Below are 114,277 nucleotides of genomic sequence, written 5' to 3'. Positions count from 1 at the left end.
TGCATCGGATTCAAGCCTAAGAATTCTAAAAACTTCAAGATTCCGCTTTCGATCAAAAAGTCTGTCAAACCACGTCCGAATGACCTGAAATTTTGCACACACATCCCAATTGACACAACAGACCTACTGCAACTTCTGGAATTCCATTCCGACCCCTATATTAAAATTTCACATATCAACCGGAAAACGCCAAAATTCTAATTTCGCCAATTCAAGCCTAAATCTACTCCGGACCTTCAAAACACATTCCGATCACGCTCCCAAATCACCTCCCGAAGCTATCTGAACCATCGGAATTCACATACGATCCCTTTAACACATAAGTCAACATCTGGTTGACTTTTTCAACTTAACCTTATTCAAAAGAGACTAAGTGTCTCAAACCTTACCAAAACCTCTCCGAACCCCAGCCAACCAATCCGATAGCACAAAATACAGCTGAACAAGGCAATAAGAAGCAAAAATAGGGGAAACGGAGCGGTAACTCATGAAACGACCGGCCGAGTCGTTACACTTTTAATAAAAAGTTGACATAAAATTGAAAACTTGTCTGTAATTGACTTTCGTTTAGAAATTAAATTAAAACATTTAGTGGGTGTTGAAAGCTTCGTGTGCATCTATTAATAAACTAAACTTTATGCATATTTTAAAATAGTTTTGTTGAGGAACCACCAGAGAAAGAAAATTAGAGGATTGGCCTCATATATACAACTTGTGCAGCTAAAGCAAGTTTTAATATCAAAATAGATTCTGTTAGAACAAAAACTTAAATCCCCACCGCACCCCATCCCGCCCCGCGTTATTTTTTTTAACTAAAAAATTGAATTCGCCCCGTAACCGCAAACTCTCAAATCCGCACTGTCCCGCTAATGTTCAAACTCGCCTCGCCCTGCACCCACATCGCCACATTGCCATCCCTATTAATACCTCTATCGTGATCAAAAGTGCTCGTTTTTACCCTCCATTACTAACAGATACAAATTTCAAAATGTTTAAATTTAAATAATCTTTTCCTCCAATTTAAAATGTCACGAGAAATTAAAAAAACACTCTTCCCCCTCTTTGTTTATACAAACCTCCTCCCCTATCTTCTCCTTCATCAAAGTAACTCCACCACCGGTCCACCATCTTATTTTGCCAACAACAAAAAATAACCAAAAGCATCCAGCATTTATCTCCACCAAACTAAGAGCTCGTTTGGACATAAGATTTTTTTTTTCAATTTTTATTTTATTTTTTTTCGAAATCAACGTTTGTTCATAAAATTTTCAATTTTCACTTAAAGATGCTTTTTGCAAATTTTCAAAAATTTGAAAAACTCCAAAAAATTATTTTTCAAAATTTTCACTCAAATCACTCACAAAACTTCAAAAATAACCAAAATTGCACTAAAAGTGGATGCTTCCGTTTAACGAGTGTTTGAATAAATAACCAAAATTGCACTAAAAGTGGATGCTTCCGTTTAACGTGTGTTTGAATCTAAATATTTGAAAAATTGCACTCAATATTTGAAAAGCTGATATATAAGATTGGAATGCGCCGTCTTCGAGACATTAAGTGATTTCTCATCAGGGGGAGTTAATACGCGTTGTACTCTTTTTCCCTTATAAGGTTTTGTTCCATTGGATTTTCCCTGCAATGTTTTTAACGAGACAACCAAAAGGCGTATTTCTAAATATGTGTACTTTTTTCCTAATAAGGTTTTAACGAGACACATTATTTATGGACATCCAAGGGGGAGTGTTATGATAAAAATCAAAATATGGTGGATGTCTACTCTTCCTCCATGATCTTTCTCTCAAATGGTTAATGACATATTCAATGACATATTTTCTATGTTCAATGACATATTCCATGACATATTTTCTTCACTTTTCATGCCTATATAAAAGGCCATGTAATTGCAATGAAAAATTACACCAAAGTGAAAGAAGAAAACACTTCTCCATTCTCTCTATCTCTTCTTGTTTACATTTTACTGCATTGCTTTTATTTTATAACACGTTATCAGCACGAAGCTCTAATTTTATTCTTAACTCCCGCTAAGTTGAGCCATATTTTATTAAGGTATGTATCATTATAATCATTTTATTTATGACAGTATATATCATATGCTCATTGTTTGCAGATTACTTGTGCGCTTGGGCATCTTAAATAGTTTAAGTACATTGCAGTGATAAAATAACTATTTCCTTCCGTGCTCAACTCTTAGAGGACCTCAAAGTCATCAAACTAGCTATGCACTAATGTCATACTTATAATATTCATGGACTCCCTAGATCAAAACATATCTTTAAGGCATTTTGAAGAACTGTGAGAAATAAATTGACAAGCAATAATTTTATAGTTTAATTACTTTATATTTATTGGAACATATAAATAATGTTAGTCACGTTCAGTTCTATTAACACATATATATCAATAATATAAAGTGAAATGAAACAAGTATGTAATTTCTACTTTATGGCAAGAATAAAATGAAATAGTAGATTGTTAACATGATATAGCTCTATTTTCATTTCTTTTACCTTAATCGTTTTGTTTTCATTAATTGTTTATTATTATAATTATTTCTCTAACTTATTCATCTTTTATGATAGTTTTCACTATGTCAAATTTATCAAAACTTGAATTTGTGGCACTTGACATCACCGGGAGGAACTATTTATCATGGGTTCTTGATGCTGAAATTCATCTTGACGCTAAAGATCTTGGAAATACTATTATACAAGGAAATGAAGCATCAAATCAGGATAAAGCGAAGGCTATGATTTTCCTTTGTCATCATCTACATGAAGGGTTAAAAACTGAATATTTAACCGTAAAAGATCCACTTGAATTATGGATTAATTTGAAAGATCGATATGACCACCTAAAACTTACGGTATTACCGAAAGCTCGGTATGAGTGGATACATTTAAGGTTGCAAGACTTTAAAATCGTAAGTGAGTATAATTCTGCTATCTTTAAAGTAAGTTCTCTATTAAAATTATGTGGAGACACTATCACAGATGAGGACTTATTGGAAAAAACATTTTCTACTTTTCACGCTTCAAATGTGGTGCTACAACAACAATACCGTGAAAAAAGTTTTAAGAAATATTCTGAGTTAATCACATGCCTACTTGTGGTTGAGCAGAATAATACTCTATTAATGAAAAATCATGAAGCTTGTCCCACTAGGTCAGCTCCATTTTCAAAAGTGAATGTTGTAGCAATATATGATAAGTTTGAAAGAAAACAAAATAATTACCGTGGTCGTGGACATGGTCGTAAACGTGGACGTGGCAGGGGGCGAAACAATTATCGTCATTATGGTGGAAATAAATTGGAGAACAATAAGGGTTCTCAAATTAATCATTCAAAAGGTAAAGCTAGTATGTGTCACCGATGTGGTATGAGAGGTCATTGGGCACGCATTTGTCGTACGCCAGAACATTTTGTCAAACTTTATCAAGCCTCCCTCAAGAAAAAAGAAAATAATGTGGAGGCACACTTGACCTTTCAAAATAATGATGATGAAGCAGGTCCCTCAAATAAATATGATTCTAAGGCACATCTTGCATATAAAGATGATGATTTTGAAGGCCTAACAAATATTACTCATTTAGAAGTTGGGGACTTCTTTGAGGATATTGACTGAAGAACTAATCATCTTACTGGGGAATGAAGCTATAAAAGTTGTTATGTTTATGTTTGCAACTAGTTTATTTTTCTTGAGTGTATTTTCCTAATGCATCATGTGTTGCTAGTTTCTACATTTCTAATGTATTTCTTAATGTTTTTTTCCTGCTTGTCTTTCATATTTCTTATGATGTATTATTTGTCTTTTTTATGAAGAATATGAAAATTCCCCAGTCTTCAGTTGGACTCAAGATTAATAAAGATGATATATGTCTTCTGGATAGTGCTACAACACACACTATTTTAAAAGATAAGAGATATTTCTCTTATTTGGTAATGAAAGAAGCGAATGTTAATACAATATCCGGTAGTACAAGATTAATTGAAGGTTCTGGAAGAGCCAATTTATTACTACCAGGAGGAACAAATTTGGCTATTGATGAAGCACTATATTGTAGTAAATCTCAAAGAAACTTATTAAGTTTCAAAGATATTCGCCAAAATGGCTATCATATTGAGACTACAAATGATGAAAAGATTGAATATCTTTATATTACTACAATAATGTCCGGTAAGAAATATGTGCTTGAAATGTTACCTGCTCTTTCCTCCGGCTTATACTACACAAGTATTAGCAGGATTGAAACACATGCCATAGTAAACGAGAAGTTTACTAATCAAGATAATTTTATTATTTGGCATGACCGGTTGGGCCATCCTGGCTCTAATATGATGCGTAAAATAATTGAGAATTCACATGGACATGCAATGAAGAATCAGAAGATTCTTCAATTTAAGAAATTCTCTTGTGTTGCGTGTTCTCAAGGAAAATTAATTATTAGACCATCAACTATTAAAGTTAGGATGGAATACCCTGTATTTCTGGAACGTATACAGCGTGATATATGTGGGCCCATTCACCCTTCATGTGGACCATTCAAATATTATATGGTTTTAGTAGATGCATCTACAAGATGGTCACATGTGTGCTTACTATCAACTCGCAATATGGCATTTGCGAGATTGTTAGCTCAAATAATAAAGCTAAGAGCACAATTTCCAGATTATGCAATTAAGACAATTCGTCTTGAAAATGCCGGTGCGTTTACATCCCAAGCCTTTAATGATTATTGTATTTCAACTGGGATAACAATTGAGCATCCGGTTACTTATGTTCATATACAAAATGGTCTAGCAGAATCATTGATCAAACGCCTCCAATTAATTGCTAGACCAATGCTTATGAGAACAAAACTTCCCATTTCAGTATGGGGTCATGCTATTTTGCACGCAGCAACACTTGTGCGGATATGGCCCACAAGTTATCATAAAGTCTCTCCATTGCAATTGGCTTTTGGTCAGGAGCCAAATATTTCCCATCTTAGGATCTTTGGTTGTGCGATATATGTTCCAATTGCTCCACCACAACGCACAAAGATGGGTCCTCAAAGAAGGTTGGGGATATATGTTGGATATGAATCTCCTTCTATTATAAAATATCTAGAGCCGATGACTGGAGATTTATTTACGGCAAGATTTTCTGATTGCCATTTTGATGAATCAGTATATCCAACATTAGGGGGAGAAAATAAGCAGCTGAAAAAGAAGATAGATTGGAATGCATTATCACTGTCTCATTTAGATCCTCGAACAAATCAATGTGAACAAGAGGTTCAAAAGATTATTCATTTACAAAATATTGCAAATCAATTGCCAGATGCATTCACTAACCTACCAAGGGTGACTAAGTCACATATTCCAGCTGCTAATGCTCCAATTCGAGTTGATATCCCGACAGAACAATTAATTAAAGCAAATGAGTCTAAGCCATGCTTGAAACGTGGTAGACCAATCGGTTCTAAAGATAAAAATCCTCGAAGAAGAAAAGGAGCAAGTGATCAAAGTGAACATAACACAGAGGTAGTGGCTCAAGAAGAGCCCCAAGACGTAACAAATAATAAGACCTTAGGGGAGGTCCAGGTACCTAAAAATAATGAAAATGAAGAGATATCAATAAGTTACGTCTCAACTTGGAAAAGATGGAACCGAAATAATATTATTATCGATAACATTTTTGCTTATAATGTTGCTGTTGAAATAATGCAACAAGATGAGGATCTTGAACCAAAATCTGTCAACGAATATAGACAAAGAAATGATTGGCCAAAATGGAAAGACGCTATCCAGGCAGACTTAACTTCACTTGGAAAACGTGAAGTCTTCGGACCCATAGTTCGAACACCTGAAGGCATAAAGCCAGTAGGGTATAAATGGGTTTTTGTGCGAAAACGAAATGATAAAAATGAAGTCGTTAGATATAAAGCACGACTTGTGGCACAAGGGTTTTCCCAAAGGCCTGGAATTGATTATATGGAGACATATTCTCCTGTAGTGGATGCTATCACCTTCAGGTATCTCATAAATATGACAGTACAAGAAAACTTGATATGCATCTAATGGATGTTGTTACAGCCTATTTGTATGGATCATTAGACAACGAATTTTTTATGAAAGTACCTGAGGGATTTAAAGTGCCAGAAGCATATAAAAATTTTCGAGAAACTTGTTTAATAAAGCTTCAGAAATCTTTATACGGATTGAAACAATCAGGACGTATGTGGTACAATCGCCTGAGTGAATATCTGTTGAAAGAATGGTACAAGAATGATCCAATTTGTCCCTGTGTCTTTATAAAAAGGTCTGGATCTGAATTTGTTATAATCGCTGTGTATGTTGATGATTTAAATATCATTGGAACTCCTGGGGAGCTTCCAAAAATAGTAGACTGTTTGAAGAAAGAATTTGAAATGAAAGATCTTGGAAAGACAAAATTTTGTCTTGGTCTACAAATTGAGTATATGAAAGATGGAATATTTGTCCATCAATCGACATACACCGAAAAGATTTTAAAGCGATTCTATATGGATAAAGCACATCCATTGAGTACCCCGATGGTTGTGAGATCACTTGATATAAAGAAAGATCCATTCTGACCTCATGAAAATGATGAAGAGCTTCTTGGTGCCGAAGTACCATATCTTAGTGCAATTGGGGCATTAATGTATCTTGCCAATAATTCCCGACCAGATATAGCTTTCTCAGTAAGCTTATTGGCAAGATTTAGTACTTCGCCAACACAAAGACACTGGAATGGTATTAAACATATATTCAGATACCTCCAAGGGACCATTGATATGGGTTTATTTTATTCAAATGAATCCAAGCCATCATTGATTGGTTATGCAGATGCAGGATATTTGTCTGATCCACACAAAGGTCGATCTCAGACAGGCTATTTATTTACAAGTGGAGGTACAGCCATATCATGGCGTTCGACAAAACAAACTATGGTTGCTACTTCTTCAAATCATGCAGAGATAATAGCCATTCACGAAGCAAGTCGAGAATGTGTTTGGTTAAGATCTATAACTCAACACATTCAACAAATATGTGGTCTTTCTTTGAAAGAGAATATTCCAACAATATTGTATGAAGACAATGTTGCATGCATAACTCAATTGAAAGGAGGATATATCAAAGGAGATAGAACAAAACACATTTCACCGAAATTCTTTTTCACTCATGATCTTCACAAGAATGGTGAAATAGATGTACAACAAGTTCGTTCAAGTAATAATTTGGCTGATCTGTTCACTAAGGCATTATCAACCTCAATATTTGAAAAGCTGATATATAAGATTGGAATGCGCCGTCTTCGAGACATTAAGTGATTTCTCATCAGGGGGACTTAATACGCGTTGTACTCTTTTTCCCTTACAAGGTTTTGTTCCATTGGATTTTCCCTGCAATATTTTTAACGAGGCAACCAAAAGGCGTATTTCTAAATATGTGTACTTTTTTCCTAATAAGGTTTTAACGAGACACATTATTTATGGACATCCAAGGGGGAGTGTTATGATAAAAATCAAAATATGGTGGATGTCTACTCTTCCTCCATGATCTTTCTCTCAAATGGTTAATGACATATTCAATGACATATTTTCTATGTTCAATGACATATTCCATGACATATTTTCTTCACTTTTCATGCCTATATAAAGGCCTTGTAATAGATAGGAAAATACACCAAAGTGAAAGAAGAAAACACTTCTCCATTCTCTCTATCTCTTCTTGTTTATATTTTACTACATTGCTTTTTTTATAACAATATTGTATATATATTCAGATGTTTGAATCAAATAGTTTAATCTTAAAATAAAAAAAATATAACAAACGGGTCCCTAGCTTTGATCGTGGGCACCACTAACAAGATAATGCAATTTGGGCCAACAACATGTTTCAAACCACAAACAAAATTTAGAAAAAATGATATTGTATAGCAGCTCTCAAAATAATAGTCAAAAATATTATTTGTTGTATATATAAACATTTTGTAATTGTATGTTATATATAAAAATTATATAAATTTTATACATTTTCCTTGGGTTGTGGACTGTGGAGGTTTGCACCGTTTATGATGGGTATTCTTGTGAGTTATGAGAAGAAGGGGTTATTATGAACCCTTGAAAGTCTATTAGCTTAGTACAATGCGATTAGAATCGGCTTGAGGTCTGTGAATGAATTTAAATATGAACATGGGCTCTATGTCAGGCCAAGTGTGTTCATTTCACCATGGAGCTCCTCCTGAAGGAGTATTCGGACGTTGGATGTTGTTTCGTCATCGGCTATTTTATGTAATATTATATTATATTATGTCGTGTGAGTTGTGAGGTAGCTTGATAAATTTCGTATGCGTTAAGGTTCCGCGTAGCGATGGTGTTGTGTGAGCAGGATGGCTCTCGAGATTCAGATCATATATTGCACCTTAGTCATGCTTGAGTTTTGTAGCGTATGGCGCTATCTGTCTCCCCAAGGATGGTATTATGCACTTGGCGTTCTTGTGACCGATATTCGAATTTTTTGCAAGTATGAGCGTTTTTGCTCGGTAAGTATATAGATTATGTTATATGGACCGGGTTGCACGCCGCAACAGTATGATGTTGAGTACAATTTTCTATAGCGATTTTTGTGTGCTTTGTTTTCCATATTCCGAGGAAGGTTCATAACACCTTATCGGTGGTCTAATTAGTTACATGGGTTGTGTAGTTTCTTTTAGAGTTCGTTTTCCTTATGTATCACGTTCGAGTTTGTAGCTTACTGGCACATTGTGGCGTCACATGAAACTTTTGGGCAGCGTCTGAGGTGGCTTATTGTCTGAATAGCTTATAGTAGGTGAGACGAGATTATTGAATCTATGATCAATGCAATTGGATTATATGAAGTATATTGAAGAGAAAACACCATTGTTTGGTTCATAATGGGGTGATGATTCTAGTCAAGGGGAAAGATTCAATGAGTTGTTGACTCGATAGTTGGTTATAAGTTTCTACATGTCTCTTCTGTCGTGGTGGTATTGCAAGAGTTGGAACAAGAATTATGTATGTCATGAGGTGCATTGTGAGCATCAGATTCGGGGAATGTTAGTTATTATGATTATAGAACGTTATTATGGTCTTGTGAATGATGTGGTGCATGGTGAGAATTCAACAAAGGTATGCAGTCATGTTCTGGTACATCGTGTAGTGATTGATACGGTGTTCGCATGTTGGAAGCATGCCTGGCAGAGAATTCCGGATGCTGGAATTGGGCTTTAAGGCTTATTTGCCTAAATAAAAGAGAATATCTTTAGATTTGCTCGAGCTAATATGCTCAGTTGATCGTGGTAGCACAGGTAGATGCACGAGGTGTTAAAATAGTAATTTCGGACAACTCCAACGCAGTTCTTAGCACGTTCGAGGACGAACATATGTTTAAGTGGAAGAGAATGTAACGAACCGACTGATCATTTTGAGCTCTAACGCGTCGTTCAGTGGTTTGAGACCATGAGCAGCTTCACTTAAGGTATTATGACTTACGCGCATGATCGGAATCGAATTTCGGGAAGTTCAGAGTTGATTTGGAAAGAAAATTCTCATTTCGAAAGCTTTAAGTTGCAAGAATTGATTCATATTGGATTTTTGAGTCAACAAGCTTGGAATCGGGATTTGAAGGTTTCATCAAGTTCATATAATGATTTTAGACTTGGGCGTATGTCTGGATCGAGTTTTGGATGACCTAGGAGCATTTCGACGCCTATTGTAGAAGTTAGTATTTTGGAAGAATTTCATAAATTTGGGTTGCAGTGCATTTTAGTATTATCGATGTCCGTTTGGAATTCGAGTTAGGGAATAGCTCTGTATGGTGATCCTGGTATTGGGGCGCGTCCTAAGTAGATCTGGAGGTCCGTAGGACATTTTGGAGTCATTTGGCTAAAATTAGAAATTTGAAGGTTTTTGAGAAGTTTGATCGGGAGTGGACTTTCTGATATCGGGGTTGGAAGTCAATTCCGGAAGTTGAAGTAAGTCCGTGATGTTGAATATTACTTGTGTGCAAAATTTGAGGTCAATCGGACATGCTTTGATAGGTTTCGGCATCGAATATTGAAGTTCTAAAGTTCATTAAGCTTGAATTGGGTTGTGATTCATGGTTTTTGCATTGTTTGGTGTGATTTGAGGCCTCGAGCAGGTCCGTGTTATGTTATGGGACTGGTTGGTGTGATTGGATGGGGTCCCGAGGGTCTCAAGTTGATTTCGGATGGTTAACAGATCAAGGTTTGAAGTTGAAGAGCTGCTGAATTGAGGACTGCCGGTGTAATCACACCTGCGGAGTGGGCCCCGCAGGTGCGAGCCCGTATAAGCGTAAAGAAGCCGTAGAAGCGAAATTGTACTGGCTTGGCTGGGGCGCAGGTGTGATGCAGCTCCGACAGAAGCAAGACCGCAGGAGCGGTCGGGGCTCTGCAGAAGCGAACCCAGGAGTGGATTCAGCCCGCAGAAGCGGACATGGCTGAGTTTAGTTGAGACCGCACGTGAGACGGAAATTGGCCATTTTTCTCCCATTTTTATTTGGTTTGGGTTATTTTGGAGAGCTTCAAGGGGAGATATTCTTCAAGTATCACAAGGTAAGTTGTTCCCACTCATTATAAGTTAAAGACATGATTTAGATACAGATTAAAGTATGGAAATTAGTAGAAATTTGGGGTTTTGGTGCAAAAACCTAGAATCTTGTATATTTGGATTTTGACTACGAATTTGGGCATGAAATTGGAAACAAATTATATATTTAAGTTCATGGGGTTATGGATAAAGTTTATCTTCGAAAAAATTTCGGAATCCGGGCACGTGGGCCCAAGGGTGATTTTTATTGACTTTTCGATCGGAGTTAGAAATTGTTATGAATTGGATTATAATGAGTATTCAAGCGTATATTAATGGGTTTGCATAATTATTGGCTAGTTTTGGAGCGTTGTGCATAGGTTTGAGTCGTCGGAAGGGCTTGGGAGCCAATTATGGAACTTCAGAGTGAGGTAAGTCTCCTTTCTAACCTTGTAAGAGGGAATTAACCCCATAGGTGAACTAAATTATTATGTAGTCCGTACGTAGTTACTAGCTATGCCTATTTCTGGGTAGTTTTAGGCTTACATCATGCCTTGTTAATATTGTTGTTGATTTATATTTATTGTTTGCCTTGAGAAGAAGCGAGATTGAGTTAGCTTATTAAATATTTTTGAAAGGAGTCGAAATTGAGGAAAAGTTGCAAACTTAAAAGTTTTCATTTGAAATTTGTAATTTAAAAAGAATTGAGGAATACCTTAATAACTTAAGAAGTGTAACTGCTACACGTATGATCCGCGAGCGGAGTAATTCCTTAAACTTATATTTGACCGCGTCGCAAGTATGATTCGCGAGCGTAGAAATCACTTAAACTTATATTTGACCGCGTCGCAAGTATGATTCGCGAGCAGGGTCTTTCCTTCAACTACTCTCATGGGAGCGGGCCGATCGCCTCGACAGGTTAATAGATGCATATATGGTTCTCCCATTCGACCCTCTAGCAGTGCACAATTTACTTTTATATTGGATCGGGCCGTACAACTCGGTATTTATATATATATATATATATGGAATCATGCGTGACATTTGGGCTAGAAGACAGTGCATCTGGGTTTTTTTCTCTGGTTTGAATTATGACAACTCCCTTAATGAAATTCACTATATCTATATATATGCTCCGGTTGCGGGGGGAACTTGCTAGCTGAGAGCTTGAGTAAAATTATAAAGAGGGGAATTGTATCACGTATTTTATCATTATTTATTTTATATATTTACTCTGTTTTATGTTTATTCACTTCATTACTGTACCCGACATTGGGCCACTAGTAAATGTCGAAGTCAACCCCTCATCGCTACTTCTTCGAGGTTAGACTGATTACTTACTGGGTACGTGTTGTTTTCGTACTCATACTACACTTGCTGTGCATTTTAGTTGTACAAGCACATACATCTCTAGTAGCCTAATGGGCGCAACGACATGGTTGATACAGAGACTTAGGTGAGCTGCATCTCTCGAGACAACCCGCAGCCAGCAGAGTCTCTTTCAGAGTATTGTATTATCTTTTCTGTCCAATTTGTTTTCCGAACCGTTATTGTATTGTATTTTATCTCCTAGAAATTGCTCATGCACTAGTGACACCAGGTTCTGGGATGTATATGAGATTATTTTCAGTATTGAAAATTTGTTAAAGACATCATTATTTACTCGGTGAAGTTCATTATTTATTGTTTAATGTAAGGAAAAAAATGACTTCAGAAATGCTAAAATGAGAATTTAATTAACTTCTTGGTGTTGGCTTGCCTGACAATGATGTCCGTCCGCATCGCAACCCTTAATAAATTTTGGGTCGTGACAACAAGCCTTTTGGGAAGACCTTAATTGCGGAAACACATGTCGTCATTAAATATGCCAGGCTATGCGAAAATCGTGGATTATTGCAATCAAAATTAAATACTCTCTCAGTTCACTTTTACTTGGTACATTTGGACTTTTCACACCTCTTAAGAAAGAATAAATAAAGTACATAATTTACCATGATACCCATATTAATTGATGCATATTTTATTGAATTTGAGAAAATGATTTGAAATGAGTAATAAATAATGTGGGTATAACACGAAAAAAAGTTTATCTTCTCTTGATATGCGTAAAGTGATAAGTAAAAAGTAAAATCTATTTTTAGTATACATGTCAAGTAAAAGTGCACGGAGGGAGTATTATGTTGAGATAAAATTAGCTTATAGGAGGAAGCGAAAACATCTGGATTAGGCCGTGAGAATTTCTAAAGCATAATAATAAATTTTTGTTTGACAACTATAAAGCATAAATATTGTGATGTGAAAATCAATGTGTATAGAGCGCTTGGATTTAAGAATTTCCAATCGGCATACTGTAATGTCTCTAATGGGTAAAGGTTGTGGTTTAACAGAAAATGAAATATCTTGGTCAATCGGTGGGATAAGTTTGCGTTGGCTAATTGAGAGTTATTTATAGCACTTAATTTTTTAAAAATTAAATATTAAATTGTTTAGAGGAGTATTTAAGTAACTTCACTTTAAAATTTATATACTTGTAATATAATATAGATATAGATTATTATAATAACACATATATAGTGTAATAGATTTTGAGATATAGTCAACCATTTATTTCATTTCATTATTAAGATAGTTTAATTACTTAGAAGTACTGTGAGATATATATATATATATATATATATATATATATATATATATATATATATAAATAAAGCAAATATATGAAACCATTTCTGCTAGAAGAGAATTTTGCTGTTAATTGTACGGTAGTAGTGCATATGGAAAACTGTAGTTACTGGTTATGTCTTCTTATACTATATTCTTTCGTGTTACTGTTAATTGCAGAGAAAGTGGTGGTTAATCTCTGTTGGAAACCAAGAAAAATCCAACATCATTTCTTGAAGCAAGGGATTAAGGGTCCTAATTAAATACCATTTCCTCTTGGGTAATCTCAAAGAAATTGCAAGTTTCAAACCTTCAACTCAGTTCTTTCCTTTTTCCCATGACATTCTTCCTAGAGTTTTCTCCTTCTATCATCATTGGAAGAAAATCTATGGTAAGTTCACATTCTATGCACTTAGGTTATAAAAAAATATTTACACAATTCAGTCATTTATTAGATAATTACAAGTATTTCTATTGATAAGTACGAGTTTTAGTTAGTACAACAACAATAATAACAACATACGAGTATATTTTTATAATAGGGTATAAGAAACGTAGTATGTATGTAGAGCTTACCCTACCTTGAGAAGGACGAGCTTTAATTAGTTAGTAATATGATAAAAATGACAACTAATTACCTGCTAAAATAAATTAGAATTCATTTATAATGATTTTTTTTACAGTTTAATTGTATATAACTTAAATCCATTTGTTATAAGGTATGAAACTACATGTATTTGATAGTGAAAAAATATTTGCACTTTAATTTCAGCATATAAAACTTTAAATCCATTTGCATTAACTGTGATTGTATCATTTATATTAGCCTCTTGAAGGAGCTATATTCTGTTTATTACATATAGGGGCAGATCCAGTGCATTAGTTACGAGTTTTCGTAAATTCAGTAACTTTTGTCTAGATTTTATATTTGTATTGAAAAAGTCATTAAATGTATAAGAATATTTAGCTTGGAACGCAATCCACTAATCCAGTTATTATTGTATATTAACTTGAGATTTATGTAGGAATCAATAAACTTAAAATCCTGAATCCACACGCTAATTAATGTCTTGCGATTGTAATTAATTGCAGGTGCAGTATTTCTTGTGTGGTTTGGCCCAACAGCTCCTGTCACCATATCTGATCCAGCTCTTATTAGAGATATCATCATACTAAAATCAGACTGCTTTGAGAAAACTGAAACACCTTCATTTGTCAAGAAGCTTGAAGGCGATGGTTTGTAGAATCTCAAAGGACAAAAATGGGCTTACCACAGAAAGATATTAACTCAAATATTTTACACACAAAATCTTAAGGCAAGTTAGTGAATACATATACAGTTTTTGTCGTCTCTTTCTTTTTGAAATGAGTTTAACTTTTATACACAAACATCTTTGTACTATTCTGAAGTATGACTAGTTTACAAGGGTGGTAAAAATTCATCATTTTATTACTGTGACGACCCGGCCAGTCTTCTTAAGAATTTACGCCCCGATTTCCAATTAACCGCTTTCCCCAAGTTTATTTCTGCTAATGTGATTGGCCGGGATGTTCGGTTTTCAGTTTCGGGGAATTTTGGGACAATTAGTCCCTAAATAAGAGCTTAAGTGTTGGAAAGTTGACCGTAGTCGGAACAGTGTGAAGACGGCCTCGGAACAGAAATCCGATGGTTCCGTTAGCTCCGTTGGGTGATTTTGGGGTTAGGTGCGTGTTCGGATTGTGTTTTGGAGGTCCGTAGCTAATTTAGGCTTGAAATGCCGAAAGTTGAAATTTTGGAAGTTTCCAGTTCGATAGTGAGATTTTGATCCGAGGGTCGGAATGGAACTTTGAGAGTTGCAGCAGTTCCGTTATGTCATTTGGGATGTGCGTGCAAAGTTTCAGGTCATTCGGACGAGGTTTGGTAAACTTTTTGATCGAAAATGTGTTTTTAGAGTTTTTGGAATTTTTAAGCTTGAATTCGATGAAAAGTAGATGTTTTGATGTTGTTTTGAGCGTTTCGAGGATTGGAACGAGTTTGAATGATGTTTTAGGATTGGTTGACAGTTTTGATTGAGGTCGCGGGGGCATCGGGTGTGTTTCGGATGCTCAACGGATCATTTTGAGTTGTTAAAAAGTTGCAGAAATTGCAGGTTCAACTGTTGCAGACTTTTCCTCATCGCGATCGCGAAGGCTTAGGCGAGGCTGGGGGAATTTTGCCTTTCGCGTTCGCGTGAAAGGGGATGCGAACGCGTAGTTATGAGGAAGGTTGAATCGCGAACGTGTGGGATAAGCCGCGTTCGCGAAGAAGGAATAAGGCAGCAGAGGTTTGCTCAATCGTTTCTCTACGCGGTCGCGTGGAGTCAACCGCAATCGCGTAGGTTGAGGGAGTTAAAACATCGCGTTCGCGGACGGGGTTCCGTTTTCGCATAGAGTAATATGAGGCGCGTGCCATTTTGTTCTTCGCGATCGCGACTGGCTTTATGCGATCGCGATTAAGGAAATCCCTGGGCAGAATTTAAAATCCAAAATCGAGGGTTTAGACCGTAATTCATATTTTGGACTTGGGAGCTCGGGAGATTTGCGATTTTTGAGGGATTTTCACCTGGGCAATTTGGGTAAATGATTCTTACTCGGTTTGGACTAATTTCCATGAATCTACACTTGAATCCATCTTTTAATTTCAGAATTTTGGTAGAAATTGGGAGAAAAGTTCTTAGACCAAGAGATTGAATTTTGATTGGATATTTGACATCGGATTGGGATAATTTTGATATGCTTAGACTCGTGAGAGTGAGAGGATTCTGAAAATATAAATTTTACCCGATTTCGAGACGTGGGCCCGAGGGGCGTTTTGGTTATTTTTTCTAATTTCGCGTATTAGCTAAGAATTTCTTCGTAGTATCAGTTACTTGAAGTGTTATTTACATTATGCAATTGAATTGAATAGATTTGGGCCATTTGGAGTCGAGTACTTGTGGCAAGAGCGTGGTTTCAGGTTGATTTTGAGCCGGTTCGAGGTAAGTGGCTTGTCTAACCTTGTGTGAGGGACCTTCCCCTTAGGATTGATATATTTGGTAATTGAAATGTCTTGTACGTGAGGTGACGAGTGCGTACTTGTGCTAATTGTTGGAAATCCGATTTTCTTTAAGTAGTTACTAGTATGTTTCCTTTCCTGTTTCTATTACTTACACTATTAAGCCTGTTGTTAGCTTAAGAAAACATGTCTAAGTGACTTAATTGCTTCATTTGGTTTAATCTGCCTTACTTGAATTATGTGCAGCATGCTAGGCTAGAATCACTTATTGCCTTAATATGAATTTTGCTATTTCTGTTCATCTTCCTACTGATGCTGTGTATTTATTTTGGGACTACGGATGTGGGATTTCGACAGCTCCCCCTTGTCTGTTTACTTTGGGACTACAGGTTAGATTTTCGGTAGATCCCCCTGCACATTTACTTTGGGACTATGGGTTAGATTCTCGGTCCCTCTGCACATTTACTTTGGGACTACGGGTTAAATTCCCGGTAGATCCCCCTGCACAGTTACTTTGGGACTATGGGTTAGATTCCCGGTAGATCCCCCTGCACAGTTATATGGAACTACGGGAATGCACCCGGTAGATTCCCCAAGTACTGGGTATTTACATTTGGGACTACGCATCGGGATTCCCCGCGCATTGATAGTTGGACTACGGGACGGGATTCCGGGAGATTATTCGGACATATATATGATGGACTACGGGATGGTATCCCGAGAGATCCACTGGATAGTTGTATGATGGACTACGGGACGGTATCCCGGGAGATCCACTGGACAGTTGTATGATGGACTATGGGACGGTATCCCGGGAGATCCACTGGACAGTTGTAATTGGGACTACAGGACGGTATCCTGGAAGGTGCCCCGGTTGTTATCTCTATGTTGAGCTGTATTTCTTTCCGTGGCTTGCTTTGTCTCTGTTCTAGTTGTTGTTGTTCTATCAATTCTATGTTATTTCTTACCGTTGCACTTATTTATACTGTTTTATTCCACACTGTTAACCCTTATATTGTATTTAACCTAAGTAGGGCCCTAACCTTTCTCGTCACTACCCCACCGAGGTTAGGCTTGGCACTTACTGAGTACCGCTATGGTGTACTTATGCCTCTTCTGCGCATGTTTTTCATGTGCAGATCCAGGTGCATCTACTTAGGCCTACCATCCTTGAGGGAGGAGACTACTTAGAGACTTTGAGGTATATCTGCCGCGTCTGCAGACCGAAGAGTCCCTTTCTATTCCGGCCTTTTAGTATTTAGCCCTTCTGTACTTTCTGTTCTTATTAGACAAATTTCGGAGTTAGAGCTATGTAGTATTTCTCTTTTTCTTAGCTTGTGATTCATGGGTTTTCGGGTCTTGGATTTGGATATTGGTTTTGAGATTTATATATGGTGTATGCCGAGCGCCACATTTAAACATTGTTACTACTTTATTTCTGTTTTAAATTGTTTACTTTCGCAAATTTTGGTTTTTCTTCCGCAAATTAGGCTTACCTAGTCGTAGAGACTAAGTGTCGTCATGACGGTTCACGGAGGGCGAACCGGGGTCGTGACAAATTGGTATCAGAGCCCTAGGTCCATAAGAGTCATGGATCACAAGCCGGTTTATTAGAGTCTCGTTGATCGGTACGGAAATGTCTGTACTTATCTACGAGAGGCTATGTAAATGTTAGGAAAATTCCCCTTCATTTGATTTCCTTGTGGTGCGATATTTTTGACATCACAATTCTAAACTTCTATCTTCTATTCTCTCACAGATGGTGAAGACACGTGCTACTCGAGATGATCAGGCACCCGCGCCCCCTACTGCCGCCGCCAGAGGCCGAGGCCGGGGTAGAGGCCGAGGACGCGCATGTGGTACAGCCATAGAACTTATGCGAGCTGTCGCCGAGGTACCACCAACAGTTCCAACCGGAGTCCAGGCACCTGATACGCCTACTGCTACTACCACTCCAGCTCTTCAGGAGACTTTGGCACAGTTCATAAGCATGTACACCACTTTGGCTCAGACAGGGTTGCTTCCCCTTGAAGCAGCTACATCTCAGGCCGGGAGAGGACCACAGACTCCCGTCGCCCACACTCCTGAGCAGCGAGTGCATGTTGAGCAGGTCTCTGAGATTATTCTTGTACCGCATGCAGTGCCAGCTCAGCCCGAGGATAGGGTAGCTGCTTCCGAGGATGAGCAGTTGAGGCTTGAGAGGTTCAAGAAGTACAAGACTCCTGTATTTAGTGGTCTAGCATCGGAGGATGCTCTAGGATTCCTTGATGAGTGTTACGGCATTCTCCGTATCATGGGCATCTCAGGATCGAGCGGGGTTTCTTTCACTACCTTCCAGCTTCGAGGAACCGCCTATGAGTGGTGGCGCACCTATGAGTTAGACAGTCCAGATGAGGCTACTTCACTGACTTGGGATCAGTTTTCAGATCTGTTCCTGAGGGAGTATGTTCCTAAGAGCCTTAGGGATGCATGGCGCGCAGAGTTTGAGCATTTGAGCTAGGGTGCTATGACTGTTTCAGAGTATGTTGTCAGTTTGGCTAGGCATGCACCAGCTTTGGTTTCTACTGTTCATGAGAGAGTTCGCCGATTTATTGAGGGCCTTATTCCAAGCATCAAATCTAGCATGGCTCGTGAGTTGGAGATGGATATTTCTTATCAGCAGGTGGTGAGCATTGCTAGGAGGATTGAGGGTATGCATGCTAGGGAGAAAGAGGAGAGGGAGGCCAAGAGGTCTCGAGAGTCGGGCCATTATTCTGGTGCCCGTACCCCAGCTGCAGGTCGTCATGATGGGGGTTATATGAGTCGCCCTGTTCATTCAGCTCTTCCAGCAGCTAGTGGTATTCCAGCTCCTCCTAGACCTCAGGAACCTTATTATGCAACTCCGGTTTCTAGCGCGCCTCCTGCGCTGGGTGCTTTCAGAGGTCAGTCCAGCAAACCTGGCCCTAGCCAGTCACAGCCACCATGTCCTCCCAGAGCTTATTTTGAGTATGGTGACACACGCCATATGGTGAAGGATTGCCCCAGACTTAGGAGGGGTGCACCTCCACAGACTTCTCAGCCACAACGTGCCCCGCAGAGTTTTCAAGCTATGGTTACAGCTCCAGTTGCTACCCCACCTGCTCAGCCAGCCAGAGGTGGAGGTCGGGGAGGTAGAGGTCGCCCTAGAGGGGGAGGCCATGCAAGATACTATACCCTTCCTGCCCGTACCGAGGCTGTTGCCTTCGATTCTGTCATCACAAGTATTATATTGGTTTGCCACATAGATACATCGGTTCTATTCGATCCAGGCTCTACTTACTTTTATGTCTTTTCTTATTTTGCTCCACATTTGGGTGTATCTCGGGAATCTTTGAGTTCCCCTATTTATGTTTCTACTCATGTGGGAGATTCTCTCATTGTGGACCGTGTTTATCAGTCGTGTTTGGTTGCTCTTAGTGGTTTTGAGACCAGAGCCGATTTATTATTACTCAGTATGATTGACTTCAATATTATCTTGGTCATGGACTGGTTGTCTCCCCATTATGCTATTCTTGATTGTCACGCCAAAACCGCGACGATGGTAATGCCAGGTGTACCACGTGTTGAGTGGAGAGGTACCTTAGATTACACTCCCAATAGAGTTATTTCATTCCTTAAGGCTCAGCGTATGGTTGAAAAGGGGTGTGACGCGTATCTGTGAACACCTAATTTTGACCGTATTTGAATTTTTTCCCACTTATCTCTCCAATACCTCACTTCTCACCCATCTTTCCCACTTTCCCTTGTCCCCTCCACTGGTCCTCCCCACTCTCTTTTATTTCCTCGCATCCATCCCCTTTGTTCCCCACTTCTTGTCCCCCACTTTGTTCTCCACTCAAAATCCCACATCCCCACTCCATTCCACTCATAATTCCACTAAGCCAATTCCCATTTTCCTCCACTCAAAACCCATGTTCTCCACTCCAAATGGGAGGAACAAAAAATTACCAATTTTCTTCTCTATAAAGAGACAACAAAGACTTAGTAAAAGGGGGAGGGGGGGAAAGAAAAACAATAATTCAAGTAAGAAGAAACGAGAGGAGAAGTTCAAAATATAGAGACGAAAAAAGGGATGACTTCTTCTTACGGAGACAGAGGGTATACACTCGATATACGGTCAGTATATATTCTATATACACTAGAGATACTCTCGATATACACTGGATATACAGAGGCAGCCAACGAAAAGAGGGTCTTCTTCCTCCTAAAATTCTACATCTAGAGCTTAACATCCACCATGAAAGATCCATGAGAGCTCATCTTTTCCGCCTGAAAAACACCCCATAAAGCACCCCAAAGTCCTAGCCAAAACCCAACTAAAATACAATGAAATTCTAGCGTGTAATCACAGTCGAAAAACCCATGTGAAACGTCACTGCTTCAGCAGCATACCCGCCAGATCTCTCACCAGTTTCGTCTGCACTGTCGTCGTTTCCCATCTCTCGTCCATTGCTGCTTCAACCTGAAGCTAGCTCCTAAACCACCCTTTAACGCCACGAAACAACCCCAAGGTCTTTGAAAATCCAAGTCGTCGTTGAGGCGGTCGCCATCTGAGGTTCCGTCGATGAGATCGACAATGTTTGGTTATAGTTCTAATGATTTGTTGTATAGGTTGGAGGAGTATTGTTATCGTCATATCAAATAAGTACTTTGCTTTGCAATACTACAGGTTCTCTTCCTTTTGTTTATTTTATCTCATATTCATTTTACTTGTTTGGTGAAAGATCTTGATTATATTTTGCTTCTCGGTATTGGTTTTGTTCATGTAATTCGCATGGTATGGGTGTTTTATCTTTTATTTTATGTGTATGGTAGCTTTTAGGAGTGGACGAAATACTCCTAGCTAGGTTGAACAAACATAAAAGGGACTATCTCATGACTGCCATTCATGTTCGTACAGTTTTAGCACTAGTCAATAATTTTTACACTATAAGACTTCCTCGTTGAATGGATTTAACTATTTGTGTTAAGTTAGGAAATGAGTTCTTCTTTTTGGTTGAGTAATAGTAAGTACTACTGTTAGTGAATTATCTTTTTTCTAGTTTTAATCCTTTGTCCATTGTGGTAAATAAATCATCTTTGAAGGAAGTGTATAATTCATTTTACAAGGGGCAATTTTCACAGAGCTGTAGTACAAAGTTGGCTCGAGAATAAAAAGTATATTTTGCAGCCTTGTTTTGTGATTTAATCACTCTTTAATTTACTGTTGTTCTTGATATGTGTATATAAGTAATATAGAGTAAATAATGTTTTTAGTTTGCTTTAGGCACGTTAATTATATAATTATCATGGCTACTAAAATTCGGGAGTACATTTCATGTGGCCCGGTTCTAATTTCCAATAACGTTATATAAAATGTGTCGTGAACCATGGGTGCATTTTATGTAGCGTGGTTTACGATGTATTTTAAATAACTTTGAATTTTTTCCGGAAATATTAAAAGCGGCTAAAATATTAGTAGTATTTTTTGCTTTTTTTTTTTTTTGCTTTTTGCTTTTTTGCTTTTAGTACCAATTATGGGCCTGTATGATCCATTTTCACGTTAGGACCATTTTGAAAGATCACTAAATGAAAAAAAGTATTAGAATAAGATTTTAATTTAATCCCAACAATTCATCTCATATATTTTGTTTTAGTAGCCTCTTTGTTAATTAGTTTCACATTGAGACTTTGGTACAAAAGCATCTGCACTATGTTGATCCGTACTTGTTCATTATATTGTAGTAATTCATACGTGGGGATGTATATTTGTATGATCTCAAGAAAAAGAAAAGGAAAATAGTCATACTTAATTACTTACCTAATTGATACCACTACTACTACTGCTTGTAATTCAAAATAAGAAAAAGAAGATTAACGCAATATAAGGTTGATTAGTCATGAATATCGTTGGTTGATTTGTCCCTGTGGTTATCTAATTTAGGAATAATAATAATTCAAGAACATCGTAGTTTGCTTTAGGCTCGATTTAGACTAGTATTGTGATTATGTATACGTTCTCGTAACATAATTGCGATTTAAATTCTAAAAAGTAACTCGAGGGATGCGTTCGCGCAACTTCAACCAAACCTTTCTTAATATAAATAAACCAAGCGTTATTAATTGTGGACACGTTTGCGTGACATGATTTTTTGACGCGCCAAAAGAAAAGAGTATACGTACGCGTAACTCAATTCTTTAATTACAAACAAATCAAGTGATTAAAAGCGGTAAAAGGTAAATGCACATAGGTTTTAAAATAAATAATTAGGCAATTTTAGCCAAGTATAAATCATTAATAGACCGTGCTAGAACCACGGAACTCGGGAATGCCTAACACCTTCTCTCGGGTTAACAGAATTTCTTACCCGAATTTCTGTGTTCGTAGACTATTAAATAAGAGTCAACTTCCTCGATTCGGGATTTTAACCGGTTGTGAGCACGTGATTTTTGCCCTATATATGAATAATTCCCAAAATTCCAACAAAATAATTTTTCCTTATTTGTACAATTTTTTGTGCATTTTGGTATCATTTTCTGATAATGGTTGCATTTTATTTGTGCATGTTAATTCATATAAAACACAAAAATATGCATTTGCATTTAGGATATAATTTTATATTTTTAGGACCGATTAGGGGTTAGTTTGTTTTAGAACCGAACATGAAAAATTACAAAATAGCTCACTTTCGCATTTTAATTGTTTTAACCGTAAATTTGGCGTAAAATAGGGTATTTTAATAATTTTAGAATTTAATTAGTCTAGTCTTGAAATATATTAGAACTTTATTTTAATTGTTACGATTTTATAAAATCAGAAAAAATAAGTACAAAATACAAATTGGATAAAAGAAATAAAAGAGAAAGAAAAATAGAGTGTGAAAGGGGTGGACTTTCAAAAGACCTCTGGGCCATTTTTTTAATCCAATGCCCTTAGCCCAATACCCGTTTCCACCGGCCAAACAACCCAGGCCCAATCCCTTACCCGGTCTTCCTCCCAGTCGATGAAACGACGTCGTTTCCCCAGCCCTCAGTCACGACCGTTGGATCTCATCAATCCAACGGTCCGGATCAAACTAGGATGTTTGGTATATAAGTGTCCGAAACGCCCCCCACCCCATTCGTATCGTCTCCTTCACCCTCACAAACCCTAATCCACGCCGCCCCCAAATCCCTCGCCGGCGGTGAACGTCAACTACACCAACGGTCACCCAATTAAAACCATCAACTCCCCTCGTCCACCTCTTTCCAGTCCTGTATTTGCTTTTCCTCGAATCCGGCCAGAACTCGTCGAATATCGATTTTAATTTTCCGGCCAGTTCGCAAGTTTGTCCAAACCCGTCCAAAATCATACCACACTATCCCCAGACTTCCCTCAACCCAAATCCATGACTATTTTCCTTCGAATCCCGGTGAAGTAGCTCGGATTTCAAATCTGAAAATTTTGGTCAAAATCCTAACACAAAATCTTGCGATTTTGGACTGTACTATCCTTAACCATGTGTTTATGGTGAAAACACATGGTTAGAGATGTTACGAGTCAAAAATCTGGAAAGATTCGGATGATAGCAATCGGCTTGAATTTCTCGTGCTTCAGTGAGCTTTCTTGTTTCCTTTTTACTTGCATAATTACAGTTTTTGATTTCATTAAGGTGTTCTGTTAATTTTACAATTTTATTTTGTGTGCATTAGTATAGTTTAAATTTTCTTTGTTCCTTGATCAAGTAAAGTATCTTAGCATTTGTGATTTAGATTGAGGCATGTGTCGTTTATTAGTTAATCATAATTTCAATTGTTAATTAGTTTGGATTCAGTACCATTTTTTTCTTTCCCATTAATATTGACTGATCCTGTTTCTTTAAGTTGTTTGGGTTTGGTTATTTGAACAATTAGGATTGTTTAGTTCAATTGATTAATGCCTGACTTCTAATTAAGCAGTCCTGGTTAACTTTGAATTAATTCAGAGGATTGGTTAGCTGCTGAGAATATAGGTAGAATCAGTGATTTGGAGAAGCTTTCAGGGGTAGTTTAGGCATGGAAAACGGCAGTTTCTTTGGGAATAGTAATTTCAAAATAGGGGAAAGGGTAGTATAGGTAGTTTAGGGGTAGAAGAGCATCCTAGGGCCTTCTAGAAGGGTATTTTAGTGTAGATTTCCGCCAGCTTAGGATATTAGCCTGGGAAATAAGTCAAGAAATGAGGGACTAAACTGAAAATAGGGGAGGGACCATAAAGAAAACCAAAAATCTGATGAACCCTTTTGGGATCACCTATAAAAAGGCATGAAGTGCCTTGAGGGAGGGGATTGAATTTTCATCCCAAAAAGAATTCCACTAAACATGTTCTTCAGTTTCCTAGATCTGAAATTCTATTAGCAGAATTACAACAGTTTTCCTGGTTTAATTTCGAGTGGTTTTGAAAATCAAACAAGTCAAATTGGGAATCATTTATCTAGGATCTTAAATGGTTGGTATGTTTGAATGTGTTTTGGGTTGATTCATTGAGTTTGCCCTGCATTACAACTCATTTCTGCTGAACTGTTGAATCTGGGTGGGCTGAAATGCTCCTTCACTGACTATGACTGGGTTATTACCTTAGTTTCTGAGCTGCTGAACTGTTACTGCTGCTAATCTCCTCTTTTCTATTTACATTCCAATTTCCAGGTACATTTTCAAAATCCCCTTGATGTAATCACAATTTGGGATGAAATGCAATCATCTTGGTCAATCTGTGTTCGTTGGATGTATATAGATGTAATCAGTTGATTGATAAATGACTATATGTATTTGATTCGTTTGGATTGAGTTGTATTAAGGTTTATTAATTCAGACCATTTCTAGACTGTTCAGACTATGCATTCCATGTTTATGTAATTGTAGCTTTCAGTTTTGCTTAAGCTCCACAGTCTGCTGAAGTTAAATTTGCAAAGTTACAATTAATTTTGAGTTCAATACACGTGATTGGTTTCAATTTTGGTTTTAATCTGAATTGTATATTCAATAGCTTCGTACTGGGCCAGTGTTCATTTGGGCCTGGGCGTATTAATAGGCAGCCCAGATCTGTTTTGGTTAGGTGATAACTTGAATTGGGCCTAGGTGCATTAAAACTTAGGCAATTAGTTAAACTAAAAGGTGCCCCCAAGGGCTCGATCCCCGGGCTTTAGAAATGCCTATCTTTAGTTTAAAACTTTGACCTGCATTAGGCCTAATGCCTGGAGCTGTAAGATTTTTGAGCTCGCATCATATGAAACTACATGATTTGGGCCTTATGGGCTCAAGACCCATTTCTCTGCATTCCCCTTGGATATTTGAACTTGGATTCGAAAAGTATGACCTTAACCCATCAGGATTTTTAGGGACAAATTAAGTAGATAACAGTATAATTATTTAAATGACTAAGTTTGGAAAGGTTGTTAGCACATTCCAGTGCCTTCCCCCAGAATAATATTATGTTAGAACTTTTAAGCGCGATTTAATTAAATTACTTCTTTAAACTCAGGTGCGCATTGATGCGACCCAAATCCAAATCTCGACGAAGTCGAAATGTGTTGATGACCATGGGTGCATTGATTGTGACGTGGTTTGAAACGTGTTTTTACGACGTCAAAATTCTTTTAAAAAATAATTATAATAAAAGCGGTTCAAAATTAAATAAAAAGCACATAAGCTAGCATGTATTAAAATTAGATAAAATCAAATACAACAGTTAAGCGACCGTGCTAGAACCACGGAACCCGGGAATGCCTAACACCTTCTCCCGGGTTAACAGAATTCCTTACCCGGATTTCTGGTTCGCGGACTATTAAAAGAGTCATATTTTTCATCGGTTCGGGATTCAACCGGTGACTTGGGACGCCACTAATATCCCAAGTGGTGACTCTGAATAATTAATAATTAAATCCCGTTCTGATTGTCCTTTAAATGGAAAAACTCCTTTACGCCCTTGCGGGGGTGTAGGTGGTAAAAAATGAGGTGTGACAGCTCTGGAGACTCTGCTGGGGAACAAAACCAAGAATCTCTGGTTTAGGGTTCAGAATTCGAGCTTAGATAAATTGTTGTAATTTAATTGTATCTGATTTTCTACATGTTTTATGCTGAATGTGCTAAATGTTACCGCTTTGATATTATCTGAAATGTATATAAACTGTGCCGATACCCTTCTCTCTTCACCTCCGGGGATGTGCTTACTGGTTGAGACTCCCTATTCTGTTAGTGTCATACCTTGAAATAAGAAAGAGGCCGGACAAGTTACGAAGCCGGATGGCTTTTTGGTTCCCGGTAAGTTGCCCCCTCCTCGATTCGAGTTGTCCGCTCGGGTACACAGTCTAGAACACCGACTCAGGTTTTGAACATAGAATAACGTGACTTTCATGCCGGATCCCTAGTAGGAACGCTTATTTGCATCATGTTGCATTTGACTTAGGGGACTCAACACAGGGGTTGGGTCCGTCTAGGACTAGCAACCTGAAATAAAAAGACCATCCTGATACATTCTCTTGTGCGTGCATTTATTTGTTCCGAACCTGCATGTTGACCGGTTTCTGAATCTCGGGAATGTTGGAAAATTGAGAAAAAAAGAGAAAAGAGAAAAAAAAATATCAGTTAGGGAGTTAATTGATTATTTTAGAAATAAAAATCAATTACTGGCGAAACTCTGCCGAAATTTTGAAAAAAAAGGGAAATATTTTATTTTGTTTTACTAAAAAAAAACAAAGAAAAAATAGAAAAAAAGAGTCTTTTATTTTTGGAAAGTTGGTTGTTGAAAAAGAAAAGGATAAGAAAAGTTTTTGTTTTAGTTTGAAAAACATAAGTTGTTTCATTATTTGTTGAAAAAGGAAAGGAAAAAAGAGTCTTTTATTTTTAGTTTGGAAAATAGGTTATTTTATTGTCTGTGGAGAATGAAAAAAGAAAAAAAGAGTCTGTTATTTTTAGCTTGGAAAAATAGGCTGTTTTATTTGTTGAAAAGAAAAAAGAAAAAGAGAGTCTTGTTTCTAAAAATAGTTTTTATTCGCTTATGAAATGCCAAAAATAAAAATGGAAAAGAGTCATGTTTTAAAATAGTTTGGTTAATTTGCCCGAACTACACATGGTTTGATTCTCACAGGGCATGAGATACGTAGGCAACCCTCATCGGGTCCAACCTCCCCTTTACAAAAATAGCCCAAAAAATGTCAAAATTTTTATTTTCGTCGTAAATAAGTTGGGTGATGCCGTTTTGTCAAAAATAGCCAAATGTTCCCAAACGGAACGCCGGAAGGCTGACTTTGCAAAACGGCCATCTTGGTCAATTTTTATTGTTGACCGGTTGACTCTTGCAGCCTTAAAATCTTTGTTCCCGAAGTACCGAAAGGCCGGGTTTGAGAATCGAGTCCTTCATTTTTAAAAAAATCTGAAAAAATATAGATAGTTTTTATTTTGAGTCGAATAAAAGTTTTTCTTTTGCTTAATCGCCTTAATAAATGTGCAGGATGAGCACGATGCTAAATGAACCCTTTTCAATAATGACCAAAATCCCTTTTGAGTTGCAATTATGGTGGAATGATTTAGGCAAAGAAGGGCAAGACGAAGTAAAAAAATATTTGAAAGATCTTCCGGATTTATTAGACATTCAGCCTCGGGGGGATATTATCAGGGCATTGGTCGCTTATTGGGATTCGGCACATAATGTATTTCATTTCTCGGACTTTGAGCTCACCCCAACATTGGAAGAAATAGCGGGGTATATCGGAAGTGATCAAGCTCCATTGAGGTTCAAATACTTAATTGCTCCCAGGGCCATTACCATACACCGGTTCTTGGATTCCTTGAAAATACCCCGAACAGTTCATCATCCAGATTTTGCAAAGGGTTTCTGCAGTTTCCGCTTCATATATGATAGATATGGCCACGTGGGCGGGTTCAATAATCCAGACTTTAAGCTATGCAGTAGAAGTAACCGACAAAAATGGGAGGAACACAGACGGGTGGCTTTTATGATAGCCTTTTTGGGCCTCATAATATTCCCAAGGAAAGATGGTAATATTGATTTGAAAGTAGCGGGGGTCGTCAGTACCTTGCAAACCATGGGGAAAAGCACTTTAGCACCTATGATCGTGGCTGATATCTTCCGGGCTCTCACTGCGTGCAAAGCTGGGGGCAGATTTTTTGAGGGATGTAACCTGTTGTTACAAATGTGGATGACTGAGCATTTGTGCCCTCGCTCTCAGCTATTGAGTTATGGTTCGTTCGAGAAAACTTGTATAGGAGAATTTTACACAAGAATCAAAGGGGCTAGTCTACCTGAAGGAGTCACGGCCTGGATATCATTATTTCGGAACCTCACTGCCAGCCAGATACAGTGGGTGCTTGGATGGTTTCCTGTCGAAGAAGTCATATATATGCCAGCAGCCCGGCCGCATTTTCTGTTGATGGGACTCAAAAGCATCCAGCCCTATGCACCATATCGGGTTTTGAGGCAACTCGGGAGGTATCAAGTAGTACCGAGAGATGAAGATCTGAGTACCCAAGTGGTCGAAATTAGTCCTGACGGTCGGTTCCCCGAGGAAAAGGTTCGCCAAATCTAGAGTGAGTGTCAATATTTGATGGCGAATACTTGTGTGTCTGATAGGGTTAAACGGGAAGTTGACCCAGGGTATCATGATTGGTTCAGAGGTAACGTGGCATGTGGGAGACCGGCTAAACGACCTCATCTCGAAGATTTTGCCAAGTCGTCCCAAGAGCAGTGGGACTGGTTAGCAAAGGAAGAAGGCTATCGAGTTGAGATTGGTAAACTGAAGCAGCAAGTTGAGAGTTTGAAATTCGAGAACAGTGTATAGGTTGCCGCGGATCAAGGTGAAAAGAACAGACTGGCTCGAGAAAATGAGGCGCTTAGGGCCCAAATCAGGCAATTGAGGATAACCGTCGATAAGCAACCAAGGAGCCGATCAGACGAGCAATTGATAAAAAAGCTGGAAAACGAAGTCAGGGAATGGCGGGATGAATTAGAAAAATCTGAGAATATCATGGCAGAGCTTAAAGCGCAGTGGGCTACAAGAACAGAGGAGCGTCGCCAGTACTTGAATCAATTGAAAAGGGACCATGAGAAAATTGTTGCCAATTTAAAGAGAAAAGTGGTTGCCCTTGAGGGTAAAGCGGTTAGGCAGGCTAGAGATTTTGGAATTGAAAGTGGACACTGTTACGACTTGTTGGCCCAAATGGAGGTAGAAGTGCAGCAGTTGCAAGATCAACACCTGCAGGACTCTCGAGCTTTAAAGACGTGTAGCGATCAGATAAGACGCTTGCTTATAGAAAAGAAGCAAACAAAAGACAGGATTAGAGCCATTGCTCATGCCATTTTCAGGAGATGTCGGGTTTATGAAGACATGACCTATACTACTTTTGTCTCAGCAGTAATGATTTATGTGAAGCGAACCATGAATGAATTAGAGCAGCTTGAAAGGGATTTGGATCCTAGGCTCGCGGCGAGGCCGAACGACGCCCCGCGGACACATAAGTTTGAAGCACTAGAGTATGCATAGTCCGTGTCTGTAATTTTCTACCATTTTGAGTCAGTCTTTCGTATGTCCGTTATCTTTTCAGGTCAAGTATGTCTGCAGTCTTAGAGTCTATGTTTGCTTTTAATTTGCGTCTGTTAGTTTCATTCCGAAAAGTGTTTAGTTTGTAATAGTTTGTTTTAGTAATGAAAATTGAAAATTGCAAAAAAAAATTCTTATTTCCATCCTTTATTTTTGCATTTATTTTCACGAACTACGCTTGGTCTGATTCGTGCGAGGTCACGATACGTAGGCAATCTCCATAGGATTCGACCATAATCGTAAGAAAAAGAAAAAAAAGAAGAAAAACCAAAGAAAGAGAGAGAGAAAGAAAAGAGCGGAAAAACAAAAAGAGAAAGCAAGAAATGAGCGAGAACACAAAAGAGAAAGAAATAAAAGAAAGAGAAGAGCACAAGAGAGGGATGAGGTGATGAAATTTGAAAGAAAGGTAAAAAGAAACAAGGAACGAAATGTCGGGATGACGCATGCAATCGAGCAAACGCATAATAGAAATGATTAACTGTATAAGTGCATTCATGCCAATGTGCGGTTGTCAAATCTGTTAAGACTTAATCGCTAACAAAGTGGTTGCTTAAATGTGTGAGTCCAGGCAGGTGGTTAGTTGATTGGCAATTCTGACAACTCACCCGTATAACACCCGGTCGAAAGATAAAGTAAAAATGACAGGGCAGGATTCGGAAATCAGCATCGTAGACCCTTCGAATGAAGTTGAGGTAACAGATGTGGGTGCTATGAAAGAAGAGATGAGGAAACTAAAAGCACAAATGGCTGAAATGCATCGGACATGGTCTTAGGGACATCCGGCACCACTATATCCCGCTAATCCATCTTACATCCCACCCCTGGCTCAGGCTCAGGAGCCTACTACTCCCCACGCATCTTCAGCCTTCCCCTATCATGCCCAGGGCTATGGTACCACTTCATATTCTCCCCCAGCTCCACCCCCAAAACAGAACCCTCCCCCACCCATGGTTCCCGTCTTTGTGGCACCTCCCCCAGCCCCATTACATAGATCGTCCAGTGAGCCGCTATTCCAAGCTCACGACACCCAATATTACCCTCCCGAACCCACTTTCAAAGCGCCTGAGCCATATACCTATTCTCCCCATTTTGAAATCCCGGGAGAGGTTGAGAAACCAGTTAAGAATACAGAACAGGAGGAAGTGATTTGTAAAGTCAAAAGCCTGGAGCAATCCTTCAGGAACATGCATGGTTTAGGTAACCAAGTCAGCGTTGCATACAAAGATTTGTGCCCTTTACCTGATGTTCAGTTGCCTGCGGGGTTTAAAATGCCGAAGTTTGACTTGTATGAGGGGCACGGTGACCCAGTAGCCCATCTGCGAGGTTTTTGTAGCAAAATGAGAGGTGCTGGGGGGAAGGATGAATTGGTGATAGCATATTTCGGTCAAAGCCTGAGCGGATCCGCACTAGAATGGTACACGAGACAGGACCCCGGCCGCTGGTATACATGGGATGATTTGGCACAAGCATTCATTGGCCATTTTCAATATAACCTTGAGATAGTCCCCGACCGTCTGTCATTGTTGAAACTGAAAAAGAAGCCTGGGGAAAGTTTTAGAGAGTTTGGTTTCCGCTTGAGGGAACAAGCAGCAAGGGTTGATCCTCCAATGAGGGAGAGTGAAATGGTATATTACTTCTTGCAAACATTGGAGCCTACCTATTTTGGTCATCTGGTGACATCTGTCAGAAAGTCGTTTAATGAAGTGGTAAAGATGGGAGCCATGATTGAAGAGGGATTGAAATCTAACAAGATCTTGAGCTACTCGGCATTGAAAGCAACCACTCAGTCCATACAAAGCGGTACTGGTGGTGTGCTTGGAAAGAAGAAGAAGGAAGACGTTGCTACGGTTGAAGCTAGTGCTTGGTCCAGGCCCAATAACCCTCCACCTTACTACAACCAACCCAGACCCCACTACCCAAATTACCAATATACCCCATATGGCCCACCGCAACACTACTATCCACCATCAGAACCACACTTTTCTATCCACCACACCCAGACCTACACTCAGCCTCCGGTGCACTCGCGATGGCGTGCACCGAATCCCCAAAACACACATCCACCCCCACAAAACACCTATCCACCTCCCAGGGCAAACAGACCAGGAACCAACTTCCGCCCAAACCACGCTTTTAAAAGTAAGAAGGCCCCAAACAGAAAAAAATTTACTCCGCTAGGAGAATCTTACACCGCTTTCTTCCATAGATTGAAACAGTTGGGAATGTTGACCCCAATTGAGTCCAAAGCACCAAACCCCCTTCCCAGAAACCTGGACCATTCTGTTAGCTGTGAGTATTGTTCAGGGATGCCGGGGCACGATACTGAAAAATGTTGGAGTTGAAAAACGCGATACAAGAACTCATTGATAATCGTCGTATTGAAGTACAAGCTCCAGAGGCCCCAAACATCAATCAAAATCCGTTACCAGCGCATTATGAAGCCAATATGATCGAACTGATACATAAGGGGACAGAGCCTAAAAAACCCTCGCAGGCGGTTATGGTGATTCGTTCTACGGAAGCCAAGGTCAAAGAAAAAACAGTTAGCGCAAGGCTAGTGGTTCAGCTAAAAGTAATAAAAGATAAGCCAGTGTTGGTAATGGGAAAAGGACCATTTGTTGTTGCAAAAAAGCCAGAGCTAGTCAAGTTAGTGGTACCAGGGTCATCATCTGCACCCGTGGTTGTTGTGAAAGGGGCCTACATAGAACCAGTTGTCATAAAACCGGTAGTCCAATTACTCGTGGTTGATAGCAAAGTCGTACCGTGGAAATATGACAAGGTAGTGGTGACATACAAAGGAAAGGAAATTGAGGAAGAGAGTTGTGAAGCACAAGGACTAACTCGGTCGGGATGTTGTTTTGCTCCCGAAGAGTTGAGAAAGGCTAAGGGTGCTAAAGACAATCCAGTGCTAGTCAAAAAAGCTGTGACGGAAGAAGAGGCAGAAGAGTTTCTGAAAAAGATGAAAGTGCAAGATTATTCCATTGTTGAACAATTGAGAAAAACACCGGCCCAAATCTCGTTGTTGTCGTTATTGATCCATTCTGACGAGCATTGCCGAGCTTTGATGAAGATATTGAATGAAGCTCATGTGCCCGACAAAATTTCAGTAAACCATCTGGAGACAATTGCCAACAAGATCTTTGAAGTAAACAGGGTGGCATTTTCTGATGATGAATTGCCTATGGAAGGCACAGAGCACAATAAAGCTCTCTACTTGACGGTCAAGTGTGAAAGTTCAATGGTTACTCGGGCACTGATCGATAATGGGTCAAGTGCTAATATTTGTACGTTGTCCACATTGAACAAGTTGAAGATTGATGATGATAGAATCCGCAAAAATAGCATTTGTGTTCGAGGGTTCGACGGAGGGGGAACAAACACAGTAGGGGATATTATACTCGAATTGACTATTGGCCTAGTCGATTTCACTATGGAATTTCAGGTGTTGGATGCTGCAGTGTCCTACAATCTTTTGTTGGGTCGACCATGGATCCACGCGGCCAAAGTAGTGCCTTCCACACTGCACCAAATGGTCAAGTTCGAGTGGGACAGACAAGAAATTGTATTATATGGGGAAGATCCCACATGCGCCATGAATGATGCCATTGTGCCCTTTATAGAAGCTGAAGATGATAGGGGACCATAGGTTTATCAGGTCTTCGACACGGTCCCGGTGAGCAGAGTGCCCGAGGGTAAAAGCATTCCATGTCCCAGGGTGCCAGCTGCGACCGTCATGGTAGTATCAGAAATGCTGAGTAATGGGTTCGTGCCAGGAAAAGGTCTGGGGGCTGAACTTCATGGCATTGTTCAACCTGTTTCTCTGCCCAAAAATCTGGAAACCTTCGGATTGGGGTTCAAACCAACACCGTCAGATGTTAGAAGGGCTCGTAAATTGAAAAAGAAAGATTGGGTTCTTCCCAAACCGATTCCACGCTTGTCCAGGTCCTTCGTCAGGTCGGGTAGCAAGAAGCAGTCATTGGCAAAGGTGTAAGGTTCACTGATTGGGGCAGAGGGGAACTTGGATAAGGTGTTCGAGAGAGTATTTGCTGAAGTAAACATGGTTGAGGCCGGGGAAGGGTCAAGCGGAGCAGATATACAGTACATCGGACCACATGCTAACATCAACAATTGGGAAGCTACTCCTCTTCCAATTCGGAGGGAGTCGTGGTAGTGGGTTTTGTTTTCCTTTTGTCACCTGGATTATTCCAGGGTTTGTAATCCAGTTGCTATGTTCCGTCCGTTTGGATGAGTTAAAACCTTGTTATCTTTACATTCAATGAAATGCAATTTTCTTCGTTCCTAATTTTGTTTCCATTTTTCTTTTCTTTTGTACAGTTCTTTTTATGCTGATATCAATGATATGACATGCATGAGGAATCTTCGGCCCAGTTTTAAAAGCCAATCTAGCTCGGAAGTAATAATACAAGAAATCGAGTGTGATGATGGGGTGGATTGTAACAACGATGAAGCTTATGAGGAAATTAGTAAAGAATTAAGTCATTCTGAAGAAAAACCCAAACCGAACCTAAATGACACAGAAGCAGTTAATCTAGGGGACCCAGACAATGTGCGGGAAACTAAAGTAAGTGTTCATCTGGAGCCACAACTCAAGGAGGAGATAATTAAAGTATTGCATGAGTACAAGGATGTTTTTGCATGGTCATATGATGATATGTCAGGTCTAAGCACTGACTTGGTGGTCCACAAATTGCCCACTGATCCGGCATTCCCTCCTGTCAAGTAGAAGTTGAGGAAATTCAAAACGGACATAAGTGTGAAGATCAAAGAGGAAGTTACCAAGCAGTTCGATGCGAAAGTCATTCGGGTCACCCGGTATCCCGCCTGGTTAGCCAATGTTATGCCTGTGCCGAAGAAGGATGGCAAGACCAGGGTGTGTGTTGACTATTGGGATCTTAACAAGGCAAGCCCAAAAGATAATTTCCCATTGCCGAACATCCATATTTTGATTAATAATTGTGCCAAGCATGAGATTGGTTCTTTCGTGGATTGTTATGCGGGTTATCATCAGATTTTAATGGACGAGGAAGATGCAGAAAAGACGGCATTCATCACTCCGTGGCGAACGTACTGCTATCGTGTCATGCCATTTGGTTTGAAAAACGCTGGGGCAACTTATATGAGGTCCATGACAACAATATTCCATGATATGATACATAAGGAAATCGAGGTATACGTGGATGATGTGATCGTGAAGTCTAGATAGCAGTCCGACCATGTCAGAGATTTGAGAAAGTTCTTTCAAAGGCTTCGCAGGTACAATCTTAAGCTCAATTCTGCAAAGTGTGCTTTCGGGGTGCCATCTGGGAAGTTGTTGGGGTTTATAGTCAGCCGGCGGGGTATTGAATTAGACTTGTCAAAAATCAAAGCTATTCAGGAATTGCCACCTCCAAGAAATAAAACTGAGGTGATGAGTTTGTTAGGTAGATTGAATTATATCAGTAGGTTCATTGCTCAGCTCACGACAACTTGTGAGCCGATTTTCAAATTGTTGAAGAAAGACGCTACGATCAAATGGACTGATGAATGTCAGGAGGTTTTTGATAAGATAAAGGGGTATTTGTCGAACCCACCCGTGTTGGTCCCGCCAGAACCAGGGAGGCCTTTGATCCTATATCTGACGGTTTTGGATAATTCATTCGGCTGTGTACTGGGGCAGCATGATGTCACGGGTAGAAAGGAGCAAGCTATCTATTATCTCAGCAAGAAGTTCACATCTTACGAGGTTAAGTATACTCATCTGGAGAGGACATGTTGTGCCCTAACTTGGGTGGCACAGAAATTGAAACATTATTTGTCATCCTACAGCACCTACCTCATATCTCGCTTGGACCCGTTGAAGTATATTTTTCAGAAGCCCATGCCCACAGGGAGGCTTGCAAAGTGGCAGATCCTGCTCACAGAGTTCGACATTATCTATGTGACACGGACTGCGATGAAAGCACAGGCACTAGCCGATCATTTGGCTGAGAACCCCGTCGATGAAGATTATGAACCTTTGAAAACTTATTTCCCTAATGAAGAGGTGATGCACATTGATGAATTAGAACAAGCCGAGAAGCCGGGATGGAAACTTTTCTTTGATGGGTCTGCAAATATGAAAGGCGTGGGAATAGGAGCAGTACTTATTTCTGAAACAGGTCAGCATTACCCTGTTACAGCTCGGCTTCGTTTCTACTGTACGAACAACATGGCAGAATATGAGGCGTGTATATTGGAATTGAGATTAGCTGTAGATATGGGTGTACGTGAAGTCTTGGTCATGGGGGACTCGGACCTACTGGTACACCAAATTCAAGGAGAATGGGAAACACGGGATTTGAAGCTTATACCGTACCGGCAATGTCTGCATGAGCTTTGCCAACGGTTTCAGGCCATAGAATTCAGGCACATTTCAAGGATTCATAATGAGGTTGCCGACGCTTTGGCTACTTTGGCGTCGATGTTGCATCATCCAGACAAGGCTTATAATGATCCGTTGCAGATTCAGGTCCGTGATCAGCATGCTTATTATAATATGATAGAAGAGGAAATCGACGGTGAGCCTTGGTTCCATGATATCAAAGAGTACATCAGGATGGGAGTATATCCGGTACAAGCCAACAGGGATCAGAAAAGAATGATTCGGCGATTAGCAAGCGGGTTTTTCCTTAGTGGAGGAGTGTTGTATAAAGAACTCCAGACCTCGGGTTGTTGAGATGCATGGATGCAAGACAGTCCACATCTATCATGACTGAGGTACATTCCGGAGTTTGTGGACCGCATATGAGTGGGTACGTTCTAGCAAAGAAGATTCTCCGAGCAGGTTATTATTGACTCACTATGAAGCGGGATTGTATCAGTTTTGTGCGTAAATGTCATCAGTGCCAAGTGCATGGAGATTTGATTCATTCTCCACCATCAGAACTACACACGATGTCCGCACCATGGCCTTTTGTTGCATGGGGCATGAATGTTATTGGGCCAATTGATCCAGCAACGTCAAATGGGCACAGGTTTATTCTGGTAGCTATAGACTATTTTACTAAATGGGTGGAAGCTAAGACGTTTAAGTCTGTGACTAAGAAAGCTGTAGTCGATTTTGTGCACTCAAATATCATCTGTCGGTTTGGGATTCTGAAGGTAATCATCACGGATAATGGAGCTAATCTTAATAGCCATTTGATGAAAGAGACATGTGATCAGTTTAAGATTACCCATAGGCATTCTACTCCATACCGTCCCAAGGCAAATGGTGCGGTTGAAGCAGCCAATAAGAATATAAAGAAAATACCCCGGAAGATGGTTGAAGGGTCTAGACAGTGGCATGCAAAATTATCTTTTGCATTGTTAGGATACCGCACCATTGTTCGTACTTCGGTGGGGGCGACTCCTTATTCATTGGTGTATGGCACCGAGATAGTAATACTAGCAGAGGTGGAAATCCCGTCTCTGCGAATTGTTGCGGAGGCTGAGATCGATGATGATGAATGGGTGAAAAGCCGTCTTGAGCAGTTGAGTTTGATTGACGAGAAGAGATTGGCATTAGTGTGTCATGGTCAACTGTACCAAAGAAGAATGGAAAGAGCATACAACAAGAAAGTGCGTCCAAGGAAATTCGAAGTCGGACAGTTAGTACTGAGGCGGGTTTTGCCTTATTGGGCTGAAGCAAAAGGAAAATTTGCCCCAAACTGGCATGGACCATTTGTAGTAACCAGAGTGTTGTCCAATGGGGCATTGTATTTGACAGATGTAGAAGGAAAATGTATAGAAATGGCCATCAATTCCGATGCAGTCAAGAGATATTATGTATGATTTCTTTATTTCTGAATATATCTGTTTGTATTTGGCATATCTTAAAGATTGAAATGACGAAGGCGTTTTGTCCTGCTATCCAAACACTTTTATCCCTTGTCATCCCCTTTGAGCCATACTTATTTTTCATACCCCTCTTTCGGAATCAATGACACTATCAAGGAACACAGGTGCCGAACATAAAAAAAAATGAAAAGTGAAGGAAAAGAGAAAGAAAAGGAGAAGAAAAGAAAGAAAAGAAAAAAAACACACAACCACAAAGGTAACTATGATACAGTGAACTACGTTTGACTTGATCCCGAAAGGGTACGTAGGCAGCCTTACTCCGAGGTTCAGTCATACCAAAACAAAAATCCAAAAAAAAAATCCCCAAGCAAGAAATTGGGGCAGAAGTTGTGTTTTTTTGTGAAAAATTGGATTCCGAAAGTTGTAATTTAAACCCATTTGAATTGTTTTGAGCTTTTTATACCTTTCTTTCTAACCCAATCCAAAAGCCTACACTACGGTCCAAAGAAAGATCTTCTGATCAATTTCTAAGAAATGCCAGGTCGAGCAGGTAGCGGTAATTCGTAGCAGTGGCAACACTCTGGTTCAAGCAAGAAAGAACAAAAGTAAAAAATGAGAGAGTCTTATTGGTGAAAACCTTCACGGGCTCCGTAAGGCGACGGGAGCTGAGAGAAAATAAAATGAGAGAGTCTTAGTGGTGAAAACTTTCACGGGCACCTCAAGGCGAAAGTAAAAAAAGTCTGTTGATGGAAACCGTTGCGTGGTACTGCAGGAAAACAAGGTTAAGGTCTGGGTAATTCAAACAATTGATGGAAGTTCTGAGCAACAAAGTATGGCAATTGAAAGTTGGTTAATTGGACAGATTGGACCGATTAATCAAAAATGCATGTCATGACCATTGGTACCAGTTGTCTCGCTCAGATAAGTTTCTTTTCCTTCTCTTTTTAAACAGCCATCTGGTTTTGGATTCTTCTTATCCTTAACACAAAAAATCATTGCATCTCATTTTCTTTTGAGGGTCTTATCTAGATAAGATGTTTCAGTGCCAGTTTTGTTCAATGCAAGCAAAAAGGACTTCAAAGCTCACTACCATCTTCCGAAAATGGTAAAGCTTAATGTTGTTAGAGCATGGCAACAACAACATGATGTAAAATGGAATATGGGAAGTCGCAGGAAGTTTCATCGGTGGAAGAATTGGGAAATGTTTCGGGAAATGTAAAGGTTCAGACAAAGGGGTCGAGGGTATGGAACAACATCACGGGTACAAAACATTCGGTTTGTCAGAGGTTGGGGAATTCGAAAGCCAGTCAGAAAGTCGGGCGGTTCAGGGTCAGTTCAAAGAAGTCAGTCAACGCAAAGCAAGGCAGTTGAAGGATTTTTTAGCAAGAATGACATCAACTAACCACCGTTTTAAACTAACGACATTTTCTTTGATTGAAACAGGGAAAGAAAAGTTAGTTGTCGAGGAGGAATTCTCCGTGAGGGAAGAGTAGATATTAACCCAGTTTAGTCGCAAGTGTGGCATGGTTAAAATACAAGAAAATAAAGAGTAGCATAGAGAGATGTAAGTTGTTTCAGGTCTGCATTTTAGAGCAAAATGCACAGTGTTGAGGTGGGGAGCCCGCCCCTATAACAGAGGAATACATCTCAGTCTGTAACTTTTAAAAGCATGCAAGTTTTAGTTTTTAACCCTTGTTAGTAGGTGGTAACAAGCCCCAGTTTCCCCAAACTGGGGCAGAAAGTTTTCTTGGTTCGTTTATTTTTGAAATCAGGAGTCTGCCTGGAGAATAGAGACATTCAATTTCAAATTCAGAAATCAGGAGTCTGCCTGGAGAATAGAGACATACCATTCAAATTTTAAGCAATTAGGAGCCCGCCTGAAGAACGGAGGTGATATAATTCAAGTTTTTAGCTTCCCATCAATCTCTTTGTTTATTTTGAAGTCAGGAACCTGCCTGGAGAACAGAGGTACAGAATTCAAAATTCAGAAGTCAGGAGTCCGCCTGGAGAACAGAGATATACAATCAGGGGCCCGCCTGAAGAACAGAGGTGATACAATTTGAATTTTAGTTTTCAATCAAATCTCTTGTCTAATTTGAAAGCAGGAGTCCGCCTGAAGAACGGAGACATACAGTTTAAATTTTAAAAGTCATGAGTCCGCCTGGAGAACAGAGACACATATTTTGAATTTTAGCAATCAGGAGTCCACCTGGAGAATAGAGACATACAATTTAATTTTAGCAATCAGGAGCCCGCCTGAAGAACAGAGGTCACACAATTCAGATTTTAGTTTTCAATCAATTTCTTGGTGTGTTCGAAGTCAGGAGCCCGCCTGGAGAATGGAGGTGTTAAATATTTTAAGCAGTCAAAGTCAGGAGCCCGCCTGAAGCATGGAGGTGTTAAATTTTTAAGTAGTCGAAGTCAGGAGCCCGCCTGGATAATAGAGGAGTAGTTTCAATTTTAAGTTCAGCAGTCAGGAGCCCGGCTGGATAACAGAGGAATACATTCGAGTTCGAGTTTATTCAAGTTCAACAGTTTGGAGAGAGGGAATAACATCTCAATTAACCAGGGGAAATAGCAACAGAGAATTTTATCGAGAAAGCACAAGACAATGAGGCAATAAGACAACACAAGACAACAAGGAAGTATAAGAGCAAGTTTGAAGAATCTAGATAGGACTTTTTGTAATTCATAGAGCATAAATAGTTTAGCTTCTTTTATTTTTACACGGTGTAATAAGGGAAGTCAGCAAGCAACAACAACAGCAATCGTAGTGAAATCACAGCTCCTGGTAGTCCCAGCTACCAACCATTCCCGAACTACACTGACCTGATTCCTGTTTAGCCCAGGATATGTAGGCAACCTCTGAAGCAGGGTGCGGTCAAACTTTTCAAAAATGCTTCAACGGAATATTCGAACGGGCAAAAATCGCTCGTATTTGCTCACTTATCATTGCCGAAAACCTTTCGTGTTTCCGAGCAAAGAGGGGCAGCTGTGAGTACATGATTTTTGCCCTATATATGAATAATTCCCAAAATTCCAACAAAATAATTTTTCCTTATTTGTACAATTTTTTGTGCATTTTGGTATCATTTTCTGATAGTGGTTGCATTTTATTTGTGCATGTTAATTCATATAAAACAGAAAAATATGCATTTGCATTTAGGATATAATTTTATATTTTTAGGACCGATTAGGGGTTAGTTTGTTTTAGAACCGAACATGAAAAATTACAAAATAGCTCACTTTCGCATTTTAATTGTTTTAACCGTAAATTTGGCGTAAAATAGGGTTTTAATAATTTTAGAATTTAATTAGTCTAGTCTTGAAATATATTAGGACTTTATTTTAATTGTTACGATTTTATAAAATCAGAAAAAATAAGTACAAAATACAAATTGGATAAAAGAAATAAAAGAGAAAGAAAAATAGAGTGTGAAAGGGGTGGACTTTCAAAAGACCTCTGGGCCATTTTTTTGATCCAATGCCCTTAGCCCAATACCCATTTCCACCGGCCAAACACCCCAGGCCCAATCCCTTACCCGGTCTTCCTCCCAGTCGATGAAACGACGTCGTTTCCCCAGCCCTCAGTCACGACCGTTGGATTTCATCAATCCAACGGTCCGGATCTAACTAGGATGTTTGGTATATAAGTGTCTGAAACGCCCCCCACCCCATTCGTATCGTCTCCTTCACCCTCACAAACCCTAATCCACGCCGCCCCCAAATCCCTCGCCGGCGGTGAACGTCAACTACACCAACGGTCACCCAATTAACACCATCAACTCCCCTCTTCCACCTCTTTCCAGTCCTGTATTTGCTTTTCCTCGAATCCGGCCAGAACTCGTCGAATATCGATTTTAATTTTCCGGCCAGTTCGCAAGTTTGTCCAAACCCGTCCAAAATCATACCACACTATCCCCATACTTCCCTCAACCCAAATCCATGACTATTTTCCTTCGAATCCCGGTGAAGTAGCTTGGATTTCAAATCTGAAAATTTTGGTCAAAACCCTAACACAAAATCTTGCGATTTTGGACTGTACTATCCTTAACCATGTGTTTATGGTGAAAACACATGGTTAGGGATGTTACGAGTCAAAAATCTGGAAAGATTCGGATGATAGCAATCGGCTTGAATTTCTCGTGCTTCAGTGAGCTTTCTTGTTTCCTTTTTACTTGCATAGTTACAGTTTTTGATTTCATTAAGGTGTTCTGTTAATTTTACAATTTTATTTTGTGTGCATTAGTATAGTTTAAATTTTCTTTGTTCATTGATCAAGTAAAGTATCTTAGCATTTGTGATTTAGATTGAGGCATGTGTCGTTTATTAGTTAATCATAATTTCAATTGTTAATTAGTTTGGATTCAGTACCATTTTTTTCTTTCCCATTAATATTGACTGATCCTGTTTCTTTAAGTTGTTTGGGTTTGGTTATTTGAACAATTAGGATTGTTTAGTTCAATTGGTTAATGTCTGACTTCTAATTAAGCAGTCCTGGTTAACTTTGAATTAATTCAGAGGATTGGTTAGCTGCTGAGAATATAGGTAGAATCAGTGATTTGGAGAAGCTTTCAGGGGTAGTTTAGGCATGGAAAAGGGCAGTTTGTTTGGGAATAGTAATTTCAAAATAGGGGAAAGGGTAGTATAGGTAGTTTAGGGGTAGAAGAGCATCCTAGGGCCTTCTAGAAGGGTATTTTAGTGTAGATTTCCGCCAGCTTAGGATATTAGCCTGGGAAACAAGTCAAGAAATGAGGGACTAAACTGAAAATAGGGGAGGGACCATAAAGAAAACCAAAAATCTGATGAACCCTTTTGGGATCACCTATAAAAAGGCATGAAGTGCCTTGAGGGAGGGGATTGAATTTTTAGCCCAAAAAGAATTCCACTAAACATGTTCTTCAGTTTCCCAGATCTGAAATTCTATTAGCAGAATTACAACAGTTTTCCTGGTTTAATTTCGAGTGGTTTTGAAAATCAAACAAGTCAAATTGGGAATCATTTATCTAGGATCTTAAATGGTTGGTATGTCTGAATGTGTTTTGGGTTGATTCATTGAGTTTGCCCTGCATTACAACTCATTTCTGCTGAACTGTTGAATCTGGGTGGGCTGAAATGCTCCTTCACTGACTATGACTGGGTTATTACCTTAGTTTCTGAGCTGCTGAACTGTTACTACTGCTAATCTCCTTTTCTCTATTTACATTCCAATTTCCAGGTACATTTTCAAAATCCCCTTGATGTAATCACAATTTGGGATGAAATGCAATCATCTTGGTCAATCTGTGTTCGTTGGATGTATATAGATGTAATCAGTTGATTGATAAATGACTATATGTATTTGATTCGTTTGGATTGAGTTGTATTAAGGTTTATTAATTCAGACCATTTCTAGACTGTTCAGACTATGCATTCCATGTTTATGTAATTGTAGCTTTCAGTTTTGCTTAAGCTCCACAGTCTGCTGAAGTTAAATTTGCAAAGTTACAATTAATTTTGAGTTCAATACACGTGATTGGTTTCAATTTTGGTTTTAATCTGAATTGTATATTCAATAGCTTCGTACTGGGCCAGTGTTCATTTGGGCCTGAGCATATTAATAGGCAGCCCAGATCTGTTTTGGTTAGGTGATAACTTGAATTGGGCCTAAGTGCATTAAAACTTAGGCAATTAGTTAAACCAAAAGGTGCCCCCAAGGGCTCGATCCCCGGGCTTTACAAATGCCTATCTTTAGTTTAAAACTTTGACCTGCATTAGGCCTAATGCCTGGAGCTGTAAGATTTTTGAGCTTGCATCATATGAAACTACATGATTTGGGCCTTATGGGCTCAAGACCCATTTCTCTGCATTCCCCTTGGATATTTGAACTTGGATTCGAAAAGTATGACCTTAACCCATCAGGATTTTTAGGGACAAATTAAGTAGATAACAGTATAATTATTTAAATGACTAAGTTTGGAAAGGTTGTTTAGTACATTCCACCGCCTTCCCCCAGAATAATATTACGTTAGAACTTTTAAGCGCGATTTAATTAAATTACTTCTTTAAACTCGGGTGCGCATTGATGCGACCCAAATCCAAATCTCGACGAAGTCGAAATGTATTGACGACCATGGGTGCATTGATTGTGACGTGGTTTGAAACGTGTTTTCACGACGTCGTAATTCTTTTAAAAAATAATTATAATAAAAGCGGTTCAAAATTAAATAAAAAGCATATAAGCTAGCATGTATTAAAATTAGATAAAATCAAATACAACAGTTAAGCGACCGTGCTAGAACCACGGAACCCGGGAATGCCTAACACCTTCTCCCGGGTTAACAGAATTCCTTACCCGGATTTCTGGTTCGCGAACTGTTAAAAGAGTCATATTTTTCCTTGGTTCGGGATTCAACCGGTGACTTGGGATGCCATTAATATCCCAAGTGGCGACTCTGAATAATTAATAATTAAATCTCGTTCTGATTGTCCTTTAAATGGAAAAACTCCTTTACGCCCTTGCGGGGGTGTAGGTGGTAAAAAAGGAGGTGTGACACCGGTGACTTGGGATACCATAAATTATCCCAGGTGGCGACTCTGAAATAATTAAATAATTCCATTTCGAATAATGACACTTTATTTGAAAAAATTCCCTTATATACCTTCGGGTGTAGGAAAAAGGAGGTGTGACAGCTCTGGCGACTCTACTGGGGATCTAACCCAGAATCTCTGGTTCAGGGTTCAAGAATTTGAGCTTAGAATAATTGTTATATTTGGCTTTATTTATTATCTGGTTTATTCACATGTTTGGGCTTAATGTGCTAAATGTTGCTTTTTACCGCTTTGATTTTATTTGAACTGTATATATAAACTGTTACGAAATCCTTCTTCTTTCTGAGTCTTCTGAATTTATGGTGCACACGTGCGCGTGACCCACTTTTTTGTTAGAAGTCATACCAAGTAGAACGAGGTTGGGTCAAGTAACTAGACCGGGTAGACTTTCGTGCTCCCGGTATGTTGCCTTCGCTTCGGCTCGAGTTGTCTGCTCAGGTAAGCCAGGTCTAGAACAATAAATCCAAGTTTTCAAACATAGTATAACATAGCCTCATATTGGATCCCTAATAGGAGCGCTTGCTTGCATCATGTGCATTTTGACTCTGGGGACTCAACACAGGGGTTGGGTCCGTCTAGGACAGGTGCACCCAAAATAACAGACCATCTTGATGCATCCTATGTGCTACATGTTGCATTTATTCAAGGGTAAAAGGGTCATTTGGCGGACCAATAATATTTGAGGGCAAATGAAAAATGAAAAAGAAAAAAAGAAAAAAAAAAGAGAGAGTGAAGTGTGGAGATAAAAGAGAGTTGGCCCAATTATGTTGTTTAAAAAAAGGAGTTTGAAAATTCAGAAAAAAAAAAAGATTTTGCACTATCATTTTCCGAAAATCAGAAAATCAAAAAAAAAAGAAAAAGAAAATCCTAAAAGATTTGCATGTTTCATCATTTTTAAAGAAAAAGCAAAAAATATGTTTTCTCTAATTTAGTTTTTTTTTAAATTATCGCATGTATCCAAGCTGCCCGAACTACGCATACCTGATTCTCGTCTTTCGGGGCGTGATACGTAGGCAACCCACATAGGGTCCGGTCTTCCTAGTAAATCTTAGGTTCTTGACTTTGCGGGGTCTTAGCCAAACTTTGCACTTCTAGACACCTTTTGGCTAAATAAGTCATTTTGCAAAAGTAGCCTCAATCATGTCTTGCAAGTTTCCAGTAGGGAGTGTTATTGTCTCACATAGTGTTAGTTTAAAGTTTTCTCATACAGGTGTGGCTTTACTTACCGGAGTTTGAGCAGGACAGAGCCCAGGACATCTAGTCAGGATCGCCCATTCAGGAGTAGATTAAAAGAAGATTTTCTTTTCTTCTTATGTTTTGAGTCCGTTTTTCTTTTTATGTCATTTTTTTACCTTTTAGTTTTGTATAGTAATGTCGAGTTTTATTATTATTATTGTACTTTTTATTTTGTATTTGAAAAGGTGTGTAATAAATCAAAATCCAAAAAAAAAAAGATTTTGCGTTTCATATTTCCGTTATTCCTTTAGGCAATTAAAAAGTTTTCTTTAAGATATTAATTTCAAAAATCCAAAAAGATTTTCTTTTGAGGTTCGTCTTTGGGAAATTAACAAAAAATGAAAAAAAATTCTTTTTATTTCTACTAAAATGTTAGGATATTGTACATAGAAGAAAGAAAAAATAACGTATTTTATCTTTGGTTTATTTCAAAGTTTCTCCCTTAGGTAATCAAGTTAAAATCCAAAAATATTTTATTTTATCTTTCTCATTGCGTGTTTCGAAATCTTGCGTCAGGTTATCAAATGAAAATTTGAAATATTATTCTTTGGTTTATTGTTTGGACTTCATTTCAGAAAAAGAAAAGAATCAAAAAATATTTTTCTCTTGTAGAATTTTTCCTTAATAATTTCCCATAGAGTGTTTGTTTCGAAAAAGAAAAAAAGAAAAAAATATATTCTCGTTAAGCTTGAGTTTAAGATAGGTTATAGAACATTGAGTCTAGAAAATTCAAAAAAAAAAAAAGAAGAAAATTTGCTTCTTTTATTTCTCTTTTTTCACCAAAGTAGTCATTAAGATAAAAAAGAAAAAAGGGGAGAATGTCAGTTTGTTTACTTTATTCCCGTTTTTCCAGAACTACGAAAAGATCTGATTCATGCGGCGTCATGAGACGCAGGCAACCTACATAGGGTTCGATCGAATCATTTTATTTTTTTAAAAGAAAAAAAAGAAGGAAAAAAAAGGGAAAAAAGAAAAGAAAAAAAGGGTGAAATTATGGGACGTGAGAAATGAGAGAAAAGAAAAAAGTGATAATTAGAAGAAAAAAAGAGGAAGGAAAATGATCAAGCAAGTGCTAGAAAATCAAAGAAAAGGGAGGTTGAAATGAACAAATTGAGATGATGCCAAGTGACCTTATGACCCTCGAAGTCATTCTAGAACCGTTAATTGTGGCTAGGTGCATTGCACGCAATGTGATATTTTTGCTGTTAAATGCCCTAACGCTAACGTGATGGCCTCATTTTGTTATATTCATAGCAGAAGGGTGGTTGGTTTGTGATTTTTAAAGTGGTAACTCTTCTCTACAACACAAAGTCAAAAGGCAATGACAGACAACAACAAAACTGAGTTGGTTGATACTGGTGCCCGAAAGCAGTTGTTTGAACAGGACAATGAGTTGGTTGAAGAGGTAAAGATGTTAAGACAACACATGACAGACATGTATCAGGCTTGGATGACTGGGAAGACACCACCCCCGCCACCACCTAGCTTCCTAGATGTCGCCCTTACCCAAACTCCGGGCACAATGCCAGATGATCCTCCATACTCTCCAGATCCACCCTCTTATCACAAATTTCCCAACCTTCCTAGTAGCTCCGTCATTCATCCTCCAATTACCTCTCCCCAAAATGGCCTTCCTGTCACATCCACTATCCTCGATAATGAACACCCACTCAAAGCTCATAATGCCCAATATTATCCCTCAAAGGCTGCCTACAAGATTCTTGACTCATACAAGAAGAGCCCTCAGGACGAGCTTCATGTTGAAAATGAAAAATTCACAGGAAGAGAAGGGCGAGATGAGAAACCCAGGAGGCCGAAAGACATAGAACAATCCTTGAAGAACAAACAAGGAAGGGAATACCAGGGTAGCATGGCTTACAAAGAACTGTTTGTGTCCCCTGACGTTCGCCTGCCTGCGGGGTTCAAAATGCCAAAATTTAACTTGTATGATGGATATGGAGATCCGGTAGCCCACCTGAGGTTCTATTGCAGTGAAATGATAAGCGTTGGAGATAAAGATGACCTGTTGATGGCATATTTCAGTAAGAGCCTGACTGGGGCAGCTTTGGACTGGCATATTCGTCAAGATGTTGGTAAGTGGCCTACATTGGGTGACATGGCTCAAGATTTTGTTTGATACTTTCAATACAGATCGGGCGTTACCCCAGACCGCTCCTCCCTATCCAGAATGGAAAAGAAGCCGGAGGAAAGCTTTAGAGAATTTGGACTCAGATGGAGGGAGCAGGCTGCTCGAGTCAATACCCCGATTGGTGAAGAAGAAATGGTTGAGCTTTTCCTACAAGCCCAGGGACCCACCTACTTCAGTCACTTGATCCCGGCCTTGGGAAAACCTTTCAAAGATGTGTTAAAAATAGGGGAGCTAGTAGAAGAGGGAATCAAGTCAGGCAAAATCATGAGTTGTTCGAAAGACATTCAAAACATCCTAGTAAGCTTGGGTGGAAGAAAGAGAAACAGAAAAGATGATCCGATGGGCTTTCCCGATCAACACTTCCAGTCTCGACATCGTCCCCGGGGATATCCTGACACACCAGATGATCCTCCCCAATGCCACTTCTCTCCACGGAACTCCCAAAATCATACATCGCTCTCTCAGTACCCAGCTCCACGAAATGCCTATCCACTCTTATGAGCCTACCAAAAACCCCCTGGATCAGGTTTCCGGCCCAATCAAGCATTTAAGAATGAGAGGTTGCTGAAAAAAGAAAAGGCTTTCACCCCATTGGGAGTGTCATACACCAGTTTGTTCCAAAAGTTGAAGCAATTGGACATGTTAAAGCCTATCCAGATAAAAATGCCAAATCCTCTTCCAAAGAAGTTTGATTTTTCTCAAAGGTGCGCATATTGATCAGATGCCCCGGGGTATGACATAGAGAAGTGTTGGAATCTGAAGAAAGCAATTCAGAATCTTATTGATGTAGGCGACATTGTCATACAAAATCCAGATGCAGCAAACACTAACCAAAGTCCATCGCATGTGCATAATGAGACGCATCTGGTGAGTATGATTTGTTTTGAAAAGGAATATGAAAATTCTTTTGAGATCCTCGAAGGTCCACGTGCTGCAAAGTTTTCAGTGCTATCAGAGGTTGATCTTAAGAATGAGCCAGCAAAGGGAACCCAAAAGCAATTTGTTAAGAACAATGTGATAGGAGTTTATGAAGATCCTAGTAATATTAATGCAGAATTCAGTGGCTAAGATGTCGAGCTTGGCAATTGGAAAAACGCTCCTGTCTTGGTTAGCCCGTGATGAGTTTTGGTGGTTTATTTTGTTGTCATTTCTGTTGTCCGGGTTATTTCAGGGTTGTAATCCAGACATTGTCTCGTGGCTCAAACTCTTCTATCCTTTTATTTTGCCTAGTTTGTTTAGTCATGGTAGCCTGTCTAGTGTTGTCTAGGTTTGTTCTAGGTTTGTGACCCCAATTTAGTTTGTTTGTTTTGTTCAAACCCTTTCACCATCTGTCTAATGCAATTTTCTGTTTTCTGTAATTTCTAGTCATTTTCATTTAGTTCTCTTTTCTTTTATAGTTCTTTTCCTGATTGACTCTAGTGACATGACATGCATGCATAATTCTCGGCCTGGTTTAAAAGTTAGTTTAATCACGAAGCAATGAAACAATGTTGAAGATGTAGGGACATTTGAGGGAAATAAGTAAAGGCATTTTGAGATCACTTCAAGCCCGAATTGTGTAAAACTGGGGCAGATAGGGCATAAAGAAACCTTATTGAAATGTATCATACCGTATCGGATTGAAGCTAAAGGCAAGTTTGCCCAAATTGACAGGAGCCGTTCGTGGTAATGAGAGTGAAAGTGTTGTCCAATGGTGCTTTGTATATAACAGATGTAGAAGGCGAATGTGTGGATATGGTCATCAAGTCTGGCACAATCAAAAGATGTTACGAATGTTTTCTTTGGTTTGTTTAATTGGGTTGTTTGTACTTGGCATATTTTGAAGATTGGAATGACGAAAGCATTTTGTTCTACTATCTAAACACCTTATCCTTCATTACCCCTTTGAGCCTTGTTTATTTTCTTTCATACCCCTCTTTCGGGATCAGTAGCAAAGATCAGAAACACAAGAGTGAAAGATAAGTAAAGGAAAAGGAGAAAACAATAGAACGAAAAGGGAGAGAAGAAAAATGAAAATTGAACAAACAAAAAAAAGAAGAGAAAAGAAGAAAAAGAAAAAAAGAGGAAAAAGAAGAAAGAAAAAACAACAAAACAACAAAAAGAGAAAAAGGAAGAAAGAAAAGAAAGGAAAAGAAAAGAAAAATCACAAAAACAGAGCAATTCCTATGTCATGAACTACGTTCGACCTGATTCCTTTTAAGGATACGTAGGCAGCCTCACGGTTCGGTCTCATCAAAATAAAAATCCAAAAGTCCCCAAGCAAGAAACTAGGGCAGAAATTGTGTTTGTTGTAAGGAATCTGGTTCCGAAAGTTGTAATTTTGAACCCATGATGAGTTGTTTTGAGCCTTTTGATACCCTTTCTTTCTAACCCCATCCAAAAGCCCATGTTACGGTCCAAAGAAAGACTTTCCGATTAGTCTTCGAGAGATGCCAAGTCGAGCAAATAGAGGTGATTCATATCAGGGGCAACACTATGGTCCAAGCAAAAAAATAATAATAATGAAAATGAGAGAGTCTTATCGGTGAAAACACTCACAGGCACCGTAAGGCGACGGGAGTTGAGAGAAATAAAAATGAGAGAGTCTTACTGGTAAAAACCTTCACGGGCACCTTGAGGCGACTGAAAGTTGAGAGAAAGAATCAAATGAGAGAGGCTTGATGGTGAAAAACCCTTCGAGCACTACAAGTCGAATAAGGATTGTGAATCAGATTGGATAATCGGAGCATTGAAGCCCAGTTTCATGGTTCAAAGGTATAACAAGAGTTGAACATCAAATTTATTTGACAGAATAGGCCACAGGTGCATGTCATGGTCATTAGAGTTGGCATCCACATCTGATAGGTTTCTACATTGTAGTTTTCTTGTTAGGAATCACCTCTTTCCCTTGTCCTTTACTCTGTTCCTTGTGTCTTGTTTACTTCCTCTTCCTGAGTCTGTTTGGTCAGAACAAGTGAGAAATGACTTCAAAATTTGCCACCAGCTTTCAAATTGCACAAAACGAGATCTGGCTAGCACGCCACAGTGTCATAGGTCAGGAAAGAGCAACAAACGCACTGAGTTGGTAACAATCAACATGCTTTGGCGTCCATCATAAACACAAAGATTTGGTATATTTCAATTCGTGAACAGTGCAACAGATAGAGGATGTTGGGTGAACGAGTCAAAGGTATTCTCTGTGATGAGACAAAGAAAGTGGTTAACCAGTGACAAGCGAGGTCTTCCAAGCAGAAATCAAAGTTATCGTGACAAGTGAGGGAATAGTAGACTTCAAGGCCAAGTCCAATGACTTAAGTCAGGAAAAAACAGCATGCACACTAAGTGGATGGCAATTAATGTGCTTTGGAATTCATGAGAAACACAAAGGTGCAGTACACGCCAACACAAGAGCATGATGCAACAGATGGAGGGTGTTAGGTGGACGGATCAAAGGTATTTTCGGTGAAACACAAAAGTTGGTAAATGTCGGTTCATGAGCAATGCAACAGATAGAAGGTATTGGGTCTGAATGGATCAAAGGTATTTTTTGTGATAAAGGTGACATAAAAAGTGGTCAGTCAATAAACAGGAAAGGTCTTTCAAGTTGAAACTAAAGTTATCATAGGAAGTGAAGGAGCAATCGCCTTCAAAGTCAAGGCCACAAACCAACCACCATATTTATAAACTCACACGTTTTCTTTGTTTGAAACAGGGACGAAAATTGTTTCCAAATCAAAGCTTGGAAGTTTGATTTTTCTTTTCAAGTGTCATGCCCAAATTTTGTCAGCACAAAGCCGGTTGGAGAAGGGGAAAGGAAAATTTGTTCGATCTGTAGGAACTCTCAATAAGGAAAAGCATGGTTCAGAGGCAATGAATTTTATCCGTTCTGCAGAGATCCTCCAGAAAGAAAGCATGGCTCAAGTAAGTTCATTCTCGGCTCTTCAGGACCCTCATGGATAATGGGATTTAGTTTTAAGTGTTTAGGACCCTCCTGAAAAATGGGACTTAGTTTAAAGTTCAAAACAATCATGAGTAGTAAGATATAGCATAAATGTACCCCAAAAGAACATAAGTTGGTTTCAAAATTTTTGTTCTGGAGATAGGATTTAGTTTTAAGTGCTTAGGACCCTCCTGGAAAATGGGACTTAGTTTAAAATTCAAAACAATCATCAGTAGCAAGATCTGGCATAAATGTATTACAAAAGAATATAAGTTGGTTTCAAAATTTTCATTCTGGAGATAGAATTCAGTTAGGAGTTGTCAGGACCCTCCTGGAAAATGGGACCTAGTTTAAAATTTAAAACAGTCATGAGTAGTAAAATCTAGCATAAATGTACCCCAAGAAATATAAGATAATTTTAAAGTTCGCATGTGGGAGATAGGATTCAATTAGGAGTTTTCAGGACCCTCCTGAATAATGGGACCTAGTTTTAAGATTGTTGTTAGATAACAAGATGTAGCGGAAGTAATACCTTTAGAAGATATAATTTAGATAAAAAATTATCGTTTAATTAAGAGTTGTCAGGACCCTCCTGAATAATGGGACCTAGTTTTAATATTGCCATTAGATAACGAGATTTAGCGTAAGTTATGTTATAGGGTAATATAATTCAGCCGTAAAGAAATGTCACTCTTAGGATAAAACTTGACTTTTGATTTTCAGGACCCTCATGGATAATGGGGAATAGTTTAAGACCCTCTTAGATAACAAGATTTAGCAGAAGTCATACCTTTAAAACATATAGCTTAGATTTAAAACTGTCGTTTAGTTAAGAGTTGTCAGGACCCTCCTGGATAATGGGATCTAGCATTCAAATTCAGCAATCAGGCGCCCACCTGGAGAGCAAGGGAATACATTCAAGTTCAGCAATCAGGCGCCCACCTGGAGAGCATGGGAACACATTCAAGCACAGCAGTCAGGAGCCCGCCTGGAGAACAAGGGAGTACAATTTAAGTTTTAGCTTTCAAATTCTTGGTTTGTCTATTTTGAAGTCAGGAGCCCGCCTGGAGAGCATGGGAATACTTTCAAGTTCAGCAATCAGGAGCCCACCTGGAGAGCATGGGAACACATTCAAGCGCAGCAGTCAAGAGCCCGCCTGGAGAACAAGGGAGTACAATTTAAGTTTTAGCTTTCAAATTCTTGGTTTGTCTATTTTGAAGTCAGGAGCCCGCCTGGAGAGCATGAGAATACTTTCAAGTTCATCAATCAGGAGCCCACATGGAGAGCATAGGAATACTTTCAAGCACAGCAGTCAGGAGCCCGCCTGGAGAATAAGGGAGTACAGTTCAAGTTTTAGATTTCAAATGCTTATTGATATTTGGTAATGTGGTTCGTTTTACACTTACATATGTGCCCAGATACCCAAACTGGGGCAGAAAATTTTCTTTGTTTTGTCTATTTTGAAGTCAGGAGCCCGCCTGGAGAGCATGAGAATACATTTCAAGTTTAGTAGTCAGGAGCCCGCCTGGAGAGCATGGGAATACATTCAAGTTTAGCAGTCAGGAGCCCGCCTAGAGAGCAAGGGAATACAATCCAAATTTTGGTAATCAGGCATCCACCTGAAAAGGGAAAGCATCTCAGATTGCAATTGAAGTCAGCAACAAAAGAAGCTCGTGGCAAGAACGCGAGTCAACAGTTCGAGGCGATCAACAGAAGTTAGTCACAGTAAAGAAAAAAGAGAGAAAGGCAAAAAGTTAATCCAAATGCAGAAGTTGATGAAAGATGTGGGCTACTCAAGACATGGCTGAGGTCACAAGTACTGCATGCCCAGTTTGATCCGAAAAGCTGAAGAAGAACGAGCTAGCGCCTGTAGCTAACGAGCGCCAAGGTTCAAATCTAAAGTCTGCATGAAGAACCATTCAAGACTCAAGATCAAGCTTCAGAAGACTTATAGATAGGAATCTTGTAACTCGTAGTTGAAAGGCTTAGTTAGTCTTTTTCATTTGATTTTGATGTAATAACAGGAACCGCGGACCGGAATCTCGACGGCACCTCAATCGACTCTCGAACTCATCACTCCATCACTTCATCCACTTCTGAACTACACGCGACCTGATTCCCTTATAACCCGGGATATGTAGGTTGTCCAAAACCAGGACTCGGTTGCACCTTTTCTTTTTATTTTATTCCACTTTTGAATAACGATATGGTCAAAAATTAGGCACATGGTTCACTTTATCTTTAGGCAAAGAGGGGCAGCTGTGAACACCTAATTTTGACCGTATTTGAATTTTTTCCCACTTATCTCTCCAATACCTCACTTCTCACCCATCTTTCCCACTTTCCCTTGTCCCCTATGCTGGTCCCCACACTCTCTTTTATTTCCTCACATCCATCCCCTTTGTTCTCCACTCACAATCCCACATCCCCACTCCATTCCACTCATAATTATACTAAGCCAATTCCCATTTTCCTCCACTCAAAACCCACGTTCTCCACTCCAAATGGGAAGAACAAAAAATTACCAATTTTCTTCTATATAAAGAGACAACAAAGACTTAGTGGGGGGGGAGAAAAACAATAATTCAAGTAAGAAGAAACGAGAGGAGAAGTTCAAAATACAGAGACGAAAAAAAAGGGATGACTTCTTCTTAACGGAGAAAGAGGGTATACACTCGATATACGGTCAGTATACATTCTATATACACTAGAGATACTCTCGATATACACTAGATATACAAAGGAAGCCAACGAAAAGAGGGTCTTCTTCCTCCTAAAAATTCTACATCTAGAAATTAACATACACCATGAAAGAGCCATGAGAGCTCATCTTTTCCACCTGAATAACACCCTATAAAACACCCCAAAGTCCTAGCCAAAACCCAACTAAAATACAATGAAATTCTAGTGTGTAATCACAGTCGAAAAACCCATGTGAAACGTCACTGCTTCAGCCGCATACCCGCCAGATCTCTCACCAGTTTCGTCCGCACTGTCGTCGTTTCCCATCTCTCATCCATTTCTGCTTCAACCTGAAGCTAGCTCCTAAACCACCCTTTAACGCCACAAAACAGCCCCAAGGTCTTTGAAAATCCAAGCCGTCGTTGAGGCGGTCGCCGTCTGAGGTTTCGTCGATGAGATCGACGATGTTTGGTTATAGCGATTTGCTGTATAGGTTGGAGGAGGATTGTTATCATCATATCAAATAAGTACTTTGCTTTGCAATACTACAGGTTCTCTTCCTTGTGTTTATTTTATCTCATATTCATTTTACTTGTTTGGTGAAAGATCTTGATTATATTTTGCTTCTCTGTATTGGTTTTGTTCATGTAATTCGCATGGTATGGGTGTTTCATCTTTTATTTTGTGTGTATGGTAGCTTTTAGGAGTGGACGAAATACTCCTAGCTAGGTTGAACAAACATAAAAGGGACTATCTCATGACTGCCATTCATTTTCGTACAGTTTTAGCACTAGTCAATAATTTTTACACTATAAGACTTCCTCGTTGAATGGATTTAACTATTTGTGTTAAGTTAGGAAATGAGTTCTTCTTTTTGGTTGAGTAATAGTAAGTACTATTGTTAGTGAATTATCGTTTTTTTAGTTTTAATCCTTTGTCCATTGTGGTAAATAAATCATCTTTGAAGGAAGTGTATAATTCATTTTACAAGGGGCAATTTTCACAGAGCTGTAGTACAAAGTTGGCTCGAGAATAAAAAGTATATTTTGCAGCCTTGTTTTGTGATTTAATCACTCTTTAATTTACTGTTGTTCTTGATATGTGTATATAAGTAATATAGAGTAAATAATGTTTTTAGTTTGCTTTAGGCACGTTAATTATATAATTATCATGGCTACTAAAATTCGGGAGTACATTTCATGTGGCCCGGTTCTAATTTCCAACAATGTTATATAAAATATGTCATGAACCAAGGGTGCATTTTATGTAGCGTGGTTTATGATGTGTTTTAAATAACTTTGAATTTTTTCCGAAAATATTAAAAGTGGCTAAAATATTAGTAGTATTTTTTGCTTTTTGCTTTTTGCTTTTTTGCTTTTTGCTTTTGTTTTTTGCTTTTGCTTTTGCTTTTTGCTTTTAGTACCAATTATGGGTCTGTATGATCCATTTCACGTTAGGACCATTTTGAAAGATCACTAAATGAAAAAAAGTGTTAGAATAAGATTTTAATTTAATCCCAACAATTCATCTCATATATTTTGTTTTAGTAGCCTCTTTGTTAATTAATTTCACATTGAGACTTTGGTACAAAAGCATCTGCACTATGTTGATTCGTACTTGTTCATTATATTGTAGTAATTCATATGTGGGGATGTATATTTGTATGATCTCAAGAAAAAGAAAAGGAAAATAGTCATACTTAATTACTTATCTAATTAATACCACTACTACTGCTGCTTGTAATTCAAAATAAGAAAAAGAAGATTAACGCAATAGATGGTTGATTAGTCATGAATATCGTTGGTTGATTTGTCCATGTGGTTATCTAATTTAGGAATAATAATAATTCAAGAACATCGTAGTTTGCTTTAGGCTCGATTTAGACTAGTATTGTGATTATGTATACGTTCCCGTAACATAATTGCGATTTTAATTCCAAAAAGTAACTCGAGGGATGTGTTCATGCAACTTCAACCAAACCTTTCTTAATATAAATAAACCAAGCGTTATTAATTGTGGACACGTTTGCGTGACATGATTTTTTGACGCGCCAAAAGAAAAGAGTATACGTATGCGTAACTCAATTCTTTAATTACAAACAAATCAAGTGATTAAAAGCGGTAAAAGGTAAATGCACATAGGTTTTAAAATAAGTAATTAGGCAATTTTAGCCAAGTATAAATCATTAAGCGACCGTGCCAGAACCACGGAACTCGAGAATGCCTAACACCTTCTCTCGGGTTAACAGAATTCCTTACCCGGATTTTTGTGTTCATAGACCATTAAATAAGATTCGACTTCCTCGATTCGGGATTTTAACCGGTGACTTGGGATACCATAAATTATTCCAGGTGGCGACTCTGAAATTATTAAATAATCCCATTTTGAATAATGTTACTTTAATTGGAAAAACTCCCTTATATACCTTCGGGTGTAGGAAAAAGGAGGTGTGACAGTATCTAGCTTATGTGAGAGATGTCAATATTGATACCCCTTCTATTGACTCAGTCCCTGTAGTACGGGATTATCCTGATGTGTTTCCAGCTGATCTTCCAGGCATGCCGCCTGATAGAGATATTGATTTTGGCATTGATCTGTTGCCGGGCACTCAACCTATTTATATTCCTCTGTATCGTATGGCTCCTCCTGAGTTGAAGGATCAGTTACAGGAATTGTTGGATAAGGGTTTTATTCGGCCTAGTGTATCACCTTGGGGTGCTCTTGTCTTGTTTGTGAAGAAAAAGGATGGTTCTATGCGTATGTGTATTGATTATTGCTAGTTGAACAAGGTTACAGTGAAGAACCGTTATCCTTTGCCTTGTATTGATGATCTGTTTGACCAGCTTTAGGGCGTACGGGTGTTTTCTAAGATTGACTTGCGCTCAGGGTACCATCAGTTGAAGATTCGGGAGCCAGATATCTCAAAGACTGCTTTCAGGACTCGGTATGGTCATTACGAGTTCCTTGTTATGTCATTTGGGCTGACCAATGCCCCAACAACCTTTATGCATTTGATGAACAGTGTGTTTCGGTCGTATCTTGACTCGTTCGTCATTGTCTTTATTGATGATATTCTGGTGTATTCCCGGAGTCGGGAAGATCATGAGCAACACCTGAGGACTGTGCTTCAGACTTTGAGAGAGAAGAATTTATATGCTAAGTTCTCGAAATGCGAGTTTTGGTTGGATTCAGTGGCATTCTTAGGCCATGTTGTATCGAGTGAGGGTATTCAGATGGATCCGAAGAAGATAGAGGCCATGTAGCCCAGACCATCCTCAGCTACCGAGATCCGTAGTTTCCTTTATTTTTCTGGTTACTACCATCGTTTTGTAGAGGGGTTTTCATCGATTGTAGCCCCTATGACCAGGTTGACCCAGAAGGGTGATCCGTTTCAGTGGACGGAGGAGTATGAGGCAAGCTTTCAGAAGCTCAAGACAGCTTTGACCACAACCCCTACCTACAGGTTCGGGGTCTTATACGGTCTATTGTGATGCCTCGAGGGTTGGCCTCCGTGCGGTGTTGATGCAGGACGGTGGGGTAATTGCCTACGCGTCCATACAATTGAAGATACATGAGAAGAACTACCCTGTTCACGACCTTGAGTTAGCTGCCATTGTTCACGCCCTAAAGATTTGGCTCTATTACTTATACGGTGTTCCCTGTGAGATTTATACTGACCATTGGAGCTTGCAGCACTTGTTCAAGCAAAAGGATCTAAATTTGCGCTAGAGGAGGTGGTTAGAGTTGCTAAAGGACTACGATATCACTATTTTGTATCACCCGGGCAAGGCCAATGTGGTGGCCGATTCTTTGAGTCACCGGGCAGAGAGTTTGGGGAGTTTGACTTATTTATCAGGATCGGAGAGGCCTATGGAGATGGATGTTCAGGCCTTAGCCGGTCAGTTTGTGAGATTAGATCTTTTGGAGCCCAGTCGGATTCTAGCCTGCGTGGTTTCTCGGTTTTCCTTATTTGATCGTATCAGGGAGCGAGAGTATGATGACCCTCATTTGTTTGTCCTCAAGGACAAGGTTCAGCACGGTGATGCTAGGGATGTGGCTATTGGTGATGATGGGGTATTGAGGATGTAGGGTCGGATTTGTGTACCCAATGTTGATGGCTTCGGGAGTTGATTCTGGAGGAGGCCCATAGCTCGCAGTATTTCATTCATCCGGGTGTTGCGAAGATGTATCAAGATTTGAGGCAGCACTACTGGTGGAGGCTGATGAAGAATGATATAGTTGGATTTGTAGCACGATGCCTCAACTGTCAACAGGTGAAGTATGAGCACCAGAGACTGGGTGGGTTGCTTCAGCAGATAAAGATCCCGGAGTGGAAGTAGGAGCGAATCACCATGGACTTTGTAGTTGGGCTCCCACGGACTTTGAAGAAGTTTGATACTATTTGGGTGATTGTGGATCAGCTGACCAAGTCCTCTCATTTAATTCCTATGTCTACTACTTACTCTTCGGAGCGGTTGACGGAGATTTATATCCGAGAGATTGTTTTTCTGCATGGTATTCTAGTTTCCATCATTTTGGATAGAGGTACTCAGTTCACATCACGGTTTTGGAGGGCCGTTCAACATGAGTTGGGTACTCGGGTAGAGTTGAGTACAATATTTCACCCTCAGACGGACGGATGGACATTCCGAGCGCGCTATTCAAATTCTTGAGGATATGCTCCGTGCGTGTGTGATTGAGTTTGGAGGGTCTTGGGATCAGTTTTTGCCATTGGCAGATTTTGCTTACAACAACAGCTATTAGTCCAGCATTCAAATGGCACCGTATGAGGCTTTATATGGTAGGCGGTACAGATCTCCGGTGGGTTGGTTTGAGCTGGGTGAGGCCAGACTATTGGGCACAAACTTACTTCAGGATGCTTTGGAGAAGGTTAAGGTGATTCAGGATAGGCTCCGTACAGCCCAGTCCAGACAGAAGAGTTACGCGGACCAGAAGGTTCGTGATGTTTCCTATATGGTTGGAGAGCGGGTTCTGCTTCGGGTATCTCCTATGAAGGGCGTTATGAGATTTGGGAAGAAAGGGAAGTTGAGTCCGAGGTTTATTGACCCTTTTGAGATATTGAGGCGTGTGGGGGAGGTTGCTTATGAGCTTTCCTTACCTCCCAGCTTGGCAGGAGTTCCTACGGTGTTTCTTGTTTCAATGCTCCGGAGGTATCATGGCGATCCGTCACACGTGTTGAATTTCAGTTCAGTCCAGTTGGACAAGGATCTATCTTATGTTGAGGAGCCAGTGGCAATATTGGACAGGTAGGTCATAAAACTGAGGTCAAAGAACATTGCATCGGTGAAAGTTCAATGGCGGGGCCAGCCGGTCGAGGAGGCGACCTGGGAGACCGAGCAGGCTATGCGTAGCCACTACCCTCATCTTTTTTCTACTTCAGGTATGTCTCTATGCTCGTTCGAGGAAGAACGAATGTTTAAGTATAGGAGGATGTGACGACCCGGTCGGTCATCTTAAGAATTTACGCCCCGATCCCCTATTAACTTCTTTCCCCAAGTTTATTTCTGCTAATGTGATTTGCCGGGATTTTCGATTTTGAGTTTCAGAGAGTTTTGGGACACTTAGTCCCTAAATGAGAGTTTAAGTGTTGGAAAGTTGACCATAATCGGAACAGTGTGAAGACTGAATCGGAATAGAAATCCGATGGTTCCATTAGCTCCGTTGGATTATTTTGGGGCTAGGTGCGTGTTCGGATTGTGTTTTGGAGGTCCGTAGCTAATTTAGGCTTGAAATGCCGAAGGTTGAAATTTTGGAAGTTTCTGGTTTGATAGTGAGATTTTGATCCGAGGGTCGGAATGGAACTCCGAGAGTTGCAGTAGTTCCGTTATGTCATTTGAGATGTGCGTGCAAAGTTTCAGATCATTCAGATGAGGTTTGGTAGACTTTTTGATCGAAAATGTGTTTTTAGAGTTTTTTGGGAATTTTTAAGCTTGAATTCGATGAAAAATAGGTGTTTTGATGTTGTTTTGAGCGTTCCAAGGGTTGGAACAAGTTTGAATAATATTTTAGGATTGTTTGGCAGTTGGTTGAGGTCACGAGGGACTCGGGTGTGTTTCGGATGCTCAACAGATCATTTTGAGTTGTTAAAAAGTTGCAGTAATTTGTAGGTTCAGCTGTTGCAGACTTTTCCTCATCGCGATCGCGTGGAGAGTATCTCGATCGCGAAGGCTTAGGCCAGGCTGGGGGAATTTTGCCTTTCGTGTTCGCGTGAAAAGGGATGCGAACACGTAGTTATGAGGAAGGTTGAATCGTGAACGCGTGGGCTAAGCCGCGTTCGCGAAGAAGGAATAAGGCGGCAGAGGTTTGGTCAATAGTTTCTCTACGCGGTCGCATGGAGTCAACCACGATCGCGTAGGTTGAGGGAGTTAAAGCATCGCGTTCGTGGACGGGGTTCCGCATTCGCATAGAGTAATCTGAGGCGCGTGCCATTTTGTTCTTCGCGATCGCGATTAAGGAAATCCTTGGGCAGAATTTAAAACCCAAAATCGAGGGTTTAGACCGTAATTCATATTTTGGACTTGGGAGCTCAGGAGATTTGCGATTTTTGAAGGGATTTTCACCTGGGAAATTTGGGTAAGTGATTCTTACTCGGTTTGGACTAATTTCCATGAATCTACACTTGAATCCATCTTTTAATTTCGGAATTTTGGTAGAAATTGGGGGAAAAGTTCTTAGACCAAGAGATTGAGTTTTGATTGGGTATTTAACATCGGATTGAGATAATTTTGATATGCTTAGACTCGTGAGAGTGAGAGGATTCTGAAAATATAAATTTTACCCGATTCCGAAACGTGGGCCCGAGAGGCGTTTTGGTCATTTTATCTAATTTCGCGTATTAGCTTAGAATTTATTCGTAGTATCAGTTACTTGAAGTGTTATTTACATTATGCAATTGAATTGAATAGATTTGGGCCATTTGGAGTCGAGTACTCGTGGCAAGAGCGTGGTTTCAGGTTGATTTTGAGCCGGTTCGAGGTAAGTGGCTTGTCTAACCTTGTGTGGGCGACCTTCCCCTTACGATTGATATATTTGGTAATTGAAATGCCTTGTACGTGAGGTGACGAGTACGTACTTGTGCTAATTGTTGGAAATCCGATTTTCTTTAAGTACTTACTAGTATGTTTCCTTTCCTGTTTCTATTACTTACACTATTAAGCCTATTGTTAGCTTAGGAAAGCATGTCTAAGTGACTTAATTGCTTCATTTGGTTTAACCTGCCTTACTTGAATTATGTGCAGCATGCTAGGCTAGAATCACTTATTGCCTTAATATGAATTTTGCTATTTCTGTTCATCTTCCTGCTGCTGTTGTGTATTTATTTTGGGACTACGGATGTGGGATTCCGGTAGCTCCCCTTTGTCTGTTTACTTTGGGACTACGGGTTAGATTTTCGGTAGATCCCCCTGCACATTTACTTTGGGACTACGGGTTAGATTCCCGGTAGATCTCCCTGCACATTACTTTGGGACTACGGGTTAGATTCCCGGTAGATCCCCCTGCACATTTACTTTGGGACTACGGGTTAGATTCCCGGTAGATTCCCCTGCACAGTTATATGGAACTACGGGAATGCACCCAGTAGATTCCCCCAGTACTGGGTTTACATTTGGGATTACGGATCGGGATTCCGGTAGATCCCCGCGCATTGATAGTTGGACTATGGGACGAGATCCCGAGAGATCCTTCGGACATATATATGATGGACTACGGGACGGTATCCCGGGAGATCCACTGGATAGTTGTAATTGGGACTACATAACGGTATCCTAGAAGGTGCCCCGGTTGTTATCTCTGTGTTGAGCTGTATTTCTTTCCGTGGCTTGGTTTGTCTTTGTTCTAGTTATTGTTGTTCCGTCAATTCTATGTTATTTCTTACTGTTGCACTTATTTATACTGTTTTATTCTACACTGTTAACCCTTATATTGTATTTAACCTCAGTAGGGCCCTGACCTTCCTCGTCACTGCCCCACCGAGGTTAGGCTTGGCACTTACTGAGTACCGCTGTGGTGTACTCATGCCTCTTCTGCGCATGTTTTTCATGTGTCAATCCGGGTACTTCTACTCAGGCCTACCATCCTTGAGGGAGGTGACTACATAGAGACTTCGAGGTACATCTGCCGCGTCCGTTGACCGAGGAGTCCCTTTCTATTCCAGCCTTTTTAGTATTTAACCCTTCTGTACTTTCTGTTCTTATTAGTCAAATTCCGGAGTTAGAGCTATGTAGTATTTCTTTTTTCTTAGCTTGTGATTCATGGGTTTCCGGTTCTTGGATCTGGATATTGGTTTTGAGATTTATATATGGTGTATGCCGAGCGCCACATTTAAACACTGTTACTACTTTATTTCTGTTTTAAATTGTTTCTTCCGCAAATTTTGGTTTTCTTCCGCTAATTAGGCTTACCTAGTCATAGAGACTAAGTGCCGTCATGACGGTTCACGGAGGACGAACCGGGATCGTGATAATTACTGCATTTGTTATTATTTTTTTCTTTTTCATATCTTAAACAGCTAATGATTCCTACGATGGGGAGGAGCATGAGCGATATGTTAGCCAAATGGTCGAAAATGTCGAACGGTGGCAAGGTGGAAATTGAAGTTTCAGAATGGTTTCAGACCTTGTCAGAAGATGTTATAACGCATATGGTGTTTGGAAAAAGCTATGAAAATGGGAAAGCCATTTTTGAGTTGCAAGCTCGACAATTGGTTTATGCTATTGAATCTTTTCAACAAGTTTTCATCCCCGGATACAGGTATTCCTCGTAAATTAAACTTACATGCACTAATAGCGTAAAATTTGGTGAAAAGAATTGAGGGAATGCTATGAAAATGGGAATGCTATCGTTTAGTAATTTCTCCTCCGATCAGGATAAAAGATCCCATTAAAGCGGCTAATCCCATGCATATTGTATAGATATCTGGTCGCACAAATTGTATAGTATCATAAATAGCCACCCCAAGTATTACCCAGCCCCCAGGATAGTTTATAAACAAATACAGATCTTTGGTCTCATTCTTGATACTGAGATATACCACAAGATGAGTAAGTTGATTCGAAATCTCGCTATCAACCTCTTGGCCTAAAAAAAGTACTTCCTCCGTTCCGCAATAAGTGACCAATTTGCTTTGGGCACACCCATTAAGAAAATACTAGATTCTAGACAAAAGTAGTTAGTATAACTAAATTACCCTTAATTAAATATTGCAATATAGTTAATTTGAGGAGTAAAAGGTTTTTTAGGGATACACACATGAGAGTAATTTTGATAAAACAAATTAAATTATTTCTTGGTTATATAAATGGACACTTTTTTTGGACCAAAATAAAAAAGCAAATTAGTCACTTATTGTGAACCGGAAGGAATAATCTTTCTCGATAAAGTCGGTTGATTAGGGTAAAATTGTATCCCTTAGGAACCGTATATTCGTCTTTTGATGCTACATAGTAATTATGTTGCAATTGACAAGAGGGGTTGCTCTGATGGTAAGCAACCCCCACTTCCAACCAAGAGGTTGCGAGTTCGAGTCTCCCCAAGAGCAAGGTGAGAAGTTCTTGGAGGGGAGGATGTCGATGGTCTATTGGAAACAGCCTCTCTACCCTAGGGTAGGGGTAAGGTCTGCGTACACACTACCCTCCCCAGACCCCACTAAATGGAATTATACTAGGTTGTTGTTGTTGTTGCAGTAGTAGTAATTCTGTTGCAAAATGGCAATTTTGGTATATATAACTCAAACTAAAAAGAGTGTGTATATATACTAAAAAGGTGGGATTATTCAAGTTTATGATATTGTTGAGGAATGCAAGACTATGCTTTTTGCTGGCAAATATACAACGTATAATTTGCTAATGTGGACGACCATTTTATTGGCCATGCATCCTACGTGGCAAGAACTTGCACGTGACGAGGTCTTGAGGGTCTGCGGAGCACGTGATACCCCATCGACGGACGATATTGCAAAGCTTAAGACGGTAAGCATAAAATTTTAATTACAACATCATTTTTGTTTATTTAATTTACCATAGCAATGCATACTTTTGTAAGCCAAGCTCGTGATGATGTAATGATCGCATAAGTTAATTAATTTATTTTCACTCATAGTACAAATGAATAGTTACACTGTTGATGTACAGATTAACTTTTATAAAATTTAATCTGTTATAAAAAAATTATTTGTCTTATTTTTCAAGTTCTATTTGCATAAAAAATTAAACCTTTTCTTTGCTATTTGTACGTCAAGAGTGTAGAGAATTTATTATTATTATTATTAATTAATTAATTATTGGTCTAATTTTAACCTGTTGTAGCTAGCTAGCAGATACCTTGGCCCATTCATTTTTGGATTAACCATTCGGTATTCAGTATCTGTTGATCCGACTAATCCGAATTTGTTGTAAGATTCATTTATTGGAAAACGTTTCATACCATGAATTTTTTCATTCTCAAGACTCGAATCCGAACTTGTCTTAGTTTCTAGGTGATTAGTCCTATTTTCTATAGACGATTAAATTTTACATTATCAGAGTATAGAAGTCAACTTACCAACATGCTCCTACTGTTCTTATGTTCCTATGTCCACAATATGGAGCTCCAATTATCTTCAAGAAATTGCAGTAGCAGACATAAAACTTACCATCTAAATGCGAATACATCAAATAGTTTTCCATATTACAGATTTCCTGTCTCCTATTCAAACCCCTTTAATCTATTTTAGTTATTATCATACTTAATTATAATGTTCTATGATAACTTTTTATAATGCCCTTGATCAAATTTGCGAGACTTGTCATGTTGTTACCTAGAACAATGACAATTAGGTTTGTGAGAATTTTGATCCAAATTTTCCAGTTATGATTCTAATCAGTAAATATGTAGTGATCTTTGTTATATATGTGTGTGTGTGAAGAATGTGATACCGTTTTATTTGACTTGAAATTGTCAAAGTAATTAACAAGTTAATTAGTTTATACTTTAGTTCCAAACACACCTAACACTAGGGCAATAGTGGAATCAGAAATGAATGTTGGTTTGATTCATTAATATATGGACTTCCACGGTGGTAATGGAGTAAACTGTCATACATAAATTAATACAATAACTGAATTAATACCTTGGCAGAACATTTTAAATGAGCGAAGAAATTTGTTTCTTAAATCATTCGACTTTGTTGTAAGTGGTATGAAGACACAGTTCGTAGATACCCAGGGTTAATAAGAGTTGTAATGATAAAAGGAACATTATATTATTTTGCTTGTTTTCTTAATTAAATATTTGAGATATTCGAAAATGATGAAAAAAGGTAACATAATAGATTTTAAAAATATCTATCACAGATACTTTCATCTATGCATGTTCGAAGTAATAAGTGCGTGATATATTGCTATGTGGTAAGATTTTTCACTTAATTGATGAAAAAAGGTGACATAATAGATTTTTATAAGATCTATCACAAATACTTACTTGCATCTATGCATGTTCAAAGTAATAAGTGCTTGACGAATTGCTATGTAGTAAGATTTTTCACTCAACTTATGTGTATATATACACTAGTTTTTGTTGGGGTTTTAAGATATTAATGCCTTATTAATGCTTAAAATAGAGTGAATGGGAAATGGATGGTAAAATAAAATATTTGAGTAATATTTGAGTTTCCTCCTTGATTTTCCCACATAGGAAGAGGAAAAGGTTTTTGATGGGTATATAAGCAATTGCTTCTAGCTCTTAAAGAGTTGAGAAGAAGACAAGCCTCACGCCGTCGTCGTCGTTGCTCGGCTCGACCTCGGATTTGAATTAATTTTTGGACCAAATTTATTTGTTAATAGTAAATATTAACAGAAATGTTATTAAATATTTGTTTTAATAACAAAATATTAATATTAATATTAAATACATTTTAGTTATCCAATATTTAGTTTTTTGTTTTGTAACAGAAAATTAACTACCTTTCAATTTTCCCTCTTTATTGTTGAGTAAATAGCCAATTATGTCATGACATTTATTCTATGACCGTTTTGCAAAAACAGCCATTCTGAAGAGTTGCACCTCTTTAGATTTTAGCCCAACTTTGGCTATAAATACAATTCCATTCTCTCAGATTTTAGATACTAATTTTTGAGTTCTCCTCCTTCTTTCTGCATACTTTTAACTTCAAAGAAAGCATCAATAAGTGTGATTTGCTACCGAACTTTGAGTTTGCTGAAACACTGAGGTTTGAATTACCACTACACCAGTGTGTAATTCGTTCTATCCTGGGAGGAAATAATCCATAACCTTGGGTAATAGGAGGGGATTAAATTCCTTAAGGAAATACAATGAATTCAGTGGGCTCGAATTGGTTTTGTTATTTCATTTACATTTATGTTTATGTTATTTAATTTTTTCCAGAATTGTTTTACAAATACAGATTACTAGCAGTTTTTGGACACGTGTGTTGCACGAGTATCCATATCATATAATACGTATCTTATTCAAGTAAAATACAACAACAACAACAACAATTATCCAGTAAAGTTCCACAAAGTGCGGTCTGGGGAGGGTAATCTGTACGCAGGCCTTACCCCCACCCCGAAAAGGCAGGGAGACTCTTTCCAATAGACCCTCGGCTTAGGAGGACGGAAAGAAATACGAAAAGACAATTCATTAGTAACTTTAATAGAAAACATGAAAGTAGTAGCATAAACATAAAAACTATCAGATAAGTGACATGCAATACCATTAACCAGTATCTAAGAGAAGTGAGCGCTCAACATAGACCGCAAGCCCTCTAAGATCAATCCTATCCAAACTTGCCCCACCCCGGGACTGAAGAATGAAAAGCTCTACTAAGGTCCTACAACCCTGATGCTTGACCTCCAGGCCTTCCTATCAAGAGCCATGTCCTCGGAAACCTGCAGTCTCGTCATGTCTTGCCTAATCACATCTCCCCAATACTTCTTCAGTCGCCCTCTACCTCTCCTCGAACCCACCACTTCCAACCACTCACACCTCCTTACCAGGGCATCAAGGTTCCTTCTTTGCACGTGCCCGAACCATCTGAGCCTCGCTTCCCGCATTTTATCGTCCACCGATGTCACGCCCACCTTCTCCCAAATATCTTCATTCCTAATCCTATCTATCATAGTGTGCCCGTACATCCACCTAAGCATTCTCATCTCTTCTACCTTACTCCTCTGAATATGAGAGTTCTTAACCGGCCAACACTATGCCCTATACAATATGGCCGGTCTAACCACAGCTCTATAAACCTTACCTTTAAGTTTTAGTGGAAATTTCTTGTCATACAAGATCTAGATACAAGCCTCCACTTCATCCAACCCACCCCTATATGATTGGTGACGTCCTCATCAATCTCCCTGCCCCCCTGAATCACCGACTCGAGGTACTTAAAGCTATCTCTCTTGGGGATAATATGAGATCCAAGCCTCACGTCCCCACCTACCTCACTCGCATCAGCGCTAAACTTGCACTCCAGATATTCAGTCTTAGACCTGCTCAATTTGAAACCCTTAGACTCGAGGGTTTGTCTCCAGGCCTCCAGCCTCTCGTTAACATCGACCCTCGTCTCATCAATCAGAACTATGTCATCAGCGAATAACCTACACCATGTCACATCCCCTTGGATATGGTGTGTCAATGCATCCATCACTAAGGCAAATAGGAATGGGCTAAGAGTGTAACCCCATAACAATCGGGAAATGCTCTAAGCCGCCTCCCACAGTCCTAACATTAGTCTTAGAGGGCTCGGATGCGAGTTCCGATGGTTCGGTTAGCTTCGGGAGGTGATTTACGGCTTAGGAGTGTGATCAGAATGGGTTTTGGAGGTTCGGAGTAGAATTAGGCCTGAATTGGCGAAGTTGAGATTTTGGCGATTTCCGATTGATAGGCGAGATTTTGATATATGGGACGGAATGAAATTTCTAGAGTTGTCATAGCTACGTCGTGTCATTTGGGACGTGTGTGCAAAATTTCATGTCATTCGGACGTGGTTTGGTTGGGTTTTTTATCAAAAGCGTATTTCGGAAGATTTTAGAAATTTAGGCTTGAATCCGATGTGTTTTGGTTGATTTGATGTTGTTGGAAGTGTTTTAATGGTTGGAACAAGTTTGAATAAGGTATTGAGATAAGTTTGTGCTTTTGGTTGAGGTCCCGGGGGCCTCGGGGTGATTCCTGATGGTTAACGGAGAGGTTGGAACCTTGTTGCAGCAGTTGATATTGCTGCTTCTGGTATTTCCGCACCTGCGGATTAGGGACCGCAGAAGCGGATTTGGGAAGAATAGTCAGGAACCGCAGATGCGGTATACGGACCGCAACTGCGGAGTCGCAGATGCAGCACGTGGACCGCAGATGCAGAATCTGGTCCCTTAAGTGATTTCCGCAGAAGCGGATGCTAGACCGCAAATGCGGTACCGCAGAAGCGGTTGGTGAGTCATAGATACGACAATGTCTGGGAAGAATGTATATAAGTTTGCCTTCGCGATTTTTGAAGGTTTTCACCATTTTTGACTTCGGCTTGGGAGCTTTTGGACGATTTGGAAGGGAGATTTCAAGGGAACTTCGTTAAGGTAAGGATTTTGGACCTAAAACACATTTTTATGGTAGTATTTTATGGATTAAGGCTGTAATTAAAGGAATTAAAGGGCTAAAAATGGAGGATTAGGGCTTGAGTTTAGGAGGCCTCAAAATGAGGATTTGAGGGGTCATTTGAACTCCGATTTTGGTATTTTTGATATGTATGAACTCGTGGAAAGATGAGGAATCTATTGATATAAAAATTTCTGAGTTTCAAGAAGTGGGCCAGGGGCTCAGGTTTTGGTAATTTCGGGATTTGTGCCCTTTGTTGATTGTTTTCGCTTGAGCTTTGTTCCCTTAGCATATATTGACGTACTCGTTCTGATTTTGGATAGATTCGACGCGCATGGATGCCGATTCGAGGGGCAAAGGCATCGCGAGCTAGAGATTTAGCCGGTTTGAGGTGAGTAATGTTTGTAAATGATGTTTTGAGGGTTTGAAACCCCGGATTGCATATCGTAGTGCTATATTGAGGTGAGGCACACGCTCGATGACGAGCGTGGGGTCGTACACTATTGGGGATGGTGACTTGGTCCGTCCCAATTGATGATTTTACCGCGTAATTGATTGAAAACTATTTGCTATCATTTTAATTTGGGCTGAATGTCATATTTGGTCTTAGTGCCGACTATTTGAACCCTTCGGGAATTTTTATTACTATTTACTCACTGTTTTGACTTATTACTTGAACTTAGTCATGTTATTTTTCCCTGTTTTACTACTTAGCCATTTTTACTCCATTTTGAGATTTAAATGATGTTTTGGGATGAGAAAGACTGTTTTACTATTGCCCGAGGGGCTTGTAATGATTTTCGGACTGAGTAAGGCCGAGGGCCTAGTTGTGAGGATACACTGATACTGATATGAGGTCGAGGGCCTAGATTTGATACAACGAGATGACTTGTTATTACGCTTGGGCCGTAAGGGGCCGCTCCCGGAGTCTGTACACCCCTAGTGAGCGCGGGTACCCATTGTGATGTGAGATTAAACCCAAGGGGCTGGTATTGTTCTATGTGATAGCCCGAGGGGCTGGTACTGTTCAAAAATGTTGCTCGAGGGGCAGATTCCTTGATACTGTGCCGAGGGGAGAACATCTATTTGTTTACTTTATCTTAATTATCTGTCAATTTACCTGTTAATTGGTTGAAAGAGGATTTTACTTGATTTTTACTGGTTTTACTGATTTTAAGTGATTTTACTACTTCATTATAGAATGTTTTGTGTCTTGTGTGATTTCTTACCTTCAGTTATTATTTACATTTGTTACTCACTGAGTTGGAGTACTCACTTTACTCCTGTACCCCTGTGCAGATTCAAGCGTTATTGGTTCTGCTCCTGAGTGCTAATTCCTCCAGTTCCAGGCGGTTCTTCGGAGATTACGAGGTAGTTGTTGACGTCCGCATCCCCGTATCTCTACTCCTCTATCATCTCTGTTCATTTCCAAACGTTGTAGTAGTTTATGTTTTCAGCAGACTGGTATTATGGTTCATAGATGTTCGTGACTTGTGACACCCCGGTTAGGGCTGTGTCAGGTTGGACTTTTCCGCATTGTTATCGATATTTCCGCTATTCAATATTATTAAATCATGTTTAGACTATTTTTGTGTTGATTAACTGCTTTAAAGAATGAACTGGGTTAAACTGGCTGGCCTTGTCTTCACGAGAGACGCCATCACAACCGAGATTGGGGTTAGGGTCATGACAAATAAACACCATGTGCAAATCCTTCTTCTTATCTCTGAACTGTTCTACCAACCTCCTAATAAGGTGGATAGCTTCCGTGGTGGATCGACTCGGCATGAACCCAATTTCATGAAAATTAAAAAATGTGTGACAGAAAACTTGAAAAGAAAGAATATATGCTCAGTTTGATTAATGGTGAACTTATTAAGCTGGTTTAATATATGGAAAAAAGGAATAAGCTCAAATTAGTAACATGACATTTTTAAAAGGAAGAATATAAGCTCATATCAATAAACGTCGAACCTATTTGATAAATGATGAAAAATGCATATTTTTGTATATATTTGCATATTAATTCTTGTATGAGTCGCGAGAGTTTATGTAGTTTTTGAAGTGAAATATACTCATTATAAGTTTCTTATGTGTAGGAACGAGTTTGGATGATAAATGATAAAAAGATGACAATTCGACACAAAAAGAAGAAATTGAAGGATTGGGAGCTCGTCTATTCTTGTGCGTGGCATGAAGACGAGTGCAAAAAAGGAGAAAAGTGAAGGCACAAAACAGTGAATCGAAGCAAAGCGACGGATCACTTCACGAAATGGAAGAATTTCAAAAGCTGAATCAGCATCAAAGTTCGCGCGCTACGCGAAGTCAGACGCGAATTCCAGCTTCTCCCATCCCAAAGATGGATTGAAAAATTCTGCCCTCATAAACCCTAAGTGATATAAATACATCTTAAAACACAAATTTGAAAGAGGAGACACCACTTTAGGGGAAGATAACACCCAAGGAAGCAAGAATACGCTAGGAGTAAGGAGAAAGATTTAACCACAAGTTTTTCCTTCTTCTTCTTATTTTCATTGTTGGTTATGACTTTTAGTATTGTATTTGTACATACTATTATGAGTAACTAATTTATTATCTAGAGTTTTGATGGAACCTCTTGGAGGATGAATTCTTGTTATATTTTAATATAATTTAACCTTTGAATTTGTCTATTTGTTCAACTACGTGCTTATTTCAGTTGATTGAATGACCATCGATTGACTGTGCTATTTATTATGTTTTTCCTGAGAAAGGATACATATTTAGGTGGTTGTTGAACAACATCACTCCTAATGTAAGCGAGTTTAAGGGTAGGTTTCGAAATAACAAAGCCTTGACGTGGTCATAATGAGTGGTTAGATAAAGCCAACTAGCGTAGTTCGAGAGAATATGTCTAGTAAATTGTTGTAGTTGCTCGAGAGAGAATTATGACACCTAAAGTGCTCACGATCAGTAGAGAATTATTAGGCAAAATTATAGGAGACGTAGCGGGAAGGATTCTAATAATTGAGAAAATCATAACTCTAGACCTCCTTAATTTAATATCCAATGAACTTAGAAATTGTTCGAACTTGTCTTCTTGGTGATAGTGAACAATTGTAGCTAAACCTTAGTTCTCTATGGGATTCGACTCCAGAATTTTACACCGGATTATATTTGCAGCGACCGCTTACCCTTTTTAGGACTAGAGTTGGGCATGATCAAATTTTGGCGCCATTGCCGGGGAACTAACGGTGTAGTTGTAGTTGTACATATTGCTAGGCTTCAAGTTTAAACTTTTTTTTTTGTATTTCTTTTTTATTATAACTGTTGATTTGAGAAACATGACATCTTGGAATTATGGGAATTTAGGTGTAGATAATTCTACTATTGATCCTCATACATATTGTGAAGGAAACCACCTGTATCAAAATTCTCAAAATATTCCCGAGAGCGAGTTATGTGCATCAACTTAATCTTACTTTGTGGAATGTGTGTGATGTGTGTGGTGGTAAAAATGGTCACTTTTATGGTTGTGCTTATATTTCTTATCTTCCCCCAACCCCTTACTATGGTAATTCTACCTTTTTTGTGAAGTTAACAGGAACAAAGAACCTAGGGATGCGGACCTGAAGGAGATCAAGGATATGTTAAAGTGCCTTCCGGAAAAAAATAATGAAAAACAATTGCAAATAGAAAGACAAGAGGCAACTATTCGCAACTTGGAGGCTTAAGTGAGTCAAGTGGTTGAAGCTTTTAATGCTCAGCAAGCCAATTTTGGGGATATGAGCCAAGAAGAGCGTGAATTTGAGGTACTAATTGACGAGGTCAGAGTAGAACATCAACAACCTAGCCAACTACAATTTGAAGATGTCGATATTGAAGAAGTGAGACTAAAGTCAGCCAAGGACACTGAGGATATAAATTTTATTCACTCTAGTACCGTTGAGGAAGTTGAAAGTCCTAAAGTTCATGTGTTTGTGCGCATTGGGCCTCACTCCAAATATTTTTCTACATTGTGCTTGGATGACGATATGGAAATAGAATCATCCAAGCCAATTGAGGAGTCAAGGAATGAGGAACAAAGTGCCTACATTCTGGAATTATTCTTGCCAGAAAGACAAGACTACATACCTCATCTAAAAGCCAAGAAGTGTAGAATAGTACAATGGTTGCTTGGGCCAATTAGATTTGTTCCACTACCCCTGGAGCATAACCGAAAACTTAAATCCAAATTGGGGGTTCAATTTATAAGCTCGCGGTGGAGGCAAAAAGTAATTCGCGTCGTGCCGCGACGTTAAGTTAGGTGCTTGTTGGGAGGCAACCCAACTTTACTTCTTTTTATTTTTTATTTTTTTATTTGTTTCTTTTGGTTTAATTGTATTTTTTTAGTGTAGATTTTTTATTGTTGTAGGGCATGGAAAGGAAAGCCATTGGAAGAAAGCAAAAGTAAACAAGATGGTTGGAACTAAGTGTGAGGTACTCGCACGAAGGATCAAGCTTGGGAGAAGTCTGAGTATCCCATGAGTTGCTGATACTTCGGCCTTTGGCCTACCAGGAAGTTTCTATCACTGTCTTGTTATTTATGTTATGCATTGGGGACAATGCACAATTTTAAGTGTGAGGTGAAGAGACTGTTTGGGTAGTTTTCTATGTTAGTTGTATTATTTTATGCGCTTTAAAAAGAAGGAATAAATAAATAAATAATAATTAGGTAGAAATAATCCCTCTTGGGTTTTCTAATGGCCGCTGTTCTTTTCCAAGGGATGGCATTTGAACCGGGTAGTAGTTTTTTTTTCAAGTAGAATTTTCAAAAAGTTTTGGACTTTTTCCAACGATGGATTTCCTAGACAGTTTTCTTGAGGGTTTAAAGTCTAAAGAAAAAATAAAAAAAGAATTTTTTTCAACTGATAATGGAATGGGAAGAACTTGAGTATGTATGCTTTTTGACATGTTTTATGTTGGGGCTTAGAGCTGCAACATTTGCACTGAGTACTTTCTTCTTTATTCTTGTGACTATATGCCTTGAGAGTATATGTATTTCTTTTGACGTTTGGGTTCGTCTATTGACTCCTCTTGTTACTTCCTAGTGTTTGGATTATTTCATGACTGTGCTAGTTGCTTTAACTTGAGAGTGAGGTCTGAGCCATCCTGAGTAAGTCATGTGCATTGTGTGAGGTGAGATTTTGTTGTACTCTATGTCCCTTGTTAGTCTAGAACTTGCCCCGTGTGTGAGTCGAAGTGAAATAAAGTCTTGTGAGTTTAGGAAATGATATAGGCGTTTCTTTGATTGATCCTTCAGTCTATTTGCCTACCAGTGATAAAATATTATCCTTTATTAGCCCATTTGAGCCTGTAAACCTTTTCTTTGGTACCCACATTACAAGACGAATCCCTTTTGTTCTTAATGAAATTTTGTAGAACCTTTACCCCTGAAAGCACTTAAGTCGGTAGAAGTGAAGGAAAAGAGATTGGGTAGTTTTTGGGTGGAACCATAGAAAGGCCAAAAGGTGCATGTGTATATTAAGAGAGCCACTAGCTAGAAATACTAACTTATGGAGGGTGTTGAAAAGATTTTGAAAAGAAAAGAAAAAAAAAATTAAAAAAAAATGTCTCCAATTCACTTTGATATGTGCTAGTGCTAGGGCTGGGCATATATCAGATATAACCGATAGTCCGAACCGAAAAAAGCTTATTGAGGTATCAGTATTGGGTTATTTGGCTAACAGTTCAGTAGCGGTTTAGTATTTTTTACTATTGGGTTATCGGTTCGGGCCTCGGTTTGCCAATTTTCTTAACGGGTTAACCGATAATCCAATAAGATTTAATAAAATTACAATTTTGCCCTAAGTATATAAATACATCTAGAGCTACATTCTCTCTTTTTCTTTCAATTTTTCCAGCCGCATTCAAGATATTAAGTTTTCTGGTTCACTCCTCAGAGTTCAGTCATCAATTGATTCAATTCTTCATCCGTTCTTCTTCAAAATTCAAAGTACAACCACATTCATAGAATCTTAGCGTAAGTTTTGCTTTCCAAAATTTAAAATTTAATTAACTCTTTTTTAAGAACAAGTTTCGTTCCTTCATCAATTTAGTGTAAGTTTATGATTCTCTTCATCACTTCACGATTCTCATTTTCCTTATTATTTTTTATGTCACTCTTTTTGGATTTCCTAACTTATTGTTTGAGGTTGTTTTGGATTTAATTCGAGATAAGAACTAAAATTATGAGAAAATTCTTGTGTGTTGGTCTTCGAAGTTCTGTATTTAATTCATTTAATTAGAGTTAAAGCATTTGGTTGTTTGATAACATCTTTTGATAACTGGACAGTGGATATATTCCTTTGTTGTTGCCAAATTCAATAATTAAAGTTTAGTTCATGTGCATTATATACTATGCTTCTTACCTCTAGATTGAGTTATCTTATCGGGTAAATCGATAACTGAACCGATAATGGTCGATAGCCGATAACTGATATCTTATCGGTTTGGTTATCGGTTTACCATATTTGTAAAACGATAACCGATACACAAAACCGATAATATTCATAATCGAACCAAACCGACCGATGCCCACCCCTAGCTGGTGCTTATGTAGATGTGCTTAAAGTCAATGGGCTACGTTATTTACGGTTTCGTAGCAATATGTTGAGTGATCATGAAGAGCATGTGCTTAAAAGTTAATGTGTATCGTATTAAAAGTACTTAGTAGGGTTAGTCACTATTTTCCATATATATCCTACCTGTCTCATAGCCTACATTACAACCCATGAAAATCTAATTGATCCTAGACTTTGTGAGCTTAAATTAGTAGAAACTTACATTATGGGCAAGCCTATGGTACGAGCTTTGAGGACACATGAGTTTCTTTGCGAGAGTGAGTGAATTCTTTCATTCTCTGAGTCCTTAAATTATACTTGAATTCATGAGTGTGCGGACTAATTACTCTCTTTATTTTGCTACTGAGGGCACATGCTTTACAATGGATTGGTAAGGAACTCATATCTTTAGTTTGCACAAGAAGCGAGTCACAAAGAAGAATGTAGTGGAGTCAATTTTTTTAGGCTAGGATGTTAGAAGAGTCACACAAATATTTCAAATAGTCTTGACATTGGTCTAAAAATAAGGAGAGTATGAAGAGTTCTTATGTCAGGTTCTAAGCATTGATATAAACTATTATCATCTGTGTGATGCTTGAGTATGTTTTGAAAGGTATTTCTTGCCTATGCGCTTAATTTTAAGTTGCTCGAGGACGAGCAAGAGTTTAAGTGTGGGGTGGTGATAAATGATGAAAAGTGCATATTTTTGTATATATTTGCATATTAATTCTTGTATGAGTTGCGAGATTTTATGTGATTTTTGAAGTGAAATATACTCATTATATGTTTCTTATGTGTAGGAACGAGTTTGGATGATAAATGATCAAAAAATGACAATTCGACACAAAAAGAAGAAATTGAAGGATTGGAAGCTCGTCTAATATCGTGCGTGGCACGAAGTTGGACGCAAAAAAGGAGAAAAGTGAAGGCACAAAACAGCGAAGCGAAGCAAAGGCACGGATCGCTTCGCAAAATGGAAGAATTTCAAAAGCTGAATCCGCGTTAAAGTTCGCACGCTGCGCGAAGTCAGACGCGGATTCCAACTTCTCCCATCCGAAGTTGGATTGAAAAATTCCGCCCCTCATCAACCCTAAGTGATATAATTACATCTTAAAACACAAATTTGAAAGATGAGACACCACTTTAGTGGAAGAGAATACCCAAGGAGACAAGAATACGCTAGGAGTAAGGAGGAAGATTTAACCACAAGTTTTTCCTTCTTCTTCCTATTTTCATTGTTGGTTATGACTTTTAGTATTGTAATTTTACATACTATTATGAGTAACTAATTTATTATTTAGAGTTTCGATGGAACCTCTTGGAGGATGAATTCTTGTTATGTTTTATAATTTAACACTTTGAATTTGTCTATTTGTTCAACTACGTGCTTATTTCACTTGATTGAATGACCATCGATTGGATGTGCCTATTTATTAGGTGTTACTTGAGAAAGGATACATATTTAGGTGGTTATTGAACAACGTCACTCCTAACGTATGTGAGAAATCAATACAGCCAACTAGTGTAGTTCGAGAGAATATGTCTAGTAAATTGTTGTAGTTGCTCGAGAGACAATTAAGGCACCTAATGTGCTCACGATCACTAGAGAATAATTAGGCGAAATTATAGGAGACGTAGCGGGAAGAATTCCGACAATTGGGGAAATCATAACTCTAGACCTCCTTAATTTAATCTCCGACGCTTAGTATCTTTAGTTGTTAATTTTCTATTTCAATTTGTTAGTTATTTATACATAAGAATCTTAATATTTGAACTTAGAAATTGTTCGAACTATCTTTTTGGTTATAGTGAACAGTTATAGATAAACCTTAGTTCTCTATGGGATTTGACTCCGGACTTTTATACTAGATTATATTTGCAGCAATCGCTTATTCTTTTTAGGACTAGAGTTGGGAGTGATCACTATTCGACAGATATAATAATCTATCAAAGAAGGAATAAGATTTCAGTTCAATTATGAGAATGAGAACTGTTAACCTTAACACATTATGAATACTTGGTATATTGATTGTTGAAATTCACTTGAAATTTATTTATTTATTTTTGTCTAAATTAAATTTATAAATATGACTATAAAATGAAATAAGTTAATAGTCATATGATTGCGTAAAAGGCTAAAACATTTGAAAATTCATATATAATAATTATGAACGAAGATTTCTTCATCGAATTTTTCTTTTGGTAGAAAAAATCGCTGAGAACTAATTACCAATGAATATTTTTGTATAGCTCCCAGGAAAGTTTTCATGGATTTTGTACTTTTCTTGTAATGATAAAAAAAAGTTTAAGAAAGAAAGAAAGAAGGGGTGACTGTTCAATGCCATAAACATTCTGAATACTTAGTAATTGACTATGACAATTCTGCTTGGTGAATGACTTATTATTCTCCCTTTTGTCTAAGATAATTCATAAAAATGTCTGTAAAGTGAAAGAATAAGATGAAGAATAGATATCTAAAGAACCATACCATTAATCTAGAATGCATAATAAACATTAATTAACACATTATTAGAACATTACTTCAAAAAAGAATTTACTAAAGGTTATTGTCGACTAGAATGTCAAGCTGATCACTAACTTTTTCCCTAAGAGCTTAATGGCATATATATTCACATGAAATATACCATATGTATAAATTTACGAAAAAGTAATTAAATGCAAATTCATGCAAATAAGTGATGTATCCATGCATCTCAAACAGAGGCAGAGTTAGATCACGAAGACCAGGTTCATCGGAACTCAATAGCTTTTGTTCATACTTTATATATATACTAGGTGATTCATTAAATATTTAGAATTATTATGTTGTGAATCCATAAACTATTGTATATTAATTCGTTGTAGGAGCCCATTAATTATAAATTTTGGATCCGCCTCTGATCTCAAAGAGTAACAAAACAATGCTACAGACATCAAAACATATAACGAAAAATAAAAAGACAAAAAAAGGAAAGAGAAAGAAATAGAATTTGAATAATATTACGGAAAAAATAGAAGAAAAGCAATAGAATGCACCACAAACAATTTAAATTTTTTGATGGAGCATCTTTTGTTGGTTTCTCAAAACTTTCTTTTATACATTAAATTATCCAAAAACTTTTACACTGAAGGCAATAAGGAAAAATACCGTTAAATATCTATTGAACTAGTAAATTTACTCGCGCTTCACGCGATTGTAAATGATATTTGTTAATTTATGAATCGATTGTACACTAATAACGAACTTAAAATACCATTTTTTTTCTATGGAAAAGTAAATTGTTATAAACAACATATATATATATATATATATATCTTTTTGGAACGGACCAAAAAGAAAATAGGTTCAGATAAACTGGAACGGAGTGAGTACTTTTAAGGGAAGACGAAGACCAAAGAAGAAAGCCCTCATTCACAATTATTCACGTTTTTGTATTTTTTTTCCTCCACGATTATGCAGTTATAAGGTTTTTAACAATGTTAAAAAATATAGAAAAGAAACTGAACGAAAAAACAGAAACAACAGCTTTTACTGTATATGTATAGCGATAGTCATTATTCAAAAGTCAACAGGAAAGGAAAGGAAACGAAAATCTCTTACTTGGTTGGGTTCAGATGATCAATTCCAATCTTTCTACGGTGCAACTCAAGTTTCTGTTGAGTCTAGTCTCTGCAGGTATGAAATGTTGCTACTTATTATTAACCCAATAGGACATATATAGGAAAAAACAATTGACCTCATGATAAAAAGATCGAGTACAAGTTGTCAACATTCATGTGAACTTGCTGACTAGATGTAGAAAATAACAATCTTGGGGCGAGGCTTCTGGCACTGGCAGTGGAGATTTAGAGGAGAATGCAAGAGATCTTTGTTCCTCACTATATAGTATCAAACATATAGTACTAACAATCTTGGCATGCGGCTTCTACCGGCCACTGACGTACGTTGCTTATTTGTCTCTTTGTACTTCACGAACCTCTGTATCTACATGCGTCCATTTACTTGATTGCCAAATCTCATAGAATACAAAATGATCAAGTAATATATAACGGGTAAGCACATTGATGAACTATAAAAAAGAATTAAATGTTTAAATGCTTATTTAAAATAGAAAGAATGGAATTGCAGTAACGGGTTACCACATTTATGAATAATGAGAGAATGGAAGGAGTAAGACGTTACCACATCGATGTATAGATTACGTAAACAAAGAGAAAGGTTTGGTTGGTTTTACTTGTTATAAACTGCTAGGCTTCGTTATTTTCAATATGATGGAAGAAACAGTTAAGTTTCTTCAACAGGAACCTTTTCAATGAAGATGTTTGGTTTTTGGTACTTAATTAATGAAGTAAAGGGGAAAAAGTAGTAGAAAATCTAAAAAAATAGAGGAAAAAGATAAATGCATTCCTCGGCCAAAGAAGCATGCCACATCATTTGATCAAGGGCCCTCAATTATATATATATATATATATATAGATAGATTAGCATAACACTCATAGAAAGAAACTACAAAAATTCAAATTACCTAATTTTGGTTTTATGTGTTATAGATGATGAGTAAATATGCTAAATTTGCAGAACAATTTTTTAAAAATTGATAACTACTTGACAGAAGGAACAATTGCCCGATTAACTTAGTTTCTCACTTTTATCTGTGAATATGATTTAATAAATAAATAAGGGATGAGAAGGGTTGATATACATTGCATATGCATAGTTACTTCATCTTTCCAAATAATATTTAATTCAATTTTATAATTATTGTAGAAAGCCAAAAGAACTTCAAAATATTAAATTGGTAGTCTAAAAGTTGCAATAACCATTGGGAATATGAAAGAAATTCCAACGCCTTAAATAATATGTAGTAACTGAATGTTGTAGCCGGCCAAGTATGAATTGATTTATCTTATTTTATTTTAATTACATCATATTTTATTGAAAGGTAGATTTACTTTTTAATGCCAAAAATTATAGTAATAGTATTAAATTGAAGGGCAAATTGGTCACAAAAAAAATAAAATAAAAAAATACTATACATAGAAATGTAAATTGTGTAAGGGTTAGTTAAAATTAGAAATTTGAGGAAACAGCTATCCACATTCCACACACCGTAGGAGAAATTGTCGCACGAGCGAGTCAACCCTTGGGCTTCGGGCCTGTGCCACCCTTACGGTCTCTCATTCCATTTCATTTCATTTTCTACGCCCAAAAAGCTTCTAAAAAAGCACAACAACGAGAAAGAGACTGATAAAAGAACTCTTGATCTCATCCAAAAGGAGCCTCTATACCTGACCTGAGAGCGAATCGAAACCCTAACTCTTGAAGAAAACCATGTGGAGAAGACTTAATACGCAGTTTCGGATTTTAAGCCAACTCCGATCTGCCCCTAAATCCAATCGGTTTTCCGCCGCCGCCGCCACCTCCTTATCGCCGTCTCCGGCGGCTTTCCAACCCGCGGTTCCTTACTCCTCTCGCCACTTCAGTACTGCTTCAGGTAACGCTAATTTCATCAGATCTTAAGCATTTACACACACATATATATGCGTTTATTCATATATAAGCATGTATATATATGTATTGTATATTTGATTTGTTTTTGTTGTGAATTCGTTGTTTTGTGGAGCAGAAAATGTTGTGAAGAAGAGTGTGGAGGATGTAATGCCAATTGCGACCGGTCACGAGCGCGAAGAGCTTGAAGCTGAACTTCAAGTGAGTGATTTTTAATCGTTTAGGATTTTGATGTTATATGTTTGCTTCTACTAATAGTCTAATTGAAATATATTGATTCAAGCATACTTGTTATTTGTGACTGTAACTTATACTTGATATGTGTGTTTGTTTCGTGCTTAGGGAAAGGAACTTCTTGACATCAACTTTCCTGAAGGTCCTTTTGGCACAAAGGTCAGTGTGCATATTCTTTTTGTGTTTAAATTGGCAAAACGTGGTTATTGCTTCTTGTTTTTGTTACCTTTGTTGTCAGTTAATGAAGTTGTTTTTATCTTATCCCATGGGTATCATTGTATTAGATAAAGCCAGTAGCTTGCATTTGTGATGATTTTTAGCTCTTTCTATCATGGATAGTGTGCATCACTCATGAATAGGTATTGTTGGAACAGCCGTTTGTTTAGGTATTTGACTGAGTTTCTCTATTTACTGATATGTATGAGTACGGTTTCTATTAGGTCATATTGCGTATAACAAAACTGAAGTTTCGTCCAGCATTCACTATTGATTTTGTAGTGTATATACATTACAAGTGTCTGAAAGAAGATGCCCATGTTCGCCTTGTAAAGATTCCAATTTCTGTTCCTTCACATTTATCCAGTTCTGAAATGTTCGTATATTTTGTATAGCCACTGCGACTTTCTTAAGTAAAGTACTCCCTCCTGTTCCCTTATATGTGTCACCATTTCTTTTTTATTCCATTCAAAAAAGAATGATTTCTATTTTTGAAAACAATTTAACATTAAACTTCCTGTTTTACCCTTAGTGGCATGCTTTTATAGCAACAAAAATCTCATGGCATGTTTAAGACTACAAGTTTCAAGAGCTTTTTCCCTTTCTTAAACTCCATAGCTAGCCAAATTATGTCACAAATTGAAACGGAGGAGTAATAAATTGTAGGTAGGTGCTGCTTTCCCTCTTTCAAGTGCAGTGGTAATCATTTGATCCATAATATTTAGCAAGACTTCTATTACTGTTTTTGAACTTGGATAGTAAACGTTAAACATGATGCTGTGTTTCATATAAGGAGGGGAGGGGCATCAGAGCTAGTTCATTCTTGCCCCATGTTTTCTGGCACTAGTGAAGTAGAAGTAGATGAGCTTCACCTCCCGTCTTATGTGCAATTTTGAAAGGTTGTAAAAGATGAGTGACGACTGTGAGCTCTCTGTGCTTTCACTTTCTAACCGAATAGGGAATCAAAACGCGTTCCACACTTCCACTTCTTCTCCTCTCTATTCTTGCTTCAAGTGAAAAAAATCAAATTTGGATAAGAATAAATCTGTATAATTGAAGTGCAGTGCTGCTTACTTCTTTGTCTTTGCGTTTGCTGTGGAATATTGAATAGTCAATACTATCTCCTTCTATGGATCATGCTCAGTAATCTAATGATGTGCCAGCTGTTCGTTGGCATGCGAGCTAATGGCTAGTGTTATTATCACTCAAATATTGCCCCTAGTTCATGTGCTTATGTTCTTTTTGCTTTGCTCTTTCACAAGATATGTTAGCTTGTACATGGAAACAAAAGTGATCATTTTGGATTGCATCTTCCATTAACACTTGTACATGGCTATAAAATATTATCAGCTTAGATGGGTTGTATCTTGAAAGCAATGCGGTTTCTAAGTATTTAACCTTTCATCATCATTTTTATTCATAAGGCATAAACATTCACCTACAAGAAAGACATGTACATGTGTGAATAAGTGCACATGCATGCAAGTATGTAAACTTGCGCAGCTTAGCATTTTCTTTGCTATGAGAAGCTTAAACAGATCAGTTCAAGTTCTCAGACTGTTACAAAGTCTTCCTTTCTGCTTGAGAATGGATACTTCGACTAGATCTTTCAGAATTCACTAGGAACTTATCAAGCTTTGAAATACTCATGTCAAACTCATACCTTAATCGAATTCTCTCACGTCTTTCAGCGTTCCAATGTTCAATTTGTTGTGTGAGTTGGCTAAAATCTTTGTTATATTTTTTGTGTGTAAACATTTTAAAAAACAAAAATGTAATTATCACGTCGCCCTTGGGCTTTGGTCTAGTGGCAAGGGCGCGGCAAGTGTGTGTGGGTTTGGTACACGCCGTGAGGTTCGAACTTTGCTGCAGAGGGGTTTAAGTGGAGAAAGGGTAGAGAGGCGACCCGTTATCCACCGAGTTTCAAACCGTCTCAGGAATTTCTCGATTATAAACTAGTGTAATTATCTTGTTATTGTCAACAATGAGGTCTGCGAAAGTAAAACATTGTGTGCTTATGAGTCCTCAAACAAATCTAATTCGGACGTTCACTGCTATTCCTTCTTATGTATAGGTTCGGGATAATGAATTATTTCTCAACAAAAACAAAAGGATTATGTGTAAATAGATTGTTTAGATTGATAAACTACTATTGTAATTTTTCTTTCCATTAGATATGTAGGAGTGTGATCAAACAACTGAATATGTTTAAATGCAGGAAGCACCAGCTGTTGTTAAATCCTACTATGACAGAAGAATTGTAGGATGTCCAGGAAGTGAAGGCGGTAAGTCTCCGTAACATCAGAGAAAAAAAGTCTCCACTACAGATTTTCCCTTTAGCCAGTTCACTCTGTCTTCTGAGTCTTTTTCTAATTTAACAGAAGATGAGCATGATGTTGTTTGGTTCTGGCTCGAGAAGGGCAAGCCACATGAATGCCCAGTATGCACACAATATTTTGTGGTAAGTACAAAATTCTATCTTGGGCCATATTATTAAGTTCTAGGCTGTTAAGGAATTTTTAGGTACATGAATGCAATATCCGTCTTTGTGTGAACGGCTGCTGCTTTCGTTAATCAGCTGAAATTTCAGATTCCTTCCAGCAATAGGGGTGATATTTTGCGTCTTTTTTTTTTTTTCCAAATATTGAGAGGGGTAGGTGGGAGGGAGGGAATATGAGCTGTAAAGTTCTACTTCTAGCCAACAATTGTCCAAGTATGGTAATGGTATGCCATGTCTCAGCATCAATAATGCCAGTCCAAATAATGAGCTGATCCATCCTGACTTTAATTTCTTAAGCTTGTACTCATTATGAAGCTCATACTGGGAATGATTTAATTCTATGCAGTTGGAGGTGGTTGGCCCTGGAGGACCTCCAGATGGACATGGTGATGACGATGATCATCACTGATAGTGGCTTGCAATTTTTCTGCCGGAATAAATCTGGTTGAGATGATGAGAGATTTAGTTGCTCTACAAACTCAGGATTCAAAAGTTTTTTGGTTTTGTTTGCTTTTTGTGGATCAGTTGTTCTTATAGCTGCTGTGTCAGTGAAGGTTTTCCTTTTAGAATTTAATCACAGACTTGACATACTCTATTGGAATTATACACCTAGTTTCTCCAAATGCCGAGTTCAATAATCGATAGCCACATACTGGATTTTTTTTTATTTCTTCCTTGGGACTTTGACTTGAACCAAATGATTTTTTGTTGCGCTACTGAACTGCTGCAACATGCTTTCATAACACTTTACTTTATAAACTGGTAAACTGATAAAGCGACAACAGGTGGCTCCTCGGAAAAGATCGATGTTAAATGGAGATGTTACCTGTTCAGGTCTACTTAAATTTTTGAGTGCTAGTATCTATATTATATTAAAAGCACGAAGGTCCTTAGTGAAATGTCGTTCGCCTTTTTTACCCTTTAAAACATAGCGTTCACATTGGACAATATAGTAATTTAAGTATTTCATTAATATTTAATAAAAATTTAACAATCTTGGAATGTTAACGAGATTATTTGGTAAATTTTTGCCACAATTATTTGTTATTAATTTTGCTTTAATTATTTAGTATAATGTTTCTTCACGTTTCTTACATAGGAAAGTTAATAAAAAAGTTTCCCTAAACTTTCGCTTCCCTATGACTTCGTTTGTTTGCCTTAATTATTTGGTAAAACTTGTCTTCATATTTCTTACACAAGGAAAGTAAATAAAAAGAATTTCCTGCACTTTCGCTACTTGGTTCACTCTCATTAAATGACCGTATGTCTATTGGACTTTGGTTAAATTCCCTTTATTCTTTGGAGTAGTAAATATTTGGTAATTTTTTCTTACACTAGAATAGTTAATAACGTTTTTTCTTAAACTTTTACTACTTTGTTCAACTTTCAATAAATGACTTTATTTGTCATTAAATTATCTAAACTAGGAAATTTTGTAATTAGATTCTCCACGGGCGTATAATTCCTTTTATGTATCAATTTGTGTACCAAAATATTTCTATAAAAAAACCTACAATGTCATAATTTAATTGTCAAACTTCGCCCTATTCCAACACCATAATTTCAGGTTTTGTATCTTTTACTAATATCAACATATTTTATTACTTCATATTTTTGCAAGTACGTTTGCATGCACCAGATTTTATTGTTGCATCAACAATTTATCTTTATTGTTGCATCAACAAATTGTTATTATATAATTTTTGTTTCATGTTTTGGACGTGGCTAATTTCACGTCTCACATAATTTACAAATTTAATACATATTATCGAACAATTGCAATTCATCACAAAAATCGATTAGACATTTGATCTAAGTCTTATTACTTAAATTAGTATTTTTTTTCTTTGCTATATGATAAATAATACTTATTGCTATGCCAGCTCAAGTTGCTTGTTTTAAAAAAAATTAAAATTAGACTATCTCCTTTAATTCTGTGTAATATTAATACTACATGATTTGCATTATTTGCAATTGACATGCTTGAATCACTTAAATTTCAACAATTACATCTGTTCAGGTAAACAATCTTCCTTATATCATAAAAATAATCAATTATTGAATTAGTCACTTTGATAACTTATAAAACTCTTATGCATGCTTTATTTTAGGTACACTTGAATGGCCACTGAAAAGGAATTGTCAGACCAGTATGTCCCAATTAATAGTCTAAGAGTATCTGATTCGTGTTGGGTAATACGAGTATTAGTGTTTGGGAGTGGAATAGTAAAAGAGTTCAACAATAAAACAAATCAAGGTACCCGAAAAATTGTGACATTAGTTAATGAATAGGTAATTTTTATTTTGTATCAATATTTTATTTCATGTCTTTTCATATTATAGTTTTAACCATCAGATTAGCTTAAAGTGAAACTTTTTACCGGGAACAAAAATTCACGCTATACTTTTCAATGGTTATATTGAGAAGTGGGAAAATTATTTACAACAAAATAAGATTTGTTACATCATAAACAGACACATCAATAGTGCCAATCCTAATTTCCAATCATCGCACAAGGAGCTTGAGATTGGATTTAAGGTGAAAACTTTAGTTGAAGAAAGCAATACTCACTTGTTGGCCATTGGTTTTTCAAATAATTTTATTTCATTCGATGAGGCATCAAAGTGCACCAATCGAATAAATTTTGGTAAGTTATTTAGATTTCATCCAGTAATCTTTCACTAAATATATAAATAATATTTTATTTCTATTCGCCTTATTAATTTTTTGATAATATACATTACTACATCCAAGCTTCGTTGTACCACTCAATTTAGTGTCTACACGCTGAATACAACTATTTCTTTAATGTAATAATTTTTTTGCATCGTTAATTGCTATTATACTTAATTCATTCTTATTCAATTAAATATGCACTATTTTAGACAGTTTACCATTTAAATATTTGTTACATCATCAGTTACCTTTATACGTAACCCATTCTTATTCTACCTAATTAAAATACGCTCTTTTGTGCATAACGCATAATACACGTGCAACGCACGTACACTAAATCTAGTTAGCTTAAAAATTAAAATGAACTACTTGTCATTGTGAAGTTGCTTATGGAATTAGGTTGTATGGTTTCATTTTATCTGATAAGATGTGAATACTCCAAATTATCGGAAAAATTGAATTTGACTGCTATACCTTAGGCCTCAATTAGCAGTTATAAGGCTAACATGTCATCATCTCGAAATGAGTATATGCGAAATCTCGTCTGTTCGAAAGGTTACTCGAATTAGCAGTCGGACTGTGAACTATCGTTACTCGTTAGGCCTCCCCATAGCGTCCCGCTCCCACAGTTCCCCTATTGTACAGCTCCATGTTTCGTCGTCGTACAAAATCATAATATACAGCCCTTCGTCTAACCAGTGAGTACTTGATACTGAAGATTGGGGAATGTATCTGTGCTTAGAAAATTGTGAATTGAGCTGCTACAAGTCCCCTCTTTGTTATAAATTGGACCAGGCCCAACTGAGATAAATGGCTCAGCTCGTCCAAACCGAGTAGAGAAAGCATCACAGAGGTCGGGCTTCAAGGGTGTGTTTGGTATAACGTAAAATGTTTTCTTGGAAAACAAGTAGTAATCTTATTTATTTTTCGATGTTTGGTATGCAAATTAAGGAAAATATTTTCTCAAGAGTATTCAAAAATAATTTTGATGTAATAAACATGAAACCATAAACTTTCGAATCAACAACCTTCCGAACCCACAAATTTCATAAACTTCTGAATCTCAAAACTTTCGAAACCGCGAAATTTCGAACTCGTAAACTTCGAAACACTAAACCTCCGAACTCTTAACTTTGGAACTTGTAAAATTTTGAACCTGTAAACCGAAAGATAAAAAATGTAAAAACTCTAAATACATACAAAAAATATATATATTTTTTCGGGTGGGGTGGGGGGCAGTTCGGTGGGTGGTGGTGGGATGCAGAAAAAAAAAACAGAAATTTGAAAATTACAAAAAAAAGTAAAAAAAAATAATTTGTGCGGTGTGTTGGGGGAGGGGGGGTTGTGAAAAACAGAAAACAGAAATTTAAAATTACAAAAAAAAAAAATGCTGGTGGGTGGGGTAGTAAGGCGGGTGGTAATGGAAAAAAAACCTTTCTGGAGAGAGGGCATGGGGTGGGGTTAGGTGGGTGGGTGTGGGGTGGGTTGGTGAGGGTATAGAATAGGGTGGGGAAGGTTGAGAAGGAGTTTTGGAAAATGTTTTCACTTCTCTTGATAGGAAAAACATTTTCCTCCAATTGGAGGAAAATGAATTGATGAGGAAAATGTTTTCCAAAACATTTAAGCCAACCAAACATGAAAAAATTGAAAAATATTTTCCGAAAAATATTTTCGTTCATACCAAACACACCCCAAGTCTAATTAAGCAAGCTGACATTTCAGCTAAGGAACAGTTCATCCGAATACAGATATTTCATACCTCTTTTTTTCTTTAATGCAATGATGAATACAAAAATGTCGTCGCTCGCTCAACTTCGGATTTGGATTTGGTCAAAGATTGATTGATTAATCTTTTTGGACAAAATTCCTTTTAAATTATTTAATTAATTAATTAACGAAAGTTCAATCCGGAATAACCCATGACCCGCGACCTGGTCTAGTCCGGTTCGTTTTTTTTCCCTGATTATTTTAAATTCGTTTTTAATTTTTCCGCAATATTCACACATGTTCAAACAGCTATGGCTGTTCTAAAAGGATTCACACATGTTCCAATAGTAATGGCTGTTCTGAAAGGTTGCAAAACCTTTTCAGAAACAGTACAAAATTGGCTATAAATATGCCTTGAATCCTAGAATTTTTACTTACTAAATTTTCTAATCTTCTTCTTCTTCTGCACAAAATATTCCAGTGTGTTTTACGACCATCGAGTGGTTCGCCGATCACCAGAGTTTTAGGTACCGATACACTGATGAGTTAAATCGTTCTATCCTGAGAGGATATATTCCAAAACCTCGTGTACTTGAGGGGAATAATTTCCTTAAGGACACACTGTGTATTCAGTGGGTTCGATTTATTCCTATAATGTTTTTAGAATTTATATTGACATTCTAAGTTCTACTAACTTTCTATTTCTGTATTTTCAGAAAGTTTACTGTTTTATTTATTTTACAGTAATACAGATTACTAACAATCTTAAGGAAATTAAATTTTTATTATATTCTGTATTCTGTTTGTGGAGATTAAAACCTTTCTGTTTTCTACTCCGACTGAATTTTATTATTCTGATTTGCAGATATAAAAACTTCATTAGAGTTTTGAAATTCAGAAAAAACGATTTGAAGAACATAAAAACTTCATCGTTTTCTGTGCAACAATATATAAAAACTTTGGTTTTTATTTATTATACATACTGTTTATCGTTAATTACAATATTGTTTACTGTTCTGGTTTTGTCATTGATTGAATTCTTCTGTTGTTGACAGTGAAAAATGACAGTTGATAACTGAAATTCTTTTGCGACTACTACGGCAACGACGATAGCCTCGTCAAGCCGGACTGTTGTTCCACCGGCAGAAAAGCCGGGGAAATTTTATGGAGCCAACTTCAAAGGATGGCAGCAAACGGTGTTCTTCTGGCTTACCACACTTGGTATGCATAAATTCACTAGCGAAGAGCCTCCAGTGCCTGCTGCGGAAATGCCATACAGTAAAAAGTTCATGATTGTTGAGGCATGGCAGCAGGCAGATTTTCTTTGCAAAGGTTATATTTTAAGTGCTTTAGAGGATGACTTGTACAGTGTGTACAGTGCGATGAATACTTCGAAAGAATTATGGGACACACTTGAGAAGAAATACAAGACAGAAGATGCATGCTTGAAAAAGTTCGTGGTTGCCAAGTTTCTAGACTATAAAATGATAGACAACAAACTGTGGGAACTCAAGTTCAGGAACTTTAACTTATTTTTCAAGACCTTATTGCTGAAAGTATGGTCGTAAATGAAGCATTTCAAGTGGCTGCAATGATTGAAAAGTTGCCTCCTTCGTGGAGAGATTTCAAGAACTATCTCAAGCACAAGCGCAAAGAAATGAAGTTGGAAGATCTTGTGATTCGTCTCAAGGTTGAGGAAGACAACAAAACAGCCGAGAAGAAGTCTCGTGGAAATTCAACGATCATGGGAGCTAATATCGTTGAGGAGACTGCTCCAAAAAGTAAGAAGAGGAAGAGATCTTCTGGATAGACTAAGGAGCAAAACAAAAAAGAAATTTAAGGGCAACTGCCACAATTGTGGAAGAGTTGGTCACAAAGCCCCTGATTGTCGTCTCCCGAAAAAGGATAACAAGAAGGGACACGCCAACATAGTGGAGAAGAATGATGACATTGATGATCTTTGTGCAATACCTTCGAAATGCTACTTAGTTGGAAATCCGAAGGAGTGGTGGATCGACTCCGGAGCCACTCGACATATTTGTGCTATCAAAAAAGCATTTGCAACTTACCCTACTGCTGGTCCCGAAGAAGAGATTTCCATGGGAAATAATTCAACAGCCAAGATTGAAGGTTATGGGGAAGATATTCCTAAAGATGACTTCCGGCAAGGTGTTAACGCTCAACAACGTTCTTCATGTTCCTACTATTAAGAAGAATTTAGTTTCTACTTCTTTACTTGTGATGAATGGATTCAAATGTGTATTTGTTTCTGATAAAGTTATTGTAAGCAAAAATGAAATGTATGTTGGGAAAGGCTACCTCACGCAGGTCCTTTTCAAACTAAATGTAATGGTTGTTGACAATATGAATAAAATTTCAGCTTCTTCTTATTTGTTGGAGTCAAATGATTTATGACATATTCCTTTAGGACATGTCAATTATAAAACCTTGCGAAAGTTAATTAATTTAGAAGTGTTGCCTAAATTCGAGTGTAATAAATCGAAATGTCAAATATGTGTTGAATCTAAGTTTGTAAAACATCATTATAAGCCTGTTGAAAGGAATTCAAATCCTTTAGACTTAATTCATACTGACATTTGCAATATGAAGTCGACACCATCTCGAGGTGGTAAAAAGTATTTTATTACTTATATTGACGATTGCACTCGATATTGTTATGTTTGTTTGCTTAGTAGTAAGGATGAATCAATTGAAGCATTTAAGCAATACAAGAATGAAGTGGAGAATCAATTGAATAAAAAGATCAAAATAATTAGAAGTGATAGAGGTGGAGAATATGAATATCTGTTTGCAGAAATATGTTCGGAATATGGAATTATTCATCAAACTACTGCACCTTACACACCTCAATCCAACGAAATTGCGAAAAGGAAAAAGCGGACATTAAAGGAAATGATGAATTCTTTATTAATAAGTTCCGGATTACTGCAGAGTTTGTGTAGGGAAGCTATCCTTACAGCTAACTGAATACTCAACAGAGTACCCCACAGTAAAACTCAATCTATTCCATATGAAAAATGGAAAGAACGAAAACCCAACTTGAAATATTTCAAAGTGTGGGGGTGTCTAGTAAAGGTACAAGTTCCTTTACCTAAAAGGGTTTAAATCAGACCAAAAATAGTAGATTGCGTTTTCATTGGATATGCTACAAACAGTAAAGCATGTCGATTTTTGGTCCATAAGCCCGATAATCCCGAGATTCATGTTAATACGGTAATGGAATCAGATAATGCGGAATTCTTTGAAAGCATTTATCCGTATAAAACTGAATGAGAGTTGTTAAGTGAAAGACCTAAACGACATCGGGAAGAACCAAAGGAAAATACTCCAAGTGTGAAAGATCCAAGGCGTAGAAAACGTCAAAGAACATCTACTTCCTTTGGACCAGATTTTGTGACATTCTTGCTTGACAATAAACCTCAAACTTTTAGAGCAGTTATGTCGTCTTCTGATTCAGCGTTTTGGAAAGCGGCAGTCAATAGTGAGATTCAATCAATTATGGATAGCTATACATGAGAATTGGTTGATCTTCCTCCTGGAAATAAGCCTTTAGATTCTAAATGGATCTTTAAACGGAAAATGAAATCTGATCGCGCTATTGACAAATATAAGGCAAGACTTGTTGTCAAACGTTATAGGCAAAAGGAAGGCCTTGATTACTTTGACACTTACTCGCCAGTAACGAGGATAACATCTATTAGGATGTTAGTGACATTAGCGGCCGTGTAAAGTCTTGAAATCCATCAAATGGATGTTAAAACAACTTTCTTAAATGGAGAATTGGAGGAAGAGATTTACATGGAACAACCTGAGGGTTTTGTGGTTCCTGGTAAAGAAACGATAGAGTGCAAATTTGTTAAGTCACTTATGGACTTAAACAAGCACCCAAACAATGGCATGCCAAGTTTGACCAAACAATGTTAGCAAATGAGTTTAAAATCAACGAGTGCGACAAATGTGTTTACATTAAAAATACTCCAGGTCATGAAATCATTGTTTGTTTATATGTTGATAACATGTTGATAATGAGCAAAAGTATGGCAGATATAAATACTACAAAGCGTATGTTGGCTAGCAAATTCGACATGAAAGACTTGGGAGTTGCTGATGTGATCTTAGGAATCAGAATTCATAAGACTCCACAAGGTCTAGCATTATCACAATCTCACTACATAGAAAAAGTACTTGACAAGTTCAAGTATTTGGATTTCAAAATTGCCAAGACTCCAATTGACGTGAGTTATGCACTTCAAAAGAATGAGAGTGAAAGTGACTCACAAATAGACTATGCAAGAGTATTGGAAAGTTTGATGTATATCATGAATTGTACGCGACCGGATATAACATGTGCTATTAGCAAACTGAGTAGGTTTACAAGTAATCCCAATCATATACATTGGATGGCAATGAAACGAGTTTTGGGGTATCTGAAACATACCCAAAATTATGAGTTGCATTATAACAAATATCCCTCTTTGATCGAGGGATATAGTGATGCAAATTGGATCACCGGATCATCTGAAGTTAAATCCATGAGTGGATATGTTTTCACAATTAGGGTTGGAGCAGTGTCTTGGAAATCATCCAAACAAATGTGCATCGCCCGTTTTACAATGGAATCTGAATTCATAACTTTAGATAAGCCCGGTGAAGAAGCTGAATGGCTCTGGAATTTCTTGGAAGATATTCCATTTTGGCCCAAACCTTTGGCACCTATTTGTATACATTGTGATAATCAAGCGGCAATAGGCAAGGCAGGGAGCGTTATGTATATCGGAAAATCTCGTCATATAAGACGGAGACATAATACCATTAAACAACTACTCTCTAGTGGTATTATCACAATTGACTACGTAAAGTCAAGAGATAACGTATTATATCCGCTTACAAAAGGCCTATCTAGAGAGGCAGTTGAATGGTCATCAAAGAGAATGGGGTTAAGGCCTATGACAAGTCATCATGGCGGTAACTCTACCTAGCAGACTGGAGATCCCAAGAGCTAGGTTCAAAGAGATCAAACAAAGTTATGAATGACGGTTCAACATTGTCAAATAACTCAATCCATTCTCATGATGAAGACAATGTTCAGAAATCAAGGTAATGTATTAAGGCGTTTTGATGAGTTAATAAAGCTTAAAGTTTTTTAATGATTTGCTAAGTCTGTCAAGATATGACCAGATAGTGTGTCTTTAAGATTACACATTTAGGAATCACCTATGTGAGTGTGAAGTGTAAGCCGCTTCAAGGGGAATGAAAGTAAAGGCACATTCTCTAAGCACTCATGAAACCAGGCGGTACTCATGGCTGAAACGAACACAACTGTGAGAACTATAGATGGTTAAGGATTGATTGTGTGACTTATTTTGTCTAGGTATACAACAAAGCTCGACGGTTCAAAGATATCAAATCTACCGATTAACCGAGTATATCCGATATAAGTTCACTTCGGAAAGTTCAAAGGGAAACCTACTTATCCAGGTGCAATTAATTCTTGCATGTAAAACACACACACGTTCGTGCATTCCTTTATTTTATAGCCATTCCCCATTCATATGGGGGATTGTTGGTATTTAAGCTTAGTGTAGCTTAATTCTAAGCTTAGTGTAGCTTAATTTTAAGCTTGGTGTAGCTAAAAGAGAGTGAATGAAAAATGGTGGGAAAAGAAATGGAGAGAAGTAAAATTTTGAATTACTGCACTTTGTCCCTCATTGGAAGAAGGAAAGAAAATCTATGTGTATATATAGAGAAACTCTTCTTCTAGCTCTTAAAGAGTTGAGAAGAAGGCAAGCCCCGCGCCGTCGTCACTCGCTCACTCGGCTTCGGATTTGAATTTGGTCAAAAATTGATTGATTAATCTTTTTGGACAAAATTCCTTTCAAATTATTTAATTAATTAAATTAAATTAATTAATTAACGAAAATTCAATTTGGAATAACCCATGACCCGCGACCCGGTCCGGTCTGGTTCATTTTTCTTTCCTGGATTATTTTAAATCCGTTTTTAATTTTCCCGCAATATTCACACATGTTCAAACAACTATGGCTGTTCTGAAAGGATTCACACCTGTTCCAATAGCTACGGATGTTCTGAAAGGTTGCAAAACCTTTTAAGAAACAGTACGAATTGGCTATAAATATGTCTTGAATCCCAAAATTTTTACTTACTAAATTTTCTAATCTTCTTCTTCTTCTGCACAAAATATTCCAGTGTGTTTTACGACCATCGAGTGGTTCGCCGATCACCAGAGTTTTAGGTACCGATATGTTGGTGAGTTAAATCGTTCTATCTGGGAGGATATATTCCAAAACCTCGGGTACTTGAGGGGAATAATTTCCTTAAGGACACACTGTGTATTCACTGGGCTCGATTTATTCCTATACTTTTTTCGGAATTTATGTTGACATTCTAAATTCTACTAACTTTCTGTTTCTGTATTTTCAGAAAGTTTACTGTTTTATTTATTTTACAAAAATACATATTACTAACAGATTTTTGTTTGTGTGTTTAATTTTTTGTATTTTGATATCTGCGCCACTGAACGTATATGTTACTTTGATAGCTGCCCATGTTTGGGTTCGCGGTAAGCAACCTCCACTTCCAACCAAGAGGTTGTGAGTTCGAGTCTCGCCAAGGGGAAGGTGGGAAATTCTTGGAGGGAAAGATGTCGATGGTCTATTTGGAAACAGTCTCTCTACCCTGGAGTAGGGGTAAGGTCTGCGTACACACTACCCTCTCCAGACTCCACTAAGTGGGATTATAATGAGTTGTTGTTGTTTGGGTTCGCAGAGGCTCAAGCATGGAATAACAAACAACTATCAAACTCCAAATTATAGAATAAGGCAAAACGGAATATTAAGTGAAGTATACCTTTCTATACAATAGCCTTGTTTGTTCCGAATATTTTTGGATATCATATCGAAGCTAATATAGAGAACATATATTATAACATAACATAAAAATAAGTTCTGGATAAGTTTGACTTTTATAGTAAAGTGTTTTATATAGGAATGTTGTTATAAATAAGTTACACTGCAATTAGTAAGGACATAAGAAGTTCACGAGAAATTTTATTTTGAGTGAGATTTGTTATGTAACAGTTGAGTGGGGGCATTGATTGCTTGCCAAATGGCACCTGTGGGACCCGCATTTAATAAAAGATTCCCTCTCTCCTTTTACCTTTGTCGTTCCCCAGCCATACCCCCTTTCTCTCTTCTACTTTTTTATTCTTCCTCCATAATTTTTAAAGTTGACTAGGATTTTTTTTAATATGTTACATTGATTTATATGATATATTAATAATTATGTAACAAAATATTAAAGTACTAGTTTAAAAGAGAGAAAACATCACATTAAAGCTAATGTGTGAACAATTAAATAAACTTAAATTCTTTAAAATTGTGAAAGTTGTATTATAAAATAGACGGAAAGGTGAAATTTTTTTAGGCCAAATTTTTGTTCAAGCTAAATTTAAAAAAAATTAGCCAAAAAACTTTTTTCACGTTGTGTTTCTTCCAAAGGATCAAAAGCAAGTATTTTGAGACGTGTTAAAATAAAAATAAAAATCGGAAAAAATATTAAGAGGAAAAAAGATAAAAAGGAAAAGAAAGGGGAAAACAAGGACCCCTCTTCTTCGTATCTGGTCTCATCGTCGACAAGAAAAGACCCAGCTTCATCGAAACCCTAAATTTTCTCCTCTCTTCAGTCCGCTCTTCTCTTTAAAATTTCCAGTTTAGCTACTAGCTAGTTGGATCTGTTAAAGGATATGCATAATATACACGATTTCTATACTTTTAATAAAATATACAAGTTAGATTGCCCATTGCTTTAATGTTTTATGAATCTGATTTCACTTTATGGTATGATTGATGAATATTAAGTGGTTTTTTGTGACACTTTTTTTTGCTTGTGAGATTTTCTTGATAGGCTTAAAGCTTTATGCTATTAAGTTATGGAGGAAGAAGAAGAAAGTGGGAGAGAGAGAGAGAGAAACGTCTAGGGAACGGTAAAGGTGAAAGGAGAGAGGGGGATTTTTCATTAAATGCGGGTCCCACAGGTACCATTTGGCAAGCAATCACTGCCCTCACTCAACTATTATATGGTATATCACACTCAAAATAAAATTTCTCATGTATAAGAGAACTGCGGAAGTGTACATGTGAACATTATTTTTTCGTCCAACATGCGGGTTGGGCCTAACTAAATCTGAATTCACTTCGGGAAGTTCCACATTAAAGGTAAAGCGCTCAGGGGCATATTTGGAGTACATTGTATGGGTTCCCAGGAATCCAGTAACTTTTACGTAGACCCTATATTTTTATTAAAAAGTTTACTAAATATCTAAATGTGAACTCAATTATTATGGTATATTAATTTGAGATTGCAATAGAAACCCATAAATTTCAAATCCTGGATCCGCCTCTGAAAGCGCTTACTAACAAATGTAACTCCACACCTCAGAGTTCGAATCCTGTTTTACCAAAAAAAGTGTTAAACTTTTTCTTAAAACGAATTAATAAGATGAATTGTATATCTAATAGATCTGAAGGCTTAATGCATCAATGATGTAGGGCCGTGTCCGATAATATTGAAGGCCGATTACAAGTGTTCAATGATTGTCAATGAATGAAATAGAGAAAGCATGCAATGAATGTAGATAATGACAATAAATGTAATAAGAGGGAATTTTTCACCCAAATATTTAGATGACTTGGATGATTCTCCTTCCTAACAACAACGTGGGACAATATAAAATGAAGGTGGACAAGAAATCCTTGGATCTTGTGACTAAAAAATATATATTGAAAAATGGAATCAACGGACAAGACAAGCTTTGTATATTCTTTATAGTCAACCTTTACAATGTGTTCTTATCAGAAAAGTGAAGCTTTCTTTTTGTTCTTTATCTCTTCCTATTTATAAGGTATATTCCTAAGGAACCCTAAAAAGTACAACTAAAGGAATATCTAACGGAATATTCCTTCTCTCTATCTAAACTTACTACACCAATGCTTTCGTACATTCTTTCACTTGACCTCGACACTAATCCTTCTTTAGATGACTCCTTGCCATTGAGCCGTGGTCGGCTTAATCCTTGACCACATCCATTTGCAGTCATTAAGTTCAGTCCAAATTTTGACTAATATAGTTAGTCCCTCCGTTTGTTGAGGTCGTGATCTTGGACGTCTGTGCGGATTCTGTTTGCGATCGTTCAGATGAAATTTGGTCGTGATGATTGAATCGAATCGGCCGAGGTCAGACTGGCGGCGGTCGTCAGTAGGGCTGCGGTTGGTGTGGCTGACGTAGGATGGCGTTATGGCCACGCACGTCATCATTACGCGTCTTCCCAATGCAGTATCTGTGCTTCTGTCTCTTCGATTTTGGCACCATTGACGACTTTTTGCCTCGATTCTGGTGCCACCCAGACCTATAAATAGAGGAGGGGTTTTTCACTTTCGAAACTTTCAGCACCTTCCATTTTGTCTGCATTTTGTTCCTCTTTGATCTTCTTCTCTGATCTCCATTTCCAATTTCTTACGGCTCCTTCAATTTCAGTCTCTGGTTTCCTTCCCGATTGACATTTTATTTCTCTGACTTTATTGTACACATTTTACTATGCAAATATGTCAAACCCTCCTCATATTCACGACAGAGTCTCCGATGCCACTCCTTTATCTTTGGCCATTCCTCCGAGCGGTGAGGAACCCATGGTTGAGGAGGAAGAAATCTTCCCCACCATGGAGGAAGTGGTTCCTAAAAACCCTTCAGTATGAAATGACTTCCCAAAGGAGCCTACTCCCGCTCAAGCACTTTCTAAGACGGTGCCGAGTTAAATAGCCGACCTTTGGTCCAAATATCGTATTCCCCCTCACGCCAAAATTGTTCTGGCGGGAGGTGACATAGTACAGGCTCACCGGCCGAGATATTGTGCTTTTTTTGTTTATCCATTCCTAGTTGGTTATTCTCTTCCTCTCCCCCCCCCATTAGCAGAGGAGTTCTACCGCTTTTACAACGTCTGCCTGGCACAACTCTCCCCTTATTTATATAAGGTTTTTCTGATGATGGCGAAGTACGCAGAGTTGGCCGACAAAGAGGTCAATATTTGCCATATTCTGCATCTATTCTCGCCCAGTTTCTATAGAGGCACGTTGATACATCTACGACATCGTGGGACCAAAGGGTTAGTGGATGGGATGGATGATAAGGCGAACTGGCGGATCTGGCACAAATACTTCTTCATCCAGTCTGAGCATCTTGTGGTGAACCTGACTGGGTTTCCCGAGCAATGGAACTATAATCGTAAGTATCATTCCATATGTTCATTATATTCTCTTTTCTTCCTTTTTTTATTTCGTCCTTGACCCACTCACGACTTCCCTGTTTTCAGCTGAGAGGCATCCACGTTCTCTCATCTTTGATATTGAAGATTGGGTGGCTCGCGTGTTACCCCACATATGGGAATTCGCAATTGGGCATCCTTCCACAAGTGCTTTGGACCAAGACTTCGTCTAGTAAGTGTTATTTCTACCATTTGACTTATCGACGTTCACTATCATCCTTTGATGCAATCCTTTTTTGGTGTTAGGTCGGCGAGCCTCCAAGAAGACGAATGCTCCAGTGCTTGCATTTTGTCAGGTAGTAAAGTCGTCCTGGAAGTAATTTGCTCTAGTCGAGTCTGCACTAGGTCAGACTCAAGCTCCATCGATGAGGGACTCTGCCCCTCAAACTGTTGATGTGCTGGATGAGATCTCTTCTCGGCATATCTATCACCTGGTTGACGAGTCATCTCACGACGATGAGGCATCGCCGAGGAAACGATGAAGGGTAGAGACCGGGAAGTCCATTGTCGCTGTCGTTGAACCAAAAAGATTCATTGCTTCGGAGGCAGAAACAGTGCCTTCACTAGATGTTGAGGTCGTTTCTGCTGCGGGTGTCGTCATGGAGAAGAGGCCCTATGAGGGGGTCCATGGTAGCGGAGAGCCTACACGGGTTGCAAGTGGCTCCTCATTAGCTGTTGGAAGAGGTAGAGTCGGTCCTGTAGGGGACGATGACTCTGGCTCATACATCGACCTTGAGGAGGTACGGACCTTTGGGGAGAGGGCTACTCGCGTGGAGATAAGGACAAAAGGTCCTAATCGACATATAGTCATTCCCGTGAGCTATATCCTCCTGGTCGATAGAGCGGGTGGCATCGTCCATTGTTCCTTTGTGTGTGGAGGCAAAAAATAGGACGTTACTGATGCTAAAGGATGTGAACCTGCATTTAGGTACATCGGGCATGGCCTTGCGAGTAAGTTTTTACTTCTTTCCTCCTAAGTTTATTCGTTTCATAAGTGTTGTTTTACTTTGGCTGACTTGTTTTCCTTTGCATGTCAGATTCTCATCTTGGAGATTGAGCGTGACCGGGGAGAAGAGGAGATGATGACTCTTTACAAGAGGATGGAATCCAAGTATAGAGAGTACCGCTCCAAGTATAAGAAGATGGTAAAAATTGTTGGTGAGGATGGCCAATTCGAAGCATTGCGCGATGAGATTAAGCAGAAGGACGAGGAACTGAGGGAGAAAGATGAGGAGATTATGAGGGCCATCGGCTAATGCAGCATGTTGGAAGAAACGCTGAGGTCTAAGGAGGATGAGCTCGAAGTGAGAAAAGAGGTAATGGTCGAGAATGCAGATCTCCAAGCGCAGGTGGCGTCCTTAAAGGTCGAGTTTGAACAAAGCGAGTCCAGGGTCATTGACTTGAGGGCGGAATTGAGCACTAGGGCCCTAGAGATGAACCTGGATGAGAGGAATAGGATGACTGCCGTGGCGGAGGTAGCAGCTTAGAGGGTACCCTACGTCTTTGTAGGTCTGAACGAGCTAGCAAGGCGGAGACTTTGACGCTCAAGGTGGCGAGGTTAGAGGAGCGGGTCGAGAGTTTGGAGGTAGAGCTATCTGGGATTAATGAGCAAGTCGTCATCTTAAAGGCCGAAAAGGAGCAACAACAAGCCCAGCCGTCTACTTCTCAAGCTTCTATTGATCCTAGTGTATCACGAGATTTGTACGAGATGTGGGTTCACACTGAGGCTCAACTTGACGTACACAAGTCTTTGAAGGCGACTAGGAACGTTTTCGAGGTGGAGCTTGAGATCGTCTGTGTCAAGGAACGTGCAACTCGTGAAGCTTGTGGTTATGACCCTGGTACGCCCGGTAAGGATGATAATGATGATGTTGTGGATGGGCTTACCTCTGATCCTTGGTATGATGATGAGTATGATGATGTGGCGTGGAGCTTTTGCATTAGTTTTTTTTGCTTTGCTATTTTTGTGAGGGCGTCCTCGAGCCCTTTGTAAAATGTACTGTAATTAAACAATTGAAATGGAAAAATTGCCTTTTTGCTGTGTATTTTCGGATTCTCTTTCCCTTTTTCCTCTTGTTGGCATTTTCTCTTGTGGGAAAGTCCCTGATGTTTTGGCTGTTTGTATGTAATGTTGATTTCTTGTTTGCATTTTTTCGAACGAGGTCGAGGTTTGATTCGAGCGAGGTCGAATGACAAATAATTCGAGCGAGGTCGAATGTAGAGTAATTCAAGCGAGGTCGAGTGTCAAATAATTAGAGCAAGGTTGAATGTAGAGTAATTTGAGCGAGTCGAATGTGACATAATTCAAGCGAGTCGAATGTAAATTAATTCGAGCGAGTCGGATGTAAAATAATTCGAGCAAGTCGAATGTAAAATAATTCCAGCGAGTCGAATGTAAAATAATTCCAACGAGTCGAATGTAAAGTAATTTGAGCAAGGTCTAATGTAAGATAATTCGAGCGAGTCGAATGTAAAGTAATTCGAGCAAGGTCTAATGTAAGATAATTCGAGCGAGTCGAATGTAAAATAATTTGAGCGAGTCTAATGTAATATAATTCTAGCAAGGTCGAATGTAAGATAATTCGAGCGAGTTGAATGCAAACTAATTCGAGTGAGGTCGAATGTAAGATAATTCGAGCGAGTCGAATGTTAAATAATTCGAGTGAGTCGAATGTAAGTAATTCGAGCGAGTCGAATGTAGAATGTAGGATACAGAATGATTTGGTGGAGTTGTGCAAAAATGTTGCATAATGCTTTGTTTATTCATCCATTGGAGAATATTAGATGTTTCTGTTTGTTCCATTCATACATTTGAGAAGTTCCAATCTACCCAGTCCCTTCAGCGCTCGGCCTAGAGAAGTAGTCGCTAGGCAGGGCAATGAATTCTACACTTGAACTTTGAGACGTCCCCTTCATCGCCTCATTAAAAACCTCCCAGATAAAACCTAATTGGGATAAAACCTGGGTGAGGGAAAAAGAGTACTACTTGGAGGACGGCCGTTCTCAGAAGTTGAAGTATTTGAGGTGGGCAACATTCCAATTGTTTGGTAGTAGCTTTCCCTCTATTGTTTCTAGTTGGAATGATCCCTTATTTTTTGTTGTCGTGATTTTGTATGGCCCGTCCCAATTGGTTCCTAGTCTACCTACTCTTGGGTCTTTGCTCGCCTATGTTTTGGCCTTGAGTACATAGTCCCCAACTTTGAGTGGTCTTACATTGGCCTTTTTGTTGTAATATCATTCTGCTTATTGTTTTTGGGCTATCATTCTTATGTAAGCCATGTCTCTTCGCTCCTCCGCTTCGTTGAGGTCTTGCTTTCTGTTCTCGTCGTTGTTTGGTACACTCTTATTGGAGTATCTCAAACTTGGTTCCACGACCTCGACTGGTATCACTGCTTCAGTCCCATAGACTAGTGAATATGGCGTTTCTCTTGTGCTCGTTTTTTGCATGGTGCGGTATGTCCACATCACTTCTAGTAGTATTTCTAGCCATAGTCCCTTGGCGTCTTCGAGTTTCTTCTTCATGATGTTAGTATTGTTTTGTCGGAGGATTCGGCTTGGCCGTTGCCTACAGGGCGATATGGCATGGAGAGTATTCGCTTGATGTGCCATTTCTCGAATAATTTGGCGGTCTTTTTTCCAGTGAACTGGGGTCCATTATCACAACTTATTTTTTTGGGGATGACGAAGTGGCATATGATGTACCTCCATATGAATGTGATAACTTCATGTTTGCGTACCTCCTTTTACCCATTTAGAAAAGTAGTCAGTTAAAACCAAAAGAAAATGCACATTACCTTGTCTCGCTGTAAGTGATCCAACGATGTCCATTCCTAATTTGATGAATGACCATGGCAATGTGACCGAGTGGAGGTGATCGCCCGCTTCGTGTATCATATGAGCGTATTTCTGGCACTGCTCGGCGGTTTTCTTCTTTATGGTGGGCCAATAATAGCCTGCTCATATGAGGCATCTGACGAGGGCTCAGTTTCCAGTATGGGCCCCACAGTGGCCTTAGTGTACTTCCTCGAGGACGCGTCTTGTTTGGTTTGGCCCTAGGCATTTTGCCAAGGGACCGCCAAACGTTTTTTGTATAGGTCGTGGTTGATGATGTTGTATCTGGCCGCCTGCATTCGAAGGTTTTTGGCTTCTTTTTTGTCTAATGGGAGTATTCCCTCCTGCAAATATGTTATAATATGGTTGCGCCAGTCTCAATTTAAATTTACAAAGTGTAGCTCAATTTGGTCTATTGACGAGTGGAGGAGGGTAACCACGTTTTCTTTTTTTGCTTATATTTTTTGCTACTGCTACTGATTTGGCGAGTCCATCTGCCTCAATGTTTTGTGCTCCAGGTATCTGATCGAGTTGACATTCGTCGAATTCTGGCAGTAGTTTATGATTTTTTTGCCTGGTACTTTTGTTGCCTCTGCTCTTTGATTTGGAAAGTCCCTGTGACTGGTTGATAACAAGTTGTGAGTCGTATCGGAGGATGACTCATCGCGCTCCATACTTGAGAGCTAGCTTTAGTCCTGGAATTACGGCATCGTACTCGGACTCATTGTTAGTCATATCAGGGCACCATATGGACTGACGGATGACTTCGCCTGTTGGGACCTCGAGTACGAGTACTAGTCCATATCCTGATGCATCGGAAGCTCTATCGGTGTATAGGACCCATAGGTCGGGTAACTTGGGAGAGGTATGAGAAGTTTCCTGCTCAACCTCAGGCATTATTTTGGCACTGAAATCGACGACGATATCGGCGAGTACCTGCGACTTTATCACTGTTCGTGGCTAATATGTTATATCGTGCTCGCTCAATTCTATGTCCCACTTAGCCAGTCTCCCCAACAGCTCGGGTTTATGTAGGATGTTTCTTAGGGGAAAGGTCGTGACCATCAATATGGGGTGAGATTGAAAATAGGGTCTAAGCTTTTGTAAAGCTATGACCAATGCCACAACCAACTTTTCGAGGTGAGGGTACCTCATTTCAGCGTCGACCAGGGTTTTGCTAATATAATAAATTGGAGATTGCGTACCTTTATTTTCGCGGACCATCACTGCATTTACCGCGACTTCTGATACGGCCAAGTATATCAGGAGACGCTCGCCGAGCTCTGCTTTGGCGAGTAGAGGAGGCAAAAACAAGTATGCCTTTAGTTTTCTTAGGGCCTTGATGCACTCTAAATTCTACTGGAGTCCATTGTCCTTTTTTCGCAAGTTGAAGAACTTATGGCATCTATAAGAGGGTCGTGAGATGAAACTCGACAGCGCAACTATACAGCCGGTCAATTTCTATACATGTTTCTTACTGGTCAATACTTCAGGTATTCCCTTGATGGCTTTGATCTGGTCGGGGTTGACCTCGATGCCTCTTTGCAACACCGAAAACTTAAGGAACTTTCCATAGGTCACACAATAAACACACTTTTTGGGGTTCAGCTTCATGTCGTATCACCTTAGTATATCAAAGGCTTCCTTCAGATGGTCGATGTGGTCCTCCTTTCTTTTTGATTTGACCAACATATCGTCTATATAAACTTCCACTATTTTTCCAAGTTAGTCCTTGAAATACTTGGTGACCAGCCTTTGATAAGTCGCCCTTGCATTCTTCAACCTGAATGGCATGACTTTGTAGCAGTACGTCCCCTGGTGGGTAATAAAAGTGGTCTTTTCTTGGTCTTCCTCCTCCATGAGGATTTGGTTGTAATCTGAGTAGGCATCCAAGAAACTTAACAACTCATGCCATGATGTTGCATCGATGAGTTGATCGATGTGAGGCAACGGAAAGGAGTCTTTTGGGCATGCTTTGATTAGGTGCGTGAAATCCATGCGCATGCGCCACTTCGCATTTTTTTTCTTTACCATGACCATGTTAGAGACCTATTGGGGTATTTTCACACTCGGATGGATCAGTTGGCGAGTAGTTTTTCCACCTCATCGTGGACGGCCTCATTGATTACGATGTTGAATTTTCTTCTTATTTGTTGTACCGGCGGGTAGAGTGGATCGACATTCAGTTTGTGTGTGGAAATGTCTTTCGGGATACCTGGTATATATGCATGGGAGAAAGCAAACAGATTGGCATTGTCAATTGAAAATTTCTGAAATTTACCTGGTTATGAGAGTTTATGGTCATGTAAGCTTTTTTGTTGTGGTCGTTGTTGTCTAGTTGGATGGGGTCGAGGTCTTCTACTGTTGATCCTGTGGCTTCCATGACATCGGGGTACTTGATGACGTCTCTTTGTTCGTCGAGTTTGGGCCCCGACTTTGGTGATTTCTATGCTCACGAGCCTATTCCTTTTATTGAGTGTATGTACAATCTTGGGCGATGCGGTAGCACTCTTGGGCAGTGTGTTGTTCACTATGGATGCTGAATATTCCCCACGGCGTAGGAAACTTGATTACTTGATATAAGCTGGATGGGATGCCCCTCATGGCGCGTATCTAGGGTCGCTATATGATGGCGTTATAGGTTGTTTCCTGGTTCATGAAATGGAATGTTGTTTCTAGGGTGACGCCCATGGCTAGAACGGGTATCGTTATCTCTCTTGAGGTTTGCTCAACTGCATAAAACTTGTTAGTGTTATGCAGCGTGGTACTATCTTGTCCTCGAGTCTCATTTCTGTGAGGACTCGGGGGTGTATAATACACGTGCCGCTCCCAATCGTCTACCATTATTCTTTTTACATCAGTATATAAAATACGTAAAGTAATGACAAAAGGATCGAAGTGAGGAAAGGTCAAACCGTGGGTATCTGACTTATCGAAGATGATACTGTCTTCGAGGTCATCATACCGTTCATGGGTGATCGACTGCTTCATTTTTTATGTGGTGGTGAACTTCACATGATTGACTGCTGCTTCGTCACCTCCGCCGATGATCATTTGGATGTTGTGGGCGATGAAGGGTGGCTTTGGAGGGCCTTGGTGTTTTTCTTGTCCGCGGCCGAAGTTGGCTGTTCCTCGGTCGCTCATCAGCTCCCTTAGATGTCCTTGGTGAAGCATGTTCACCACTTCTTGCCGTAGGGCTATACAGTCTTCGATCTTATGACCTCACTCCTGGTGAAACTCACAGAGGGCCTTCGGCTTTCTGGCATTTGGGTCGGACTTCATCATTTGCGGCCACTTCACCTTAGGGCCGAGCTTCTCTAGTGTATACACTATTTCTGAATGGGAAACACAATAATTGTGAGCAGATAAGAGTGGGGGCATACCTCTTTCGCTTCGTTGAGTCCCCTTATGTGGCCTGGATGGCCAAACTGTATGGTGAGAAGATGGTGGGATGGTCGTTCTGATGTATTGTTGGTGCATGTCTCGGTTGAGGCGTGGACATGAATGATCTCTTTGACCATCATTATGGCGGTCTTTCCTCAACTCCGTTTGGACTGATGTTAGCCGTTAGGTTGGACTATTAAGGTCGTCCTCGTCTACTATCACCTCGGCACAATAGGCGTTGTGAATTTCTTCTCATGTGGTGGAAGGGTATTTCATGAGTCTGCTTAACAACTTCCTGGTAGCCCTCGACCCATTCCTGTTAAACCCATTTTGGAAGGCTGCAACCGCCATCCCTTCTGATGTGTTTGGCAAGCTCATTCTTACTATGTTGAACCGGGCGAGGAAGTCCCTGAGTCCCTCTCCAGGCAATTGTCTAACGGCGAATATGTCATTCACCCTGGCCTCCGCTTTCTTAGCTCCGGCGTGGGTGATGACACACTTGTCGATCATTTCCTCGAATGTTGTCATTGAACGTGCTGGTAATTGTGAGTACCATGTTAAGGCTCCCTTTGCTAGGGTTTCGCTGCAGCACTGATGGTACCTGCTCTTTTGACAGGTCGTTGCCTGACGTAATGAATGATGTTATCTTCAGGGTCTATTGTGTCGTCATATATTTTCAAATATGGTGTAACTTTGAAGGTCTTGGATATGGCATGTGGGGCTGCCTCTTCGTTGTATGGTTATTCAACGAACCAGCCGACATCCCGTTTTGGTAGAAGTTTCGGGGCACCTGGTATCTTATCAATCCTTTGTTGGTGCTCCCTCATTTGGTCGCGGAACGCTTTATTCTTATTCTCCATTTCTTCCATTTTCTTAAGAATGGACGCAAATATGTTATTATTTGCATCAATAACGGTGTGAGTGTTACCTGTTGGGAGAGGAGCAGGTTGTTCGTTGATAGTTGATGCGGTATCCGCTCGTGCGGTGCTCCTACTCGCCTTCTGAGCGGGTTTGTCGAGTATGTTGTTTAGGGTACTTGTCAACCACGCCTCCAGTAGTTTTTCACTGCTGGTGGCGCTTCCTCAATTGTGGATGTGGAAGGCCCCCTTTCGTGTGAAGCGGTTATACTCTCATGAGGGGGAGGTGAGTCACTTCGCCTAGGTGTGGCATTCGGCGTCACATTCTCCTCGTCTTCTTTGTCAACCTCGTTGATGGTGTTCAAGAGGTTGGCAGTGACATCCACTACTGCTTTTAGTCTTTCATCTCCTTTTCCTGCCATTGTTAGTTCGTGCAAAAGAGAAAAAGATGGTTGTTGTCATTTTTTTAAGATCTAAAAGAAACTAAAATTTGAACTAGAAACTCCCCACAAATGACGCCAAATTATTTTACCAAAAAAGTGTTAAATCTTTTCTTAAAACGGATTGATAAGAAAATAGGGGATGAATCGTAGTTAAATATAATATCTACCAGATCTGAAGGTTTAATGTATTAATGATGTAGGGCTGTGTCTGATAATATTGAATGTCGATTACAAGTGTTCAATGATTGTCAATGAATGCAATAGAGAAAGCATGCAATTAATGTAGATACTGGCAATAGATGTAATAAGAAGAAATTTGTCACCCAAATGTATAGATGACATGGATGATTCTCCTTCCTGACAACAACGACAATATAAAATGAAGGTGGACAAGAACTCCTCCTGTAGATTGAGGATTGGGTCGTGGAACATAGGCACGCTGACGGGTAAGTCGATAGAGTTGGTGAAGATTCTCCAGAAGCGGAGGGTCAACATAGCTTGTGTCCAGGAGACTAGGTGGGTAGGGTCAAAGGCGAGGAATGTAGACGGGTATAAGCTGTGGTACTCTGGGGCCGTGAGGGGTAAGAATGGAATGGGCATCTTGGTGGATAGGGAGCTTAGAGAGTATGTGGTTGAGGTTAGGTGAGTGAATGACAGGTTGATTTTTATTAAGTTGGTGAGTGTACCCTTAATGTCGTTAGCACCTACGCGCCGCAAGCAGGCTTGGGTGAGGAGGTTAAAAGGCGCTTCTGGGAGGGTCTGGACAAGACTGTGCGTAGCTTTCTTCCTTCTGAGAGGTTATTTATCGGATAGGACTTTAATGGCCGTATTGGATCAGCCGCTGGTAGCTATGGCGAGGTGCATGGTGGCTTTGGTCTTGAGGACAGGAATGGAGGAGGCACTTCGCTGTTAGATTTAGCGAGGGCTTTCGAGCTGGTGATTGCGAACTCGATTTTCCCAAAGAGAGAAGAGCATCTGATTACTTTCCAAAGTGCGGCGGGGAGGACTCAGATTGATTACCTCCTCCTCAGAAGGTGTGATAGAGGGTTGTGCAAGGATTGCAAGTTTATCCCATGAGAGTCCCTTGCGACTCAACATAGGCTCTTAGTGTTGGACGTCGGTATTTTGTTAAAGAGGAAGAAGAGGTGTGCCCGGGGATGATCGAGGATTATGTGGGGAGCTTTGACTAAGGATAATGCCCAAGAGCTGAAGAAGAGGTTATCCGCTATGGGGGCTTGGAGGAGTAGTGGGGACGCGAGCTCTATGTGGTCCGTGATGGTAACCTTTGTGAGGGAGGCGGCGAGGGAGGTGATAAGGGTATCGAAGGGTTATGCTGGAAGGCATCAAGGCGACTGGTGGTAGAATGATGTAGTCCAAGGTAAAGTGGAGGCAAAGAAGGTAGCGTATACGAGGTTGGCAGGGAGTGCCAGTGAGGAGGAGAGGAGAGAGAACAGAGAAAGGTACAAGGTGGCGAGGAAGGAGGTGAAGCTGGCGGTCACGGAGGCCAAGAATGCGGAATTTGGTCGTCTGTATGAGGAATTGGGGGAAAAAGGTGGAGACAGTAAGTTATTTTAGCTGGATAAAGCGAGGGAGAGGGAAGCACGTGACCTAGACCAAGTAAGGTGCATCAAGGATGAGGAGGGTCGGGTATTGATGGGGGAGTCTCAGAAAGTAGAGATGGCAGTCGTACTTCCGAGGTCTTCTTAACGAGGAGGGGGATCGGGAAATAGAGCTGGGAGTCTTGGGGCATTCGGAGAGTCTCCGAGACTTTGGGTTTTGCAGGCGCATTAGGGTGGATGAGGTAGTGGGGGCTTTGCGTAAGATGAGTAGGGGTAGAGCGATCGGGCCGGACAAAATTCCAGTTGAGTTCTGGAAGTTTGTGGGGAGAGCTGGACTGGAGTGGTTGACGAGGTTGTTCAATGTTATTTTTAGGACAAAGAAGATGCCGAAGGAGTGGAGATGGAGCACAGTGGTGCCTTTGTACAAGAACAAAGACTATATCCAATGTTGTAACAACTATAGGGGTATCAAGTTACTAAGCCATACTATGAAAGTCTGGGAAAGGGTGGTTGAGGCGAGGGTGAGGAGGACGGTGTCGATATCCGACAACCAGTTTGGGTTCATGCCAGGTCGATCCACCACAGAAGCAATCTACCTTATTAGGAGGCTGGTGGAGCAGTTCAGGGGATAAAATGAAGGATCTGCACATGGTGTTTATCGACTTAGAGAAAGCATATGACAAGGTCCCTAGGGAGGTGCTCTCGAGATATCTCGAGGCTAAGGGCGTGCAGGTGGCCTACATAAGAGCGATCAAGGACATGTATGATGGAGCTAAGTCTAACGTTAGGACTATGGGAGGCGACTCAGAGCATTTCCCAGTTGTTATGGGTTTACACCAAGGCTCTGCGCTTAGCCCATTCCTATTTGCCTTGGTGATAGATGCACTGACACACCATATCCAAGAGGATGTGTCATGGTATATGTTATTTGCGGATGACATAGTCCTGATCGATGAAACGAGGGACGATGTTAACGCGAGGCTGGAGGTCTGGAGATAAACCCTTGAGTCTAAGGGTTTCAAATTGAGCAGGTCTAAGACTGAGTATCTGGAGTGCAAGTTTAGCGATGAGGCGAGTGAGGTAGGTGGGGATGTGATGCTTGGATCCCAGGTCATCCCCAAGAGAGATAGCTTCAAGTACCTCGGGTCGGTGATTCAGGGGGGTGGGGAGATTGACGAGGACGTCACCAGTCGTATAGGGGTGGGCTGGACGAAGTGGAGGCTTGCATCTGGAGTTTTGTGTGACAAGAAAGTGCCACCGAAGCTTAAAGGTAAGCTTTATAGAGTTGTGGTTAGACCGACCATGCTGTATTGGGCAGAATATTAGTCGATTAAGAACTTCCACGTCCAGAGGATGAAGGTAGCAGAGATGAGAATGCTTAGGTGGATGTGCGGGCACACTATGATAGATAGGATTAGGAATGAAGATACTCGGGAGAAAGTAGGTATGGCGCCAGTGGATGATAAGATGCGGGAGGTGAGGCTCAGATGCTTCGGGCACATGCAGAGGAGGAGCCTTGATGCCCCGGTTAGGAGGTGTGAGCGGTTGGCGGTAGTGGGTTCGAGGAGAGGTAGAGGGCGTGCGAAGAGGAATTGGGGAGAGGTGATTAGGCAGGACATGGCGAGACTGCAGATCTCCGAGGACATGGCCCTTGATAGGAAGGTCTGGAGGTCAAGCATCAGGGTTGTAGGATAGGAGGTAGTAGAGCTTTTCACCCTTCAGTCCCGAGGTGGGGTGGGTTTGGATAGGGTTAATCTTGGAGGGCTTGAGGTCTATGCTGTTATTGTTATTGCATGTCATTTATCTTATGGTTTTTATGCTATGCCACTATTTTCACGATTTCTGTTGGAGTTACTAATGATTTGTCTTTTTGTGTTTACTTTGTCTCCATGAGCCGAGGGTCTATTGAAAACAGCCTCCCTGCCCCTGCAGGGGTAAGGCCTGCGTACAAACTACCCTCCCCAGACCCCACTTTGTGGGACTTTACTGGGTAGTTGTTGTTGTTGGAATCAGTGGAGAAGATAAGCTTTGTATATTCTTTGTAGTCAACTTTTACAATGTGTTCTTATTAGAAAAGTGAAGCTCTCTTTTTGTTCTTTATCTCTTCCTATTTATAGAGGATATTCTTAAAGAATCCTAAAAAGTACAACTAAAGGAATATCCAACAGAATAATCCTTCTCTCTATTCTAAACTTATTCTACCGTTGCTTTCGTACATTCTTTCACTCGACCTCGGACTAATCCTTCTTTAGATGACTCCTGGCCATTGAGCTGTGGTTGGCTTAATCCTCGACCACGTCCATTTGCAGTCATTAAGTTCAGTCCAAATTTTGACCAATACAAATCTCAGACATTTAATAATAGATGAACAAGCACTTACCACTTCACCACCATCTTAGTATATATATATATATATATATACTGTTTAGGACTTATAATCGAGATGCCATAACCAAATGGAAATTTCATGTCACTCCGTTTTAGTTTACATGAATACGCAAATCACGTTTGATTTAGGGTGTGTTTGGTACGAAGGAAGATGTTTTTCAATTTTTTCATGTTTGATTGAATTAAATATTTTGAAAAATATTTTCTTCATCAATTCATTTTCCTCCAATTGGAGGAAAATGTTTTCCCTATCAAGAGAAGGGAAAACATTTTCCAAAACTCCTTCTCAACCTTCCCCACCATATTCCTTACTCTCGCCACCCCTACACCCACCCACCTAACTCCACCCCATGCCCTCTCTCCTAAAAGGTTTTTTTCGTCACCATCCACCCCCACCCCCACCCCGCAAAAAAAATATTTTTACTTTTTTTTATTTCAAAATTTCTGTTTTTTTTTCTTCCACCCCTCCCCCTCCCCCCACTCCCGCACAATTTTTTTGTAATTTTTAAATTTCTGTCCCCCCCCCCCCCCGAGAAAAAATATTTTTTAAAAATATATTTTTAGTTTTATTTTTTTCATCTTTCGGTTTACAGGTTCAAAATTTTACAAGTTCCAAAGATATGAGTTCGGATGTTTATGTGTTTCGAAGTTTACGGGTTCGAAATTTTGCGGTTTCGAAAATTATGCGGTTCAAAAGTTTATGAAATTTGTGGGTTCGGAAGATTGTTGGTTCGAAAGTTTATGGCTTCATGTTTATTGTATCAAAATTATTTATGAATACTTTTGAGAAAATATTTTCCTTGATTTGCGTACCAAACACCAGAAAATAAATAAGAATACTACTTGTTTTTCAAGAAAACATTTTCCATGGAAAACATTTTCCTTTATACCAAACACACCCTTAATTTGCTTAACTCAAAAGGGAAATAATTCATCTAGAAGAAATTAATTAAACGTAAATTTAAATTCATTTATGGTCACTGAACTTAATTTACTCACTATATCAATAATAAAAATTTACTTCACCCATTTCAAAAAGATTGTACTAGTTTGATTTGATACAAATTTTAATAAAGAAGGAAAAACTTTTAATATTTATAATTTTAAATAAGTCATTTGTGTGACCGTAAAATTTTTAAAATTTATAATATTAAATTTGTCATAGCATTTGAGTGACTATAAAACTTGCCTATTAAAAAAAATAGTAAGACACCAATCTTTTTTAAACAAACTAATGGAGAATAATATCTATCTTTTCTAAACGAATGGAGTAGTTTTTATCACTTACGGTTACGTGTTGATCAGTGAAGTGTTCAGTTGAAACATATGTCGAACAACTAGAAGTATCTAAATTGTCACCACAAAAGTTTCACTGATAGTTTGTGCCAAATTAAGGGGCTATCTAGTATTTATGCTCCGAATAATTGTAGTGTTTTGAAATTTGAAAAAGGGAAATTTACGCGGTATACTCGTTAGAAATATCAGTTAACTTTATATGCATTTAAAATATTTATTTTACCTTATATACTTATTTTATAAAACTTTATTTACTTTTTTAATTTTTAAATATCATTATATACCATTAAACAAATCTTACCTTTTAAGGAACTAAATTATCTCTCACTTCAACTTAATAAATCCCTTGAAGTATTCCATCATCCACGTTTTCAGGAATTGGGATTATACGTACCTTCTCACCAAAAAGTCCAAATCACATAAATTTCTCTATGTCCTTCATCGTTTTTTCTTCTCTTCCATCTAAATCAAAAGAAAAACAAAAATAAGGTGAAAATATTTTAATTTGGAATATATGATCACGCCCACCTATGCCTTATAAAAAGGACAATGCGGTCATTGCAAATATAATCCGGTTTACAAGTCCGGAGTCGAATCCCACAGAGAACTAAGGCTTAGCTACAGCTGTTCACTATCACCAAGAAGACAAGCTTGAACAGTTCCTAACTTATAGATATTTAGATTCTTGTGTTTAACTAATTGATTAACAAATTAAAATAATAAATTAACAACTAAAGATACTAAGAGTTAGAGACAAGATTAAGGAGGTCTAGAGTTATGATTTCCCCAATTGTCGGAATCCTTCCCGCTATGTCTTCTATAATTTCGCCTAAGTATTCTCTACCGATCATGAGCACTCTTATTACCGTAAATCTCTCCCGAGTAATCACGACAATTTACTAGACGCACTCTCCCGAGCTACGCTAGCTGGCTTTTGATACAGCTCACTTCAGATCGCACCCAAGGCTTCGTTATCCCTAATCCCGCCTTTAAACCCTCGGTTATTGATCCCTCATATACTCTGGGAGTGGTGTTGTTCAACAATTACCTAAATATGCACTCTCTCCCGAGTTATGCACACTAAATAGGCACAGCTAATTGAGAGCTCTTCAATTAACTACAATAAGAACGTAGTTGAACAAATAGAGATTATACTACGGCTCAATTATATAAAAACATAACAAGAATTTATCCTACAAAAGGTTCTATCAAAACTCTAGATAACAAAATTAGCTATTCATAATAGTATGTAAAACTACAATACTAAAAGTCATAACCAACAATAAAAAATAGGAAGAGAAAAGAAAAAACTTGTAGAAGAATTCCCAAGTCTTGCTCCTATTGTGTCTATGCCTCCTTAGGTCAAATCTATGTCAAAAATATGTCCCTTTCTTTTCTTGGCCGGCTTCCTTGGTTTAATATAGGGTTTAGGGCTTAAAATCCCGTATTTTGCACCTTGGTCCCTGAAATTTACGCATCCTGCCGCGGTTCCACCGCGGTCGCGCCGGAACCGCGGCCAAACACCCTCTCAGATTCTTCAGTTGTCCGCGACTGCCCTCTGCCGCGGTTCTACCGTGGTCGCGGTTTTTGACCCTATTCCGTTTGGCATTTGGAAAAACGTAAAACATGAAAGTTGTAGCCCTTTGAGTTAGCTTTCCAACCGTATATTGTCGAGCCCAAATAGAGTTCTGAGTAAACAGTTATGTCTATTTTACTAGACAGTACGCAATATGCCTCTTCAAGTTTTCGTTTTATTGTTTTATCATCCGTTGATCCCCGAACGCGATCCCGGCTTAATTCCTTGAGCTCTTACTCAGACTTCAAATCTCCAAACCACTTAAATTCATTATATAACATCTATATAGCTCGGAATCACACCTACAAGGCATAAAACACACAATTAGTGGA

General features: G+C 38.8%; 3 protein-coding genes and 1 pseudogene across 3 annotated transcripts in view; all 4 read left to right on the top strand.

Moving 5' to 3' along the window:
• Positions 1-13,369: 13,369 nt before the first annotated feature.
• Positions 13,370-72,543, top strand: LOC138871953 (cytochrome P450 734A1-like; annotated as a pseudogene).
• A 7,964-nt stretch (positions 72,544-80,507) lies between these two features.
• LOC104236958 (putative cytochrome c oxidase subunit 5b-like) lies at positions 80,508-84,493 on the top strand. The gene is made up of 6 exons (XM_009791009.2): positions 80,508-80,906; positions 81,039-81,121; positions 81,263-81,313; positions 83,589-83,655; positions 83,752-83,831; positions 84,217-84,493. The coding sequence occupies exons 1-6, from the start codon at positions 80,744-80,746 to the stop codon at positions 84,277-84,279; spliced, it is 507 nt and encodes a 168-aa protein (XP_009789311.1). The 5' UTR covers positions 80,508-80,743; the 3' UTR covers positions 84,280-84,493.
• Positions 84,494-107,505: 23,012 nt separating this feature from the next.
• LOC104236964 (uncharacterized) lies at positions 107,506-108,203 on the top strand. The gene is made up of 2 exons (XM_070149880.1): positions 107,506-107,763; positions 107,940-108,203. The coding sequence occupies exons 1-2, from the start codon at positions 107,506-107,508 to the stop codon at positions 108,201-108,203; spliced, it is 522 nt and encodes a 173-aa protein (XP_070005981.1).
• Positions 108,204-109,318: 1,115 nt separating this feature from the next.
• LOC138871951 (uncharacterized) overlaps positions 109,319-114,277 on the top strand; it is an 11,910-nt gene continuing 6,951 nt past the window's right edge. Inside the window, exons 1-2 of the mRNA XM_070149879.1 lie at positions 109,319-109,602; positions 109,717-109,955. Coding sequence (XP_070005980.1) covers positions 109,319-109,602; positions 109,717-109,955 — 523 coding nt within the window. The remainder of the gene's footprint in view (positions 109,603-109,716; positions 109,956-114,277) is intronic.

This window comes from Nicotiana sylvestris, chromosome 6, assembly GCF_000393655.2.
Source record: "Nicotiana sylvestris chromosome 6, ASM39365v2, whole genome shotgun sequence".
In the NCBI taxonomy this organism is placed as follows: domain Eukaryota; kingdom Viridiplantae; phylum Streptophyta; class Magnoliopsida; order Solanales; family Solanaceae; genus Nicotiana; species Nicotiana sylvestris.
This window is presented reverse-complemented; position numbering and strand designations above follow the sequence as displayed.

Excerpts from the sequence above, each read along its gene's own strand:
- LOC104236958 (XM_009791009.2), top strand. The coding sequence starts at position 80,744 with ATGTGGAGAAGACTTAATACGCAGTTTCGGATTTTAAGCCAACTCCGA. Across the intron at positions 81,122-81,262 it reads AGCTTGAAGCTGAACTTCAA|GGAAAGGAACTTCTTGACAT; the intron begins GTGAGTGATTTT and ends TTTCGTGCTTAG. Across the intron at positions 83,656-83,751 it reads ATGTCCAGGAAGTGAAGGCG|AAGATGAGCATGATGTTGTT; the intron begins GTAAGTCTCCGT and ends CTAATTTAACAG.
- LOC104236964 (XM_070149880.1), top strand. The coding sequence starts at position 107,506 with ATGAAGGTGGACAAGAACTCCTCCTGTAGATTGAGGATTGGGTCGTGG. Across the intron at positions 107,764-107,939 it reads TTAGAGAGTATGTGGTTGAG|GACTTTAATGGCCGTATTGG; the intron begins GTTAGGTGAGTG and ends TTTATCGGATAG.